Source organism: Macrotis lagotis, chromosome X (assembly GCF_037893015.1).
Source record: "Macrotis lagotis isolate mMagLag1 chromosome X, bilby.v1.9.chrom.fasta, whole genome shotgun sequence".
Lineage (NCBI taxonomy): Eukaryota > Metazoa > Chordata > Mammalia > Peramelemorphia > Peramelidae > Macrotis > Macrotis lagotis.
This window is the reverse complement of record NC_133666.1, coordinates 75897690-76005300: the sequence shown is the minus strand read 5'-3', so window position 1 is coordinate 76005300 and position 107611 is coordinate 75897690. Positions and strand designations below refer to the sequence as shown.

The following is a 107611-nucleotide window of genomic DNA, read 5'->3' as shown; positions in this document are numbered from 1 at the left end:
AGAAATCTGAGAGACCATTGTAACAGAAATGCTGTTAGACAAAATAGCTTTTCAATCTGAAAACTGTTACACATGGATTGGGCTTTTTAAAGGATGTGGTAAACAAAGAACTATTTGAAAACTGTTAAATATGTAATGAGATACATTTTACTATAAAACTAATAATAACAAGTTTATGAAAATAGCAAATTTCCATTTGGTAATTATTGGCTGTTATGAAGGAGTACAGGGTAGATTAAAGATGTAGCTTCAACATATTAATGATGAGTCAACTATCAGGTATTTGCTGTATTCTGAAGCCCCAGAATATAGATAGGTCTAATTTATAAAGAATTAATGAAATGTTAGCTGTTAGGAAACTATCAAGAAAGATATTCAAGCTGTAAGTTGTGGTTAGTTAAATTTTGCTATTTAAGGTAAAAATTCCCAGGACTGTAATTTACTATTGCTTTGAGTTTTGATTACCCGGATAATTGTCTGAACTGTCATGAAGCCAACAGTTAAAAAACTAGCATGTGCTACAATCTGGAAACTGCCAAAGGCAGATGTCTGTACCTGAGAAAAGTTTTGGTGATGACTGTGGCGTGGCATAGGTTGAACCCTCCTGACTCCATTTCCCCATTGTTCTAGTTCCTTTCTGAAAAGGAAAATTCCCCATCTGGTTAATCCTGAGCCTTACTTTTAACCCTTTTGATACATGATTGGCTGTCAGGTATGACTCATGCCTAGAATCAGACAGAGCTAAGGGAGTTTTCTTCCTGTTATGATATATGAAATTGTGATCACTATGTCCTTCTTTTTCCTTTTATAGCAAATTTCTATAAAAGTTTTGTAAAAACAATACTAAATCTATTAAATAACAGATTGATAATGGAACATCTCTGAGTGACTATAATATGATGTGAGTATGAACATCTTCTAATTTTAACCTATTTTATAGACAAAATATGATATACAGTTGATATCCTCCTATGGGGGAAATGATTAAACAAAAATAATAAGACAAGGATGTATTGTGAAAGTTTTCTAATTAAATGGAATAGTAAATTTTGAGAAAAGCAACAAGATTAGACTATTTTCTCTAAGAACTATATACAGGGGCAGCTAGGTAGTGTAGTGGATAAAGCACCAGCCTTGGAGTCAGGAGTACCTGCATTCAAATCTGCTCTCAGACACTTAATAATTACCTAGCTGTGTGGCCTTGGGCAAGCCACTTAACCCCGTTTGCCTTGCAAAAAAAAAAGAACTATATACAGATGTATATGATTGACTTCCAAAATTTATCTGGCATGGAAATTCAGGTTTTGATTTGTTTTAGTAATCAGTTCTCAAAATTGGATTAAGATTTCAAACATAAACTGTATGGACAAGCAAGTAAAATTATTTTCCCATTACTAAAGTATCTGTCTGATAATTTTAAAAGGAAGAAGAGTTCATTTTGCAGTTGAAACCTCATACATGTTTAAAAGATTCTTATATCAGGTATAGGATTTAGGTAAGAATAAAAACAACAAATGGTATATGAACTGAAAATCTCTTATGTTTCAAAACTGGAAAACCAAATTTAAATGCTATTACTAGCAGAATTACCAAGAAACCTCAAGATTTGGAACCAGAAAAGCAGAGCTCCCTTTACAGCCATCCAGAGAATAAACCTAGTGTCCAAGGAAAGATATCTAGGGACCAGATGACTCCTTGAGAAATCTGGGACTCAAAATGTGCTGGTGAAATGAATACCGAGAATGAGTCATTAGAATACAAGAAACCTTGAAGTCATTTAATATTGGTGATTGTTTCATTGCTTCTGTCTTTTATTTCAGGATATTAATGTTTAAGGTTTCTTGGTTACCTTATTGACATGTAACTCGTCCTTCTCAGAACAGTCCATTGTGAGTCCTCTAACTGTACTTGCCTTAATGTAATTAAACAATTATGGGAACTGCAAGAAAAAAAAATGTATTGCATTGTTTGAACCTAACCCATATGTGCCTGGGAAACTGGATCATCTCTATGTATTGTTTAGAGACTCTTAACTAAGGACCTATGTTATGCTGATCAGAAACTCAGATTCAAAGGAAGTTTTTTCTAAGGCCCCTACCAGGTCCATCTGATTACTCCCACAGTTGCCAAACTTGTGGGTATGAACTCCTGGATCATCTGAAGAAAGCACCTGCTCTGGAGTGGATGGCAGAACCCTCTGGGAATCTCAAGGTTCATTTAATACAGACCTAGAAGCAGCTGTTACCCAGATGAGACAGCTATTCCAAGATTCTGGACAAGGGCTGGGTCTACTGTCCTGTTTTTTTCCCTCCTCTTTCCTTTTGTTATATGCCAACTGCCAATGCCCTAATTTGGGTTCTGCTGGTATTTTCTTCCTCTATATTCTTGACAACTCTCCCCTCTATTTTTTGCTTTCAAGCAAACAATGGCTAACCATGACACCTGGGATAAACTTCCCTGAAAGGTCCTCTCAAGGAACTAGGGCAACATCTCATCCTGGCCCAACTGACCTCACATGACATCTTGGTTTATACCTGTCTCTCATGTATTGACCATAAACATTTTTTCAGACTCCCTCCCTTTGGCCAACAGGGGGGGCAATGTCAAGATAGAGGAAGACACCCTGTTTGCCAGAGCTAAGGCCCAGCAAGCAGTCTGTGCCCTGAGCTTGCTATAGCAACAATTCTTTGTACTCACTCCGGATGATCTCACTCTCTGGCAAAGTCATATCATTATTTTATTACTTTGATAAGCACCAGGTGTTCTCTGAGCTCGGACAAGCACCTGCTATACTCATGTTCTAGTCATGAGGTAGTGCCATGAATCAAGCTTGTCTCATTGTCAGAGCTACAGGCCACTGTGTTACCAGTGGGATAAATACTGAGATTTGGCCATATTCAACCTGTACATGTGTCTAGCTCCCCTCCCTCCTTGCCAGCTAATTTCCTCACTTTGAAATTAAACTTCTTTTTGATTCCTGACTCTCTCATCTCTAGCCTACTCTGCTCAGCTCCGGTCACCTCCCATTCCTTCCAGTTGATAGTTCTCACTTTATAATATAGAATCTGAGGTCTGATCCTGCTAAATCTTTGTCCTTTATATATATTCTTCTGGTTTCTTTGAAGTTCCTGACCTTTCATTCTTCCAAATGAGCTTTGTTATTATTTTTCTAATTCAGTAAAATAATTTTATAGTGATGTAATTGGGATGGCATTGAATAGATTAGTTAGGTAAAATTGTCATTTGAAAAGTTATATTGGTTTTTCCTACCCATGAGCAATAAATACTACTTTAATTATTTGTAGCCCCCTTTTCAGTTCTGGAGACAACTTCAAGGAGTGCCAGCTGTGGTATTGAAGAGGAGAGTCACATATGGAGAAAGAACTGGTTCCTGAAACAGAGTTCATCTTTGCCTTCTCCTTTGCATATCTTCCAGAGTACAGCAGGAAGAGATTTCTTTTTCCTCCCTACTCCACCAATGATCATGATGATTGCAACAGATTTCTAGCCTTATGAGAAACACCACAGACAGCAGGGAGTAAAGATAACGGAGGTAACTCCAAGGAGAATGACTCAAGTTATCACAAAAAAAAGAGCCAGTTATGACTGTCAGAGTATATAGAAAATATAAAGCAAATACAAAGCATAAGCTATGGGGGGGGGTGCATGCCCACAGGAAAACTGTATATATTCAAGTGAGTTATCTAAATGGGTGAGTGGAGAACTAAGAGCTGTGGCCTGGTTTGCCTCTGAGGAGGGGAGATCCCTAGGGACTGGGACTCTAGCAAAATACTTGGGGAGAAGGGGGAAAGAGGTACTGGAAGGCCTGAGGAAGGGACCTTCTTGAGACTGCCTACTCTTCCCATTCTGAAGAGGGATATTGAGCTAAAATAATATACTCCTCTGACCTAAGGGTACAATGCCATTTTCTCTGATCATCCCCTTTTTTTGCAAGGCAATGGGGTTAAGTGACTTGCTCAAGGTCACACAGTTAGGTAATTATTAAGTGTCTGAGGGTCAGATTTGAACTCAGGTTCTCCTGACTCCAATGCCAGTGCTCTGTTCACTGAACCACCTAGCTGCCACCTAGCTGCCCCCTTTCTGATCACTCTTAAGAGGAAGAGTAGCCCTTAGTTTACACTAGCTTAGCTCTTTCCCAGAAAATGGTGATTCACAAGTAGTCAATAGTAAGTTCATTTATCCAAGTAAACAGCAAATAAAAATCAGAGAAGTCATGCTGATTTGGAATATACTAACAAAAATACATAAGAAAGAAAAGGCTCTTTATCTGGGGGAGAGAGAGAGAGAGAGAGAGAGAGAGAGAGAGAGAGAGAGAGAGAGAGAGAGAGATCTCAGTTCAAAGCAGGAAAGAGGCATCCTAGCTCCCCAATCCCTGGGCCATGAGAGATATGCAGCACTGTGTCCCAATCACCATTCTGTCCTGCAATCTGGAGTCCCATCTTCCACACTGAAAGTGCCCCAGTGTGTAGATTCAAAGGTCTTTGGGAGCAGGAGGCAGGGGGAGGGGGGCTTTTAGTTCAAATGATCAGGCAAGGACTCAAAGAGGAATAAGCATCCTTCAACTTGAACTTTGAAAGAAGCTCAGAAATCTAAATGGAGCTGCTCAGGACATAGAAAGGCTTAGAGACATGCATAGGGAATAAGAAAAAGGTCAGTTTGGCTGAAGCAAAGAGTAACAAAGGAAGCCTGGAAAGACAGCTTTGAACTGTACTGGGAGGGGCTGATCCCAGAGGGCCCCCCCCCAGGGAGCCTCGTGAGTGTACTGAGCACTAGCTAGTGAGAAAAATTACTAAGTATTTCAAACCTATATTCCTGGTAAAGTCTGATTTCTTTCTGTTGTAAGGAATGGCATGTTATCTCCCCATATTTTAATTACAAACTATGAAACCAGAAAACTTGTCCTGCCCTCATTAATCCAGGAGGAGATAACAATGGAGCCTCTTTTAGACCAGATAGTAAAGGCTGATATTCTTTGAAGAGCAATTGTGCAAACTAATATTGTGCAACCCAATAGGCAGGTCTCCAGGGAGGTTTAATGATTTCCCTTATCCTTTGTTTATGGATAAATTTTCCCTCCTCTCTGTTTGGAGAGATCATTTCCCTTATGGCCTCTATCTATAGATTTCTTAGTAAATTTTAGAGAATGAACTTCATGTCTAACTTCTATTTCTGTTCAATTACTTTAAGGTTTTACTAAATTTTTCAGGTTTACTAGTGACAATCTAGTGATAATGAGAGGGGGAATGAGACCTGTGTTCTAGGAATGGACACTCCATCTTTCACTTACAAAACCTACCTGCACAATCCATAAATTTGAAATTCCTTCTTCCTTTTCATTTCTCCTGTTGCCTCATCCCTTTTGGTGCTCAGCACAGTCTTCAGTTCCCTGACCCTGACTTTCTCAGGCCATTACGCCAACTCTGATATCACTTTTTCTTTCTTTCAAATCTTGATTCTATAATTAACAAGGCCAACTTTACACTGGCCTCCACCCTTGAATTTCTGGCCCTGGCCCCCCCCTCGTGGCTTCCGGAGGCTTCTATGGAGCTAATTCTCACCAACCCTTTTCTCTTCTATTTGCATATTCCTGACTAAGCTGGAGAAAGAAAATCCTTTGCAGAGTTCAGGTGAGATACATCTGCTGACAGTAGAAAATCCAAAATTGGGCCTATTAGTGTTGGTGGGACTAAGAATTGGTCCCACCCTTCTGGGCAAGGAACTGGGATCACACCCAAAAAGGCACTAAGATGCACATAACCTTGGTCCAGCAATGATATCCCTGCCCCTCCCCCAAGAGAACAAATACCCAAGGGAAGGCAAATCCTTGCCCTGAAGGAAAACTCCTATATCTGCCCCCCCCCCCAAAGAACTGGAGGGATGGGAGAAATGTCTGAACAACTGAGTCTGTGAAGGTGATCCAGTTATTAGTGCATGATGTGAAAGGAAAAATGTGAAGACTTTGGAGCAACTTGGGAAGACTTGTGTGAATGACGCAGCACAGACAAGTCGAGTCAGGAGAACATGTGAACCATTTATGTGTGGAGAACATTGATATGAAGAAAAAGAAACCTGAAAATCTCCAGAACTCTTGGCAGTCCAGCCTCTGAGGATCCTGAGACCCAGGGAGAGCTATTAGAACCTTTGAACTCTACAGACATTTTCAGACACAGTCAACATAATCATTTATTTTGCTCCACTATGATTGTTTGTGAAAAAGAGAGGGCCATGGGGCTGGGCTGTCAGATTCCCCTCTCGACTCAGGTGACATCAAAAGGGGCCATTGCAGAGGGTGAGGTGCTGCTGCTGCTGTGCTAATACCTTGTTGCCACATCAATCTTTTCTCTTCTGGGACCATGGCCTGTGACTGAATAAACTCCTCAGAGGAGGAGGGAACCCAGTGAGGCTCTCCCACATAAGTTCCTGTTTCCGTTCTGAGGCAGCAGAGGTTCCCTGAGGTTGCAGCTATTAGGACAAGAGTTCCTCGAGGGTCACCCCAGAGCTTTTGCCTTTGTACGTCTAGCACTTGGCACAGTGTCTGGAACCTAGTAGGTACATTGACTGTCTGACAAAACAAGAGTTTAAGAAAGGATTTTTTTCCATTTCTTCACACAAAGGTGACCCCGTTTCCTCGACAGGAGATCAGGGGAATGGTCATTTCAGGGGAAAAGTTGAGCAACCTGTTTGAGCCTGTTGGCTAAGAGGTATAAATGTCACAATGACATATACTCTTCAATCGGATCAGAACATCCACCTCATTTCAAAGGCAAAGAAACAGAGAAGTTCACCAGAGACTCGAGGTGTCTAAGGTCATACCTCAAATGAATGGCAAAGACTGGATGAGTCTCCCGCAGCAAAACCATCCAATTTGTAAAGCTGGTCCCTTTCACCCTCTTTCCTTTTGGAGTTGGAATATCCCTACTGGGTATTATAGTAGGGCTCCCCAGGTTTTTGTCAGCCTGCTTAGTACAAGTTTCTGGGCATCTCTGATTCAATGTGACAAAGATTATCTTAAGGGCCTACTGGGTATTGAGGGCATAAAGTTGAACAGAAAGGGCTGAATGATTCCAAATTGCAGGAGTCTGATTCCAATGCCTTCTGTCATTCATGAGTCCTCAAATCTTGTTGTTTCTGTTTTCCCCATTCCCCACTTCCTTCCCAGCAGCCCTTTGCCATCTAGTGCCTGGCCTCACCATGAAGGTGAGCCTACTTTCTACAAAGTTACCACTAAGCATTTTCCTGCTAGGTCTGATGGCCTCTTCTCTCTCTTCATCCTCCTTTTTTAAACTTGATAAAAGGTTAAAAACTTTGCTGATTCTATCATTTCTGGTTCCAAATATCTCATCAACCACAGACCAATCAATTCCTACAACGGGTCCCCTGGTGTGGCATTATTTGGTCCTCCACTGCCTTGGTTCAAAGAAGGCTTTTCTGAATTCTTCATCAATGGTAGGTTGACCATCTTCTGCCCATTGAGCTATGGGTGTCCCTCAGGGCTCTGACTTAGGACCCCTTCTCTCCTCCCTATAACTTCTCATGGTGCTCTCATCAACATCATGGGTTCCATGACCATCTTCCTAGTCTATATATTCAGAGTGAAGAATAGAGCATCTGGATGATAAAGGAGGCAGCTGCTGGAGAATATGGGAGGGGATGGGAACAAAAGGGTCACCTATTTTGCATAGATTAGAGAGGAGGAGATAGTGTAAAAAGATGAGAGATGAGAAGAAAGGGAGAAAAGAAAGCTCTCTGAGATAGCTTCAGTCTGAGTCATTTGCTCTCATTCCCACACCTCTCATTCCCTTGTTCTCAGATTGTGGCTCAATGTAAAGCACAAGCTCTAGAGTCCGAGGGTCTGGGTTCAAATTCCACCTGATACTTGTTGGGCAGGCTACCTGGCCTTCCCTTTCTTCTATTTATTCCTGTGTCAAGTGAAGGTGTTGGTTTCAATGGCCTCTGAGGTTCCTTCCAGCTTAAAAGCCAGGATTTATTGAAGGAAGATTGCTCCTCAAACACATAATAACATCTCTTAAGTAGTTGTGGAAGACTTAACTCTGTGCCAGCACTGGATTCCAAAGATGGAAGCATAAGAGGGCCCTCTCTCCCACAAAGAACTTCATTTCCAGGGGAGATCACAGGTAGCCCTAGATCAACAGGGGGTGGGGGAAGACCTCACAGAAGAAGGGAACACTTGAGTGAACTCTTGAAAGAGACTAAAGATTTTAAAAGGTAGTAGTGAGGAGGGCATTCTAGGAAGGAAGTACAGCCTGGGCAAAGATATAGAGACAGAAAATGGAGAAAATACCAGGGAGAAGGAACAATAAGCAAAAGTAAGTCAGTCTGACAGGACCATAGGGAACAGAAAAATGAGTACATCTGGAAAGACAGGTGGAGGCCAAGGAGTGAAAAACTTTATAATTCAAAAAAAGAGTTTACATTTGATCCTAGAGCTCATGATGATGTTCGTCCTTCATTCTCATAGAAGACCATGACATCAGGGAGATGATGCCATGACAAGCACATGAATCGGATTTGAGCAAGGGGTAGCTGTGCCGAGTCCCCAGCCTCACTTTCTCCTCAAGAGCCATCTGGGTTTAGTGACCAGATATGAATCAGGATGACTTGGGATGGTCCTGGATGTGAGGCAATAAGGATTAAGCAACTTGCCCAAGGTCACATAGCTATTAAATGACAAGTGTCTGAGGCCAAATTCGAACTTTCAGTCTCCTGACTCCAAGGCCAGTACTCTGTTCATGGTACCAACTAGCTACCTTTTCCTATAGCTAATAGGGAGACACTGGAGTTCAGAGTAAGGAAGAAATGCTCACTTTGGAAGCTCACTTTGATGACTGATAGAGGATAAACTGGAGGGAAGAAAGACCTGAGGGCAGGTGGACCCCTCATCTCAAGCAGGCTATGGTAATAGTCTAGGTGTGAAGTGACAGGGGCTTGTACCAGGGAGAGAAGCATCAGAAGGAGAAGAAGGCATTTCAAATTCAAAATTGAGATTACATATAGTAGGTGAGAGATGGCAAACAGCTAAGAATGATGCCTAGGTTATGAACCTGAGGGACTAGGAAGATGGTGTACAATAGAAATGGGGCAGTTTGGGAAAGGAATAGATTTGGTTAAAGAAAATGAGCTCTGGTTTGAATTTGTTGAGTTTGAGATGCCTACAATCCATCTAGTTCAAGATATCCATTAGGCAGTGGGTGATGCAAGCCTGGCATGCAGAAGGGAAATTGGGGCTAGGGATACAAATTCTAAGGTTACCTACACAGGAATAATGACTGAAAGTTTATGAAGTCACTGAGTGAGATTTTACGATGGGAGAAGAGAAGACTATAGGTAATATGGAATTTGTATGGTCTAGATGTCAGTTACCTATTTGGTGTATCCAAGCTAAGGGCACCCAAACCTTAAATTATTATGAGGAATGATCCCAATCTTCTCCGAGTGTCTACTTGCCAAACAAGTATTCCCCAGCTCTGTTTTCAGAATGACTCAGGATCTAGACTTTAGGGAACACCATAGTTAGGGGGCAAAATAGAGATGAAGTTCCAGAAAAAAAGATGGAGAAGGAATGGTCAGAAAAAGAGGAAGAGAACCAAGAGAGAATGTCAGAAAAGCCTCGAGAGAAGAGAGTTTCCAGGATAAGGAAGTGATTGACAGCTTCAAAGGCTGCAGAGAGTTCAAGGATAAGGACTGAGCAAAGATCATCTGATCTGGCACATAAAACATGACTGGCAAAATTCCCAAGCTCCCTATGCACCAAAATATTTCTGTTGGCACTTTCTGTGGGAGCAAAGAAGATAGTCATCAATTAGGGAAAGGTTAGCAATCTGTGGCGCAGTCAGAGTCAAGTCAAAAAAAGAGGTTATTAAAGGTTTAATATATGGTAGGCCTATTATGAAGCAAGTCTCTGACCTCAGGGAGCTCATATTTGAACAGCCAACATGAAAGAAAGGTAGAAAAGAAAGTGGGGGAGAAGAGTCCGTAGTGCAGCCTGGAGAGCAATGAAGAAACAGGTAGTCTTGGCATCCTCCTTCAATTGGAGCTTCTGGGACAAAGCAGCCAATTAGAGGGAGAGGCCACCAGAGCTTCCAGACCAGGAGGAGAAAGGAGAGGTCAGCCTGCAGAGGAATGGCAGAAGTGACAAATATGGAGAAGCAGAGAGAGACATGAGCTGACACGGGGCAGACAAAGACAAAGCACAACGATGATATCAAAAATGGAACAATCGAAAATGAACTCTGGCCCCAAAGAGAGAGAAGGCCCCTCCCTGGGCATCTCTGTAAAAGGGCAGAATACTGCTTACAGTCCGAGAGGGCTTGGGATATGTTCATTAGGCTCACTGACCTTGAATGTTTCTCAGATGGACTAGGACGAACACAGCAGTAAAAGAAGGTGATGTGAAAATGAATAATAGCAGTCTACCAGTTGGGAGGAGAAATCCAGGGCTAATGTAGTGGGATGGCAGGACCTAAGGAGAAGGAAAAAGTACCCAAGGAGAAATGAAGATGAGAAAGACACAGAGAAAGAGGATTGTGGGGGAATCTGCTGGAGAGACAGAAGGGAAGGGGCTCACTGGTTCAGACAGGGCTTTGAAGAGCAAGAAGAAAAACCTCATCAGCAGCCTAGAGTCAAGGAGGAAAGAGTGGGAGGTGAGATGTCCAGAAGGGAAGCAGGGGGAACTCATTGGGAATAGCCTCAATTAGCTCATTAACTCACTAGAAGAATGAGGGCTAGAGGGGTCAGGGGTAGTGGCATTTTAGGAGAGATGAAAATTTGGAACAAGCCACTAAGGGAAGTAGGTTTGAGAACCAATTGAGGAAGAATAAAAGGCCTGTCTTGGGGGGCAGTGGGAAGTGGGCGTGGTGAGGACCAGACCAACGCAAATGACAGGAACCTGTAGTGGGCCAGGTTAACTCAATTGCATTACTTTCTCCAGGTCCATACATGCCCATGAGCCTGTGGTGCAGCCAAAGGCTCACCAAGAAGTCGTTCAACCCGCTTGGCCTTTGGCTCCTTTGTGCCACAGTCTGTCCTGGGCTTCTAGAATAAGCCCTGCCCTCCAGAGTCAAGTCAATGGATGTCAGCATGTACCCTGCCCCCCTCCAATCTCCCAGCAGTCACCACACTCAAGCATTTCAGGACTTGACAAGAACTGCAAGTTTTGCTTCATGGATGCCTCCCCAGCATTCCAGAGCAAGTACATGCAAATGCAAGTGCAGAAACAGGGCCCCAAGTTCAACATGCGAAGTAAACCTGAACCCTAAACAAGTCTGGCTTGCCTAGTAATAATCCCACTCATTTCTTAGACCTTTTTGCTTTGTCAAAGTGATAGTAATGGGCAAGGCCGTCTTCCACACGGGGGCCTGAAGCTGGGAAGATGCAAGTTCAATCCTCCCCCCAGCCTTGCTGTCACTGCTTTTACCTCACTTTTCTCACCTGATGGTTGTGATGATCCAATGAGAACACACATGTGAAGAGTTATATACACACACTAACATGCTCTGGGAGAGCCAGACCAAAGAGGGTAGAACTTCCTGGGGAGGCCATGTTCCCCTTTTCCCATCTGCCACCTTGGCATATTATAGTTGAAGGGCCTGTCTTCTTTCTTCTGAAGGCAAAAGGCAACTCACCAACATTATCAAAAGCCCCAGTCTTTGCCATTCACTCAACTGGGGAATGAAATCTGCTGGGATTGGAGGAGAGCCTGGAACCCTAGGAATGTGGAGGTGGAGTGTTCCTTGGCCAAGGAAAGCATCTTAGAGTGATGAATCACTCCCTTGGGAATTAGTCAAAGATTAAAATAATTCAGGCCAGAATTCAAGACCTCTTGGAGGCCTTCCCCAAAAATGAAGGGATGGGGAAGGGTGGGGGGGAGAGAGTAAGCATGAGTCCAAGAGGCAGGCAGTATAGACTTGGGAGATCTGTGGGAAACTGTAGCTTCAGGCACATCCAAGCTCCATTTAGTGAGTCACTGTGAGTCTCTTGACTTGGCCTTGTCCTAGCAGCCAAGCAAGCCCCTTTTTGGAGCCTGTGGCATCCAAGACCTTTTCATTTTCTCCTTCATCACTCACTCACCTGATATAAAGATTAGGGGTGGGGAGGTACCTGGCCTTTGAGTCCAAAAGCTGGTCTCTTAGCCCCTCCAGGTCACTTCTTGATAGGATAAAGCCATGAAATGGGTGTGGTGGGGTAGGAGGGGGAGTCCTGTGGGGAGGGCAGGCAGGCTGCTTCCCACAGGATGGTATATCTCATGGTCAAGATGGGACAAAGGTGAATGAAGCAGAGGCTGATTGAGAAGAGATCCCAGTCAAAATAGGCCGCACAGGTGGCAGCCTTGACCTTCCTTCAATGACAGCAGGAATTGGGAAAGACTAAGGTATGACAAATTGAACTGTGGGGGTGGGAATCCCAGGGTCGCTGGGGTACTTTGACTCCTGGCAAAGAGAAAGCCACAGCTTCTAGATTGGCTAAAACCAAAGAACACCCAAGCTAGAGAGGCCTTTCAAAATCAACTGGCCTAGCTCCTTCCTTTCACAGGCAAAGTAGCTAAGAGTTTGAGGCAGTAGAGTTGGGGATGGAGCCAGGACTAGCAAGCCAGTCTCTAAGACATGCTCATGCAGCCATGGGCTTCCTACCACACTGTGGCCTTGTGTTGTGAGGCTGCCAACATTATTCATCTCTAGGCATGTGATGGAACCAGTTCTAAAGCCTGTTCACTGGTGAGAGTCACCACCACCAACTGTGTCAAAAAAAGCCTTTGCTCCCGGACTCACTAAGACAGAAATACAAGTCCGATAAGAGCAGACCAGAGCAAGAGCTCCATCCCTTTTGTGTTCCCCTTCCTAGGGAATTCAGAGCCACTGGATATAGATGGAAGGAAACTGAGGCAATTTTCAATTTTCAAAGGAGGAAACTGAGTCCCAGAGTCCCTCACTTGAAGTCAAGGGCTTGGTCTCCAAATGTACCTCATCAGACTGACTCTGCATCTCATTACAGGCATACAGTGGCCATGGCAACAAAGCCAAAATTGATCCAACATTTCATAGTCCCTACTATCCTAACTTGTGGGAATTTAGGCACTGAGAGAATAAGATTCAATGGGACAATTGTTCAACCTTCGACTCAGAACAGGGTGCTCTGATTCTAGCTGTCCAAAATGACCTCTAAGATCCCTTCCAGATCAGAATTCTGTCCCTTCTACTGATTCTCTGAGCTTACTTCCTCATCTGTAAAATAGGCATTATCATCTCTGCCCTACCCTCCTCAATGCAGTTTCCTGAGAATGAAATGAGCTAGAAAGGGAAGCACTTTGAAAATTCTCTGGGTGTGAGATGCTGTGGTCTGAAAGTCAGAATCCAGATATTTGGAGGTCTTCAGTTCTGGCTTCTCCTTCAGCAAATGGGAAACGGGGGCTCATAAACAAGAAACGACTTGCCTAAGTCACAAAATTTAGTCCAAGTCTTGAGTTGGAACCCACATCTTTGGACTCCTAAACCAGCAGAGTACATCCTACTGCCCTCTGCTGCTTCCCATCCAAAACAAATTCCCTTTTCCTTCTCTCTTTCCCATCCTTGCTCCTCAAATTTGGAGAGGGCAGAAGCTAGATAACCATTTGTCAGTGATTGCTAGTGAGGTCATCTCAGGGATGGATTGACTCTGATGGCCTCAGAGGTCCTTTCCAACCCTCAGCTTCTGGACAAAGCAAGTTCTATACAGGACAAATAGGAAATAAGGAACAAAGGGAGGGTCCTATAATTAAGAGGGTATGGGAAATGATGCTGCCTCTAGAAAATGGGGTTTTAGGTAATACTTGAAAGAGGGTGGCTAAGTGGCACAGTGGATAGAGCACTGTCCCTGGAGTCAGGAGGACCTGAGTTCAAATCTGGCCTCAGATACCTCATAATTGCCTAGCTGTGGGGCCTTGGGCAAGTCACTTAACCCCATCACCTTGAAGAATCAACCAAAAAAAAAAAAACAAATAAACAAAGAATGTAGCAATATGGCACACAGGTGTCTGGTACCTGATGCCAGTGCTGAGCTGAGGAAACCCTAAAATATTTGCCAATCCACACTAACATACTCTATAACGCCTCCCTTTATCTGATTTCTACGATTACTATAGGGGTTTGGGGAATCTTTGCGGGACTTTCCAATATGTTGTCTAGCTGAGTATCCAACTTTGATGATTAAACTACTTATATAATCAATCTGCCTCTCCCCAGCCTCTTTGTTCAGAAGCAGACTGTACTCCCAGCTTTGAGGAAGGGGAGGCCTTGAATATTCCACTGTGGGGGAATTTTCAGGTAAGACAAACAGCCATCTTCAAAACCATTTGGAATTGATTAAAAAATAGAAAAGTACATTAATGGAACACACTAAACATGAAAAAAACAGAAATAATGGAAGTCAATCACTCAAGGATCTATAAAGTAAAAAATATACAAATTCCCTAGGAAAGAGCTTGCTATTTGAAAAGAATTGCTAGGAAAACTGGAAAACAGCCTGGCAGAAATTAGATTTAGAACAATATTTTATGCTATATTCTATAATAAATTCAAAATGAATATACAAAATGAATTTTAAATACACTATGACCAAAAATATTGGAAGAGAAATAAAGCATCTACCTTTCAGTGCTGTGGACAGGAGGTGACTTTCAACCTACACAAGAAATTGAAGCAATGTAAAAAATTAAGAGATAATTTTGACTATATGAAATGGAAAGGCATCTGCACAAACAAAATTACCACCTCTTCGGCTAAAGGGAAATAGCTGAATGGAAACCTATTTTGATCAGGTTTCTCAATTAAGGATTTGCCTTCCAAGATATATTGGCAACTCACAGAGATATGTGAGCAAGAGCCATCCCCTGATAGAGAATTGATCAGAGTCCAAACAAACATTTGTCAAAGGAAGGACTGACAAATCTTACCTTAAGAAAGGGTCATTGAAATCACTAATAATAAAGAAATACACATCAAAACGACCCTGACTTTTTACCTTAAACCCAGCAAAGTGACAAAGATGGAAATCATTAGTGTTGGAGGGGTTCTAGAAAGATAGACATTGTTAGTAGAGTTGTGAATTAGTACAGTCACTTTGGGAAAGCAATTTGGAATTATGAAAAGGACTGGCAAAAATACCCATTCTCTTTGGCTCAGAGATTTTATCACAAGGCACATCACCCAAGGAGGTAATTAATAACAAAATGAAGACTCCATACACGTATTTATAACAGTACTTTTTATGGTAGAAAGAACTGAAAAAAAGGATATTTCCATAGATGGAAGAATGGCTAGACAAATTATGGTACATGAATGTAATGGCCTATAACTACAGCTCTATAAATTTAACAAATAGAGCTATAAGAAACAAATAGGATGGGGGCAGCTAGGTGGCATAGTGGATAAAGCACTGGCCCTGGAGTCAGTAGTACCTGGGTTCAAATCCCGTCTCAGACACTTAATAATTACCTAGCTGTGTGGTCTTGGGCAAGCCACTTAACCCCGTTTGCCTTGCAAAAACCTAAAAAAAAAGAAAAAAAACCAAATAGGATGAAGAGAGTAAAGCGTGAAAACACATGAACTGATGCAAAGTGAAGCCAGCAGTCAAGGAAACAGCAGACACGATGACAACAATATAAATAGAAAGAACAATCACCGTAAAACAATCAAAATGAATCCTTACCATTACAAAAAATAAATTTGTCCCCAAAGAGAAGATATGAACAACAGACATGCACACACACACATACAGACAACATACACACACACACACACATACACACTTCTTTTTTTTAGGGTGTTTTTTTTTTTGCAAGGCAAATGGGGTTAAGTGGCTTGCCCAAGGCCACACAGCTAGGTAATTATTAAGTGTCTGAAATCAGATTTGAACCCAGGTACTCCTGACTCCAGGGCCAGTGCTTTATCCACTACGCCACCTAGCTGCCCCCACACACACTTCTTGGCAGAAATTGAGGAGGAGGGGTGTCAGATGTGGAATGTTGTATAAATATTGTCAGATTTTTAAAAAATATGTTGACTAATTATACTTTATTGTCTCTTCCTCTTTTCCTTTAAAATAATTTCTCTGTTAGAAGTGAGTCATATTTTTAAAACAAAAAGCTATTCCCCAACTGACAAATGGTCAAAGGATATGCAAAGGCAATTTACAGATGAGGAGATCAAAGTAATCCATAGCCATATGAAAAAATGCTCTAAATCATTAATTATTAGAGAAATGCAAATTAAAGCTTCTCTGAGGTACCACCTCACACCTCTCAGATTGGCCAATATGACCAGAAAGGATAATGATCATTGTTGGAAGGGTGGTGGGAAATTTGGGACACTATTATATTATTGGTGGAGCTGTGAACTCATCCAACCCTTCTGGAGAGCTATTTGGAACTATGCCCAAGGGGCAACAAAAACGTGCATACCCTTTGCCTCAGCAAGACCACTACTGGGTCTATATCCTGAAGAGATGATGAAAAACGGTAAAAACATTACTTGTACAAAAATATTTATAGCAGCCCTGTTTGTGGTGGCAAAGAATTGGAAATCAAGTAAATGTCCTTCAATTGGGGAATGGCTTAGCAAACTGTGGTCTATGTATGTCATGGAACACTATTGCTCTATTAGAAACCAGGAGGGATGGGATTTCAGGGAAGCCTGGAGGGATTTGCATGAACTGATGCTGAATGAGATGAGCAGAACCAGAAAAACACTGTACACCCTAATAGCAACATGGGGGTGATGATCAACCTTGAAGGACTCGCTCATTCCATCAGTGCAACAACTGGGAACAGTTTTGGGCTGTCTGCAAAGGAGAGTGCCATCTGTATCCAGATAAGGAGCTGTGGAGTTTGAACAAAGTTCAAGGACTATTCCCTTTAATTTAGGAAAAAACATATCTTATTGTCTGATCTTGTTACCTCTTAGACTTCTTGTCTCTTCTTTAAGGATATGATTTCTCTCTCATCACACCCAATTCGGATCAAGGTACAACATGGAAACAAAGTAAAGACTAACAGATTGCTTTCCATGGGGGGGGGAGTAAGATTGGGGGGAAAATTGTAAAACTCAAATAATATCTTTAATAAAAATAAATTTAAAAAAATTTCTCTGTTATAAGACCTGATTCTCTGGGAATGGGGGTAGTGGTGGTGAGGAATACAGGAGGAAATTTAAGCAATATATAAACCAAAGATAGTAATAAAAATGTGTTAGGGGAAAAATAAATACCTATTTGGAATACAGGTAAAGGCTGGAACAAAAGTGATTCAAAAAAGTGGTTCAAAATATTCAAAGCAACACTCTCTGTGATAGAAAAAAACAAACAAAACAAAACTAACACAAAACAAAATGAATGTTCATTGTTTAGGGAATAGTTAAAAAAAATTTAGTATGCCTGTGATGTCAAATTATTGTGGAGGAGGCAGCTAGGTGGCACAGTGAATAGAGCATTGGCCCTGGAGTCAGGAGTACCTGAGTTCAAATCCAGCCTCAGACATATAATAATTACCTAGATGTGTGGCCTTGGGCAAGTCACTTAACCCCATTGCCTTGCAAAAAAATAAATAAATAAACTAAAAATAAAATTATTGTGGAGGAAGAAATGAGGAATGTGAAGAATTCTTAAAAAGATGAAAATATCTGGATTTGAATTTGAACTGATGCAGAGAGAAATAACCCAAAACAAGAAAGTCCCTACTATGCAGCAGGCACTGTGTTAGGCAGTGGGATACAAATCTCAAGAAGGAAACAATCTCTACTCACAAAGAGCTTTTATTTGAATGATGCAAATACACCACGAAGTCTATGGCAGAAATGCAAGATGGTCAAAATCTATGCTAGTTCCAGTTGGGTGAGGGGAGGGAAGCAGGAAAGGCATCCTGTTAAAGGTGAGCCTTGAGCTACATTGGAAAAGAAGAGAGGAAGCAATGTAAAGACTATCAGACAGCCTTCTGTGGGTGGGTGGGGGAATGGAGGGAGGGAAGGGAGGGGGGGAATTGTAGAAATCAAAACCTTACAGAAGATTATAGGTAGAAACTACTATTGTGTATAATTGGAAAACCAATCAAATAATAATAAAATTTTAAAAAGAAAAGAAGATAGGGACTCCCTGAGGTGGTGGTGAAGAGGAGGGGGTTAAGATGGCTAGAGTAAAGACACAGAACTGGGACATGGAGAGAGTCACATGTAAGGAACAAAGAGACTGCATCATAGTTGGATCAAAGTGTGCAGGAGGAGTACCATTCAATGAGGCTAGATTGTAGGTTGAGGTCAGCTTGTAAGGGCTTTAAAAGCTAAACAAAGAAATTTTTATTTTTATCACAGGGGCAATAAGAAGACACTGGAGTTTATTGAATACTTAAGGAAAATCACTTTGGCAAAACTGCATAAAATGGACTGAAACCGTGAAAGACTTGAGGCTGGGAGGACTCCTAATTAGGAGGCTGTTGCAATCATCAAGGTGAGAGGTGATGAGAGCCTGAAATAAGGTGGAAGTTGTGTGAGTAGAGAGAAGGGATCAGATGGAAAGATATTGCCAAGATAGAAACATCAAGTTTTGGCAACTGACTGAATATGTGGGGTGGGGAAGAACAGGAACTCCAGGTTCTCGTTGAGGTTAACTCCCTGGGAGAATGTGTCTTTGACAGCAACAGGCAAGTTTGGAAGGTGGGAGACTTGGGGAGGGATGAGTTCAGTATTGAATATATTGAGTTTAACATTGGATGCAAGACATGTAATTTGGGCTATTCCATAGGCAACAGGTGACCCAGAATTGAAGTTCAGGAGGTATTCTGGGGATTGGTATATAGAACTGTGAATCATCTGTGTATTTATCATGGTTAAACCCACTGGGAGTCAAAGAAGTTACCCAGAAAGGTAGTGTAGAGAAAGGTTATACCAGCTTGCGTGCTTCATGAAGCCTTTCTGCCCTTGGCTGAAGGTTATGGACCCTTTCTCAAAATCATGGTTTTAACTGAATAAAGAAAAATCCACTGGATTATAAAGGAACCTGATGACATGTATTGAAATCCAATTATATGAACTCCAGGTTAAGAACTGTTGGCACAGAGAGAGAAAAGAAGCAGGCAAGAAGAGGACCTGAGAAACACTGACAATCAGGTAGTGTGGGATCCAGTGTAAAGGAATTGTCAGAGAGGCAAGAGGAGAAGCAGATCCAGAAGGAAATCCAGAAAGGAGGGTGCAGCCAGAACACGAGATACACAAGAACTATGACAATGTACATGGAAAAGCTCACCGAAAGGAAATCGAGCTCTGAAAACTGCAGAAACCAATGAAGATCTCAAGTAGGGGAAGATGAAAAGTTCAGTTTTAGATCAGTTGGGGACACTGACTTTGAGATGTCCAAGAGGCAATTGAACATGTGAAATTGGGATCAGGAAAGAGGTTAGAGCTGGAGAATTTGCCTTGATGATATCTGATTCCATGGGAACTGATGAGATCACAAAATGAAACAGTACAGAGGGAGAAGTGAAGAGGACCCAGGGCAGAGCCTCTCTTTCGGATCTAGTTTCTCTGCCTTCTGGCAAATGTGAACTAGGGGACCAGGGCAAAGAGTGATCCCACAATCCTGCCAGTCAACAGGAAGGTCATGTGTTCTCCTGCCAAGTCAAGCCTATGCTCTCCAGGAGTCATCCTTACCCACAGACCCATCATGTCTGAACAAAGGGTTTATTCAGTCTTCACTATCATTCCTACCCTGCTGTAGCAATCCCTGCCTAAGCAGCATATTTGAGGCAGGAGAGAATATTTTGTTAATCATCATCATCATCATCATAATGAATATTTCTTTTTTTTTTAGGTTTTTTTTTTTGCAAGGCAAATGGGGTTAAGTGGCTTGCCCAAGGCCACACAGCTAGGTAATTATTAAGTGTCTGAGGCTGGATTTGAACTCAGGTACTCCTGACTCCAGGGCCCATGCTCTTTCCACTGCACCACCTAGCCACCCCCATAATGAATATTTCTATGGTAACATTTGCAAAGTGGCTAAAACATTCCATTTTGAGATCCTCACAACCATGGGAGGTAGGTGCTGCTACCCTTTTACAAATGAGGAAACTGAGAGAAGGTAAAATGACTTGCCCACAACCATCCAGCTAGATGGTACTGCAGTGACTAGAGTGCTGGGCCTAAAGTTAGGAAGGCTCATCTTCCTGAATTCAAATCTGGCCTTAGACATGTATTTGCTAGCTGGATGACCCTGGGGAAGTCACTTCACCCTGTTGCCTCAGTTGCTCATCTGTCAAATGAGCTGGAGAAGGAAATGGCCAACTACTCCAGGATCTCTGCCAAGGAAAGCTCTCATGGAGGTCACAGAGAAATTGGACATGACCGAACAACAGCAACTTCCTGACTCCAGGCCCAGCCCTCTAGCCGCTATAGCACACCCCTAAGACACAGTCTCTTCCCTGGTGGACCCTAATAGCCTAGTTGGTGCATAAGCTACAAATACAATTTATCCAATCATTTATTAAGTACTTCCTGTGTGCCACACCCTGTGCGAGGAACAGAGGATATAAGCATAGTGAAAAAATTCCTACCCACCAAGAGCTCCCTTTGGAATGAGGGAGGACCAGGGGTCTCTACATCTCCAGAGAATCACTGTCTATTGCAATCGCTAGTTAGCATCTAAGAGCTGCTTGTGCCCTTCCCCTTTCCTCCTCCTCTCCTCCTCTTCCTCCTCCTCATCATCATCATTCTCCTCATCTTCATCATCATCATCATCTCATTTTGATAGCCCTTTAAGGTTTGCAACGTGTTTTGCAAATATGGTCTTGTTTGATCCTCACAACAACCCTGGGCAATGAGGGTGCATTTTACAGATAAGGATTATGAAGCTGGGAGGCATCCAGGGAGAACAGATCGAACGCTGCATTTGAACTCAGGTCTTCCTGACACTAGACTCAACACTAGTCATTGCTCCCTCAGAGAATACCCCATAAGGCAAAACAAACCCAACAAGTAGTTGGATTGAGAGGCAGTCTGGGAGGAAAGGAAGGCATGGGCAGCCGGGGGCTTTCTGAGGAAGCATCTTAAATTGCATCTTAAGGAAGAAAGGGATTCTAGGAGGGGGAGGGAAGGGGGGTGCACAGTCACTGCCAAGTTCTAAAGCTGGGAGATGGAAGCTGTGTGCAGACCAGAGAGCACAGGCCCATAGAGTACAGGAGGGGAGGCTGGCATGGCAGGTTGGGAACAAGGTTTTGACAGCTAAACAGAGGAGTTTCCATTTTGTCCTACATGCAAAGAGGGAGTCACTGGGGTTGGTTGTATAGGGAATCACACGGATCACAAGGTGGACCAGTGGTTAGAGTGCTGCATTCAAGTCAAGAAGACCTGGGTTTGCATCCTGACTCAGATGCTTGTTAGCTGCAAGTCAGTCTTTTCTTATAGTCAGATCTATGCCTAAGGAAAATCCCTTTTGCAGAAACATGTCGGATAGACGGAAGATGAAGAGATTTGAGACAGGGCATTCAGTGAGTTGTTGGAGGAAGGGAATAAACACCATGTGCCTGGCCCTCGTTTCCTTCTCAGACCATCTCTTATCAATGCCCCCTTCTCTCCTGTGCCCACCCCCTCCCCAGTGCAGGCCCTGGGTGTGGCTGTGCCTGCCTGAAGTTTCTCCTCATTCCAAGTCACCCTCCTCTCAGTTGTCAACGAGATTTTTCTAAAGCACAGGTCAGACCATGCTACTCCTTTAATTAACCGCAGTGGTTCCCTCTCCCCTATGATCAAATAGAAAATTCTCTGGCTTTTAAAACCTCACCCCTGCCTACATTTCTAGTCTTCTAGCACCTTACTTCCACTCTATGATCCAGTGACACTGCCCTTCTTCCTAGTCCTCTAACACAACTCTTTGTTTCCTACCTGTGAGCTGTCTCTCATTCCTCATACGCTCTCCCTGGTCACCTCAGCCTTGTGACTTCCTTCAAGACTCTCAGTTCAAGTCCCACTTGGTGCCACCCCCTTCCTCCCCACCACCCCTCATGCCTTCTTTCTGAAATTGCCTCCATTCACCCAGTACGTACCTTGTATGTGCTTAGTTCTCTGTGTTCTCCCAATTGAGGGGAGGACCATGTTTTTTGCCTTTCTTTGTGTCCTCTGCTCTCAGCAGAGTGCCTGACCAGTGTTTAATTAATGATTGTACACTTGCTGTGAAGATGAAGAAAGAACCAGCTCCAACATGGGCAGCTGCTGGGTTGAGCAGCACCAGGATGCACAAATGGGTAGGATGGCAATGCTGTGGTCCAGAGGCATCCAGCCCATGGGATCAGAGGATCAGAGACAAGATGGGACCTTAGAGAACAGCAAATCCAACCCTTTATTTTCCAGAGGAGAAAACTGAGGCAACCCCCCACCCAGAGATTAACTCCCTTGCTCAGTCATTCAGTAGTTAGTCAGTATCTGAGGTAGGATTTTAACCCAGGTCTTCTAAATACCATTCATTCTGCCAATCTCACAGTGAGGGCTGGAGCAGAGCCAAGATGAGCAAACACTCCTGCTTGCATTGTGACCCCGAGGCACAAAGGGCCAAAAAGGTATCAGCCGGAGGATGCTGGAGCTTGGAAGTAGGAATTTTTCCAGAGACATCTGGCTATTGAGAGGGAGATTATAAAAATGCTCTTTGATCAAAATGCTCTTAGGGAGATTTCCCAGCAGGTCTCCCTAAATGTGCGATCAGGATCACAGGAGGAGAGCACTACAGCTAGAAGGAATCTCTGAAGCCATTTAGTCCAACCCCTTCATGTAGTGGAGAAAGCCACTGAGGCCCAAGGAGAGAAGCAAACTTCCCAAGATCACCCAGGGCAGAATATGGCAGTGAACTAGACCCCAAGGGCCTTTGCTACCATTACAAGGCAGTTTCTCGACTTCTGGCACTTTGTTCATAACCTCTCTGTGAGCTAGTGGGTACAAATCACATCAACTCCATTTTATAGATGGAAAAACCGAGGCCCAGAAGGTTTAAGCACTTTGCCCAAGGTCACCCAATTACTACTACAGAACAGAGCAAGGATCTCATCCCAGGACTCTGTTGTGTGTCTGTCCACTGGACCAAAGCAGCATCTGCTAGCTGAGAATTGATTCTAGGTACACAGACACTCTAAGAAGGGGGTGGAAAGTGGCTTACACTGTGTAGGAAGAGAAAGAGTCTATGAGGTGCTTCATTATGACTCCAAATATTGTAGAACTCCCCCCACCAATGTCTGCAACCCACCCCTGGGAGACCTGGAGCAGAGACAGAACAGGCTGTGGGAGGCAGGAGCTGACAGGCTAGAGATGCCTGCTTTTCAGAAAATTGTCTCTCAGCCAGCCCCCAGTGGCACTCTACCAATTAGTGCAGGAAAGAGAGCCCCAAACTCCAGAAGCTGCTGTCAGCCTTGTCTCATAAAAGGAGGCAGAGGAACAAGCTCCCTCAGTGCCTCAAATATCTCTGGGAGCTGGGATGGGGGCTGGGGCTTTTGAGATTCTGTTCATGCAATACAATCCCACAAACACTTATTACTGTTTGGAATGCTGTGGGCTGGACACTAAAGGGCTAGTACCAGGTCCTGTCCTAAGCACCCACAGAGGAGCTAAGACAGCCAGAAATCATATTCCCATGCACAATATCACAGGATAATGAGTGCACCAGAGAAGCGTGACCCAAGTGCTGGGGGTGGCAGAGGGGAAGTTTCCCTGGAGGAGCTAAAGCTGGGCCCTCAAGGATGGGAGAGTTCACCAGGCAAGGAGAAGAAAAGCCATTGCAGGCCTAGGAAACCGAGCTGCGAGGTGAGGAAGTGCCCGATGAGGTCCAGTTTAGCTGGAGCAGAGTATTTGGAGGAGTGTCCTAGCAGAGGGTGGGGAATGCCTGGCAAAAATGTTCAATGTGGACTTGATGGCCACTAGAGAATCATGGCAGGTTGTGGATCACAGGAGAGATCTAGCCATAAAGCAGCTTCATCTGCTGAACTTTTTTTTTTAGGTTTTTGCAAGGCAAATGGGGTTAAGTGGCTTGCCTAAGGCCACACAGCTAGGTAATTATTAAGTGTCTGAGGCGGATTTGAACCCAGGTACTCCTGACTCTAGGGCCGGTGCTTTATCCACTGCGCCACTTAGCCACCCCTGTCTGCTGAACTTTTAAAGGATGAACTGTAGGAGAGATATATCTAGGAGAGCAGTCAGGAGAGACAATGTCCAAGCAGGAAGGAACCTTAAGATTACTTGATCCAATTTCTCATTTTATAGATGAGGAAAGTGAGCCACAGAAGAAAAGGAAAGTCACCTGCCCGAGGTCTTACCCAGTTAGAGTGGCACACACTCAGGGTTCCTGACTGCCAAGCTGGCAGTCTTTCCCCTCTTCAGCATCTCATCTCCATGATGGGTATTAGGGTCACTGCTTAAAACCCTAGCTGTAGGAAGGACTGGGACTCCAAGGTAGGTGAGGAAGGACATGCTCATGATAAGGAAAGGCTGGTCCAGATCCTTCCTTCTAGGCTACTTCATGCCCCCAAGACCAGAGTCTCCCTGAAGGCTGCCACTAATTGCTTAACATTCAACCTAAGAGATAAAATGGAAGAGGAGGAAAGGAAATTTATAGACATCCAGGACAAAAGTGCCTGGAAAGGGAGGGAATGGCCAACTAACCCTGGTATGGCGCTCTATCTAGAGCAGAGATTTGTCCTCTGAGGAACCTAGAGTTCAGTAAGAGGAAATGATCCTTGAAAAAGAGTAGTAGTTGTCAGGCCTTACTGGGTCTTGAAGGTTTCGTGTGCCTGGAATCAGAAGTGAAAGAGATAGCCATGGATTTGTGGAGGTAACCAGTTTGAGCTACCAAGGAGGTAGATGCCAGGGTGCCCATGTTAAACACTTTATAGATTCACACACACACACACACACACACACACACACACACACACACACGGAAACTTGAGGGATTGCTGTTTTCAGTGGACACCTCCCCCAACCACTATAAAAAAAAAAGCAGGTTTTGTCCACACTTCAGTCAGATGATTTGCTATTACTAGAGGTCTTTAAAAAGAGAATGAACCGTCACAAATCTCTAATCTGGCAGAGCCTCAGTGGCCATATCTTGTCCAATTCCTATCCAAATAGGAATCCCCTTTACCCAATAATACCCAACAAATGGGCATCCAATCTCTGCTGGAAGACCCTCCCCCCCCCATTCTCTTCCTCCCTCTCACCCCCACCCCCACCATCGGCAGCCTATTCCACTTTGGAATGACTCTTGTTTTTAGGCAACTTTTTCCTGACACTGAATCTACATGGGATTCTTTGCAACATCCAGTCTTCTGGAGAGCTGCCCCAGTGTAGACTCTCTGGAATTAAAAGCAAATGTTGCCCGCCATGGACTACCCCTTGGTGTGAATTTTCTGACTCTGAATCAGCTCTGGGTTCCACTTGCAGGCTTATCTTACCTGAAATCTCTGTGAAGAAGTAAGATTTGAGATATAACTGAAGGTTTTCCCCCTTATTCAGAATGTCGGGGGGAGGAGGGGAGAAGGGAGAAGGGGTTATGGGTCAGGTACCAGTTAGACTCTGAGATTCTGACCCCCCAAATGTTCTGTGATTCTATGATAAGGGACCAAAAGTACCCTCAAGAGGCCAGAAATGAAGAGACAGAGAGACAGAAAGAAGTATGGACAAAGTCAGGGAGATAGTTGGAGACAACTGAGCAAGCTCATGACTCCTTTTTGTTTGGCATTGCTTGGAGACATGAGGTAGAGTTGCAGCATCTGGCTCTGAGAGTGGGGGCCACTTTCTCTTGTGGGGGACTTACACAGCTTGGACTCAAGGTTTCAGAGGCCCTCTCAAGTTGGGAGAATTCCTTGCAAACATCTTCACTGTGCAGTCAGAGTGCAGTTGTCCAGGTAAAAGGGGCACCACCATTTGCAGTTAGTGCCAACTCTGGCTGTCCTTTTCGCCCTTCCCTAACTCTCCTGGATTCTGTAGCCAGTCTGGTCAGTGTTCACACCATTTCTGCTAGGGGAGCAGATATGGGTTTGCCTGATTCCTTCTGAGATACCCAGGCCCTTCTCCACATCCCGAAAAGTCACCTTTCTTTAGCTTTTAAAACTTTCCCCACCTGGTCCCAGCCCAGCTTCTTTGCATCTATGGAAGAAGTACCGACATGGATGCAATTGTAGACATTTTGAATGTATGTACCACCTTCTCCATATACATTTACACATGTGTATGTGTGTGTGTGTGCATGTGTGCATGAGCTCCTTGGCTGTAGGGACTGTTTCATTCATTGACCTTCATTCATTGCCTCAAACAGGGCATGGTACAGTACCATGGAGAGCCCCCTTGGCTCCTCCCCAGGTCAGTGTGGGACTCAGTACCCATTTAGGGACTGGGTTCTGCTATCTCTCCTCAGAAGCTTCTCTATGCCAGGGCTGGCAGCTGAGACCCAGAAGGGCAAGAGAAGCCACTTCACTCAAAAGAGTTGCTGCTCAATGAAACTGCTGAAGAGAAGGACCCCTGAAGAACATTGGATTCAAGGATCAGACTAAGACTGCCACAGTGAATAAGAGGAAGTCCTGGATAACTCTAGCCTCTTAGAGGTCAGATTGGGGGGTGATTTGGGGAGCAACTTATCCAGGCCTCACCTCTTTCTTGACATCAAGTCTCTCAGCTCCAGCTACCTATTAGCCATCTCTAACTGGCTAGCCCACAGACATCTTAAACTTATCACTTCCCAAACTTCTCATTATCTTTTTCTTCCAAACTCTCACCCTCTTCCCAACTTCCCTGTTACTGATGAGGGTAATGATGTTTGTCTTACATTCTCAAAAAGGGGTCATGATATCAGGAAGGTGGTGCCATGACAAGCATATGAATTGGATTGGAGTGAGGTGGGGGTGGGGGTGGGGCTGTGCTAAATCACCAGCCTCACTTTCTCCTCCAGAGCCATCTGGGTCCAGTGGCCAGATAGGAATCAGGGTGACTGGAGATGGCCCTGGATATGAGGCAATCTGGATTAAGTGACCTGCCCAGCTTGTTAGTGTTACATGTCAAGTGTCTGAGGCCAGATTCAACTTCCTTCTGACTCCAAGGCCAATGCTCTATCCACTGTGCCACCAGTGCCCTGATGAGGGTAATACCACCCACCTGGTCACTCAGGCACATAACTTAGGGAGCATCCTCAGGTCCTTCTCTCTCATCTGTCATATCCAATCTTTTGCCAAAGCCTATTAATTTTACCTTAGTAACATCTCTCATATATGCTCCCTCACCTCATGCCTGGACTCCTTATCTGAAATCTTTCCCTAATACAGTCTATTCACTACTTAGCTATTAAATTAATCTTACTGAAATGCAGATGTAACCATGTCATGACACCCCCCCCCTTTCAATAAACTCCAGTGACTTCTTATCGTCACCAGTATCAAATAAAATCATCTTTGGCTTTCAAAGCCCTTTCTAATGTGCCTCCTTCCTTTCCAGTCTTCTTAGTCCTTAGTCATCCTCACTATATTCTTGGAGTCAATGGCCCTGGTCTCTTGGCTGCTCCTTAGCCCCACCCCCCACTGTGAGTCTGTGGGCCTTTCTGCAGGCTGGCCTAAATTCTCTCCCTCCTTCAGATCTCAGCTAAAATTTTTTCTAAGGAGCCTTTTAACTCTCTGAGAATTAGTTCTTAATGAGCCCTTCTAAAGCATGCCTTTCCCATTAGCCTGGGAGCCCCTTGAGGGCAAAGACTGGCTTTGGCCTTCCCTGGTACCCTGATGCACAGGTGACTAAGTGACCCTGAGGAAATGCTTATTGACTCATTCACTCACTGAATGAACCAAGAGACAATCTAGACTAATCACAGTAGTTCGGAAGCTAAAAGAACAGTGAGGGGCAAAGGTCTGATGGAGAGAAAGAAACAAACTCTTCCAGGACCACCTCCTCTCCTACTGTGAGCTATGCAGATTGTGTTGGTCCTTTGGGAAAACCAAGTCAAGCCCCTTGGTGGTGGGGAGTGGGTGACCTCAACCTTACAGTAGTCCAAGTCTCAAGGTCAATGGCATGTTCCTCAGGGAAGTGGGGCTCACTGGCAGATGAAGTGACTTCCATTATCTTCTGCTTTCTGAGGTGGGAAGGGTTGGGAAAGGGGTAGAATCAGCTTTCCTCTTAGGAGGCAGATCTGTATAACGTGAGACTGGAGAGGTCTTTATAGGCAGGGTGAGGCCTTGTTTCTGCATTTTCTGGAAGGTGAAATAAAAGTTGTCTTGTGTTCAACGTGTTGCTAGTCTGAACACTTACTTGGAAACCAAGGAGCTTTTTGAATGTGTGGCTTGTGCAGAGGTCTAAAATGAGCTGTCTTCTGATGATGGGGGGGGGAGAACCCTACTTTCCTCCAAGACTGAATTTGATTTGTATGTGTAAACCCAGAGCTGGGTTTCTGTGGTAAGGGTCCCAAGAACCAAGTAGCATTAGAAGGAAGGAATGACCAAGTTTGAGTTTCTGACTTAGTCTAGAGGTCAGAGGGCTTCTGATCTGATAGATTTTGTTGGACTTGGCCTCTAGAGGATCTCTGATCCCTTCCAGAAGTATACATATTAGGGGATCACAGGATACACACAAGCTAAAGAAGAATATCTAAATTTGACCTTTGAGGCCTTCCAAGACCACAAGACAGCTGTCAGAGATTAAATATGGACAGGAAGCAGCCTGTATTGGTCTTCACTGGGGCACTTCCTGCCTGTCTCTATTTATGGTCTGGGTCCCTTCTCTCCAGGGGAGGCCCACCCATGCCCTCCCTATCCATGGTCTTCTGGTTGTCCTCTGACTCTGGCTTTGGACAAGCCCAATTCTCCTTAAGCTGCAGGGCCCAGGGTAACATTGGACTGTTCTGCAGCAGGGTGGTCACCCCGCAGCAGATTAGGAAGAGGCCAATGACAGCCAGCAGCACCCACCTAGTCTGAGTTCCCTGCCACTGCCAAGTACAAAGGTGACTGTGGTCCTCGGCCAGGTGAGCCCAAGAGTCCCCCCCACTGTCTGGGTACACACACCATGCTTCTTCCAAGTCTGACACACTCACATTGGCACTGGACAAATAAGCCAGCCAACCCAGGGTGCAGCAGTGAAAGGGATTGCCTGCAATGAATAGAGATCGGAGGTGGCCACTCAAGCCACCCAGGACCTCTGGGTCCAAGGCCTGGAGAAGATTTTTGCGCAGGTCCAAGCTATGCAGATGTGAGGAACAGTTAAGAGTCCAGGGTAGGTTAGCCAGCCTATTGCCCGAGAGGTCCAAGACTCGCAGTTCCTGAAGGCAGGGAAACCACCAGTGAGTGCTTTCCATGCCATTTCCTTGGAGGAAAAGTTCCTGCAAGGACTGTTGCAGGCCCTGAAGGTCACTGGGGACCAGGGCTAGCCCTGCATTGCCCGAGAGATCTAGAGAGAACAAGGCTGCAGGGGAAAACCGGGTGGAACACAGTCCCCTCATCCTGTTTCTACTCAGGTTCAGGTGCTTCAGGTGGGAGGCAGAGCTGAAAGGTTGATGGGCACCTTTGGAAGGCTCAGTTTGCCCAGCCTCTGGCCTCTGGCATAGCTGTAGCTCATTGTCCCCCAAATTCAAGACTTCAAGCCTGGGCAGAATTTCAAAGACCCAGCTTGGAAAAGTCTGAATCTGATTCCCCTGGAGATCCAGATACCTCAGGGGCAGAAAAAGCAGCCCAGACTCAGGCCAGTGAGCTGATATATTCTGGAGACAGTTCCAAGCCATGCTGAGTCTCTGGAGGGCAGAGAACTGGCTAAGGAAGTCCATTGGAAGAATGTCCAGTTGGTTCCTACTGAGGTCAAGCTCAGTGAGCTCAGGCAAATTGGTTGCTGCTTTATAGCCACTCTGGGTTAGCTTTGGCCTGATCACCTCTTGGTACCAAGGGCCTGTGTCCTGAGATGGGGACAGGACATGGGACTCCAGGGAAGCCAGATGATTGTCTGAGAGGTTGAGATATAGGAGGTGGTGCAGAGCTGAAAGCGCTGGCATGGCCCTCAGCTGGTTGTGGCTCAGGTCCAGCACCTGGAGCTGGGGGCCCCAATTTCCCTGCTTGGTTGCAAAGAACTGCAAGCCATTAGAGCTCAGGTTGAGTCGCCACAGGGACCTGAGGTTAAAATCAGAAATGCAGTGCAGGGAATTTCTGGCCAGGGAGAGCTCCCGCAGCTGCAACAAACCTTCAAAAGTCCCAGCTTCTATTTGCAGGATGTAGTTGGCACTAAGGTCAATATCCAACAGGTTGGGGGAGCCCAGAAAGGTCCCCTGGGCCAGGTGGGTGATGTGGTTGTTGGAGAGATTCAGGCTCCACAAGGAGCTGTGATTGGTCACATAGAAGGTGGCCATGTCACTGTCCAGGCAGTTGGAGGAAAGGTCCAAGAGCCTCAAGTGGCCCAGAGGCCACAGTGCCTGGCTATTGGACACGTAATCCTGATTCAAGGAATTGCCTGCCAGAATGAGAGCCTGGAGCCAGCGGAGGGGCAGCAGGGACCCCAGGGAGAACCCCTCTAGTTGGTTCCCCCGGAGGTTCAGGTGACGCAGATTTGGCCGGTCGTCTGTGGCATTGTCCTGTAGGACTTGCAAGTGGTTGTGAGAGAGGTCAAGATGTTCTATGGTCAAAGGCAATGCTGCTGGGAATGTATGAAGGCCCAGGCCTTGGCAGGACACCTTCAGCAGGCCCTGGAAGAGAAGAAGGCCAGAAGATCTGAGGGGACAGAACCAGGGAAGGGGCTGGGGAGCAGCCGGGAGGGGGCTTTTCCAAACTGTTTCAGTGCTGACCCTGGCTCCCCTTGCTCCCTGGCATAGCCTCAGTTTGTCTTAAAGGGGATGGTGGATGAGCACAGGGCAGCCAACAGTCTAGAACAATGGAAAGGGCCTTGAATTTGGTGTCCAAAGGCTGGATGTGCACTGGTTGGGCCACTCCCTAGCTGTGCAACCCTAAGCATGGTAGGGCATCTTGTTGAGTCAGTTTCCTCATCTGTAAAATGATACTGTATTTTCTACCTCACAAGAGCTACAGTATGAAGTATCCTTTTTGTTACTGTCATTACTGTTGCTACGTTGTTCAGGCCTGGTGAAGCCATCTCCAAAGCCTGGGAAGGTCACCTAGAAAGGGCATTGGGAGAAGGAATCTGAGCTTCTGAGTTTCAGAAGAAAAGGAGCTGAAGTGTTCCTTGGTGCCTTATTAAGGGGCTTGAAAATTTGGCTGGAGTGAAAAAAAGGAGCTCTCATCATTGTTTCTCTAGATGTCACTGCCCAAGAACCTTCCTCCGTGCTCTCCATTGGCTACTCTCAGGGTTGACGACCTCTCAGAAGTTTGAGGTGAGCTGCTGAGCCCTGTTTTTCTGCCCCACCATTTGTGCTGACTCCCCCAGGTTGGTGACTGGACATGGCCTTGCATGAACAGAGGGGAGAATAGGCAGCTGTCATAGACAGAAGAAAATGGGCAGTGGAAGCACAAATCATCATTGAGAGTAGCCCAGATGCCATGGTGGTGTTGTTCTCAGGTTTCCTCAATACTCCAAGGATGTGCAGTTCCACTGATATAGGCTATAGTACCACCAATGATGCCAACCACAACCATGCTCCAGCTCAGGAGATGGTCTGAGAGAGTTGCTGGGGTCAAAAACAAAGAAAGCTGCCTCCTCCAACCAAACTGGTGGGGAGGTGTCCTTCCAGCTTAGGAGGACACTTCCTGAGCTTAGGCTTGTTTGACATAGCTTTGACAAAGCCAGGGGACTCTTTACTCTAGGATGATGCGTAAAGCCTCATCTGTCAAATTCTCAGCTTGGCATTCAAGGTTCACCATAGGGTGACCCTAGGGATACCTCTCCCTCTTCACTGATATCCATGCTCTGCTTTTGCTAATGGGGTCTCCCGGAATCCATCAAGCTCTTTCCCAACTATTTCCTTACCTAGGCCAACCCTACTTTGACCCTTTTTCTATGCCCCAAGTTCCACATAACCTTCAAAGCTCAGCTCAGAGCAGATGCTCTCTTTGAGGACTCCGATCATTCCACACTGGATGTTGGGCACTATATTGGTCCAGTCATTTTGTGTGTATGTCTGGGCTCACCAGCAAGATCATAAACTCCTTAAGGGCAGGAAGAAGACTTCAGATTTTTTCCTCTACTCCCCTAGTGCCTCACACAGGACCATGGGAACTGAATGAAATACTGGAAGTGCTTCAGTAACCCCAAAGTCCTCTGTAAATTCTCTCTGCTCTCTCGGTAATAATAAAGGCTTGATGCAAGAGATGTTTACAAATGTGAACAAGTGCTGAAATGAAGGGGGAAAGGAGAAAGAATGGAGAAGGGGGTACAGTTGTGCTGTAGGAGCTCCCTGAGACCAGGTAGAGGGACATATGAGAAGCAGGGCCACCTAATTCTCAAAGCACTACCTGGAATCACTTCACATTCCACCTCTGATATGCACTGTGACTCTGAGCACGTCATTGATACTCTCTGAACCTCAGTTTACTAATCTGTAAAATGGGGTCAATTATTCCTGTGGTTCAAGTTGTGAGAATTGAATGAAGTAATGCTTAATAAACCTGTTTAGACAGCTGAAAGTGCTATGTCAATGATGGCATCATGAACTCCTTCTAAGGCAGGAACCCCATTCCTTGACCCTCCCCCAGCAAACAAGGTCTATCCCCAGGGTCCCTGCTTCCTACAAATCTGCTACAAGACAGATTCATACATACATACACACATACATACATACATGTGTGCTCTGAGGGTCCCTTGGTCCACCCCTTCATGTTTGCCGTCCCTGGATGACCCAGGGGGACAGGGTCCTGAGCAGATAAGAATCAGCCTTACTTACTGTCAGGCAGCCAGGTGGCAGAGGGGTTGAGTGTTCCCTGATGTCCCCAGGGCTCAGGTGTAACAAAGCTAAGAGCAGGTTGAGACCCAGGGAGCTGTGTCTGGGCCTGATGGCCTCCCAGGGAGCCATACTGTCAGCCTCTTGCAGCTCTTCTTGCCCCTGCCCTCAGTAGTCAACTATCTTGAGGTTGTGGGAATTTTAAACAGACCCATATCAAGGCAGGAAGTGTCCCTATAGGTCAATGAGAGTCGGAAACCACCAACTCCCTCTGGGTGAAGGATAAGGAAGAGACATGGGGAGGAGGAGGAGGAGGAATAATGGGCCTGTGGGAGTCCCATCTTGGAGTTTGAAGATCAGGCAGTCATGATTGGATATCTTACTGTCAGAGGGGGCAAAGCTAAGCAAGTGGTAGACAGGTTGGTGGGATGACAAATCATCCCCCAGGCCCAGGAGCCCTGCTCAAGGACCCCTCCCCTTCCTCCTGTGTCCATGGGAGGAGAAGCCCAGGACAATGTTCCCCAACCTAAAGGTCCTTCCAGCTCTAGACTTTGATTCTTTCACTCCATGACCCCCAGCACCTGGGCCACCATCAGTTAGGGGCTAGATTGTCTGTGAAGGGTCTTGAATGCCATGCCACAATGAAGAATTTTGCCTGTATCCTGCAGCCAATAGAAACTCTTCATAGATTCTTTAGCTGGGGAGTGGCATGACAAAAGAAATGCTTTGGGTGGTTTCTCTCTATGATTTCCCTTCACTCAAAAAATCAGTTTGACTTCTCCTCTGAAGTCATGTGGCCTCGAGGAGTTGGGATGGGAGGAGGTAGAAAAACAAGGGCTTACATCCATCCTGGCCTTGGAATTGGGGGAGAGAAGAGGAAGAAAGCATTTCCTCTTAGAAGTAGCTGCTTCTCCATACCAGTGCACACAAGATTGGATTGGAGAAGATAAAGCTAGAACCTTGGTTTGCTAGTGTGGCCTTGGTCCAGGCCCTGTCCTGTCAACCTGAGAGACCTAAGAAGCCCTTCTCCTCTAGATTCAGACTATGTTAGGCTGATCTTCTAAGGGTAGCTAGGAGACTGAAGCTGGAATCTTGTCTCTCTTATTATCTGCTTGACCACAGGAAAGTCATTGGGCCTTAGTTTCTTCATCTGTCCAATGGCAATAATAATCCTTGGGGTATTCATCTTATAGTTGAGGTGAGCACTCAGGTTATTTGGAGGTCATCAAGTCAAACCCCTTTATTTTCCAACTAAGGAGACTTAAGCAACCAAGAGAAATGAAAAGACATCCAACATCTCATTATCCCAAAACAGGTAGAAGTGATTGCCATTTGAACCCAGATCCTCTGATTCCCATGTGGCATTCTTTGTGAACACAATGAACATATTTTTCTAAGCATATTTATTTCCCTCAGCAGAACGTAAGTTCCTTGAGGGAAAAACTGATTTTTACTTCTTTTGTTTTTGATCCCCAGTACCAACTCAATGCTGAGGCAGCTATGTGGTCCAGTGGATAGAGGACTGGGCCTGGAGTCAGGAAAACCTGAGTTCAAATCCAGCCTTTGCCACTTATTTGTTGAGTGACCCTGGGTATGCCACTTCACATGTTTGTCTACCACTCCTCATCTGTGAAATGGGGATCCTAATGGTCCCTGCTTCCCAGGTTATTGGGAAGATAAAATGGCATTATAAAGTTTTTGGCACACAGTAAGTACTTAATAAAGGATTGCCTTCTTCCTCTACTTAAAACCTTATTCCTTCAAATCTGGAGTAAGGGCTGGGTAAGGGCCTAGAAACTTTGAGTCACTCCCCACTCACCAGCCATCTCATCAACAATCACCTTGGGGTCTTACTTTCTGATTGGTGACTCTCCCAAACCACTACTATTAAAAAACCTAGGCCTGGAATCACTCCTACCTCTCCTATCATCTCCCGGACAATGACTTTGTCCCTTTGTGAGTCCTTTCTCCCCACCCCAGGACCTCATCATTGCTCCTGGATGAAGTCGGCCTATCTACTTCCTGGTCCAGTCTCCATCCCTATGCTTCTCCCTCCCCTGCCCCCTATCCATTCCCCTCTAAACATTCTCTCTATTACCACAGAAGCTCCTGGAGAGTATTCTTTGTACCTCCTGTGCTTATGGTGTTTTTGCATTGTTTTGCTCCATTGATTCAATAAAAGTGACCAGACTCCTCAGAGAACATCTGCATTATTATGTTAGAGGTCAGGATAAAAGAGTACCTACTTAGCAGCCTACCTTCCAGGTCCTGTGGTGTAGTGGGGGGGGGGGGTGTCCTGAAGACAAAGATCCAGGATCCAGACAAATGTCTCCTACCTCCTTCTAGAGAAGCCTAGAGGCTTCTCCCTTTCCCTAAAGCTGTCCCCATCAGGTCCACTCCAAGCCAACACAGTTCCCACAAAGAAGAGAAGTGTTGGGTGGTACAGTAGAACAAATAACTGGGTTCCAGATGCCCCCCAGTGGTCAGACTCCACATGGCAGGTTATGGCTCACTGAGTTTCCTAACTTGGCTCTGGCCCTGATCCCTTCATTTCTCCTACCAGTCCCTGCACTGGAACTCCTATTCCCTCCCCCTTTCCCTCTCCAGCACCCTTGCCATTCCCCAGAGATAGTAGCATGTACTCAAAGAACTGAAACCTCAGAAACCACTAATGCCCTGGATGGAAGCTTGAGGGAGACACTAGACCTCAGGCACAGCTGGAGGAAACATTGACCCAGCCCTCTGTCATTATATCATTTGGGTCCATCCAGGGAGACCACTTACCACTACTAGGTAAAAAGAAAACTCATTCAATGTAAGTCTATCCTCCTCTTGGATTCTAGCAACTTATCCAACCCAGAGAAGTTCCTCTGCCTCTAAATATTGTGAGGGTTGACCTCTTGGGATTAGCCCCACCCAATGTAGCATTTTTCCTTATCAACAGTCTACCTTTACTGTTGGGGCTTGCCAAAAATTCTGGTCTGACAAGACAGGGAACCAAGTTATGTATTGGGACCTTTATTGAGGACACATCTGGGCAGAAGTAGGATATGAACCCATATCCAATGGCCATATCAATAATCCTTGCCTAGATCCTCCTGTGGGAAAGAATCTCAAAGTTGGCTTCTATATAAAGATGATACCTCTAGGGACCTAATGAAAGGTGCACTTATCTAACAGGGGAGGATAACAGAATACAAAAAGTACCCAGGTACTATTTCATGTGGGAGTGTGATTAGATCTCTCTTTTTTTCCATTACTGGGATCATAGCTATCATTGCTCTTCTCCTTTCTGTTAGTAGGACTGGCTGTTGTCCAAAATTGTCCCACCGCTACCCCTGGTGAATAATAAAATGATGTTTGTGGTCTTTTCCCCTCAAAGAGCAGAAGTGGAGACCTCTTGGTCAAATGAAAAGGGTGTGAAGGATTTTTGTTTCCTGCTCTTTGAGGAAGCATGCGGACTGTTAACTCCTTTTTTTTTTCTTTTAGTCTACAGGTAGTGCCATGCACCCCTTTGATTGGCAGACTGATAACATGATTTGTAACAGTGGTTTTTGAAAAACTTCTTTTAATCCTGTTTTCTCTTTTTAAGCATAATCCTTGTCTGTAGTTTTGATAAAATTATCTAAAAAAATTTTTTGTGTTACCACTGTAAGAATATAGGTACCAAATGATATATCCTGATCCTTTAGAGCTGAATTCACTCTTGATTATGGGAATGTGCTTCTAAAGACCTCATGAGACTGCAAATTGGTCTTCTGAGCCTGAGTCCAGGTATAAAGGAATTTTATGTTGGACTAATGTCCTATGAGGCTGACAACCCAAGAAGGTTGGCTATAGTGCAAGAGACAGGCTCATTGGGAAAGGTTGGGGAAAGTTTTTTTAGTAAGCTCTGACTTGGTTTCCCAAACATGACCTTTGGAAATATGTCACCTGGCAGATTTAAAATCTGGCTCAAGGCACTTGATCATCCACATAGCCTTGCCTGGAAACTGATATCTAAATAAAACAGGAAAGTTATCCTTTCTTATGTCCTTGGTCCTTGTGGTAAATCCCTGCAATCATGTCAACTGATCAGTACCAAAAAATAATAGAAACTCATGCCATTTTGATTACAACTATTGAATTCTAATAACCAACTGGGCTAGTGTATAACCTTGGTATCTGTTGTCAGCTACATGTTCTTATAAGAATTAAGAACCTTTAGCTTTTCAAAATGCCAAGGGATATTTAAGCAAATATGATAAAGATTTTGTGACATCAGGATATGATTCTCTTTCATAACTATTTCAAGGTCTGTTTTGAAGAAAGGAATATTAGTCAAATAAGCATATCTAAAGAAGAATGACCTGTAGTCTATTTTTAAAATCCTTTTTTTTTCTTTCTTCATTTTTGTTCAATTTTTTTAAGAGGAATCCATTTTCAGTTAAGATTTCTTTTAATGTTTTTAAACATGTGTAAAAAAGGTTAGAAGCGATTTCTAAATCACCTGTTAGATACTATTCTAAAATATTTTTCACATGTGTAGGTGATAAACTCAAGTTGATTAGGAAAATTTTAATTTTTAATTTTTGTAGTAGAATCCTTATTATTATAGAAGATATTTTTGTTTGTGGAACAGCATCTTCCAAATGGGGGGAAATAAAAGTAAATTAATAATGCCACATATAAAACTGGTATAGTTCTCAAAGTTTCTATATGTAACTAGGTTCTCTCTGTGTGACTGTAATTTCTATGATCTAAGAGGTTGCAAAATTATAAGTTTTGACCTGATAAAATTTGTGTTGAACTATTTTTTATCAGAAGGGAAGGTATCTTGAATGTACTTGGAAAAAAGTTTGGTCTTTGACAAAACCCAAAGATACAGGGGTACATCTGATGTCTCCTGAAGAAGAAATGAACCAGAACTTTACTTTACTGTTTACTTTCTCTTTCTTGTGCTTCTTCATTGCATGGATTATTTAATCAAAGGGGAACAGCCTGATATGATCTCCATCCTTTTTACCCCACCTTCCCCCATAGATAACCCTTACATTTGTTATGTGTCTGTTCTAGCAATCCCAGGTCTGCAAGAGATGCTATCTCTCCCTCCAATATGCCCCTCGTTTTTTTCTACAGCTCTTTGTTTTATAAAACTATTTTCTTTTATTTTCCCAATTCCATGCTGTGGTAGTTTTTCAACAATTATCCATTTGCAAATTTAACACTTACCATTTTCCTACCACCTTCCCTTCCCTTCCCTCCCTGTCGGGCAAACAGATGGGTACAAGTTTTCTGTTTAGTATATTGTCATATCAGTCATTTTGTCTGCACCTCTTTTGGTTAATCTGCTCTTGTAGGCAGATGGAGTCATCTTTGATCAAAATGGGGGAAAGAAAGTTTAATAAGTATTTCAAACTATATTCCTGGTTTAAAAAAAAGGATAATTTCTTCTAGAAGTACTGGGGCTTCACTTAACAGTCACCTTTGGCCCTTAGATCAGAAGTCAAGATCAATGAGTATCCCCCTCCCCATTAATTCCAAACTGGCAGGCCCATGATCAGGATGTTGGGAGACTTGGCCTGCCCTCAGGATGCTTCAAATCCAGGAAAAGATCGTGCATCAGACACTATTGCCTGTGAGGAGCATTTGTGCCACCTCCCAAGCGGCCTCCTTTCTCACTTGGGGTGCTTAGCACCATGATGGCCTCTCCCTCCAGGTTTCCCGGGCGATACTAATGAATGAAGCATACCGTCTCATCTGTCTTTGATCATTTTTTTTTAATCGGGGATTTGCCAATGTTCTCGCCCCTCCCCCGGCGGGAAAGGCCGCCCTCAGCCAGTCCCTTCATACAGGCCCCTCCATTCTCTCTGGCCTTCCAGGAGAACACCGGCGCTGGGAGCATTCGCGCACTGGAGCATTCATTCGGGAGGAATCTGGGACTCCTGAGTCGCAGGAGGCCGGCCATCCCGAGGGCATGACTTAGTCTGGTGTCCTGCGGCAGAGCCACTCCGGCTTCTGGGACGCGCGTAGCTCGTGGGAGCTGTCCAGGAGATGGTGCCAGGCCGACGCCTCAGTGGCTTGAGCCCAAGTCCGCGCGTGTGTGCCCGGCGCTCCCAACTGGCCCCGAGGGCCCAGGGGGCAGGAGTTCTGATCAGGCAAGAGTTGGAGCCCAAGGAGGCCGAGGGGGCGGGGTGGAACGGGGGGAGGGGCGAACCGCTTCCTTCCCGGCGGCCCGCGGGGGCGCGCACCGCTCCTTATTTCGGGCACGCGGGGCCGTGCCCGCCCCGTCGCGCCCCCGACCGCCTCGTCGTCTGCCGGGGGCTCAGTGGCGCCGGGCCAACCCGGGGCCGTGTCCGCGGGGCGGGGCAAGGCGGGAGCCGGGACCCCGGGCCGGACTGCGGGGAGGGCGGAGGCGTTGGCGGTGGCGGGGCCGACAGGCGAAGGGCGGGCAGCGCGGGCAGCGCGGGCAGGGCGGGCAGGGCGGGGAGGCTGCTGAGGGCCGGGAGGGCGGGGCGGGCGGGGAGCGCGGGGAGGGCCGGGCGGGCGGGCGGGCGGGGGCGTGGAGGGAAGGAGGCCGGCCCCATCTCCCGCCCCTGGCTGTGAAGAAGAGGACAACATGGCGGCCCTTCCGGTGCAGCCGGGAAGTGGCTGCCCTCTGTCACCGGAAGTAGAGACTTGCGGCTTCCGTCCTTCCCCAAGATGGCGGAGGCGGTGGCGGCGGCTCCTGAAGATGATGAGGAGGTGGCAGGACCGCGCTTGTCGCAGCTGCTGGAGTCCAGCCGCCGCCTGCTCAGTGAAGTCGAGAATACTCAGGAGTCGACGAACTCGAGGTTCATTCAGGAAAAGGTGAAGCAGGGTTTGGAGAGCCTGGAGAAAGCTTCCCGCATGATGGCGCAGCTTGACCTGTTCAGGTGAGAAGCAGGCGGGGACGGGGCCACCTGGGGCACGGCCCGGGCCGAGCCCGGGGCGGCTGCGCCCGCGGCTGGCCAGAAATCCAGCGGGGCCGCGCGCCGGGGGCTCCGTTCTGGACTGCCGCTGGCCCTGGGAATCCCGGGCGAATCGGGGCTGGCGCTAGGCCTCATCTTGCACTGCTCTTTCTCCTGCAGCTCTAATGAAGATCTGGAGGAGATCGCATCCTCCGATCTCAAGTATCTCCTGGTCCCCGCTCTCCGGGGGGCCTTCACCTTGAAATTGGTCAACTTAAGCCAAAGACTGGAGCAAGTCCAATCGGCCCGGGCCTACTTCGTGGACTTTTTAAAGCAGTGTAAGAACTACCAGATCGCCAAGTTTGACCTTCCCGTAAACCATGACGGCACCTCTATGAAAAAATCGCTAGAAGGACCCACCGGGAGCCAGCAGATCCTCGTTGCTATGGCATCCCACAGACAAGCCAAAATAGAGAGGTAAGTTAGCGGCGGGGATTTCACGGAGTTCTATGGGGTGATGCCTATTTGGGGGGAGACCCAAAAGAGGAACTTCCTGCGAAGGGAGTTCCTCCGCACGGAATCTGAGATCTCGAAGACTTACCAGAAGCTACTGCCTTTGTTGAGATGAGTCCCTTTGCCCCCATCGTGGAAACCAAGGCCTAGGGAAAAGAATACCAGTGCCTTTGGTCAACTAGTGCGATCATTTCGTGGTGTAGGTGGCTAGAGAAGAGAGGAGACTCCCCAAACGTATGAATTAGCGGTCTACTGGGAACTTGAATTCAGAACTAATTTCTGCTTCCAAAACGAATACCTATTCTTTGAAGCCTTGAACAAATCACTCTTTCTGACTTGATTTCTTCATCTGAAAAAATGGAAGTTTCCCACTACTAACACATGATGATGTTCTGAAATTTGGTAACAAAAAAGTAATATGAGACTTTGTGAATTCTTGGGGATGGTCGTATATCATATAGACAGGATTCCTCAGATATGGATTAGACTAAATGGCCTCTGGGGTCCTTTCTCATTCTTAAGATCTAGGAATACCTCATCAGTCTAACTTGAAGGGGACTTCAGATAGGGTCCCAGAGGTTGAGTTTTTCTTTTGTGGAAACATGTCTATATTAGGTACGTTCTTGAAACTGCAGTGTTGGCTATGATGGGCTTCTCTACCACTTGAAATTTTTCATCCTTCCTGATAAGGTTTGCTATATTGCTCTACCCATGTCTTGATAGACTGTTATGGCCAGAACTTTTGGCACATATAACTGCTACCATTTTGCCTGATGTTTCAGACATAAGAAGCATGTGCTTCAACCAAGGAGTAATTGGGCAACTTAGAAATTTTGCTACAATACTTTCCAACTCCCCTCCTTTCCTTAAGTGACAATGATTATGGATTTCATCAAATTTTTGTTCCTGTCATAGTGGCAAGAACCTCTGAGTGCTGGTAGACAATTTGAGAAAGATGGCTCCCTTATTGACCTTTGTTAGGCCTTCCAATCATTTATTCCTTAGGAAGCTTTCTGCTTCATGGTCTTCCCTAGCACATTTTCCCTAATGGGGCCCCAAATTCATCTCATGTTTCTGGACTACCCTTTTTTTCATCTATACTATTTCTCTTGGAGATGTCAACTTCTATAGATTCAGTTATCAGCTTGGAAGCTGATTCTCAGATCTATTTATCTAGGCCTGCCCTCTCTCCTGAACTCCACTTTGTGTCTCTAACTGCCTATTGGACATCTCAGTTTAGTGAGATCCTGCAGATATTTTCAATTCCACCCAGACTTTCCCCTCTTCCTTGTCAAGGGCATCACCACTATCCTCCCAATCTCCCAGGCTCAAAACCCAAGAGTCATCATCAGGCCTTCAATCTCTCACCAGCTAACTCTACCCCTCCTCCCTCACCAGTATCCAATTGGTTATCAGGTTCCATCAGTTTCTGTCTCTGCAACATCTCTTGTATATGCTCCTTTCTCTCCTCTGACAACTGTTACTTATCATTCTACCCTGTCTGATTACATTGTAAGCTCCTTGAGGGCAGGGACTGATTTTCATTTTTCCCCATTAAGCACAGTGTCTGGCACATAGATGTTTAATAAATGCTGGTTAACTTGAATTGACCATCCAGTGTGGTATTTGTCTTGCCCAGTCTTTTTATCATCCTCTAAATTTTATGTTTTCATCCTGTAGATTCTTAAGGGTCATCTTTCTCTTTCTAAATGTTCACAAATCTTTCACAATACATTCTAAAATGTTTTTGGAATCAAACTCAAGCTTACCAGCCTTTAGTTTGCAAATAAAGCCATATTTTTCCCCTTTTCCTAAATCAGGGTACCATTTGCCCTTTTCCAGCCTCGAGATGCCTATTCTGTTTTTCAGTTTTCCAAGATCATCTCCTAGTTCTTTCAGTGCCCTGGATGGTAATTTTCAAGCCCTGCTGTCTGGAAGTCCTTGAAAAAGCAGCTAGTTGGAGCTGTACCTTCTCTTCATTTGGATCTTTCATTTTAATTCCCCAATTTATTCTACCCCTCAGAGTCTAGAAATTGTGGTTTAAAAAGTGGAAACGATCTTGGAGAGTATCTAGTCCAATGAGTTCATTTTAGAGAGCTTAGGTGATTTGTCCTAGCTATCACAGATTAATGAGCAAGTGATTATAGTCCATTTGTGGTTCTTCACTTTCAGAATCCTTAACAAAACAGATAGAAGCAGAATCAGTCCACTAGTTCTCCTTATTGATTGCCCATTAAAATAATTGTCTAATCATGTCAGGGAGCAATTCTCTCTATAATCGTCATCCCCAGTGTAGCTTTTTAAAGCCCTTTTTTATTTCCTTTACCTAGTTATCATTAGCTTCTGATCATTTCTACCATTCTTACCAAACCTACTCTTGTTTTTGTCCTCAGTCAAGTCTTTGATTTTATCAATTATGGGGATTCCCATCAACTGGGATTGCCAGACTTATGTTACATAAGAGAGTGGCATCCCCAGCTCTCCAGAATTCATCTGGCCTTTGGCTGATAGACCCATGTCAGCATTTGTCCAAGCTTGTGCCATGGCAGGACCTCTGGTGAGCAGATGATCAGCTTGAGTAGTTAACCATGCACTGAAGTCAATGAAATGACTTGGGGATGATGCCTTTATTGGAGGTTGGGCTGACAGTTTGCCCTTGAGATCAAAGGCCCTGGCTGTAGGAGCCCAAGAGCCTTAGTTGCAATGTAGTTAAAAAGTTTGAAAGTTTATGTATCTAGGTTTTTTGAAATCTACCAGCCGTTAAGATACAATTGTTACTGAAGTTGCTACTCTGTTTCCATTTTTCTAATCTCTTGAGCTAGGTGCTACTGTTATCTCCATTTTACTGGAAGGAAGGATCTGATGCAGACAGAGGTAAAGTGAATTGATCCCAGTTAGTGTCTGGGGCTGGATTTGAACTTGGGTCTTCCTGACTCAAGGCTTAGCTCTCTCATCACTGCACCAAAGTCCAGCTGCACAGGGATGCTACCATTCCTATAACATGAGCTGTAACATAATGGCTTTTAGCCTTCCTCACTTTTTAGAATATCGGCTACAGAGAAATCTCAGGGGTAAGTGACATTTCAAATTAAAGTTCAGGAAGCACCCTCACTTCTTGGGGCTTTGTGGTGATTTGGGGACAACAGAGGGTTTGTCCACAAAGGGCCTTGCCTCTTTCATGTTACTTGAGATGTAGTGTGGGAATGGGAGAGTGACCGGAGCAGTCTATGTCAGTATAGCCACTAGAAATGAAACCCTTTCCTCCTTTTTCCAAAAGCCTGGTGAGCTCTTTGGTATGTACAAAACTGCTTCTCCAGGGTGTCCTGTTAGATAGCAGAAATTCTGGGGTCTATACCTTTCATGGGAAGAAGCCACTTTACTTAAGAAGGTCCAGGTGGCAGGCCAAGTGCCTGTGTTGTTTTGAGACCCTCTCTGGGTCTGGTCAGATGTGTCACCATTGAAATCCCATAACATATGTTGCCTTAAAGAGCATCCATGGATCCCAAGATTATATCATTGAGCCTAGTTGTATACATCATATGTGTCTGGTTACCCTGTTTTAACAGGCAGCCAGTGGAGAGTGATCAGTATGACGAAGAGTTTGGAAGTCATGTTGTGAGCCATCATTCAAAGATCCGGGACTGTTTAGCCTAGAAAAAGATCATGAAGCAGTTTGATGACTTGAGATCTCAAAAGGTCATATATGTGACTCAAGAGCTGGCCTCATTAAGAGGTCTTCCCAGATCGTCTCAGTATGGTTAGTTCCATCACACTCTCTCCCCGAATATGTATTTACTTATTTACTCCTGGATATTTCCTTACCAACAAATGTGTTATATTCCCTCACCAGAATGTCAGCTCCTCTAGGCTGGAGCTAATTTCTAGGTATGTCTGTATGTACCTAGTACAGTGTTTGGCACCTGGAAGATGCTAATATCCAACTTGCTGAACGTTTGGAATATTTATTCTGAACATTTCAAATGGAACTAAAAGAAAAAGCAGATTTCAGGTTGCAGCTAAGTGATGCCACAGGGGCTAGCTAGAGCACCGGGCCTGGAATCAGAAAGACTTGAGTTCAAATTTAGTCTCAAATAATTATTAGCTGTATGATACTAGACAAGTTATTTAATTTCTGTCTGCCTCAGTTTGTCAGCTGTAAAATGACAGTAATAATACCACCTACCTCTAAGAGTTGTGGTCAGGGTCAAATGTTGATACATGTTAAGTACTATTGAGCAGAGCACAGCATAGTGCCTGGTGTCTGGGTGCAGAGACATTTACTTGTGGACTGACCAGCTCCCAATCATGACATTGTCTAGTAAGTGAATAAAGGACCACCTGTTGGAGATGTTGTGCATGTTGGTAGTGCAGCATGGGTGGAAAGTTGAACTCGGTCTCCGAGGTCCCAACCAATTATTAAGATTCCGTGGGAAATAAAGTGGCTTCATTCCCAAATGGAAATCTAAGGGGGCATTCTGCATTGTGGAGGAAAATTGGATTATATTGATCACAGATCGAGCTAATAATTTAAAGATAACTTCTGAGAACAGATTTTTTTTTGTCTCTTCTCATAGCTTTAATCCTTTTTTTTTTTTTTGCAAGGCAGTGAGGTTAATTGACTTGCCCAAGGCCACACAGCTAGGTAATTATTAAGTGTCTGAGGCCAGATTTGTACTCAGGTCCTCCTGACTCCAGGTCCGGTGCTCTATCCTCTGCGCCACTTAGCTGCCCCCCCCCCAGCTTCCATTCTTAACCCTCTTTAGTAATCTCTTCCTTTCTTGAGACTCAAGGGAATTCTGACTTTTAAGACCTGACAACCTTACCATAGCAGGATAGTGCATCATTGGCTTTCTAGGCTTGCTTGTTCTTGAGAAAGAGAAAGATTATATTGAGTATTTATATAGTACTTGACCTTGTCATATTAATCATACTCAGGAAAATGTCAATGAGCTTACTCCAGTCTTCTTTTTTGGGGGGGAGCCTCCCTTTTGAGGTATCCAAGTAAGCCTTCTTAGGAGATTTGCTTTCTCTTCCAAAGGAAATGGTACCTGGATTGCTTCAGTCACTGAGTCTTTGGCATTGATCCCTCTGACACCAAAATCCATCTCCTATTTAGGAACAGAAAGGGACTTCTTTTTTTGCCTTTCTTTGTACCCCTAGCCCTTAGAACAGGACCAGACTCACAGTAGACACTTCATCAGTGTTTGTGGGATTGAATTATGTGGGACAGGTACAAGCAAAAGAAGGAACTGGAGAACAAGTTGGCAGCTCTGGAATCTGCTGTGGAAAATGGCCGAGCAGATGAGGAACAAGTCCGAGAATATTACCTGCTTCACTTACAGAAGTGGGTCACTATCAGTTTGGAGGAGATCGAGAGCATCGACCAAGAAATTGCGATCCTGAAAACTCGAGACATAAGCAAACAGGTAGGAGCAGAGCTGTACTTCTGGGGGTTTCTAAAAGTGTGTGCAACATGATGACTTTGAATCTCCAGAGAGAATTCCTCAAATTAGATTCCAGTCTCAATTTTCATAATCAAATATCCATTGTCATTGTTAAGCTAGGTGGGTCCCACCAGGCCACCTTGCAGACTTGAAAAACCCAGGCCTTTCTTGCTTGTCACCTTAGTAATAAACTTGTGGGAAATCTGAGAATCTGCCCAACAGGTTCACCCAGTGCTGCCATTTTGGCTTCAACTGCCAGGCAGCAGATAGTTGGTTGAATCCAATTCACTGATCATTCAAGCTCCCCTGGAATGCCTGCTCTATCCGAGGTGCTGACGTAGCTCCTGTCCTTAAAGTAGTTGCCTTGGAGTCATGTTTCATAATTCTTCCAAGTGTCTGACCTATTTCTAGATGTGTTTTGTGACCCACAGTAGGGGAGGAGGATGCAGAAGAATCATGAGTAATATAATGGAGACAGGATGGGAAGGGGAGAGAGGTGGTGCAGAAGAGAGAAGGAAGGAAGAAAACCAGGAGATCTGTTTGGTGTGCAGTCAACTGTGCCTGCTTTTATCCATTTACAATATATGACGCCTCATCCTAAAATGGATGCCGTGGAGCTACAGAATCATAAGATCATAGAATTAGGGGTTTTATTTTCCCTAAAGGGACAAGATATATTAGTGGGGAAACCCTCACAGTTCAGTTATTTTTCACTAATTTTTAAAAATTGAGGCCTAGTGAGTGAGGCAATTGACATTTCTTTTGATTACTGCATGAGTTGAACATTGCTGGGTTGCCTTCAAAAATCATTAATTACTTTGAGACTCCTCCTCCTGCCTCCCCCTCCTCTCCCTTCCCCAATAGGTAGTGACTTTTCTTTCTCTTTCCTGATCTGGTTCACATTAATTAACCTGGAAGTTCTTTGCTCTAAATGACTTTCTGACTTTTGTTAGAATTCATTCTAGAGCTGCTTGTTCAGCAATCAAGGAATTAACAAGTTCTCTGAAAAGCCTCTCGAAAGGTCACCTAAAACAGTGAGTTTGGAGGTTTCAAGTTCAAGGACTCATCTATGGTTTTCTCTTGCCCCAGACCCCTAGTCCCCTGTGTAGTGTTGGGATTGGCTCTGGAAGTGATAGAGTTGACAGAAATGAAGCACAACATCTTTGATTGCAGTAGGTGCTAGAGATGCTGTGAGCGCCACCGTTTCTTTGTGGGGTACAATGTGAGAATCACTGGAGGCATATTTTGAAGCTCATCCTGATAATGGAGTGTGACAAACACTGACTGGACTTAGAGGGACAAGGAAGGACTAGATGTTGGGCAGAGAGGAGGGTCTTAAATTCCAGAATTAGGAAATAGGTTAGAAATGGAGATAAGTTTTGGAATCATCTTCTCCAAGTGGTAGCTTTTAAAAGCAGACTGCGGAAAGATGGTTCCAGTGAGAACTTTCCTGTGCTGCCTGCCCCTCCTAGTCTGTTACTGCTGTTTCTAGGAGATAGAGAACAGGAAGTGATACTGAGTGACTTGATTGTAATCAATGATTTTCTGAGATTCCAACAACACTCAGAACTTTTGTGGGGGTAGGGGCAGCTAACCTCTGTTATCCCTTTTCCTTTTCAGGCATCAACTTCTCAGATCCCTCCACAGATCATACCTCCATTTAGACCTTTTGTTCTCACTCGGGATGCTACCCAGGCCAAGTAAGTAGCTACCTGGAAGGGAGCTTGCCTTATGAGTCTTCTGCCATCAGGCTGATATGGCAGATACATGTTTCAAACCTGATGAACGTCGTGGAAAAGTGACAGTCTACCCTGTGGAAATTGACCTCTTCTCAGTCTGTTCCACTGACAATTTCCCCCTTAAAGGAGACTTAAAAGAGAGGGAGGTAAAGAAGTAAAAACTTCTACCAAGACTTGTCCCTCAGAACCTGAGGGCAGGGAAGGGAGCATTTCGTGAGGTAATATTCATCTTTTGATTTGAGATTGGCCTAAGTGCCTTCTGAGGGCCCTTCTCTGAGAGTCAGTGTTTCCTCTCTTCACTGGGATCTTTCTCTTCAGCCGCAAACCTTAAGCCCACTCATTCCTTGAGAATTTCACTTTGAGCCCTCAGGACAGCGTTCCCTTGCTAAGGCTCATAGATGAGAAGAACAGTTTGTGGAGCTTCCTCTGGGCCTGGCTGGGGGCATGGGGACCTAACCCACAGAAAAGCCTCATTTGGGCATTGGTCAGCCACATTCCTTCTACTGTGTTCTTAGACTGACTTCCCTCCCTGGAAGAGGCTTCTGCTCCTAATGGAACCCCAGTTTGCCTATCCTGGGGTGGCATATCTTTTCCAAGCTTTCCATGGGTGAGACTCCCTCAGTGAGCTTGGCACCGAAGGAAAGGGGCTGTTTTGGTTGAACTCTCTTGCTCATATGCTTCCTGCAGGGTATTTGGCTCTGGTTATCCCAGCCTGGCATCCATGACAGTGACTGACTGGTATGAGCAACGCCAGAAATGGGACACATTCAAGAATTCAACAGGTACATCTCAGTTGGCAAGCCATCGTTAGCCTGGGTGTTCAAGCATTAAAGGAAACGGCTTGGGAAGTGGTCAGGAGAATGTGATTCTCCTGCTCCATGTTGTTTCAAGTGATAGCCAGCGGGAGAGATAGACATTTATGCTTGGGCTTTAGAAACAGAAAAAAGATGACAAGACGAACTTGACCTTCTCAGACCTGGGGGCCCTCCCCTTATTTGAATGACCACCTTAGGAAGCAGTATGGGGAGCATGGGCAAGCTGTGGGCAGCCAGGAGAATGCGGTTTCCCTTCCAAATCCTAAACAGGTGAGCAGTTGCCTTCCTTTCTCTTAGGCATTCACCCTGTGCCAGGTGCTGTGGCTCAACCTGGAGCCTTGCTAACTTGATCGCTGTGATCCACACATTCTCTGTTGAGCCCCATGGATATCCTAGCACCACTTGGTCCAGCCATTTAATGGGATGATCTGAGGGCAGGTTGAACACCCTGAGCTCACTAAAAGAATAAACGGCATCTCTGTCCCCTGCAGTTCCTCTGATGCCCACCTCTTCCCCTTAACTTCGTCACAGATGCTTGTGATGCTAGCTTTTAGTTCTGTATTTTCCTGGACTTTGGCCTGCTGCCTGGAATTTCTGGACTAAGAATAGCTCTGGCGAACTTTTGTCCACATGAGCCAATTTGGGGGTGTCCCCTGTGGCTGTTATTTACCCTCTATAGAGAGCCCCTAATGTGCTTGAACTCCCGTCCCTCACCTCATCTCCCCTCCTCCCTCCCCCACCTCCTGCACCTTCAGAATGGAACAAGGACCCAAGAATTTCAGGGGAGTTCTGCTCAGCTTTGCCTTGATGGTAGCCCCTTCTTCCTCCCTTTGCCCCTTTTAGTGAACTTCAGTCAGAAGGCAGAACAAGAAGAGGATCAGGAAACAAAGTCAGAAGAGGATGAGGAAGACTCGCTACACAAAAGGCGTAATTGGGATGACTGGAAAGACACACACCCACGGGGTTATGGCAACCGGCAGAACATGGGTTAATCTCAGCCTGAAGAAATAGGACCAGAGGGGCTTGCATCTTCGCCTCCAAAGGAAAGTTGTACAGGTTCCCACCCCCTGCCCTCCTCCCTCCTGTGTACAATGACACTAGAGACAGTTCATCTTGCTGTGCATTTAATAAAGTGTCAAAAGATTAAGTGTGCACTTGTAACCTAGCTGATGAGCTGACAGAGCTGTTGAGCAGAGAGACTCTTGGTTTCCTAGACATTCCCAAGTGGAAAGAGAAAGGCAATGAAAAATGGCTCTGAAATAGTGATAGTTGTATTGATTGTCTCTTACAAAATTAATTCCCGTGTATTACTTAAACCTCCAAGGAAGCAAGCCCTTTCCTGGGCTAGGCTTGACCGAAGTCGTTTGGCCATGGAAGATCTGAGGAGTTGGGTCAGTGAATTCCCTAGACTTGCAGCCACTGGTGCTTTCCTCCAGTCCTGGTGACAACCCCCTTCTACCCTCCAAGTACTTTGGGCACCATGACACTTATAAAAGGACAGACACCAGGGGCCAAGACTTTCCCTGCCTCTTGGCATCATTTTCAGGAATCAGCAACAGGGCCATAACTGAACTCTGGTGGACACCCAAGGCCAGCCATCACAGACTGTTTCTCAGGCACTACTTGAAGCAGTTTTCAAATAATAACAGTGCCTTAGGGGTCTCACCAGCACTTGCTTTGGTCCCACATGGAGGTTATGACAAGGACGTGAGATCCTGGGACTTCTTCTGGTGCCTCTGATTCCCACCTCTTTCCTTCACCTTAAGTCCATTGAGGTCAAAAATTCTTCCCTTGTAGCTCCTCTAAGAGCTTTGTTCGATAACTCATAGCTGATATCTTGCAGAGATACTCCGTTTCACTTACAGCTTTGCAGAACTATTTGCCATATCTTGTAGAGAAAGGAGAGCTGTCTCAGACCCTCATCTCTGGCATTTTAATTGCTTATGGTGCACAGCACTTTTATTCCTCCAGGATCTGTCATCTCATCAGTATGGTCATTCCTTCCAGCGTCTCTTTCCCAAGATCACTGAGGATCCTTCCTTGGGTTCTTTGGACATCAAGAGGATACTCTTGAAGCTGCCTGCTAGTTGTCTCTTGCTCTCGCTATGTGACAGACCTATCTTTTGGAATCAGACATTTCTTGATGATGCCTCACTCCATAATGGCTTGCTTGGAATGTTTTGGACCCTGCTCAGGCTTATCAGGAGCCTTTCTCTTGTCCCCTGGATGACCTTCAATATGACTTCTCTGGTGACTATCCTATTCTGCTTCTCAGCAGTGCATCCCCAGAAGAATGTTGCTGTTAAATAGATAGGACTTAAATTTGTTTCAAGGAGAAGTTTGGTGTCATTCAAAGAACTTGGCAGCCGCACAAAGGCATTTCAACTTGTTTTCTTCCTCTTATTTGATTCTGGGCCTGATTCATCATCCACTTGCAATGTCTATCCCAGATGTCTACTGGTGGACAAGTTCTGTATACTGTCCGTTTAGTTACATCTCATCTTCTAGACAATAAGCAATCTTCATTCATTTGGTTTTTTCTGCTATAGGGGGGTGTTAGGCCTGACTCTTTTAAGGAATTTATGGTCCTCATTTAGGAGGATCTACTGTGCATTGTTCTGAGTTTCACAGCAATCAGTGGAATGGAAGCATCTAGAGGACATCGCCATTTCTAGAGAATCCTTCTGCGATCTGGACCCTGCATTGGATCTTCTCCAGGACAGTAGCAGATAGGTTTGTCAAGCACACATTTTCCCACTTGATGCCTCACTTGATAGATTCCTAAGTAGTGGGCCTTAGAACAAGGTTCTGTCTCATGTTTCAGAGGACAACGTATATACCATTGATATACACAGAGGAGCCAAATTGGAGGAGAGCTTTTAAGGAGTTGTTTTGTTCTACCAAATCAAAAAGCTTCTTTTATTCGATAAATAGTAAGCACAGTGGAATCTCCTGCACTCAGTCATTTGTGTGATAGTGAAGATAGTATATGGAATTTCGTTTATGAAAACCTGCTTACTGATTTCTAATAACTTGAATTAAGTATTCACTCAATGTGTATGTAGAATATTCTTAGAAAATTTTATATAGGCGGGGGAGGTAGTTACAGATATTCCCTCGGTCCCCTTCTTCCTTTTTTAGTAATAGAATTTGAGATATTTTCCCATGCTTTAGCCATCTTCCTTTTCAGACATCTTGAGAATCGATTTCTCAGGGCCCTCCAATGCCACCCACTGATTTTCTCTTCCTTGTTTTCTTGAATTGCCATTTCTAAGTCCCCATGTACTCTTAAAGTCCACATATTTATGCTCCCTTGATAATGAAAAAAATGTATTCAAGATTCTTGCAGACATCTCCCAATTTTGATCTTTTTTTTGTCTTCATCCTTCTATGCCCTGAGGATGGATGCCTATTAGGTCTCTCATCAACATGTATTCAACCTTCCGCTGCTTCCTACGATTTTATGAGATGATGTTGTCCACGATGTCCTGCCATCTGCTTCTGTAAGCTTTTTACAAACTTGTTTATATTCTAAATGAGTACTGTTGTTGTCTGCCATATCCCTCCACCCAGCAAATGGATCAAGTATTGTTGACTAAGGCAGTTTTCGGGATCTTTGGAAACTCATAATTATGGCAATTGATTTACATTGGTTAAACTATGAAATTGTTATCATGATCGTCAATGTCCTGTCCTCCATTCATTTCTCATTTTTTAGAGTCAACTTGTTTAAGTCTGATTGGAATTGTTTAATTGCATGCTATGTCTTTTTCCTCATTTTCTGCTGGTTTTTGTATTAATTTTAACTTGGATTCTAGCTAGTCACTTAGTTTTGACTGTATTACAGACAACTGATTCAGGAATGACTCTCAGCAGTAATAAGTCATTACTTATATGTTAAAATAGCAATTAAATGTTTTATTTCATTATTTGGTGCTTGACATGTCCAGCATATTATAATTCTAGATGGGTCAGTTGATGATGAACTACTTACCTATGGCAAATCATGAAATCTTGAAAAGAAAAATCCAAAATGGTCTCATTCCTACACAGGGCCAGGCCCAAGATGAACCTCTGTGTGCCATTATTAAACTTCTGGTGGGGAGGATGAGTACCATGGTTTAACATGTGTGCTGGAAGAAGGAATTTATAACACAAGTTCCAGGACTTTTGAAATACCTGGACTCAGCTCTTGAGCTGACATCCAGAAGACTGAATGTACTAAAAAAAAAATCTCAGTAGGAAATAAATGCTGTCCCAAGCAAACTTTGGTTCATGTTAGCATTAGTTGTCCGTAGGACTTAAGGATTGAAAGGGCCCTTTGACATGACCTAGTTTCATTGTACAGAGGGAACTGTGACCCAAAGAAAGGAAAGGACTTGGGTCTTAGAATAGCATTGCTGGAGCTATCTATTTTAACCACTCATTTTACAGAGCTATCCAATCTTTGGGGAACTGGGACCCCAAGAGATACAGGAACATTGTTTCAGGAATCCCAGAGATGGTAATGCCACTTAGCAACCTGGTGCCAGTGCTGATGTGGTTGAGGTCCTTAGAGCAAAAATTATTCAAAGTGGAGCCAGACACTCTAGGTTCACCGAGCCAGAATAATCTGACCTAGGCTTCTCCTCCCAATGGTTGTTAAGGGGTCCAAAGCAGAAGTTGAGGGCAAGGTATATGGCAGTGGTGGTGAGCTGCTGATCCCAAAAGTGGAACCATAGCCAATGAAGTCTATTTCAGTAGTTGTGTTTGTTGACTCTAGGTCAACACTCGCTTTCCTTCTTGGTCTTTATAAAGGAAGACTTTGCTGCTCGTTGAAGCCCAGTTACTACACTACATCCACCAAGTAGTCAGAAGTCCATAAAATCCCTAAACCCAGACTACCACTTGGGTATCCTCAGGCCTCCAAAACTTCCACCTCATTCTGACTCACCCCTTTTGGTCCTCCTATCCCCTACCAATTCAGAGAAGCCATGATAGACCACTGCAGCCTTCTGCAGGAATTGGGTTTGTCTGGGTCTTAAAGGGAACTGTTTGGGGCAGACATATTCCTGGACAGCTGTCACCACCAAAGTGTCTTTGTTTCTTCTTTCTCCATAGGGCCCCCAAAGCATTTCTCGAATTCCCTTTGGAATGAGAGTTCTCATTGCTCTAGCCATTAGAAGTTCCATTCTGTGAAGTAGATATTATAAGCCGTAGATCCTCATCAGTCCATTGAGTGAGGCCCAGGGTCACCCTCAACTTAAGTGTTCAAGATGGTATTTAAAGCTAGATCAGTGTAACAGACTCCGAAATTACAATTCCTTCTTCTGTCACAATGCTGTGGGTCTAGGAGTCAGGAGAGACCTGACTTTGAATCTGAGCTGGGCAAGTCACTGAACCTCCTAGGTCTCAGTTTCCTCTTCCAAATGGAAGGATTTGGAATCGATGTTCTAAGGTCCCTTCCAGCTCTGGATATATGATCTAAAACCCCCAACCCTACCAAGTTAAAGCACATTTGAACAAGGAGGGGAGGAAGGAGTAGAACTGAAGTTGCTCAGAAGATGGTATGGCAATGTTTGAATGGACCCAGGAGGGTCCTTTCAATTACCTCCACATCCTTCTGAAAGCCAGCACTTAGAAAGAGTTTATTAGGGAGGCAGTTATTGAGTCATGTCTGACTCTGTGACCCCATTTAGGGTTTTCTTGGTAAAGATACTGGAGTGGTTTACTGTTTCCTTCTCCAGCTCATTATATAGCTGAGGAAACTGAGGCAAACCACGTGAAGTGACTTGCCCAGGGTCACATAGCCAGATTTGAATTCAGGATCATGGGTCTTCTGGCCTCCAGGCTTGCCACCTAACTGCTGCTAGAGAGGCAGTGTAGTGCAAAGGACCCTGCACTTGGGGTCCCTAAAACTGATTTCAAATCCTAGCTTTACTTAGTCACTAGTTTTGTGTTTTTGAGCCTGCTGGGCCTCAGTTATTCCAAATGCCCTGTCTTTATGATCGAGGCAGCAACTGACTCTGTGCTGTCTGTAAATGTATGTGGCTGTGCCTGTTCCTGCCAGTCTCAATCTTCATACTCTTGTCATGAATCCAAGCCTTACAAATCCAGTGCAGTCTGTGAAGCTCGGGCCCTTAGCCCTGCCAGAATTACCTGTTTTGGTGGGCAGAAAAACCAAAACAACAAAACAAAGCCTTTTCAGGATTCAGCCACGTCACAGGACTCCTTGAAGCACAGCTCAACCTTTGCCTTTGTCCAAGAAGTCCTGCCCCATACCCCAGAGAGGCACCTTTGTTACACTTTTAGGTCACATTTGACCCTGATGACACAGACCATTTCTCCATCCTGAGTCACTAGCTTGTTTTATAATGTTCACATCTCTTATCTTCCTGGTAGCATGTGAGCAAGCTCCTGGAGACCTGGTGACAATCATTTCTGTCTTCTCTGAAGCTCTCAGCACATAATACTGAACAAAGTGGGCCCTCATTAAAGCTTGGCTCTCCTGGAGGTGCCTTGGTCCTAGTGGATGCCTGTGGATGCACCTGGGCCCTCATCTTAAGCTCAGCTCTTTTTATTAGACTCTCAGGACTGGTACCAGATGAGACACACTGTCACTGACCTCCCATTCATCGCACCCAGAGGCCTTTTGCCAACCTTCATCCTCCTGGTAGCTTTTAGCTTTGTTGGTTCCATTTCCTCTTCCTGATCTTTTAATAGGGCACTTCCCTAAATGTAGAAGTAAAAACACAAGCATTTTTGAAGTGCCTACTCTGCACCAGGTGCTTTACAAATTTTATCTTGGTGGGTGTTGTGATCCATCCCCATTTTACAGTTGAAAAAACTGAAGTAAAGGTTAAGTGACTTGCCTAGGTTCACACAACTAGTAAATGTCTGAGGCTAGAGTTGAACTCAGTTCTTCTAGCCTCCAGGCCAGGTGACCACCTAACTTTTCCTTGGTCCTCTCTTCTTCTCTTTTTAATCTTTCTCCTGGCAGTCTCATTCATTTTCATGGCATCAGCTATCACCTCAATGTGATTATTTAAAAATCTTCTCTTTTGACCTCCGGACCCTCATATCTAGCTGCCTACAGGACATCTCCACTTCAAAGTTGAACCAGCACCTCAACCTCAGTATGTCCAAAAACCAACTTATGATTTCTCCTTCCTTCTTTTACTATGTCTAAGTTTCACTCTGGCTTCAGGTTTCCTAAGCTTGATCTTATCTTTTTCCTCATCTCTCACATTCCAGCCATCTGCCAAGTCCTAACAGTTCTAGTTTTCCAATATCTCTTAGATCCATCTCCTCCTCTCTCTCCCCATTGCCACGTCCCTGGTTCATTGCCACACGCTGGTCCAATTGCAAGGGCTTCTTTACCTTCCTATTCTCACTCCACCATCTCCCTTTCTCCAATCTGTCCTTCCTGAATAATCTAACTAATCAGAATGATCTTCCTAGTTGTCCATGTTCCTCTGCTCCAAAATGTTCAGTGACATTCTACTGTCTCCTGAGTGAAGTTCAAACTCTTCCCCAACATTCTAGGCCCTTCACAATCCTCCATCACCTGATCTTCCACAAATATTTCCATCTTTCAAATGACCCTAAACCCCACTTACCAGGGCTACTAGATGGTGCTACAGTGGAGATGTCACAGGCTTGGTTGCAGTCAAGAAGACTCATCTTCCTGAGTTTAAATCTGACTTCAGATACTAACTAACTGTTTGACCCTGGACAAGTCACTTAACCCTGTTTGCCTCAGCTTTCTCTTCTATCAAATGAGCTGGAGAAGGACATGACAAACCATTTTCTGCCAAGAAAACCCCACATGGGATCATAATGAGTCAAATACAACTGAAGCAACTGAACAACAATAGTGTGCATTAGAGCTAAGCGTCCACATACACTGTTCACTTTTTTAAAAACTTCTTTTATGTTTCTCCTTCCTTTCTCACGATTTTCTTCCACCTTAGTTCTAATTGCTCTTTCCCAATGTGACTAATATGGAATTATCTAAAGCATGATTGTACGTGTACGACCTATGTCAGATTGTTCACCATGGGGAGGGAAGGGAGGGAAGGGGGGGAATTGTGGAACTCCATAAACTTGTAAATGAATCAATGTGGAAAACTATCTTTGCATGTACTTGGAATAATTAAATAAAATTTAAATAAAGTATAACCAAAAAAATCCAAACAAGAATGTGCAGTATTATTGTAATCGTGTGTTAGCCCTGTACTGGAGTTGTTCCAGTGCCTAATTGGTAATGTTTGTTGACTCATTGATCTGCAAAATGAGGAGACTGGCTTCAGAGAGCCTGCTGGATTGGGTCATGCCTCTGATGGGACCACTCCTGACTATCATGGGAGCAACTCTAGTATCTAGTCTTAATTGCCCTTGAAACTCATGTATCTGTCATCTCTGCTCTTTCATTTTATTGCTGGTGCTAAAAAAGTTGAGAGAAAGTGACTGAAGACAAGAATCAGATCTCTAGGAGGCAAGAAAGGATTATTCCATACCCTGGGAGCCAAAAAAGTCCAAGTCCTGGCATCTTAGCCAGACTCCTGGGCCTCTCTGAGCTTCCACATAATCCTCAAAGGGACAGAATCAGGCCTACTCTCCCAATCTTGCTGGGCTGTTGCAATAATGTTAGTCCTTTGTTTTGGAAGAAGACATCAGGAAAGTGATGCCATGACAAAGATGTGAATTGGATTTAAGTGCTGGGGAGGGGTAGCTGTGCTAAGTCCCCAGCTTCCCTTTCTCCTCCAGATACATCTGGGTCCAGTGGCCAGATATGGATCAGGACAACTGGATGCCAGGCAGTCAGGGTTAAATGACTTAACCAAAGTCACAAAGCTAGTGAGTGTCAGGTGTCTGAGACTGGATTCAAACTCCCATCCTCCTGACTACTAGGCATCTCGATGGCACAGTGGATAGAGCACTGGCTTTGGAGTCAGGAATGTTATAAAACAATGCTCTAGGAAGTTGAGTTAGGATGTAGTCCTACAATAACTCACAGAGGTGGTGGGTTATTCTCAAGAACAATTCCGAAGGAGCTTGCAGGCATAGCTTATCACCCCCCTAAGGTCAGGGACTGCCTTCAATCTGCTGGACAGATAGGCCCAGATGCAAGAGAGATTGGAAGTAGAATCACTAAAGTGATCTCTAAGTGTGTGGGGGGGTGTAGGGAGTAAGTTGTGAGTGTAAGGCAAAGTCAAGGATGCTATCAAGATTGTGACCATGAATGAGTGGAATGATGGTGTCACTTGCAACAGAAAGGGAAGTTCAAAGGAGAGATGAGTTTAAGGAGAAAGATTTCTTTTTCTGGACATGTTGAGGTGCTTATAGGATTTCCAGAGGGTACTAATGTCCAAGAGACTATTGGTGATGCAATATTAAAACTCAAGAGATGAGAGCTAGAGGGTCATCTTGCAGAGATGACAATTGAAAAACCTCTCCATGGGAGGTGAGGAGATCACCAAGAGGTCCCAGAATGGATCATTGGAGGACACAAGATTGAAACTGAACTGTTTTGAGAGAAGAGGAGAGCCTGGGGTAGAGGCCCAAGTGTAGACACTATAGCCTCTCTTAACTAACCCTTCAAAATTAGGTCCATAGACACTCCTCTACTTCTACCCAACAGCCAGTTGGACCAAGTTCAGGAAAAATCTATGCAAAACAAACCTTTGTCTCAGACTGGTGGCCACTCTTAGCTTTGGAGATTTTCATATGAGGATCTTGGGAAGAGACCACTGGGAGAGAGTGGTGAGACTTTGGGATTGGAAATCAGAGGAGTTCAAAGAGCCAAGAGAAGTGAGAGACTCTAGGAAAATAGCCCAGCCCTTTATCATCCTCCTGTAAGACTTCCTCAAGTGATATTCCAGATGCAGCAATTCCCTTTGCTGATGAAAATTGTAAATTAATTTTCAGTAGATAAGGTCTACAAGGGAATTCGTTATCTGTGCCATAGAAACACAAAATGACTTGTTCAGATAATGCTCTTAACATCCGGAGAGAGGTAGGTGGGCTGGAAACATGACTAGAAGCTGTGGCTGATACTGTGGCAAGAGCACGAGGATTGACCTTGGTTGGACTCCCTGGTTCAAGGGTCAGCTTTACTGTTTCTGCATTGAGTGACCTTAGCCAAGACACTTTTGAAGGCTGTCAAATGGGCATCTTGAGGGTTTCATGTACAGTCCCTGGCTTGTTGGAGTTCATCCAACCCTGATATTTTATAGATGGGAAAACTGGGCCTCCTAGAAGAGTGACTTGGCCAAGGTCACACAAGAGAGTGAGTGAGTTGCCAAGTCAAAAGTTGAGCCTAGGTTTTTCAGGTTCTAAATTCAGCACACTTGGTAAATAGATAGAAAATGCCTTGTAAATCCAGTGATGAAGCAAAAACATAAGAACTTGAAAGAATCTGTGAAGATATGAGTAAACATTCAGAAAGGGTTTGAGCTGGGAGGACCTGAGCAGTGAGCTGAGGGGAAGAGATTTGGCCCAGGCCCCACAGCTAGCCAGCGACAGAGAGAATGCAAAGCTTTGAAAGTCAAGAGTGTCTCACCACTGGCACTTCCAACTGGGCTGCCTCTGATGGCTCATGAGATGGGTTGCAACAGACAAAGGTATACTTCCTGCTAGAGCTCTGGAACATTGATCATTACACCCCACATTTCCTCTTCCTCCTACTCCTCATCCTCCTCCTCCTGGCCTTGACACCTGAGCTCCTGGAGGGATATTCAAAGTGAGCAAGTGACCCACAATGGAGAGCTTAGTCATATGTGCCAATGGACCCGATGTGCCAGCACCAGCAGCGATCAAGTGCTTCTTGCTTTTGGTTTCTGTTCTCGGCTTGCTTCAGTTTCTTCTTCCTCTTTCCTAAGGCCCCACGAGGCTCTTGGGAGTATTGGGATTGGAGATTGCCTTCATACCTCCCTCTCCAGTCTATCCTTGAAACCCCTAGTCATCTAGTTGGCCCCTTCGATCTTCCTTGGAGTGTAAGCCTAGGAATGGAGTCTCTGATTCAAAGGGGGATGGAGATTATGGTTATTTTATCTGCATAATTCCAAAATCAGTGTGCCATCTCACAGGCTTTCCAACAGTCAGCCCATCGGTGTGCCTAAGCTTCCAAACCCCTTCCGCATTGAGCGGGGTCACTTTATCCATCTGACCGTTTTCAGGGTGTGTGGTAGAACCTCAAAGTGGTTTTGATTTGCCTTTGTCTTATTTTTAGTGAATTGGAATAGTCTCACGTGTGGTGGTGAAGATCTCACAGTTCTTCCTTTGTAAACTGTTTAGCTCGGTCTTTGCAGTAGGAAAAGAGCCTCGACTTGCTAGATACCTGTAGAGCTGGGAAGACCACAAAGATGCAGACACTTGACCAGTTACAAACTGGTGGGCTCTTTGGTCATTATGACTGGCAAAAGGGTACCAATGCCTTAAGTTGGAACGTTTTAATCTGGGGTTTTTTTCCTTTATGGAAATTTTTTAAAATTTATTTTTATTTTTAATGACTTTTCCCCCCAGCTACATGCAAAAAATAAATTCCAACATTTACTTCCAAAAACCTTGAGTTCCAAATTCTTCCCCTTCCTCCAACCCCACTCCCCTGATTTGAGAAAGTAAGGTACTTGGTGTAGGTTAAAAATGGGTAACCATGAAGAACATTACTATAGTACTCATATTGTAAAAGTAAATATACCCCCCCCAAAAAAAGAGAAACCTCAAGAAAAATAAAGTGGACTAAAAGCATGCTTGATATTTTGGCACTCCAAAGTTATACTGAGGGGGCCAACCAGATGACTGGAGGGTCCAATCTGTATTCAGCTATTATCAGCTCTGTCTTTGGGATGTCATAAGTCCTTCAGAGTTCGCTTGAGTCACAGCGTTGCTGAGCAAAGGGAGGTCATTCACAGTTGATCATCCTGCAATATTGCTGTTAGTTTGTATAAAGTACATTTCCCATTGCATCTGCTCGTGTAAGTTTTTTATTGAGAGCATTATGGAAATTTTTCCAAAGCAAATTGTATGTTTCTTTTCCATAGGCTTTGAATTCAAGGAATTCTAGAACCACTGATTTAGAGTTGGAAGGGACCTTCGAGGCCATCTGATGGGACCTTTGAGGTCATCTGGTGGGACCTTCGAGACCATCTGGTGGGACCTTCAAGGCCCTCATTTTACAGACAGAGAGGAAAAGTGGCTTGTCCAGGTTCTCACAGCTAATAAGCAGCAGAGTCCGAATTTGAACTCAGGTCCTTTGACTTCAGATCCAGGTAATCTTTTTCATTGCATTGCCATTCTTCGACAAAGGACACTATTAAGAGGTGAACCTACCTCCAGACCACAAAACTCTTGTTTCTTCTCTCTCTTTTCCTCTACTATCAATCTCTCCCTTTTCTATTCCATCCTTCACATTACTACTAAATTAATATTCCTAAAACAAAAATCTGATTATGTCATTCTCTTACTTTAAAAAACAATCCTCTCTGACAAAGAACTGCTGGAAACACTAATAAACAGCATAGAAAAAACTAGGTATAAGTCCATATCTCATACCCCATACCAAAATAAGGTCAAAATGGGTTCAGGATTTAGACAAAAAGGGCAATACCATACCATGGACCAGTTAAGAAAACAAGAAATACTCTGTCGGATCTATGGAGGGGGAGAAGTTTATGACCAAACAAGAAATAGAACACATTATAAATTTCAAAATGGATGATTTTGACTAAATCAAATTTAGTTTTTGCACCTCTCTGAGGTACCACCTCACACCTCTCAGATTGGCCAATGTGACCAGAAAGGATAATGATCATTGTTGTGGGAAATCTGGGCCGCTATTACACTGTTGGTGGAGCTGTGAACTCATCCAACCTTTCTGGAGAGAAATTTGGAACTATACCCAAAGGGCAACAAAAATGTGCCTACCCTTTGATTCAGCAATGCCACTATTGGGTCTATACCCTGAAGAGATGATGAAAAAGGGCAAAAACATCACTTGTATAAAAATATTCATAGCAGCCCTGTTTGTGGTGGTGAAGAATTGGATATTAAGTAAATGTCCTTCAGTTGGGGAATGACTTAGCAAACTGTGGTCTATGTATGTCATAGAACACTATTGCTCTATTAGAAACCAGGAGGGATGGGAATTCAGGGAAGCCTGGAGGGATTTGCATAAACTGATGCTGAATGAGATGAGCAGAACCAGAAGAACACTGTACACCTTAACAGTAACATGGGGGTGATGATCAACCTTGATGGACTCACTCATTTCATCAGTGCAACAATCAGGGACAATTTGCGATGGAGAATACCCTCTGTATCCAGAGAAAGAATTGTGGAGGTTGAAAAAAAGACCAAAGATGATTACCTTTAATTTAGAAAAATAAAAACCTGATATCTTATTGTCTGATCTTGCTATCTCTTATACTTTATGTTTCTTCCTTAAGGATATGATTTCACAGGGGAGGCTGGGTGACACAGTGGATAGAGCACCGGCCCTGGAGTCAGGAGTACCTGGGTTCAAATCCGGCCTCAGACACTTAATAATTACCTAGCCGTGTGGCCTTGGGCAAGCCCCTTAACCCCGTTTGTCTTGCAAAAACTTAAAAAAAAGGATATGATTTTTCTCTCATCATATTCAATTTGTTCTTTTTTTTTCTTTTTTCTTTTTTTTTTTAGGTTTTTGCAAGGCAAACGGGGTTAAGTGGCTTGCCCAAGGCCACACGGCTAGGTAATTATTAAGTGTCTGAGGCCGGATTTGAACCCAGGTACTCCTGACTCCAGGGCCGGTGCTCTATCCACTACGTCACCTAGCCGCCCCCATATTCAATTTGGATCAATGTATACCATGGAAATAATGTAAAGACTGGTCAATTGCCTTCTATGGGGTGGGGGGAGGGAAGTAAGATTGGGGGAAATTTGTAAAATTTAAAATAAAATCTTTAAAAAAAAAGTTTTGGCACAAATAAAACCAATGCAGCCAAAATTAGGAGTACAGAAAGCTGGGAATAGTTATCATAGATAATGTTTCTGATAAAGGATTCATTTCTAAAATATACAGAGAACTAAATCAGATTTACAAGAATGCAAGTCATTCCCTAACTGATAAATGGTCAAAGGATATGTCAGGCAGTTGTCAGATGAAGAAATATTTAGAAATTCTACCCATTTATGTGGGTTTATTTGGTATCCTTCAACTTTGCAGAAGTTATTGATTTTCCAGGATTCTCTAAGTATACCATTATTATCATCTGCAAAGAATGATGGTTTTGATTCCTCATTATCTATTCTAATTCTTTCCATTTCTTTTTCTCCTCTTAACTAGTATTTCTATTATAATATTGAATAATAGTGGTAATAATGGACAACTTTACTTCACTCCTATCTTATTGGAAATGGTTTTAGCTTATCTTCATTACAAATACTGCTTGCTGATGGTTTTAGATACATACTGCTTATCATTTTAAGGAAAGCTCCATTTATTCCTATGCTCTCTAGAGTTTTTAATGGAAATGATGGTTATATTTTGTCAAAAGCTTTTTCAGCATCTATGCTGTTGTTGCTTAGTCATTCAGTCATATCTAACTCTTTGTGACCCCATTTTGAGTGTTTATGGCAAAGATTCTAGAGTGGTTTGCCTTTTCCTTCTCCAGTTCATTTTACAGATGAGGAAACTGAAATAAACAGGTTTAAGAGCCTTGCCCAGGGTCAAACAGCTACAAAGTATCTGAGGACAGATGTGAACCCAGTAAAATGAGTCTTTCTAACATTTGGCCCACCACTCTCTACTGCTCCACCTAACTTCTTTATTTTCTACATCTATAGAGGGAATATCTGATTTTTGTTCATTTTATTATTGTTGTGGACAATTATGCTGATAGTTTTCCTACTATCGAACCAGCCTTGCATTCCTGGGATAAATCCCACCTGGTCATAGTGTATGATATTTGTGATACATTTATTGCCATTTTTCCCCCCAATCTTACTTCCCCCGTCCCCCCACAGAAAGCAATTTGTCAGTCTTTACATCATTTCCATGGTATACATTGACCCAAATTGAGTGTGATGAAAGAGAAATCAGATCCTTAAGGAAGAAACATAAAGTATAAGAGATAGCAAGATCAGACAATAAGATATCGGTTTTTTTCTAAATTAAAGGGAATAGTCCTTGAACTTTGTTCAAACTCCACAGCTCTTTATCTGGATACGAATGATATTCTCCATCACAGACAGCCCCAAATTGTCCCTGATTGTTGCACCAATGGAATGAGCAAGTCCATCCAGGTTGCTCATCACCCCCATGTTGCTGTTAGGATGTACAGTGTTTTTCTGGTTCTGCTCATCTCGCTCAGCATCAGTTCCTGTAAATCCCTCTAGGCTTCCCTGAATTCCCATCCCTCCTGGTTTCTAATAGAACAATAGTGTTTCATGACATGCATAGATCACAGTTTGTTAAGCCATTCCCCAATTGGAGAATATTTACTTGATTTCCAGTTCTTTGCCACTAAAAACAGGGCTGCTATAATTATTTTTGTACAAGTGATATTTTTACCCTTTTTCATCATCTCTTCAGGGTATAGGCCTAGTAGTGGCATTGCTGGATCAAAGGATATGCACATTTTTGTTGCCATTTGGGCATAGATCCAAATTTTTCTCCAGAAAGGTTGGATGAGGTCACAGCTCCACCAACCGTGTAATAGTGTCCCAGATTTCCCACAATCCTTCCAACAATGATCATTATCCTTTTTGGTCATATTGGCCAGTCTGAGAAGTGTGAGGTGGTACCTCAGAGAAGCTTTAATTTGCATTTTTCTAATAATTAATAATTTAGAGCAATTTTTATATGGCTATAGATTGTTTTGACCTCCTCTATAAATTGTCTTTGCATATCCTTTGACCATTTGTCAACTGGGGAATGACTTTTTTTAAAAAAAAATATGACTCAGTTCTCTGTATATTTTAGAAATGAGTCCTTTGTCAGAAACACTAATTGTAAAGATTGTTTCCCAGTTGACTACTTTTCTTTTGATCTTGGTTACAGTGGTTTATCTGTGCAAACGCTTTTTAATTTAATGTTCTCAAAATCATCTAGTTTGTTTTTAGTGATGTTCTCTATCTCTTCCTTAGTATAAACTGCTCCCCTTTCCATAGATCTGACAGGTAAACTAGTCCTTGATTTTCTAGTTTGCTTATAATATTGTTTTTTATGTCTAAATTCTGTATCCATTTGGATCTTATCTTGGAATAGGGTGTGAGGTGTTGGTCTAATCTAAGTTTCTGCCATACTAACTTTCAATTTTCCCAGCAGTTTTTATCAAAGAGAGAGTTTTTATCCCAGTAGCTGGACTCTTTGGGTTTATCAAACAGCAGATTACTATAATCATTTCCTGCTATTGCACCCAGTCTATTTCCACTGGTCCACCACTCTATTTCTTAGCCAATACCAGATAGTTTTGATGACCAATGCTGTATAATAAAATTTTAGATTGGGTAGGGTTAAGCCCCCTTATTTTGTACTTTTTTTTTCATTAAATCCCTGGAAATTATTGGCTTTTTATTTCTCCATATGAATTTACTTACAAGTTTTTCTAAACCATTAAAGTGATTTTTTGGAATTTTGATTGGTAGGGCACGAAACAGGTAGTTTAGTTTTGATAGAATTGTCATTTTTATTATATTAGCTCTACCTATCCATCAGCAGTTGATATTTGCCCAGTTATTTAAATCTGATTTAATTTGTGTAATTGTTTTCAAAAAGTTTCTGAGTCTGCCTTGGCAAATAGACTCCCAGATATTTTATATTGTCTGAGGTTACTTTGAATGGGATTTCTCTTTCTAGCTCTTCCTGCTGTATCTTGCTAGACATATATAGAAAAGCTGAGGATTTATGAGGGTTTATTTTATATCCTGCAACTTTGCTAAAATTGCTAATTGTTTCCAGTAGTTTTTTGGCTGATTTCTTGGGATTCTTTAGGTAGACCATCATGTCATCTGTAAAGAGTGAGAGTTTTGTCTCCTCCTTCCCAATTCTAATTCCTCCCATTTCTTTTTCTTCTCCAATTGCTGAAGCTAACATTTCTAATATGATATTGAATAGTAGTGGTGATAATGGACATCCTCATTTCACTCATGATCTTATTGGGAATGCGTCTAGCCTCTCCCCATTGAATATAATGCTTGCTGATGGTTTCAAATAGATACTGCTAGTTATTCTAAGGAACAGTCCATTTATTCCTACACTCTCTAGTGTTTTTAGTAAGAATGGGTGCTGTATTTTGTCAAAAGCTTTTTCAGCATCTATTGATATGATCACATAATTTCTGATAGGTTGGTTTGTTGTTGATATAATTGTTTATACTAACAATTTTCCTAATATTGAACCAACTCTGCATTCCTGAGATAAATTCCACTTGATCATAATGTATTATCCTAGTGATAATTTGTTGTAATCGTTTTGCTAAGATTTTATTTAAGATTTTGGCATCTATATTCATCAGGGAGATGGATTTATAATTTTCTTTCTCTGTTTTAACTCTTCCTGATTTAGGTATCAGCACCATATTAAAAAGAGTTGGGAAGAGTTCCATCTTTCCCTGTTTTTCCAAAGAGTTTATATAGAATTGGAACCAATTGTTCCTTAAATGTTTGGTAGAATTATTTTTTCTTAGGGAGTTCAATGATGGCTTGTTGAATTTCTTTTTCTGGGATAGGCTTATTTAGGTTTTTAATTTCCTCTTCATTTAACCTGGGCAACTTATATTTTTGTAAATATTCATCCATTTCACTTAGATTGTCAAATTTATTGGCATAGAGTTGGGCAAAATAATTATGAATTATTACTTTAATTTCTTCCTCATTGGTGGTGAGTTCATCTTTTTTGTTTATGATACTAGCAATTTGGTTTTCTTCTTTTTTTAATCAAATTAACCAGAGGTATATCAATTTTATTGGTTTTATCATAAAACCAACTTATGGTTTTATTTATTAATTTCTAATTTGGTATTTAATTGGGAATTTTTGATTTGTTCTTTCTCTAATTTTTTTAGTTGCATATTTAGTTCATTGATTTCCTCTTTCTCTAATTTATTCATGTAAGCATTTAAAGATATAGTATATCCCCTGGCAGCCACTTTGAGTGAATCCCATAGGTTTTAGTATGTTGTTTCATTATTGTCATTATCTAGGATAAAATGATTAATTTTTTCTATTATTTTTTGATCCACTCATTCTTTAAAATGAGGTTATTCAATTTCCAATTGGTTCTGAGTCTATATCTCCCTGGTCCAATATTGCATATGACTTTTATTGCATTGTGATCTGAGAAATATATTCACTATTTCTACCTTTCAGCATTTGATCATTAAGTTTTTTAAAATTTTTTTTAGGTTTTTGCAAGGCATTTGGGGTTAAATGGCTTGCCTAAGACCACACAGCTAGGTAATTATTAAGTGTCTGAGGCCAGATTTGAATTCAGGTACTCCTGACTCCAGGGCTGGTGCTCTATCCACTGTGCCCGGTCTCCCCCAGGACCGAGGAAGACAGATCCTGAGGTAGATGTTCTTTCTCCGCACTTTTCTTTCTGGGTTTGTAGCTCGTATTTCTGTTAAGAGGTTTGTTTCATATCATAGATGGGGAAAGATCAGGAGACTTTATCACTGTGCCTGTCTTCTCTCTGCCATCTTGGCCAGAAGTTTACTGTTTTATTTTTTAAATTTTAAGGTAGGACAGTTTTTTGTCTGGTGCACTTTTCATTTATTTTCCTTTATATCTTGAAATATAGATCAGAAAAAACACAGTTTAAAAACACCCAGTGTGTTTCAAATGGTACTACTTGATCATGCTTTTAAATCCAAATCACTCTGGCTTTCATTGAATGGCCACTAAGAGCCCCTAGCTCAAGTCTCTGTGGTTCATTGTTTAGGTTTTGATGGCCTAGAAAGGGTGCAAATAGCAACTGTTTTCTGGGGGTCTTCCCTTCCCAGCCCCAGACAAATATTTTTATGATGGCAAATTAGTCCATCTTTTGTCTCATTTCTTATCCAGCCGTTAGACCTTAAATGGGTATTGCCTCAGATAAACTGAAACCTGGGAAAGATTTTAATTTAGAAAGACCAGAGTCATCCAGTGCATTCCTAGCTATGTCCAGTGTCTTGACTTTTGTCTTGCCATTGGACTTCATTGACTCTGGAGGAGAGAGTCAGGCTGATGATTGCACAGCTCTGCCTCACTGAAATATAGTTCCTACACAAGTCAAGAAGTGATGTCATTAATCTTCCCAGAATGGGCAAACAATAGCAACACTTTATTTAAAACTTTTGCAATAATATTCATTAGAGAGATTGCTTGATAGTCTTTCTGGTTTTCCTTTTCCTGGTTTAGAAATCAACACCATATTTCAGGGCTGTGCAACCTACTTTTAAAAGTTTTTATTGAAACAATAGACAATATATTTTTATTTTCCATTTTAGCGAGAGCTACCAAGAGTAGCTTGGTTTAGTTTACCTTTAGTAAACACTTTATATTTAGTAAACCTAAAGGTAGGCCACATAAAATTGCCATGCCGATGGCAACATGGAACCTACAGGTTGCATTTTTGGACAACCCTGCCATATTTATGTCTTGAAAGGAATCTAGTAGAACTCCTTTGCCTATTTTTTCAAATAGTTTAGATGGTATTGGAATTAATTGTTCTATGTTTGGTAGAATTCACTTGTGAATCATTTGGCTTTGGGATTTTTTCTTAGGGAGCTCATTTATGGCTGTTCAATTTCTTTATCTAAGATTGGGTTATTGAAGTATTCTATTTCCCCTTCTGATAATCTGGGCAATTTATATTTCCATTTCATTTAGACTGTCATATTTATTGACAAATACAATTTATTAGCAAAATAGCTCTTAATTGCTTTAATTTCATCTTTATTGGTAGCGAATTAATCCTTTTTATTTTCCATAGTGGTGATTTGGCTTTTTCTTTTTTTTTTTAGGTTTTTTTTTTGGCAAGGCAAATGGGGTTAAGTGGCTTGCCCAAGGCCACACAGCTAGGTAATTATTAAGTGTTTGAGACCAGATTTGAACCCAGGTACTCCTGACTCCAAGGTCAGGTGCTTTATCCACTACGCCACCTAGCCGCCCCTCTTTCTTTTTTAAAATCAATTCAGTTAATGGTTTGTCTGTTTTATTGGGGGTTTTTCCCCACAAAACCAGCTCCTAGTTTTATTTATTAGTTCAGTAGGGTTTTTTTGCTTTCAATTTTATTAACTTTTGATTTTCAAGATTTCCAGTTTGGTATTTAATTGGAGCTTTTCAATTTATTTTTTTTCTCATTTTTAAGTTACATGCCACTACTTCTGATCCCCCAGCTGGATATGGCCTCCCCCTCCTCTGAACATCCTGGACACTTTGTTCACTCCTCTCCTGGGCATTTAACATATACTGTCTTCTATTTAAAGGCATTTTGCTTCTTCCCCTCTCTTAGAAGGTAGGACTTAGTGTAACCCAGACCCAGGCCTTGCCCAGAGAATGATTCCATCCAGCCTCCTGGCTTTTCTGTGGGCATTTGGCACTGGCACGCCAGAGCTGCTTTCTTGCCACTCTTTTCTTTAGCTACTTGGATATCCACAGCCAAGATCCTCAGTGCATCCAGGAGGTCACCATGTGGCAGTGACTCAGCTTCCCTCATCCTGACTGTTTCTCCTTTCTAGACTGTTACAGAGATCAGTTCCAGGCCAACCTCACTAACCTTTGCCCCTTTCAGCTCTCAGAATTCTAGAATCTGAGTTGGGAGGGCCTTCCATGGCCTATCTAGCCCTCACTGAAAGAAACTAAGAGTTACCTCTATGATTTTCTCTAGCCTTTTCCACCACTGGCCCACCAAGACCAAGGTCAGCTCCCTATGGAGAAGTGACCTCATAGCAACTACTCTCCATCATTCAAAATTTTGGCCCTTGGGTCCAGAACAAATCTGCTATCTCTTCCACTCAATAGCATTTCTAACACATGAAGTCAACTATGATATCCTACCTAAGTCTTCTCGTCACTAAGCTAAATGAAAGAACCAGACATAGTTAAGGAAGTAAATTGGGGCCCTGTAGTGCCTTGAGCAAAACCCAATACCCCAGATGGGGTCCCACCAGAGCAGAGGGCAGCAGGACAAACTTCACCCTAGTTTTGGACAGAAATCTTATCTCTTTTTTTAAAAACGAAATTATTTATTAAAAAGTTAGATTGAACAACAGTACAATGAATTAAACTTGCTTAATCCTGATGTACACTTGAGATAATGAATGTAAATGCCTGCAATACTGAACAGGAGACACAAGTCTCCTTGGACTGTAACCTGCACTTATCTGTCACATGAGTTTGGATGACTGCTAGGTCACACATTTGGTTCCTGGTGAGTTTGGTCTACTAAGTCCTTGGGATTTTTCTCAGGTAAACTGTGTCCTCCTCCTTGTCTGGCCACTTCTTCTCAGCCTCCTTTGCTTGTTCATCATCCTTCTTCCACTCCCTAAATGTGAAGGTCCTTCTACCAAGGCTCAGTTCTGGGCCTTCTCTCTTCTCTCTACAATCTCTGCCTTAGAAATCTCATTAGCTCCCATGGGCTCCATTGTCATCTCTGTCTAGGCCAATTACTCCCAGAACTACAAAGTCAGCCCTAGTCTCTCTTTGGATTCCCATTCTGCTATCTCTGACTTCCTTCTAGCACCTCAAACTCAGCATGTCTAAAACTGACTTTGGTTTGGGGTATTTGCTTGTAGGATAGGAGATCTTAAACTAGAAGGGTTCCTATAAGCCATTGAGTCTAACCCCCTCATTTTTTTTAGGTTTTTGCAAGGCAAATGGGGTTAAGTGGCTTGCCCAAGGCCACACAGCTAGGTAATTATTAAGTGTCTAAGACCGGATTTGAACCCAGGTACTCCTGACTTCAGGGCCGGTGCTTTATCCACTGCGCCACCTAGCCACCCCATAACCCCCTCATTTTTAGAGAGGAAATTGAAGCAGTCCAGAGAGGTGAAGATAGCATCTTCCTTGCTATACAAGGTCCTTAGAGTCAGAGGTCCTGAATTCAAATCCCTGATTTGCCATTTACTGCCTTGGTGATCTTGGGAGAGGATTTTCCCCTCCCTAGGTTTCTATGACCTCTCTCAAGTTACAGGGTTGGATACACTATCCCTTTCAGCTCTAAAACTCAGATCATATCCCACAGAGTTCTGTACCACATACCTTCCTCACCTCCTACCCAGTGCAATCAGTTGCAAAATCCCATGAGCTCTACCTCTTTACCATTTCATTGGCATCTCATTACATTATCAATCTTGTCTCCACTCACCCAGCCACCCTGTAGGTCAATCTCATCACCTCTTCCCTGGACTTTTGTAATAGTCAACTAAGTAGTCTCCTGGCCTCAGTTTCCTCTTCCTTCACACAACTACCAAAATAATGTTCTGAAGACCCAGGTCTGAACATGGCACTCCTCTGCTCAGAAACCTTCATTTGATGAAACCCATTTGCATGACACCCTAAGGTATACAAAGTACTTAGATTCTCCCAGCAGCCCAAGGAGGTCAGGAGTGCAAGTCCCCTTCAAGAGGTGAGGAAACTGAGGATGGAAGAGATCCATTGATTTGCCCAAGGTCCCATAGTTACCATCTCCCCACCTCCATGGTTACAGTCATTTGACAAGTAATGCTTCTCATGAAACCACCACAAGCTACACCTGACTTACCTTTCTAGCCTGATTTCATTTGCCTTACCTTTTGGCCCTCCACATACCAATCCAGTTGACAACTAGACAGCTGTCTCCAAGGCTTGGCATGCCCTCTCACCTCACCTCTGCCTCTTAGCATTTCTCTTCCTTCAAAATTCAGCTTGGATGTTGGGGGCAGCCAGGTGGTACAGGATAGAGCACCAACCCTGGAGTCAGGAGGACCTGAGCTCAAATCCAGCCTCAGACACTTAATAATTACCTAGCTATGTGACCTTGGGCAAGCCACTTAGCCCCACTGTCTTGCAAAAAAAAAATTCAACTCAGTTGCTACCTCTTCCATGCCTTCCCTGATTCTCCCCCCTGGTTCAAGTCTCTGTCTCTTCCTGTCCTTCAGAGATCCCTAGAGCACCTTGTCCAGCTCTCTCCTTCCCTCCCAGGAGAATGAAAATTTGAGGGCAAAGGTCCACAGTACCAAGTTCACCTAGTTTATCATCAAATAGTGCATAAATTGAATTGCCAACTCATTTTATAAAGGAGAAAAGGTTACTGGAATGACATGTGGGAACAAGGGGAAGGGGAAAATTCAGGGGTTCCTGCCTCAGCAAAACTGCTGGCCAAGCTACAGGGGTCTCCCCCATCCCTCTTGTGGGTCTTTTTCATCTCAGTTGGCCAGTGGCCCCAGAGTCAGTCAGATGTAATCCCTTGGAAGCTTTACTTTTCCACTTTCTAACTGTATAATCCTGGACAGGTCATCACATATCTCTGGGCTTCAGGGACCTCTGTATACCAGATGGCCAACTCTCAATCTGTGCTCCTTGGGTGAGTTTGGGTGAGTTCCACCCATTCTTCAGGCTTCCTCTGTTAACTCTTCTGTAAAATCAAAGGATGGAACTCATGACCTCTGAGTTCCCTTCTAGCTTTTCATCTCAGCTCCTAGGAACAGTTTTGGTATTTCCAGTTTATAGTAGACCTGGGAGAAGGAACAGCAGATCAACTGGCATAGATTTATGTGCCTACTCACATAGAGTTCCAGAGATTAAAAAAAATCCAGCCCCTGCCCTCAAATAGCTCACATTCTTGGGAAAGGGGAGGGAGAGTAAGGAAAGGGAAGAGTGAGGGAGGTAAAGAGAGAAGGAAGGGAGGAGGACACAGACATAAATCAGGGGATGGGGAGAGAGAAAGGGAGGTTGAGAAAGAGAAGGAGAGAGGGAGGAAGAGAGAAAGAGAAGAAGGGGAGGGAAGGAGGAGAGAGAAGGGAAGGAGGGAGGGAGAGAGGGAGGGAGAGAAACAAAGAAAGGGAAAGAGGATAGACAGAAGCAGAGGGAAGGAAGGAGGGAGAGAATGAAAGAAGGGAGGGAGAGAGGAGAAAGGGAGGGAGAATACTGACCCAAACCAGGGAAAAGGAAAAGCTAAAGGTCTAAAATGGTAAGAGAACTGGCCAGGGTCCTGCCAAAGCAAAAGCAGAGGTGAGAGGTGGAGGGGTGGAGGCAGGCAGGCCTACTGTTGTGTAGGAGGTGGGGTGTGGCTGTTCTCAGAGAAGAGCTAGAGGAAAGGTTGAAGGTTGGAATTTCGGGGAGCTAAAAGGGCTCAGGGACAAGATGTGAAGCAAAGCACTTGGGCTTAACTTACTTATAGGGCTGGGGACTTCTGTGCAGGCTCCCTATCCCAGTTAGGGAACTATGGCCTTTGACTTCACATTGGATTTCCAGGCTGCCCTCCAGACCCTTTCAGTTCTCCAATGGATCCCCCTCTATGTGGTGCTAGGTAAGTGAAGCTGCAGGGAGGGGCCCATGTAGCCAGAAGTCCTGCCAGGATTCAGTGCATTCAGTGGAGAGGGAACAGGATGGAGGAGCAGGAAGACCGGGGATCCAAACCATCCAGATGAGGATACAGTGAAGGAACTAGAGGTGCTTAACTGGGAGAACAAGAGCATTTAAGGGAAATGCACCAGCTATTTGGAAGTGTCTGGAAGCTTTCCAAGGTTAGATTGGTTATACCTGGTCTTTGACCAAAAATCTGAAAGTGCAGCTCTGGGAACCTCCTAAGAGGAGTAGAGAGAAGGGGGCAGACATAAGCATTGTGGAACAAGGCAGAGAATAATGCTTTTGGAGTCAGAAGTTGTTCAGTCATTTTTCAGTGGTATCTGACTCTCCATGACCCTCTTTGGGCTTTTCTTAGCAAAGATACTGGAGTAATTTTTCCATTTTCTTCTCCAGTTCATGTTACAGATGAGGAAACTAAGGCAAATAGGGGAAAGTAACTTGGCCAGGGTCACAAAGCAAGTATGTGTCCAAGGCAGGATTTGAACTCAGGAAGATGAGTCTTCCTGATTCCAGATCCAGTGCTTTATCCATTGCAGCACCACTTAGGTGCCCTGGAGTCAGAAGACCAGAGTTCAAATTCTAGAACAGCCATTTGTTATCTGTGACTTCCTTTCCCTGCATCTCAGTTCCAGTATGTGTAAACTGAGGGGACTGAGCTAGATAACCCTCTTCTATCTCAATCTGTGATTCTATACAGGATATGACAAATGACTGGATATGGACTGGGAGTGGGAGGCATGTGCTGAAGCAGGGTATTATAATAGAGAGAACAGAGGGCAACAGAGAACAACACAGCATAGGGCTGTGTCAAAGATATAAGATGGCCTCTACTCTGAAGGGATGTCTATTCGAAGGCTCTGGTAAATAGTTGGGAGCAAGCATGACTGGGGACCACAGGTTGCAGGGGTCCAGAAGCAGAGCTTGTCACTGAAAATCATGAAGCCAAAAACAGACGATCCCTTGGGTGATCCAGATTGGCCTAGATGGCTTGAGAACCCTCAGCCTAAGATGGTGACATGTGGGCAACTTCCCTTCCCGAGGAGAGGGTTGCTATCCAACCCACTAGCAGGCTTCTCTTCCCAACACAAAGGACAGGCAAGAACAACGGGTCAAAAATAAATACAAAGGCCCTTGAAAACTACCCTCCCCCCCCATTTTACAGTTGGGGAAACGTTCAGAAAGAATGAAGGAGGATTCATAGCACTATATATAGTAGCATCTCTCATCCCAATTCCAGGAGACAGCAGGCAGAAGAGAATTCAGCTTTCCAAAATGAAGAGGGCCTCCCAGTCTTTGAGCAGTGACTTGGAAGTCAATTTGCTGATGCAGTGTTCCCTAGGAAGGTCACTCCTACCTAAGCAGACTCTTTTTTCCTGCCCAACACTCACCCTGTTCCCAGAAGGGTCCATAGAGCCAGGACCCATGAGAGGAAGAAGAGATGCCCTCCCTCTGGTTAGGCCTTGCTGATTCCCCAGGAGGTAGGTTAATAGATCAAGATTCCGAGCTGAGAATCCACCAGTGGGAAACAAACACTTGGCCTTCCCTAGAGGATAGTCACTGGGCTAGATATTGGAACTCTTGACTCTAGCACCATCCTATGCCCTGGTCAGGCTGCCACATCTGGAGGCCTCCCATTTTAGAGAAGACATTGAGAAACTGGAGAACATTCAGAGGAGAGTGACTCCTCTGATGAAGGGCTTTCAGATCAAGTCATAGAAGACTGGGGGAAGGAAGTAGGGAAAAGAGAAGGCCCAAGGAGAGCATAACTGTCTCCAGCATTGAAGGGCTCCTCCCCAAGCTTCCATTCAGTGAGGACTCTCAGGCAAGCCATCTCATTCCCTACAAGACTCGCTCACCCCACTTGCAGAGACTGACTCGATATAAGAGACTTCTTTTTTGGATCTGTATCTCAAATGCTCCAATTTAATTGAATTGCTGGGGTCCAGAAGGCAGAACTTGGAGTAGTGGGTGAAATTTGCAGAGGGTCTTTGCCCAGAGTAATGACCACCTTCCTAACAATCACTTCCTCTTTAATGTGTAGCTCTAGAAAGATGAATAAGTACCTGGGACCCCAAGAGGTTAAGGAACTTCCCCAGCGCTGGTGTCACAGTGACTTGAGCTCAGATTTGGAGATCTCTGTCCCTTTTCTCCCCCAAGCTGCCTCTAGAAATCTAACCAAAACCCCAGCCTCTCTCCTCATAGCTCAGTTCTGTGGTGTTTTATGTTCTACCAAAGAAACCTCTTGAATTAGCCCCATTTGACAGAGCAGGAGATCATAGTTCCCGTGTACCAGAGGCCACTTTAGCCCTAACTGAACTAGGGTGAGGGGCTGGAAACTCAACTTTGCAGCTGTTGATTTAGAACCTCTCATGGGGTCCCTGGGACTTGGTTTTCTCCTTCTGAGTTCACTTTCCCAACCCTTCTAGCTCCCCCAACCCATAGGAGCCATCTTTCTTCATTGCTGGAAACCAATGTAGATCCCAAGGGTCTTCTCTCTTCTTTTTAAAGATCTAATTTAATTTTATTTTCAGTTTCAAATCCTCTCCTTCCCCCCCCTCTCCCCCACTCCTTGAGATGGCAAGAAGTACAAAATTCATGGTGAATTTCAAAGCAAATAAAATAAATTTCTACCTTAGCTATGTTTGCCAACCCACTATCAAAAGAAAAAGGGGAAAAATATGCTTCAGTGTCACTCTGAATCCAACAATTGTCTGTCTGGAGGTGAATGGCTTGTTTCATGATGATTCCTTTGAAATTGGGTTGATCAGAACTCCTTCTAGCAATGAGTCTCTTTACATTATTGCTGTTGTTGTAGAAATTATTCTCCTAGTTCTGCTCTCTTCACTTTGTATTAGTTCATAGAAGTCTTCCCAAGTTTTCTGATGCCATCCCTTCATCATTTCTTGTGACACAATAGCATTCCATCATATTCATAGACCATAACTTGTTCTGCCATTCCCCAGCTGATGGCGGATCCCCTCAGTTTCCAATCGTTTACCATCGCACACAAAAAAGTTGCTATAGTTTTGTACACATGGGTTGCTTTTTTTCTTTTTTATATATCTTTAGGTTATAAACTTAGTAGTGATATTGTCAGGTAAAAGGATATGTACAGGTCAAAGGATATGGGAGCACAATTCCAAATTGTTTTCCATAATGGTTGGACTAATTCACAACTTCACCACTAGTGCCTTGGCATGTCTATTTTCCCACATTGCCTCCAACATTTGTCATTTTCCTTTTCTGGCATCTCAGCCCATCTGATGGGGGTGGTACCCCCAAGTTGTTTTAATTTACATTTCTCTAATTATTAATGATTTAGAGCATTTGTATATGTTTTGATAGCTTTGATTTCTTCCTCTGAAAACTGCCAGTTCATATCCTTTGACCATTTGTCAATTGTGGAATGACTTATTCTTATAAATTTGAAACTAGTTCCTTATATATTTTAGGAATGAGACCATTATCAGAGAAACTTACTACGAAATATTTTTTCTCCAGTTTCCTGCTTTTCTTCTAATTTTAGTTGCATCAGTTTTGTTTGCACAAAAAAACTTTTAATTTGTTGTAATCAAAGTTATCCACTTTATGTTCTGTCATGAACTCTTATCCTATTCATAGATCTGACAGATAATTTCTTCCTTTCTCCACTGTTTTGCTCACGAAAGCACCTTTTATTTTAAATCATGTCTCTAATTTGAGCTTTTTTGGGAAAACAATGTGAGGTGTTGATCTATGCCTACTTTCCACCATACTGCTTTCCAGTTTTCTTTTCAGTTTTTGTCAAATAGTATTTTTTTTGTCCCCACTTAAGGGTTATCAAATACTAAGCTTTGGTGCTCACTGGGTTTTATATATATATATATATATATATATATATATATATATATTGTGGACCTAATCTGTTCCATTGATTTCCCCCTCCCCCATTTCTAAACCAGTTCTAGATAGTTTTGATGATGATCACTTTGTAATACAGTTGGAGATCTGGTACTGCTAGGCCACCTTCCATCACTTTTATCCCCCCCACTATTTCCCTTGATAGGCTTGACCTTTTGTTCTTCCAGATGAATCGTTTTTTAGAGTTTTTTTAATTTTTTTTAAATTTTTTTTGAGTTCTTTAAAGTAATCAGTAACTAGCATTTATATAGTGTTTACTGTGTTCCAGGTATATAAGCGCTTTACTATTATTATTTCATTTGATCCTCACAACAGTTCCATTTTACAGATAAAGAAATTGAAGAAAACAGAAGTGACTTGCTCAGGCTCACACAGCAGGCAAATGTCTGAGACCAGATTTGAAATAGGTTTTCCTAACTGCAGGCCCAGCACTCTATCCACAGCATCACTTAGCTTCCTGATAGTTGGTAGTTTGATTGGTATGACACAAAATAAGTAAATTGATTTTGATAGTATTATCATTTTTACCATATTGACTCTGCCTGCCCATGCGCAAGTAATATTTCTCCAGTTATTTAGATCTATCTTTATATGTGCGAATGCTCTTTTATAATAGTTGTCATATAGTTCTTTTGTTTTGTGAGGTAATTGGGATAAAGTGACTTGCCCAAGGTCACACAAGCTAATAAGCGTCAAGTATCTGAAGTCACATTTGAACTCAGGTCCTCTTGACTCCAGAGCCAATGCTTTATCCATTGCAGCTCCATCTAGCTGTCCCTGTCAGATTGTTCTTGTGAGTGTTTCCAGAGAGACTCCCAAGTATTTTATACTATCTGCAATCATTTTGAATGACATTTCTCTTTTTTCTCTTCCTGGTTTTGTTTGGCTTCACCAGACTGCCCAACAGATCCACCTCCTGATCTAATCCAAACCCCTCATTTTGCAGCACAGGGAAGGAGACTCAAGTGAGAGTCTTGGACAAGATGACTTCAGAAGTCATCTCATACAACTGCCTCATTTGAGAGAGGAGGAAACTGATGTGCACAGGTGGAGAGGGGGTTTAAGTCCAAGGCTTTGGACTTGAATGTGGGTGATGGACCAACCCTGGTGTTTCCTCAGGAATAATCCCTATTGTTGGTGTGCCTTACCTGGCATTCACTCAGTACTGGATACTGTCTGTGCTCACACTAGGCTGGCTCGTGTATGATTGGAAAACTCACAGTCAAGGTAAGTAGGAAGGGGAAGGGTACTCAAAAAATACCAAGAATAAAAAGGCACTGCGGCTGCCCACGTGACTGGGGACTGCAGGGATTTAGGGGGTTCAGGAATGCCCCAGCTCCCAATTCAAGATAAAGGGCTGGGAAGAATTCTTTCCTTGCTGCTGCTTGTGAGGTAGATAAAGCAAAAATTGGTGGTCCCATTTTTACAAAGGGGGAACTGAGTTTCACAGAGAAGTTAAGGTGTGATTTCAAGGTCTGGGATTCTTTCCCACTCCCTCTTCCTAGGTCCTAGAGGGGATATGTTGGGAAAGGCATGAGGGAGAAGGTATGTACTGTGCCCCAGAAGCATCAAGAGAGAAAAAGAAACCCCTGAGGATGCTGATCTCATACTGGGATATGGGAGGTCAGGAAACTGGCTCCCCCTGCAGAGAAAGCAGAAGAGCCTGATGGACCACTTGTCCTCCCTTCCTTTCCTTTCTCTTCAGGTGGCAGGCGCTCAAACTGGGTGAGGAATTGGACCCTTTGGAAGTATTTCCGGGACTACTTTCCCATTAAGGTGAGTACCCATACACATATGAACACACACATGCACACACACACACACACACACACACACACACACACACACAGAGCTGCTTCCCTTGGATCCCTTCAATTCCTGCTACTGGGCCATGGTTTTTCATTTCAGCTTCCCAACTCCCACAGTTTACACAACCACGGAGCCTGTTAGAGGGCAGTAAAGTTTATGTAACCTGGAAGGAACTGTTCTGGTAAGGCCCAGGTTGAAAAAGGCTTTAAATGGCCAAGTGAGAATTGTCCATGGAATTCTGCAAGTGATAGGGAATCAGGGGAGTTCTTTGAATAGGGAGATGACACAGTCAGATTGGACACTTTAGGATAATCACTTTGGCAGCTGAGTGTGGAATGTATTCAAGTGGGCAGAAAATTGAGGCAGAATCAGGAGACCCATTAGAAGGCGAGAAGGGCAATGTGAGAGGTTGCTGGTGAGAAGGAAATACTCAAATTAGGCAAGTGATTGACTCTGGGTGGTAAGTGAGAAGGAGGAGTCTTGGCTGATATGCAAACTGAGGACCTGGAGCTCCCTGGGAAAAGCTAGGGCCTCGTCTTGGCCCTGATCCTCAACTAGGCCCTCCCTGGCTTCTTGACCTCATAGCCTCTCCTCCTAACAGCTGGTGAAAACTTGTGAGCTCTCCCCAAGTCACAACTACATCTTTGCGACCCACCCCCATGGGATCCTCTCCTATGGCATCTTTTGCAACTTTGGCACGGAGTCCACTGGCTTTTCTCACATTTTTCCTGGGATCACCCCCACTCTCGCTACCTTGGAAGGGATCTTCTGGATCCCAATTGTCCGGGAGTATGTGATGTCCAAGGGTGAGTGAGTCTGGGTCTACCCTAACCCGATCCCTGCCCATCAGACCAGCTAGCACAATCTGACCCTGCCTCCATCTCTGGGCTATCCCTTATCCTAGAGACAAAGGAGTTGAGGGGAGGAGAGAGACTTGCTCACCAGAGAGAAGACAAAGACCTTGGACTTGGGGGGAAGGGGATGGCAAATGGCCCTACTGCCTTCAGTACCGGTAGCATCAGTCAGCCCAGAGTAGAGGGTCTAAGTCCTTGGGGCTGAGTTAACTGGGTAGCCAGGCACCCCGAAGTGCTTTCCTTCTTCCTCCTTGGAGGCAACAGGGCTTAGGGGCAGGGATCCCTGGAGTGCCTGAGACCTAAAAATAGGTTTCTCTGGTCTATGGTCACTGGAGAAAACAAGAGATAAGAAGACCCAATTGGGAGGTGGAGGTGGAGTAAGCTAGATTAGAAGGGACCCCCAACAGGAAGTTCATTGAGTTCTCGATGAACTTTCTGTTGGGGGTCCCATCCAATCTAGCCCACAGCAAGGCTCAGGCCTGCTACCAGTAATGGCGAATCTCTCTCTTGCTTATATCAAGGCCCTGAGCCAGACTGGCCTCTGTTTCCTTGCCTCTGCTTATTTCTTTGTGCACTGAATTGCTCTTAAAGTAAATGAGATTGGGGTGATAGCACCAAGATGGGCCAAGCCCACAGCATCACTCAGAGGGGCTAGCCTGGGTCAGAAAGGGCTATGGCTCCTAGGCCAAAGGGAGCAGCAACTGGGGCAGGAGGGGGAGTGAAACTGGAAACTCCAAAGTCCTAAGAACTGGGGATCCATCAATGTGACCTTCACACAGAAGCAGCCTATTCTGAACCCTTCCCCATCCCACAACCGACCCACTGAATAGAAACTAGCCTAGGTTATGATGGCAGAAAAGGCCTAGATGGGGAAAGAACTAAGAGGGAGAAGGGGTGAGGAATGGGAGAGGGAGGGGAAGGAGAGAGGGAGGGGAAGAAGAGAGAAAAGGGAGGAGAGGGAGGGGAGGAAGGGAGAAAAGGGAGGAGAGGGAGGGGAGGAAGAGAGAAAAGGGAGGAGAGAAAGGGGAGGAGGAGAGGGAGAGTAGCAGGTCCCCCAGTTCTCCCTTATGTCCTTGATTCCATAGGTATCTGCCCAGTGAGTAAAGCAGCCTTGAAATACTTGCTAACAAAGATGGGATCTGGCAATGCTGTGATTGTGGTGGTGGGAGGGGCCTCTGAAGCCTTCATGTGCCTCCCTGGGAGTACCAGTATCATCCTGAAAAATCGCAAAGGCTTCGTCAAGCTGGCCTTTCAGACAGGGTGAGTTCCTGGCCCCCCAACTTCCCCAAGGGGTCTTTGGAATCACCTTTAGCTTAGATGAGTCATTCAGAATGGATAGAGACCCAGGGTCCCTATAGCCGCTGTGGAGAATGGTAAGTCGGTGCCCAGGTAAACAGGGTCATTAGACCAAAGGAAACAAATCTCAAGATCATCTCATTGATGAGAAAGATGATGTAATGCAATGTCACATCACATAAAAGAAGAATAATCCAAGTCACTACACACTCTGTCTTTAAGAAGTGGATGAGGGGGACAGCTAGGTGGTGCAGTAGATAGAGCACCTGCCCTGGAGTCAGGAGGACCTGAGTTCAAGTCTGTTCTCAGACACATAATTACCTGTGTGACCTTAGACAAGTCACTTAACTCAACTGCCTTGTAAAAACTATTAAAAAAAAAAGAAGCGGATGAGAGTAAGACTGCTCCACTGAGCAAGCCCAGGGCTCCCAAGATGGCAGCCAGCTACTCTCACTGGGCTCAAGGCTCTCCAACAGAAGGAGAAGGGTGCAGAAAAAATGAGGAGAAGAGGGAGAAACGCCTCAGGGGATGAGGAGAAACTGGAGGTCCAGAGAGGAACCATCACCACCTCCACACCCGAAGGCCCTTGCCCTCTGAGCTTATTCTCAAATTGGGTCCCTTAGGCAAGGTTGGTTCCTCTAGCCCAGATGGTCTGGAAGCACCTTCCTTTGGTGAATGGAGTGAGAGGAGAGCAGTGACCCAGACCCTGGGAATACTTGCACACAGTAAGCATATCATAAGTGTTGGCTGAATCTCACTGAATGGACCTATTGCCAGTGAAAACCTGGCCTTGGAACTCTACTACCAAGTTCTGCCCGATACTCCAAGTCCTCCAGCCACAATGACCAATGGAGAGGCAGAGATAAGTTTTCTTCTCTCCTTTGCCTATGAGAGAGTAGCATGGCTCCCAGTTGTCAAATGGGTTATAACCTTAACAGTCACATGAAGTCATGGATGTGAGGATACACAGAAATATCCCCCAAGCCCATTCTCTGGACCTCCCAGTGATAAGAGATGTGAACGTTTGCAGTGTGAGCATGGCTCTCTCTACATATGGAAGGCAGATAGGGCGATTATTATCTTTTTTTTACAGATGAGGAAACTGAGGGACAAGGAGGTCACCCAGGGAATAAGTGATGGAATTGGCAAATGTTCCCAGGGCTTCTGGCTTCAGATCCAGCACTCTACTAGGTCACAACTGCAGATACAACTCTTACTTTGTCTTTGTCTCAGTTCAGAATTCTGGGCTCATTGACTTCAGGGATTAGAAAAGAATGAGAACGTCTTGGCCCCACCCTCAGAGATCCCAAACTGGGTTGGGAGAGACAAAGCCCTCCCCCTTGTGTAAAGACAGAGCAATTGGTCAATCACATGCTCCTGAGGAGAAAAGAACCCACCTGGTGTGCCCTACACACAGTTAAGGAGAGAAACTAGGAGGAGGGAAGTGAGAGAAAATGGGGAGACAGCTCTGCTGTGTGTGTCTGTCTGTCTTGTGTCTACAAGAGGCTATCTCTTCCCCTCTTTGCACCTCGATGGCCTTCACAATTCATTCTAGCTTGGTTCCTGAGTACAGAAGTAGCAGCAGCTGCAGATTCCTATGGACCTAGGACTGGGCTGGAGAGATGGGGGAATAGGGAGAAGGACTTTGCTGCTTCATTGCTCTCCCTCATACCCACACTCCACCTCTTTCTAGGGCACAACTGGTACCATGCTATTCCTTTGGAGAGAATGAAGTCCACAAACAGAAGGTCTTTGCTGATGGTACCTGGCTAAGGTTTTTCCAGTACTGGTATCAGACGATAGCCAAGAGCATCCTGGGCCTGAGTCTCTGTACATTCTACGGCCGAGGCCTCACCCGGGACTCCTGGGGCTTCTTGCCTTTCAATCTGCCCATCACCACTGTCGGTAAGCTTTCTGCCAGCCCCCAAACCCTCTCTTAGACTGGCATCCCCTACCCTCCTCAGGCTTGACTCAGCATCCCCTGCTTCCCTATTCTATCCCTAGCTAAAATGAAGGGCCAAAAAAAAAGCAAAGGACCAAAGAGACAACCCCAGACATGGGTCTGCCCAGGGCCTCTCCTGAGGTAAAGGGGAGAGAGAATGCCTCTCACTCCTTTCCCCCCTTCCCTAACTGACTGAAGCCTGCTGGGCAACTTTAAGGGTTGAGGAGCAATGGTTTCAGTAGTTGACTGACATTTGGTTTGCCTGGATCTTTTTCCAACTTCCTGAGCAGTTGGGGAGCCCATTCCAGTCCCCAAGATAGAGAAACCGAGTCGGGAGATGGTGGACAAATACCATAGCCTGTACATCAAGGCCCTGCAGAAGTTGTTTGATGAGCATAAGGTCCAATATGGAATCTCAGAGACCCAGGAGCTGATAATCATGTGACAGGACCCTGAAAATCACTGGGGGATCCAAACAGCAGCAGCAGGAGGAGGATCCTGGGAAGGCAGGGCTCCAGAAAGTCTTGCTTGAGACAAGATCACAGGAGCAACAAAACTTCCCACAGAACTGGGATAGTCTAGGGAAAAGGAAGCACTCAGAAGATGTCCATCCTTACCCACCCCCTCCAATCCTCCCCACTCTGCCTTTCATACACAATGGCCAGATGGAAATGAGCAGATCCCTTTCAGTCCCTCTAAGACAATAGTGCCTAGCTTCTGGTGTCCTTGGGTTCTCTTCTACCTTTGAAAATCCAGTTTTTCCTCGGGTCTGTCCCAGGAGCTTAGGGGCTCACTCTTGTGTCTCTTCTCACCCTCCAAGCCCACCTTGGAACTCTGCTTGGCACCTGCCCTACTAGATTCTAGTCAATGCCACAAATGTTTCTTGGGCCCTCACTATGTGCAAAGACACTGCTGAGCACTGTGGATACATAGAGGACAAGAGACATCACCCAGGCCCTACCCTCAAGGAGCCGGGGGGGGGGGGGGAATGCCCACATAAGGATGGAAAATGATTTAACGTACTTAGGAGAGATCCCAGGATAACCTAAAGCATGGAGCAGGAACTGGGTTTGAGGTGGGGAGGGTGAGAGGTTGGGGGGGGGGGGGTCGGAAGGGGCCCTTCCTGCAGGAAAAGGCCCCTGGGCTGAGCCTTGAAAGAAGAGGCACTCACCAGTGAGACGTGGACAAGCTCCCATCACCTAAGAGCTCCATATGGTTCACATGGCTGCCACTGGCACCCAATTTCTCACAGTAATTTGGGCCCCAGTCTGGCAGAACCAGAAGGGAGTTCAAGTCATTGCAACGGATTGTCCATAGCCGGTAATATCTGGGCAAGCCCCTACCTAGAGAGCTGCCCTAATGCTGCCAGTTCTCTTGAGGCTTCCTGTCTACCCCACTGGTTCTATAGGCCAGTGTCTACCTTCCCTAGTTCTAATCAAGGTGAATTTGGTGGTGGGGCAGGATGAGGCTTGGCCTCTAAAAAGAGACAGACCTCTCAGTGCTCATATCATGTTGGAAAACTCAGGAGAGAATCAAAGGGGAGCAGGGAGCCAGGAAATGGGTCTGCAGAACCCAGGTGTCAGGCCTAGGAAGTAATGGGAAAAAAGCTAAGAGCTAAGTAAGCAAGAAAGTTTGTCCTGCTATCCAGCCTCAACTCTGCCCCCGACACCCACACATCATTGCTGTCCTGCTTCATCTTTGGGGTCAAGTAGCATAAGCCTAATGCACTCCCATGTGACAAGCTTCCAAAAGACTCCAATACAACTCTCATGTCCCCAGGAGTCTTCTCTTCTTCAGGCTGAACATTGTTTAGCTCAGGTGACATTGGTTCCAAATCCACCCCATGGCCATTCTTCTCCAGCTATTTCAATGTCCTTCCTAAAATGAGGGGCCCCAAATGTTCCAACAAGCAGGGCAGTTTAACCAGAGCAGAAGATGGTGGGACAACCACATCTCTAGGCCCGGACGGTAGGCAGCCTTCTCTTAATGTAGCCTGAGGTGCCACCACATCACACAGATGACCCCACATGACTCTTGCAATCTCCCAGGACCCCCAAAGGCTATCCCACAGACATTCCCACAAAGTTGTCTAGCCAGAAATTTCTCATCTCCCACACTGGCCCAAGCACCAGATTTAACATTAATCCCTATTGAGCGTCATCTGATTCCATCCGGCCCCTATTGCTCTCATTTGCCAGATCTTTGGGACCATGACACTATCATTCAGTGTGTTAGCTGATCTTCCTGGGTTTGTGTGATCTGCAGATGAGAAATGTCTGCCATCTTTGCCTGTATCTAAGTCATTGATAAAAAGGTGGAACACCTCAGGACCAAATAGAAATTCCTGGGTCATCCTACTGGATATCTTCCTTCCAAGTAACAACCACTTTTGAGTCCTGTAATTCAACCAGCTTTGAACCCACCTATCCGTACCATCATTCAGCCCATGTCTCTCTATCTTGTCCAAAAGTATATCATGAAAGGCTTTGTCTGCATCTGGGTGTATCATACTGTCCTCTGAGTGATGATACTGGTTATCCAGGGTACACAGGGAGATGTCAAATACTTAAGCTCAGGCTGCCAAGAGAAACCCCTTTCCTCTCAGCCATGGCTTCTTTCCAAGAAGCAGCAAAGGAAGCTGGGAAGAAGGCCTCTCTGTGAGTCAGGTGATCCGGATTACAATTCCTGGTTGGACTGTGCCTCTTTCTGGACCAATGGTTCCTCCTCTGTAAACCCAGAGGGATGGTTCAGAGGAGGGCCTAAGCCTCTGAGGTCCCTTCCAGTTCTTGAAGTCTATGATCCAAGTCAGTTCAATTCAACATACAGTTATTAGATAGAACCCTATTCTGGGTAGGGGGGAGTTGGCATGAAAGAGAAAAACCTTCAGGGCTTCCTGCCTTCTCCAGTCTCTGGTCTGGGAGGAAGATCACCTATGCCACAGTGAACAGTGCCCTATAACTGCATTTGCAATGGGTACCAGGAGAGTTACTGCAACTCATGGACCCTCCCTCTACCAATGCAACTTGTAGAGTCTTAGACAATTGTCCAGAGCAGAGAAAAGTGAGGTCCAGGTTGTCCAGGAAGGATTCAAACTAGAGACTTACTGCCTCAGGCCATCACCCTGTCCATTAGGCCATACTACCTCTAAGAAGTGGGAAATCCTCTTTGGACCGGGATGGGGAAAGTCCCCAGCACCATCAAGGTAGCAGGGAAGGCCTCTTTTAGGAGGCACCATTTAGGTTCATCTTTAAAGCATGCCTAGGACTTCAATAGGAAGATTCTAGGCACAGAGGGAATCCTAAGCAAAGGCAAAAGAGAGACATGCAGCTTGCCCAGCCTTCTCTCCAATAAGGACTCCCCAAAGGGAAACCCCGAGTTTAGCAATTGACTGGCACTAGATGGCGCCAACTCCCTATATCTCCTGGTCTGTTAACCAAAGCTTTGGGATCCCCAAGGCCAGTTTCCATCTTGAAGCCTTCTCAATAATAACTGGCTTATTTTTCTCCTAACCAGATGCCGCTTAGTGGTCATTAAACTGGTTTATTGGCAGGCACATAAGGAACAAAGAGACTACTTTTGGAATCCAGTTGGCAGGGAGCTAGTTCTAGCTCACCTACAGATAGGTGCTGTCATCTCTTGCCCCCATTCCACCCCAGCTTCCCTCCAAAGCTGCAGCCCCATAACTGGTCTGAAGCCCATCTCTCTTAATTCTGCAGTCCCAGAGTCCCAGCCCTTCATCACAGCTTCCATAGCTCCCAATCTTGAGAACTTTGAGAACCTCAAGAACCCTCAGAGCTGCCTTTGTCTCCTTGTGGCTTTCCTTCCCAGAAATCCTGTTTCCTTCTCAGAATCTCCTGTGTCCTCTCCACATATATGTATTATCTGGCCACGTGTATTCCCCTATGCATGTTTCTTCTTCCACTTGTGCTATGGTCATCTATAGGAAAGAACATTTCTCTATACCAAGGGATGAGGTGGCTTATTGGTTATTTCTTTGCTATGCTATTTAATTAAATGTCCTCTTTTGAACTAGCATTTTCTCTGATTTATGTTGTTAAAAACTCGGAGCTTTGAAGCTATGATTGTGAGTGGTTACTGGCCTAGTGTCCCAAAGCATACCTGATAGCAGAGATAGCTTTCTTTTTCATTGCTTTTAATTCTGAAATGAGCAAACACTACCTGAAATAGTCATTCCCATAGATAGAATAGAGCAGAAAAAGAGGGTTGCCCTTAAAGCTGCAGGTCTCTCTTCTAGACAGCTGATTTTTTTTTAAAAAATCATTTTATTCTGAACTTAAACCGCAAAGAGGAAAATTCCCATGCATACAGCAGAAAACAAAAAGAAGGTTCAAAATGAAACCAGAGCTTTCGATTTCGTAAGGCTGGCTTTTTCAAAAAAAGATATAAATAATTCTGCTCATGATATTCTTTCTTTTTTTTTTAAGGTTTTTGCAAGGCAAATGGGTGGCTTGCCCAAGGCCACACAGCTAGGTAATTATTAAGTGTCTGTGACCGGATTTGAACCCAGGTACTCCTGACTCCAGGGCTGGTGCTTTATCCATTATGCCACCTAGCCGCCCCTGCTCATGATTTTCAATACCATCCTACCAGCCTGTGCTTCCTCCTGAACATACTTATGTTCTCTTCTGTAAATTCGTAAAAAGATTATAACTCTTTGTTGAGGGGGGTCACTAATACTTTTTTTAAATTGATATTTTTATTTTTCCAATTACATGTTATGAAAGTTTTTCAACATTCATCCACATGCATGTTCATATTTTTAAGTTACATAATTTCCTTCCACCCTCCTTTCCCAATCCCCTCCCCTCAGTGGCAGTCAGGTGGATATTGGACATACACATTTGTGTTCAAAATATTTACAGATGTCATTTTCAATATGAAGAATTAGGATTAAGGGAAAAGAAAGAAAACCATGAGATAGGAAAGAAATACAGAAGAGAAATTTTTAAAAAGTGAATGTAGTGTTCACTCAGATTCTGGTTTTTTTATTTTGTTTTGTTTTTCTTCCTCTGGATGGGGATAGCATTGTTCATAAGAGGTCTCCTAGGGTTTTCCTAGCTCTCTGAGCCACTGAAAGGAGCTACAACCTTCAAGGTTGATCAACTCACTATGTTATTGTTAGGTCTCTCAAACTTAGGGATCACTAACCCTTTCCTAACCCTCTCTCCAATGGGAGAAAAAAAAACTAGAGAGAAAAGGGGGGGGGATCCTTGTAAAGGGTATTTCTTTGTCCAGTGTTATCCTGGAATTGACTCCAGCTCCCTAGTACCGATGGTTAAACCTTCAGGAATTTTGCAAGCCATTTGTTAAACAGAGCCAGTTCAATCAACCCCGTGCACTAATAATATTATTTATTGCTATAACAGAATTGGTGCCAACCACAGCAGAGTGTATTTTCTTTTTGTTCTTTTTCTTAATTCAATTTCATCTTCAGTCCTAGATTTTCTCCTTCCCCTTCACTCCTCCTCCATACATTGAGAAGGCAAGAAATACAAAAAATATGAAGTCATGTAAAACAAATTTCTGCATTAGCCATATTGGAGGAAGTGGAGAGATAAGGCAAAGAAAAACTATATGCTTCAGTCTGCATTCTTAGACTATCAGCTGTCTATCTAGAAGTGGAGCATATATGAGAACGTTGTGGGTCCTTCCGAATCATGCTGGATCATTGTATTGATAAACGTTACTTTCATGATTGATAATCATCCAATATAGCTGTCTTCCCCCAGTTCTGCTCACTTCACTCTGCAGCAGTTCATATAAGTCTTCCCGGGTTTTTCTGAACCCATCCCCTTCATCATTTTTATAGCACTACGGTATTCTATCATAATCTGCCATATAGTCTGTCAACTGATGGGCATCAGAGTAGATTTTCAATTTATTTAAATGACTATGGCTTTAATCATGAATATCTGAAGGCAAACTCACTGCATTTTGTTCTGATGGTACTAATAATATAAATCTGGGAACCAAATCTAAAGCAGCCACAAAGCTGTTAGAAAATTGGCCTACAGTCATTGGCCCCATTTCAGTCACTAATTGGTGATTCAATAGTGGAAATAAAACAAGTTCATCATCTTCAAATATTTCTGGATAAAATGGATTCTATTTATCATTAAATTAATAGAAATCAAACTGTGCTAGGAACTGTAGCTAAAGGACTTAATTCAATTATTAAAATTGGTCATATACTTGGACCAAGCTGAGGCCCATGCCATTCCAACTGTGGCGCATATACCCTGAGGCATTATATACACATTTTTTTTTTCATTCTGGCTTGCCAAATAAATTAGCAACTTGCAAAACTTTCCTTTAATGATTAACATTCTTCCTCATTGCTTATTCCAAATACTTGAATTTCTTTTTCTTCTCTTATTGCTAAAGCTAACATTCCTAGTACAATATTGAGTGTTGGTGTTTCACCCCTGATCTTATGGGGAAGGCTTCTGATTTATCCCCATTGCATATGATTCTTGCTGGTGGTTTTAGATAGATACTGCTTATCATTTTAAGGAAAAATCTATGTATTCCTATGCTCTCTACTGTTTTTAATAGGGAAGGATGGTACATTTTGTCAAAAGCTTTTCCAGCATCTATTGAGATAAATTGATTAATGTTTTTGCATGCTATTTTTATTTTTCCAATTCCATGCCAAGATAGTTTTCAGCATTCATCTTTTTGTAAGCTTCTGTGTTTTGCATTTTTCTTCCTCCCTCCCTTTCCTCCCTGCCATGACAGCAAGTAACCTGAAATAGATTATATATGTACAATCATGTCTAACATTTTTCTGTATTAGCTATGTTATGAAAGAAGAATCAGAACTGTGTCATAGGATACTGCTGTTTGTCAACATTTATGCGACAACCGAATTCTTGGTCTTGGTCCCAGGCCAGAGGGGAGATTGGAAGGTTATAACCACTGGAAGGTTCTCAGGGAGTAGGATCAAGCCCAACTGAAGGGCCCTAGCTGTGATTTGGAGCAGGGAAGGAGTGCATAGGCTGAACCCAGGACAGAGATACTACCCACACACTGAAAGAGTAGAGCTAAATATAAGAAAAAAACTGCTAAAAAATTTTTTTAATGAGCAGGCTAAGGAGAAAGAATCCAACAATAGAGACCAGAATTTGTCTTCAGAAGATGCTGAAGCTAAAAAGCCTCCCCTAGCCCAAAGAATAACATCAAATGCTCAACCTACTCCAAAAACAACTCAGAGGAATTCAAAAAATACTTTAAAAAAAGAAAAAATTAAAAAGAAAATAATTACAATTCAAGAAAAATTAGGAAATTATGAAAAGAAAGTAGATCCAGAATCTTATGGAAGAAAATGACTTTCAAAATTAGAACAGAGCAAGGGGAAGTCAATGAAGTTATAAGAAAAAAAGAAACTCTAAAACAAAATATAAAGAATGGAAAAAAAAAGAAGAAAACAGATTTGGAGAACAGATCAAAAAGAGAAAGCATAAGAATGATTGGAGTACCTGAAATCTCTGATAAAAAAAAAAGAATCTTGATACAATAATACAAGAAATAATTAAAGAAAATTATCCTGAAATGTTAGAACAAGAGGGGAAAGTAGAAATAGAAAAAATTCACCCATTATCAACTGAAAGGGATCCTAGGATGAAAACTTACAGGAATATCACAGCTAAATTCCAAAAACCCAGATTAAGTAGAAAATATTTAGAGCAACAAGAGGAAAAAAATTCAAATATGGTGAACCACAATTAGAATTACTCACGACCTAGTATCGTCTGCTTTAAAAAGCTGCAGGTCTTGGAACACAATATATCAAAGAGCAAAAGAACTAGGATTGTGGCCAAAAATATCATCCCCAGTAAATTAAGTATAATCCTGAACAAAAATAAAATGAACATTCACCAAAGTACCAGACTTTGAAGATTTTATTGCAAAAAGACCTGAACTTAATAGAAAATTTGACATACAAGCACTGAAAGAAATATATGGTAATCATCCAAAACTAATTACAAGAGACTCAATAAGGACATGAAAATGTAAACCATATGTCTAAGATTGTTTTTTTCCTAGCTAAATCATTGATGTAAGCATTTTTTTTATTTTTTTTTAATTTTAGAAAGGTTTTATTTATTTTCAGTTTTATAATTTTTACCCCAATCATGCTTTCCTCCCCCCACAGAAGGCAGTTTGTTAGTCTTTACATCATTCCCATAGTACGCATTGATCTAAGTTGAATGTGATGAGAGAGAAATCATATTCTTTTTTTTTTTTTAGGTTTTTGCAAGGCAAATGGTGTTAAGTGGCTTGCCCAAGGCCACACAGCTAAGTAATTATTAAGTGTCTGAGACCGGATTTGAACCCAGGTACTCCTGACTCCAAGGCCAGTGCTTTGTCCGCTGTGCCACCTAGCCGCCCCTAGAGAAATCATATTCTTAAGGAAGAAATATAGTATGAGATATAGCAGAATTACATAAGACAATTTTTAAAAAATTAAAGGTACATAGAAAGTCTTTGGTCTTTGTTCAAACTCCACACTTATTCCTCTGGATACAGATGGTATTCTCCATTGCAGATAGCCCAAAATCGTGCCTAATTGTTGCCCTGTTGGTATGAGCAAGTCCATTAAGGTTGATCATCACCCCCCATGTTGCTGTTAGGGTGTACAATGTGTTGTTTTCCTAGCTTCTCTTTCTGGGTTTTGTTGATAGGACTTCCATTAAGAGGTTTGTTTCATATTGTTTATGAGGGAAGATCAGGAGACCTTAGCACAGGACCTACTTCTCTCTGCCATCTTGGCTGGAAGTCTAAGGTTGTTTTTAATAATAGGGTAGTTAAAAGGAACGATGGAGGTAGAGCTGAGTAGGATAAAATTCTTACAAGTAAAATTGTTTAGGAAAAGGTTTTTTAAAAAAATTGGTACCATCTTATAAAAATGAAATGTGACAAGAAGAATTGATACAAAGGAATCAGATGAGGAAGGACAGCTAGTAGTTCTGGAAACCTACTCTCATTGGGAATGGGTTATAGAGGGAGCAAATCATTTGCATAGATAGATAGATGATAGATAGATAGATACACACATGTAATTGTAAAGCTATAAAAGCCTTCTAAATTCAGAAAGAAATAAGAGGAGAGGATAGGGAGGGTAATGAGTTAGAGGGTGGGGAATAGGATCAGAGGGTATATAGAAGAGTATGTAGATTAATGGGGAGGGGGCTATAGAAGGGCGTGTAAGGGAGGGGTTTTTTGAAGGGTGGTTGATTAAAGAGTAGGAGGTCAAGAGAGTGAATAGAAGTATAGTAGAGAATATAAATGAGTGATACACACAAGCCAAATATACATATCAGTGTATGTGTATGGATGTATATGTGTATATGTGGATAGAATATGTCTACATATCTATCCATGCTTAATTATAACCATCCTGGAGGGTGGGGGAAAAAAGAAAAAATTAAGCAGTGCACAGCAGAGAATAGAAAACAAAACTTACAGGTAAGCAAAGATGGACAATTTTGAACACAATAAGTAATATTTATTATATAGGCTTTCTTGAAATCTAAATTTATTGTTTTATATTATGAACCCTCTCTTATGTTTTGCTGTGCACTTGACAATTTTTTATTTTGTGAAATAAAAACTAGATAAAAAAGAAGAATCGGAACTAAAGGCAAAAACATGGGAAAAAAATAAAAAGTTTTAAAAAGTAAAAACAGTCTGCTTTAATATGCATGCAGATGCTATCATTTTTATTTTCTCTCTATGTGGGTGATGTTTTCCATCATAAATCTTTTGGAATTATCCTTGATCACTGAACTGCTGAAAGGAACCAAGTCCAACATAGCTGATCATCACTCAGTGTTGTTGTTAAAGTAGACACTGTTCTGGTTCTGTTCAATTCACTCAGCACAAATTAATATTCCTGAAGAATTCAGTTTTATTACTTTGAACCACATAGCCATCAAGATCATTCAGAGAGCCCCCAAATGAGTCAAATCCACCATAAGAGCTTTGGGAAATTGAACGATTAGTACTAGAAAGCGTGAATGCCAAGTTGTATATTTTATTAATTCTGATGAATTTCAGAATAATAATAATCACAATAGCTAAAATGGACATAGCTTGCAAGGTGCCAGGCATTGTGCTAAGTACTTTACAAATATTAATCTCATTTGATCCTCACAACAACCCTGAGAGGTTGATGCAATTATGATCCCTATTTTATAAATGAGGAACTGAAGGTAAACTGTCCAGGGTCACACTGCTAGTATGTGTCTGAGGCCAGATTTGAACTCAGATATATCTGGCTTCAGCCCTTGGAGCCCTCTCCACTATGCCACCTAGCTACTCCTATAAAAAGATATTCCTTTAGTTTAAAGGCATTCCATTTAGATTAAAGAGAATAATAAAGTGAATGCTGTTCCTAGAAATATGTCAATATGTTACTGGAAAGTATTCAACCCATGTATTTATGCCTTCTTTATGACAGAAACAATTATGAAAACATTTTGACTTTTTTTCAATAAATTAGAATACTCTACTTGGCTTTACAAAGAACTAATTTCACCATAGATAGCTGATAAAAGAAAAATTGTATCCTTTAAGTGAAATTTTAAAACATGTAATCGATTTGGTTGATTTTCAAGATTCTGTGACTAATAATGTAGAATCAAACAATGTCCCAATCCCTGCCACGGTACAAAAATCTAAAAAGAGAAAAAGGTGAAATCAAGATGTCAAAGTGAAGCATTTTTTGTCAAACTCTCCTAATATACCCTTCTAAACAAATTGTAAAAGCATGTCAAATTAAATCTAAGTGGTAAAACCAATAAGAAACTACAGTGAGTCATTTATCTAGCCTGCAACAGCTTAAGAAGACAGAAAGAAGTTTACAGACATTAGGGTGTGGGGTGGCTGGTGTTGGGTAGGTAATAGTAGCAATGAGAAACTGGTAGCAGCTGCAATGATGCCCACAAACAGAGATGAGAAACAGATTCCAGAGGATGCTTATGAGTATGGAATTAGGCAGCTCCATCACCCTTTAGGCAGTTCTGGGTCTCAGTCACAAGGCAGAGCAGTTACAGACCCAAGTGAGGAGGGACCATACCTGGGTAAGAACCAAAGCTCAAATTAGGAAAGCAGTGACAAGACTTCTCTTGCATTACAACATCTTGGAACCACTGAAAACTTAATGGTCCCAAGACCTAGCTGGGGAAACAGTAAGACATAAAAGTCAGAAGATGAGACCAGACATCCCTTCCACTCTCAAAAGTACAAAGTCAAGAAATAGGCTAGAAAATGAGCAAAGAATTTTTTTAAATGACCTGAATATTAAAAAGTCATTATGGCAGGGGCAGCTAGGTGGCGCAGTGAATAGAGCATCAACCCTGGAATCAGGAGGACCTGAGTTCAAATGTGACCTCAGACTCTAAATAATCAACCTAGCTGTGTGGCCTTGAGCAAGTCACTTAACCCCATTGCCTTGCAAAAATCTAAAAAAAAAAACTGAGTATTATCCTAAAAAGACTTAGGATGGGGCGTGGGTGGAATGGATATTTATTTATTTAATAATTGGGAATGGATGTTAATGAAATAGAGGACTTTCAAAGATTTCTGATGAAAATGTCAGTCAATTAGGAAATCTGAATTCAAACACGAAAAAAAGCATTAAAAAACTAAACATTAATGCCCACAAAACAGAAACAGAAGAATGAATTAGAAACCTGAAGTCAACAATATATTGTTTACAAGAGCACACTTGAAACAGAAAGACACATATGCAGAGTTAAAATAAGGGGTTGGAGCAGAATTTATTGTGCTTCAACTGATATAAAAAAGGCATGGATAGCAATCATGATCTCAGCAAAAGCAAAAATATGTCTAATTAAAAGAGATAATCAGGGAAACTACATTTTTTCTAAAAGATACCATAATGAATAAATTAATATAAAAATTTACAGCAAGGTTTTCTGATTAAAAACCTCATTTATCAAAAAATAAGGAACTGGACCAAATTTATTTTTTAAATAAAGAGTCATTCCCCAATTTACAAATGATCAAATGATATGAACAGTTTCCAGGAAGAATTCAAAGCTCATATTGTCCTATGAAAAAAATACCTAAATCAGTACTAATTAGAGAAATGCAAATCAAAGCAACTCTGAGGTACCATCTTACACTTATCCAAAATGACAAATGCAGAGGAGGAGAAGAAGGAAAATAGGTATACTAATGAGCTGTTGGTGGAACTTTGAACTGGTCCAATCATTTTGAAGAACAATTTGGAACTATACCCCCAAAACTCTAAAACTGTACATATTATATCCCAAAGAGATTGAAGAAATAGAAAAAGAACCTATATTACAAAAATATCTTCGCAACTCTTTTGTGGTGGCAAAGAATTGGGAATTGAGGGGATGTCCATAAATTGGTGAATGGATGAATAAGTTGTGGTATATGATTGTGATAGAATACTATTAAGTTGTAAGAAATTATGAAGGGGATGGTTTCAGAAAAATCTGGCAAGACTTGTATGAACTGATGTCGAGGGAAGTGAGCAGAACCAGCACAGTGTGCACAGTAACAGCGATATTGTATGATGATCAACTGTGAATGACTTAGCTATTCTCAGCATTACATTGGTCCAAGACAATTCTGAAGGACTGATAATGAAAAATGCTAACTATCCAGCACCATATAGAAAATTGATGAACTTAACATAAATTGAAACCTTTTCCCCTTTATTTTTCTCGTTCCATTTCCCCCCTACTTGACTTAATTCATATAATCTCAGAATCCTCCACCTGGAAGGGATGGATTTCAATCTGATCAAGAATCTTTTCTCCAAGAGTCAAATGGCCACCCAGCATATGAGGAAGGAGAAGTTACCACATTCTGAGGCAGCCCAGGTCAGTTTGGGGAAATTCTCATTGCTAGCAATTTTCCTTCTGACACAATCCCTAAATCTACCTCTCCAAAGCTGAATCTCGTTGTAGCTTCTGACCTTGCCTTCCCCCACAGGGGGAAGCTCTTCCAATTCTTGATAACCAGAGAAACCATTAAAGGACATAGTTAAGAAAGTAATTAGACTGAAAAAGATCTGGAGGTTTTAGCAACCTGTGGTTTGGGTTGGCTTTTCTTTTGGGGAGGGGCGGGGAGGGATTTCTTGGTATTCCTAGACTTAGGCCTTGGACTAAGATGTTCAAGTCCTGGCATTTAATAAATATTTGTTGTTGACTTGACTGCCCTCTCTAGATGAGTCATGTGCTTGGTCTTTTCTTCTCCAGACTAAACCCCCTCCAGTTCCTTGAACTGACTCTGGTTGCTCTTTACTGGACACTCTAGCTACTGATGCCCTTGCTAAAATGTGCTCCCCTGAGCTGAACCCAAAACCCCATATTTGGCCTGACTGGGAAGCCTAACCTCTCCTCATGAAGACAAGATTTCAGAAACTGCCATCCTGCCATCATCTAACACTCTGCCATCTTGTGCTATTGACTCCAAAGTTCCCCCCTGGGTCCAGTGCTAAGGAAGGGAGGAGTAGGTCCTAGGGCAGGGGTGGCCCACAGGTTTCTGGGGAATAGAAGTACTCAGTGGTCCTGAGGTCTGAGGCATTATTGTTTTCTCAGACAGTAGTGAGAAATACACAGTAAAGTGGTTTCTACCTCATGTGAAGAGGGATGGCTTTTTGACTTCCTACTGATGGTACCTCTCCCTGAATGGACTTGGAATCAAGCAGAGGACTGGTGCCCTCTTGTAGGTATATTATTAAAGGTGGATACGCAAGAGTCCATGGTCTGAGGTTCCTTCTAGCCCTGAGATTCTAGGTTTCTTGGAATAGTAGGGTGGTAGGTGGTGATGTAGGGCTGGCCACCATCATTCAGTACCATAGAACAGAATACATAAGAAGGCCTTACCAGACTCCGGCTTAGCTAAGCCTTCAGGGCCCCAGGCTTCTCCTCTAAAATGAGGGGAGTTGGTTAGGGGACTTCAAAGGCCCTTGCTAGCTTATAACTTGGGTTCTGGACCTTCAGTGACCAAATGCTAGTGACTCCACTCCCTTGCCCTCCTTGTCCTAGGAGTCTGGCATCACTAGGGAGATGAGGAGGTTGGATAAAGGAGTTGAAGAGGGAAGAACTAGCTCCCAAGCTCAGCAATGTTCCCATTATGCACATCTGATACCAACCCTTCCATTCTCCCCAGAATCTGCTGGCCATTCCCAAAGGTCCAAGTATGGAAGCGAAGTTAAGCTGAACTATGAAGGAGCAAAGAGCCTCTCTTATCTCCAAGACCCAGGGTCCTTTTCCTCACAAACATGCATTGACTCTCCTCTTGAGGTACCCTCCCAGCAGATGGAAAATTAAATGGCAGTGGCGGGGGGAAGCATGTAGCAGAAGGAGGATGGAAAGGGATGGGCTGGAACTGGAACTGAAGAACTGAGTCAGAAGAGTCACACTATAGCCATGGGGGTGTGGGACCCCACCCCTTGTACAAACTCAGAGATCAGGTTTGGAGGGGCACCCACCATCGAACCCAGCCTAAGCATCTGTACAAACAAGTGACCTCCCTGAAGACAAGCAGAGCCTGGAAAAGGATTACTCCTTATCAGGCAGATCTCTCTCATGCCATATGCCACATAGAGTCCATTGAGGACCAGATGTTCTACCTCATTCTGGCCTTCCAACAGCATCACCAAATATCCTTTGATCCCTTGAAGGAAGCCATCTAATCTCAAGAAATTGATGAGCTCAGTGGAGACATAAAATGTGTTCCCATCAAGCCAGCTGAGAATCCCAGGAGGGATGGGGGCAGGGGACGAGGCATCACTGAGGACAAAACAATTTAGGAAAGGCAGGACTTGCAAAATAGGCAGCATTTGTCAAGACCTAGAGGAGGTGGGAGGGCATTCCAGGCAGTGGCACAGCATGAATAAAAAAGCCTGAAGGCAAGAATGTGTTCAACAAGTTCCAGTCTAGTGTGACTAGAACAAAGGGTTCCAGGAAGGGAGAAATGATAAAGAAGGTTAGAAAGATTGGGGCTAGATTGTCATGCCCCCCCCCCCCGTGGGTGCTAGCAAAGTGAGTCAGGGAAGGAGAAGTCACCTCACTCCTATCAATTGGGAAGCCCTTGGAGGGATGTTCACATTTCTTTGAATGAAACCCACTGCATCCCCAGCCACATCATGAATTCAACAGGTGAGAGGGGAAGGCCTTACCTTCCCCTGCTCCCTCTTTTACTGCCCCCCCCCAAGAAATGGGTCTGGAGATGTTTCTCTTCTATGTTGTTTGACCTCAGTTTCGGGAGCCTGAGATGATCCCCATGGGACCAGGAGTTTGAGCTATGGTGATCCTGGAACCAGGGTTGCAGGTAGGCTGGTGCAACAGCCAGCCAGCCCAATATGGAAGCCCAGAGAAGCCCAGTGCCTGGGACATAAGCTCTATTGCTTTGCTAGTTAGCCATGATTATTGTTTTTGATCTACCGCTGCATCCTGTGGATAGGAATGTACTTCAAAATTTTTTTATTTTTCCAACAACATGCAAAAAAGTTTTCAATATTTATTTTGGGGAGTAAGGTTTTGAGTATTTTCTCCCTTCCTCCCTTCCCTCCTCCCCAACTGACAGTGAGTAATCAGATATAAGTTATATGTATGAAACTATGTTAAACATATTTCCATAATAGTCATGCTATGAAAGAAGAATTGAAACAAAAGGAAAAAACATGAAGAGGGAAAAAACATAAAGTATAAAACAAATTTTAAAAATGGAAAATATTAGGGGCAGCTAGGTGGTGCAATGGATAGAGCACCAGCCCTGGAGTCCAGAGTCCCTGAGTTCAAATATGACCTCAGACACATAATAATTACCTATCTGTGTAGCCTTGGACAAGTCACTTAACCCCACTGCCTTGCAAAATCCAAAAAAAAAAGGGGGGGAAATATGCATTCAGACCCCACCATTGTCCCTCTGGATGTGGATGGTATTTTCTATCACAAGTCTTTTGGAATTGTCATGGATCACTGAAGTGCAGAGATGAGCAAGCCCATTCTCAGCAATCGTCACCTAATGTCGCTGTTTGTGTGTACCACGTTCTCCTGGTTCTGCTCACTTATGTATATACATTTGAAGTGTGTGTGACTTCTGTCCTATATGTAGTTAGGCATTGTCACTGTAATGTGATCGTGTAGAATTCCATGTCTACTATGTGGACTGTTAATGTGCATTTGTTTATTTTGGTTACTTGGGACACCAGGAACATCATTCTTACTGTTTTAATGTGCTTATGGTTCTATTTATACTGCACACTTCCAGGATCTGGACCTGCCTCAACTGATCTTTGCAAGGCACTGCAGAGAGTTTCAGCCCAAGAGAGGATTGTAACCTGAGTCCCAAAGTCTCATCGGTAAAGGACTCTTTTCTCCTTTGCTCTGTGTCTGTGTGATGGGCAAGATGATATCAGCAAAAGCAGATCTCTTCAGTTTTTCTTCTAGTCACTGAGTCTCTTTGGCCTCTCTTAGGCAATCTGCTTTCTTTGGGTTTCGCAATCACTTCCATCACTTCTGGCATCCATCTTGGAGATGGAAGAATGGACAAGGCCAATCCCATTTCAGGGTTCTAGGGAAGAAGCTGATGTGAAAGGAGTCAACAGTGTTCATCATGTCCCAACAAGCTACAGCAGAGGCTTTAGGGAGTTTCCCCTTCGATGAGATCTAGAACTCCCCCCAAATTATCTCACTACCATGGGAGAGCTACTCCACTTTCTCCGATTTCTGTTTTCCATTGGACTTGGACAATGCATTCAGTGTGAAACCGCATTTGTTGGGAAAGAGATCAAACCTTGGATAAGAGCTTGGGGTCCTGCTCCCCCATTAATGAAGGAAAAATTAGTTTGACTCTGAGAATCACATCCTTTTAACAAACAAAGTTTAAGGGAGCAGATAGATCTAATTCTATTCCAGAATGTCCTCTCTCTGGGGAGAGCAGAGTGACTAAACTTATGGCCCCAACCCTCTGCTCCCCTTTATAGCAGGAATGAATGTCTTCCTTTAAGAAAGTTGGGGAGGACAAGATGGGAGAAGAAACTAGAGACGTCTAAACTGTTTCCCTTGAAACCACACAACCACCCTCTCCCCCATGCTATCTTTGGTCCCAACGAAGTAGGAGTCTAATACTTTTAGCTGTACATTAGAGATCGGAAAAATGATGCTCAGAGGGGAAGTGGTCAACCCATACTCCTTCAGCCAATAAGTGACTGAGACAAGATTTGACCCTTATTAGAATTCAGGTCAAGACTTGCTATGGCCACTTTGAACATCCCTAACGTTGTCTTGTCCCCCCCCCCCCCCCCCATATGTGAATGACATCCTCTGAGACCTATTTTCCATGCCGACCTTCCCTGGTTACCCTCCCATGATTTCTGCCTGCCTGCTCAAGACTTCAGTTTTATTGACACCCAGGAACCCTTGCATATCTGGCATGGAGTTCTGTTTACCCTCTCAGGTGGTAACCTGGACCACACCCTGCCCCACCCCACTGCAGGATTCTCTCCCTCTTGCCCAGTTAATTGCCCCTAATCTCCATCCCTGTTGGGGTGGGGATCTGATAGACAACACCACCTAAGAAATGAGTTGTCACCAAGAAAGAAATAATATGGCTCATCTCCTCCCTGGGATGGATGGGAAATAAGACACCTAGGAGTCAAGTGCTCAAGAAAGGCTGAGGGAGGATCAACAGCAAGATTTCACTTGCTGAGGGGATTTCTTCCCTCCAGGAACTTCCAATTGTAGTAGGAGCTTTGGGTACATAGACAGAGAACCATAACTCATGTTTAAAAAGCAAGGACAAACAAAATGCTATGGGAGGTCAACAGTGAGGAAATTCATTACCAGCTTGGTGGATGGAGAGGAATGGAAGTCAGAGAAATCAAGGAAAGCTTCCTGGAGGAAGAACCACTTGAAAGGGGATTTAATGGATGATTAGAAATTTGATAAATGGAGGAAGGAGAGGTCATTGAAGGTCTACTCTAGGGGACAGCAGGAGTAAAGACACAGTGGCGAAAAAGTGCAGGATAGTTAGTCATATTGAACCAATCTAGAAAGTTATGATGGTCTCACACTGTAGAAGGTCTTGAATTCCAGGCCAAGACTTCACAGGATCAGAGTTTGAGTTGGCAGATGGCCATCTAAGAATCCCCACTAGCATACGTTTGACAAGTAGCCATCATCCATCTCACTTTGGGTATAGCTCAAGTTTGTAGGAAGTTGTTTTGGACATTGTGCCTCAGTGGGCCCCTCCAGACCCAAGCAGGATACAGAGCACAACTCTCCCCTACATGGAAGTTCTTAAATCCTTCCTGAGTCTTGTCTTCTCCAGGCTAAATCTCTTTAGTTGACGTTCAAGTAACGTGAGCTTCAGGTCTACATTGTCCTCTGGGTCATCCTCCTCTGGCCACTGCTCCATGGTGCATTGAACTGACAAGGGCAGGGAAGAGATACAAGGACTCTACCCTCTCTGTTCTGGAAGCTCTTTCCCTCGCGAAACACATCAACTTGTTTGATGGCCATGGCACTTACTGCTGACCCATATCAAGCCTGAAGTCCCCTATTATCCCTAGATCTTTTTTCAGAACCACTTTTCCTCTATCTTGTGATTGTGACATTGTTTTATTGAACCCAAGTACCAACTCGAGAGGATTGTAACCTGAGTCCCTTATTTCCAGTGGACTTCATCTCATTAACTTCAGACCAGTTCTCTAGGCTGCCAAGATCCTTTCACCACTATTTGAGCTGTCCCTCCTCCCAGTTGGGGGTCCTCTGCATATCTGATGAGCAGCCCATCTGTACTTTTAATCATCAAGGATATGAATGTGAAATAGCAACCCCCCCAAAAAAAGAAAAGAAAAGAAAAAATAAACAGCAGCTTGGAGCCAAGGAAGCTGCCAGAGATCTCCCTATCAGTCAACAAGTTGACTTGAAGCCATTACCAAGTAATTGCACCTTGAGGCTGGTCATCCAGTCTCTTTGAAATCCAACTGTACATGTTAATATCTGATGCAAAAATTTCCATTTTCTTTACCACAAAAACAAGGGGGGATGATCAAAGGTCTGCTGGGGCATTGACGTGGGGAAGCTAGGTGGCACAGTGAACAGAGCACCAGCCCTAGAGTCAGGAGCACCTGAGTCCAAAACTGGCCTTCATAATTACCTAGCTGTGTGGCCTTGGGCAAGTCACTTATCCCCATTGCCTTATAAACCTCCCCAGAAATAAAATAAAATAAAATCTAGGTGAAGTCTACCCACTGCATTCTCTTCATCAACTGATAGTGGGCATATGGGGATGCTCAGAGGACCAGCCCCTCTGGTGGGGGGCTGCTCATCAACCTTTGGTGTCCACCTGTCACCCAAGTCTCACTTGTATCTCCAAGAAGTTGTAGCATGTGCAGCAGTAACACACCTGTTCAAACAGTCTTAGCAGTTCCCAGGCTACTCTCAACCAACAGACCTCATATGTGCTGGGGAGTTAAGGGAATGTGTTCCCCAAGCATGTGAGGATTTCCCCTGGTGGTAGGATGAAACACTCTATGGAGCACTTAGAGCTTGGACAGATGTCGAAGAAGCCAGGACCATCCATCCCATCCTAGGCCATCACCAGTCATCCTAATTTTTTTTTTTCAGTTTTTGCAAGGCAATGGGATTAAGTGACTTGCCCAAGGTCACACAGCCTGAGGCCGGATTATCCTGACTTTTGCCCCATCACTGGACTTCGAAAAAAATTCTAAATGTTCACCAACTTGTTGTGATCTGTTGGCTCTGTTGTCTTCCCTTTGGGATAATTGGAATATTTGCTCTTTTATGATGCTCCCGTCTATGGTCTCCCACTTGCCAGGGTCTTTCAACTTTCCCTTACTGTGGTTCAGGAGTCAACTGACACTTCTTTCAGGATCCTCAGCCCCAGAGGACTTGAGTTCATCAAAAGCTGCTCAATGCTCCATCATTATCTTTTTCTTTATCTTGAGTGTCAGCTCACTCTTAATCATTTTTTTCCCTGACATCTCCTGGGCAAAGGTTACAGAAGAAAATTGCAGTTGAGCAATTCTGTCTTCTCTCTGCTGTCTGCTGACCCCAAGTAGGGGTCCTTGCCCTTCTCTGCTCCTTCTCGGATAGCTTTTTGAGGTCCTTCGGCTTTCTCCCAGCTTTAGCTCATTTTAGCCTTTAGTTCTCCAGAGATTGTTTTTGTTTTACATGACTAGGGCCCCTCTCTGAGATTCCACCTCTCTTCCCTGGCCTCCCTTCAGTATACTCCTCTCTAAGATCTCGGTCAGTTGGTGAAACCCCTATACTTCCATGTTAGTGTTTCAGAACAAATTCCATCTTTTCCCCCCTCACTGGAATTGTTCCCTTTTAGAATTTCATTCTTGGGCATCACCTTGCTTGATGCTTTTTCCCTCACAGGCTGATGTCCCCTGAAGCACATGATTCTATGGGACCCTACCTTTCCTTCCTCTGAACCCTTTGAAATCAATTCTCCCCAAATCCAAGTTCATGTCCGATTTGGAGTCAGCTTCCCTCTTTCTCTGGCAGAAACTAATGAAGAATGGTCATTTCTCCCAGGGTTCCCATCATTTCCAGCCCATCAATAACAATTGCATGCAGCAGAAAATTGTGCCTTATTGGTTCATTCACATTTGGAAAGATAATATTATTGCTGAGGCAAGTTAAGAAGCTAGTCCATGCATGATTTCTTTCACAATCTGGCCTAAATGGAAATAGGTTATGCTTGATTGCACACATAGAACCCATATCAAATTGCCTGCCATCTCTGGGTGGGCAAGGGGAGGAAGGGAAGAGGAGAATTTAGAACTTACAGGTTTAAAAAAAAGAACGGTACAAAAACGTTTTTTCCATGGAAGTGGAAAATAAAATAAAATATTATTCAAGAAAAATAAATAAAATACTAAATAGTTTTGCTGATAACTTCCTTGTAGTATAATTTGAGAATAGTCTCCTTTCAACCTAGTTTTCACAATTGCTCTGAAAATTTGTATCAACCTGTTCTTCTCCATATGTTTTCTCGTTTTACAAATACAGTTCTGGGGAGGTGGCTAGGTGGCATAGGGGCGGCTAGGTGGCACAGTGGATAGAGCACTGGCCCTGGAGTCAGGAGTCCCCGAGTTCAAATCCGACCTCAGACACTTCATAATTACCTAGCCATGTGGCCTTGGGCAAGCCACTTAACCCTGTTGCCTTGAAAAATCTAAAAAACAAAACCAAAAAAACCAAATACAGTTCTGGGGAGTGTACTTACTGGGGCTGTTGGGGTGTTTAGGATTTTAATTCTAGAGCTAAAGTGGATGCTGATTGTCATTTTAATTGTACTGATCCAACCTACTCATGTGATTGAATCTTTCCAATTATTTAATTCTTTATTTCTATAAAGATTGTTCTATAATTGAATTTATGAAGGCCTTGTGTATCTTGATAGGCTTCTGACAAATGGTTTGTCTAGTTTACTCTTTCTATACATGCTATTTCCCTTTCTATTGGTTTCTCCTAATTTTGTGAAAAACACATGACAATGTTGAGGACTTGGAGGGGTTCCCAATAAAATTGTACTACATTTATTGAGGGAATTGATTAAAGTTAAAAAATAAGTTGAGCCCTGAGCCGTGACCCATGGCCCCAAACACTGGGTTCAACAGCTCTGCCCACACGCAAGATATGAAAAAAAGGTGCCCTTAGATTAAAGCCTGGCAGCAAAGGCTGAGGGGGAACAACCATCCATCCCTTGGGGGTCTTGAGAGTGCATTGTCCTCAACTTGATCAACCCCCTTTCAATGCCACAGAGGGCCCTCTCCTCAATTCCTGTGGCAATGGCCACCTGAATTAAAGCGGTCCAGGCCTTCCCAGCTGGAGTCTTGCCCAAGAGAACACAAACTGCTTCCCAATGAGGAAACCACCCATACCAACTGATTTGGTCACCTGACTGCCTTCTCACATGTCTCACTCCAAAACATATTTCTCAGGCCAAGGGAAAAGCAGACACCAGAGCAATGTTGGGAGGGTCTTCAGCCCTGGCAGGTCCAGAGTGGAAAAAGCCAGAGGATCTGGGTTCAAGTCTTATTTCAGAATAGCAGAATTCCCTTCCTGCCCTCTGATCCAGAGAGTTCACTACCTGACATACCCCAAAGAGATCAATGAGAAGAAAAGCATTTTCTACATCAGTAGATTTATAGCAAAACTTTTCACTGGAGGAGGGGTAAAGGGAAGTACTGGAAACAAAGCAGATGCCCATCAATTGGGAACAACAAAGCAAATGGTGGCATATGCATATTAGACATGGAATCCATATGAGAAGACATGAAGAATGTGATAAATACAGAGAAGCATGGGAAGACATATGAACTGAGGCAAAGTGAAATATGAAGAACTGAGCAGACAGCATACAGAACAGCTGCAACAATGTGGATGAACAACAACAACTCAAGCATAAAAATAATCAGAAATGAATACTGTGAAATTACAAAAACTAAGCCTGGCCCCAAAGAAGAAATGTGAGAAGACGTCTCCCCAACTCTCTTTTGTAGAGGTGAAGTGGTACACCAGGAGGTCATAGTGCATGTATTGTCAGAGATTTTTCAATGTATTGATTAGCTTTGCTGATTATTTATTCCCTTCCTCCTAAAAGATCATTTGTTTATTGGATAGAGAAAATCCTACATGGTACATAAAAACAATATCAATAAAATTTTTTCATTTTTGTTTTCACAACCAATGTTTCTTTCTTTTTTTTTTAGGTTTTTGCAAGGCAAATAGGGTTAAGTGGCTTGCCCAAGGCCACACGGCTAGGTAATTATTAAGTGTCTGAGACCGGATTTGAACCCAGGTACTCCTGACTCCAAGGCCGTTGCTTTATCCACTATGCCACCTAGCTGCCCCAATTGTTCCCTCATAATTTTTTTCTTTTTTTTTAGGTTTTTGCAAGGCAAATGGGGTCAAGTGGCTTGCCCAAGGCCACACAGCTAGGTAATTATTAAATGTCTGAGACTGGATTTGAACCCAGGTACTCCTGACTCCAGGGCCGGTGCTTTATCCACTGTGCCACCTAGCTGCCCCCACAACCAATGTTTCTGATAAAGGTCTCATTTCTCAAATATATAGAGAGAACTGAGTCAAATTTCTAAGAATACAAGTCATTCCCCAATTGATAAATGGTCAAAGGATATGAACAGACAGTTTTCAGATGAAGAAACTAAAGCTATCTATCCATAGTCATATGAAAAATGCTTTAAATCATTGATTAGAGAAATGCAAATTAAACAATTCTGAGGTACCACCTGACACCTATCATATTGTCCAATAAAAATAAAAGGGAAATGATCAATCTTAGAGGGATTGTGGGAAAACTGGGACACTAATGCACTATTGGTGGAGTTGTGGACTGATCCAACCATTCTGGAGGACAATTTGGAACTATGCCCAAAAGACAATAAAATTGTGCATCCCCTTTGATCCAACAATAGCATTACTAGGTCTTTATCCCAACAAGATCATAAAAAGGGGAAAAGATCCATATGTGCAAAAATATTTATAGCAGCTCTCTTTGTAGTGGCAAAGAATTGGAAATTGAGGAGAAGCTCATCATTGCCAACTGGCTGAACAAATTATGATTCACGAAAGTGAAGGAGTACTATTGTTTTGTAAGAAATCATGAACCGGTGGATTTCTGAAAAACCTGGACAGATTTGTATGAACTGATGCTGAGTTAAGTGGGCAGAACCAGGAGAATATCATTCATATTAACAGCAATATTGTGTGATAAACAAATGATGGACTTAACTCCTCTGAGCAGTTCGGTGATCAAGGACAATAATTCTAAAAGACTTGTGATGGAAAATACTAGCCACACCCAGAGAAGGACTGTGGAGTCTAAAAGCAGACCAAAGCTTACTATTTTCACTTTTTAAAACTTGTTTTCTGGTTTTTTCTTTCTCATGGAATTTTTTTCTGTTTCATTCTGATTCTTTCACAATATAATCAATATGAAAATATATTAAGCAGGATTCTCCATTCATAACCTATATCAGATTACTCAATGTTGGGGAGGAGGGAAGAGAGGAAGGAAGAAAAATGTGGAACTCAAAAGTTTACAAAAGGAAGAATGTTGAAAACTATCTTTGCGTGGAATTGGAAAAAATAAAATCCTGTTGTATAGTTTTTAAATGGAATTTCCTTGAGGGCAAGGACTGCCTTCCTTTCATGCATTTGCATCCCCAGCCCTAAATGCAGTACCTTATCAGTCATTAATTTATTGCTAATAAGTCCCTTGGATCTTTAGCTGCCAGAGTTCATCCTTCACAAAATCCAGTTCTCATTCCTCAACCAATCCCATGGCAGCAAGAAAGTCCATTCTTCTCATGTATCCCAAACACAACTAATTCTCCTTCCCCCTAAAGTGGCTCCACCAAACTTCCCTACTTTTATTGAGGGCACCAGCTTCCAACCACTCACAGGGTCCACAATCTTCCAGCCATCTGCCAGTCTCTCTTTCCTTCACCTCCTATATAGAGTAGTTGATAAGTCTTGGTTCTACCTCTACTACATCCATAGGTATGATGGTACATAGTTAACCAGCTCTCCAATAGCTAGACAGATAAATGGACACCCGACATACTTTGGCATTTATTCCAAACATGCATCACTTTCTTAAGACTAGAAAATCACTCAGTCAAGTCAGATTTGTAGCCTTGGCCTAATTCCCAGGTGTGAATACTCATATGAGCTATTTAGTAATCAACTCTCTCAAATCAATTGGAATTAACTCCAGTACCCGCCTTGTCCACATTAGTGGTATCCAGCTCCTCCTTACTCATTTAGCCTCTACCCTAATTCAGGACAATTGCAATAGCCTCCTCATTGCTCCCCCAGACTCTAGTACATCCCCTCTCTAAAATCATCCTTCACCCAGTTGTCTTAAAACAAAGGCCAGCTCTTGTTACCCCCTGACAACTCAAAAATCTTCAATGACTC

The 107611-nt window shown here is 43.5% G+C and overlaps 3 protein-coding genes across 9 annotated transcripts; 2 read left to right on the top strand and 1 right to left on the bottom strand.

The window, feature by feature from the left end:
- Positions 1 to 25266: 25266 nt before the first annotated feature.
- On the bottom strand, positions 25267 to 33025 carry LOC141500997 (transforming growth factor beta activator LRRC32-like). The gene is made up of 2 exons (XM_074204623.1): positions 32869 to 33025; positions 25267 to 30720 (listed from the first exon to the last, which is right to left on the bottom strand). The coding sequence occupies exons 1-2, from the start codon at positions 32995 to 32997 to the stop codon at positions 28756 to 28758; spliced, it is 2094 nt and encodes a 697-aa protein (XP_074060724.1). The 5' UTR covers positions 32998 to 33025; the 3' UTR covers positions 25267 to 28755.
- A 6461-nt stretch (positions 33026 to 39486) lies between these two features.
- IGBP1 (immunoglobulin binding protein 1) lies at positions 39487 to 56343 on the top strand. 3 transcript variants are annotated; one of them, XM_074207443.1, is made up of 7 exons: positions 39487 to 39758; positions 39954 to 40250; positions 45517 to 45712; positions 47351 to 47430; positions 48157 to 48251; positions 48482 to 48554; positions 49128 to 49278. In XM_074207443.1, exons 1-7 carry the CDS (start codon positions 39547 to 39549, stop codon positions 49186 to 49188), a joined length of 1014 nt encoding a protein of 337 aa, XP_074063544.1. In that variant the 5' UTR covers positions 39487 to 39546; the 3' UTR covers positions 49189 to 49278. The 3 variants fall into 3 exon arrangements, with proteins under 3 accessions (XP_074063544.1, XP_074063545.1, XP_074063542.1); XM_074207444.1 differs by lacking the exons at positions 48482 to 48554; positions 49128 to 49278 and adding an exon at positions 48582 to 49121 and having other exon boundaries at positions 39489 to 39758; XM_074207441.1 differs by lacking the exon at positions 48482 to 48554 and having other exon boundaries at positions 39497 to 39758; positions 49128 to 56343.
- DGAT2L6 (diacylglycerol O-acyltransferase 2 like 6) lies at positions 51700 to 99922 on the top strand. Of its 5 annotated transcripts, XR_012472606.1 has the most exons (10): positions 51700 to 51787; positions 60308 to 60535; positions 77814 to 77921; positions 78400 to 78470; positions 79105 to 79309; positions 80443 to 80617; positions 82347 to 82558; positions 95383 to 95497; positions 96792 to 96925; positions 98898 to 99922. XR_012472606.1 is itself a non-coding variant. In XM_074207439.1 (8 exons), exons 2-8 carry the CDS (start codon positions 60373 to 60375, stop codon positions 95415 to 95417), a joined length of 969 nt encoding a protein of 322 aa, XP_074063540.1. In that variant the 5' UTR covers positions 51700 to 51787; positions 60308 to 60372; the 3' UTR covers positions 95418 to 95710. The 5 variants fall into 5 exon arrangements, 3 of the variants coding, with proteins under 3 accessions (XP_074063540.1, XP_074063539.1, XP_074063541.1); XR_012472605.1 differs by having other exon boundaries at positions 96792 to 99922; XM_074207439.1 differs by lacking the exons at positions 96792 to 96925; positions 98898 to 99922 and having other exon boundaries at positions 95383 to 95710.
- The last annotated feature ends 7689 nt before the right edge of the window (positions 99923 to 107611 follow it).

Coding starts and splice junctions, on each gene's coding strand:
- IGBP1 (XM_074207441.1), top strand. CDS start 39,547: ATGGCGGAGGCGGTGGCGGCGGCTCCTGAAGATGATGAGGAGGTGGCA. Junction 45,713..47,350: donor CTCGAGACATAAGCAAACAG/GTAGGAGCAGAG, acceptor TTTCCTTTTCAG/GCATCAACTTCTCAGATCCC. Junction 48,252..49,127: donor CACATTCAAGAATTCAACAG/GTACATCTCAGT, acceptor TGCCCCTTTTAG/TGAACTTCAGTCAGAAGGCA.
- LOC141500997 (XM_074204623.1), bottom strand. CDS start 32,997: ATGGCTCCCTGGGAGGCCATCAGGCCCAGACACAGCTCCCTGGGTCTC. Junction 30,721..32,868: donor TGCCACCTGGCTGCCTGACA/GTAAGTAAGGCT, acceptor CTTCTCTTCCAG/GGCCTGCTGAAGGTGTCCTG.
- DGAT2L6 (XM_074207438.1), top strand. CDS start 60,373: ATGGGACCTTTGAGGTCATCTGGTGGGACCTTCGAGACCATCTGGTGG. Junction 78,471..79,104: donor GGGACTACTTTCCCATTAAG/GTGAGTACCCAT, acceptor TCCTCCTAACAG/CTGGTGAAAACTTGTGAGCT. Junction 79,310..80,442: donor GGAGTATGTGATGTCCAAGG/GTGAGTGAGTCT, acceptor TTGATTCCATAG/GTATCTGCCCAGTGAGTAAA.